Consider the following 144,179-nt stretch of genomic DNA (forward strand, 5'->3'; position numbering starts at 1 on the left):
TCAGGATCGCTGGTACATCGCTAAGTGGTCGCTAGTAAGCTGCCACACAGGCAGATCTCACTAGCGACATAGCTAGGGACGGGGATCGCTACTTACCTGTCACACCAGGCGATCCTGCGTCCTCCCGCCCGGCTCCACGCGTCGCTCGTCCTCACAGCAGGAAGCGCCGCAGGAAGCTGACGACGAGAAACAGTCCTGGACGTTCTCGCGCGATCAGCGATAACCAGCGGGGGAGCCGGTCGTAGGTAAGTATCAGACACAGAGATATCGCTAGCAATATCGCTATAATGTCACTAGTTATAGCGATATTGCTAGCGATATCTCTTAGTGTGGCATGCCCTTTAGAATACTCCTGTATACAGAGATGAGCATATTTCTGTGAGATAATGAGCAGCACACTTCCTACCATTAATACTTATTGACAGCTACATCTCCGTTGAAATACATTGTGTAGCTGCAATATCCTAGCGGGACCCACATCGCTTTCCTTCCTCTTTAGTGACCTTGGATTTCCAGTTCGAGAATGAAGTTGGATGTACGGAAACATTACCATGATATCATCACTGACGACTCACAATAAATACTGACACAGAAATACAAAAAACATGTTATTCTGAGTACTGGGTATAATTGGAACCTAAAGCCAAAATATTCAAGGCATATATTTATATTGTCACAGGGATATCGCGATAGAGAGAGGCCAGAAAAGCAGTGCGTCTGGTTGCACAAAAATTGCACGTATTAGATCTGCTTCACCTTCCTATTAGCAGTGTTGGTGCTTTATTTGCTCTGTTATTGCAAGGGTTAATCAGTTCTGTCTATCTCCTGGAGCACGTTCTCCTAAATTGTCTCAGCTGTTCTGTGTTGGCCACTCCTCTCAGGTATATATGCTCACCTCTTGCACTAAGGAATTCCTGGCAATACTTCTTCCTGGTTTGCTGGTGAAGGAGAGTTCTGAATTAGTAGGAGTTGATTGGTGTAGTTTACAGGAGATATCTGTGTAGATTTTGTATTGTGTGTTTATCCTAATCCTCTCTCATTTGGTTTACCCTCCTACTGTTCCCTTGGTTTCCACTCGGTTGTTTAGTGAGGGTATTTGAATGATTGTAGCTTTATTTTATTCCTGTCTGTTTCTCTTGTCTGTTGGGTTAGTGTTATCATATATACTTCCATTCTTCCCTGGTTGGGCAGGAAACAGATCAGCATGCATATAGGCGCATAGCAAGGTAGAAGACCACAGTATCTCCACCTTCAGGGGTAAGCTTAGGTACAGGAATAACCTAGGCTCCACTTAGCTTGAGTCACAGTGAAATCCTGAAACAGCATTTTGACATATATGTCACATAGACAGCCCCTGTATATATTCCAGTTAGGGGCAAATGGACATCAGAGAGTAGGGTAGCAACTCTCAACACCTGCTATGTAACAGTAACTATAATATTAGGATTAATGGTACATCTGGGGATGGACTTAATATGGTACTAGTACAGTACAGTATGAGCGTCCCCCGAAACCTACCATGTAATTTGTCCAGCATGGAGCGCCATTATTCTGGGGAACTTTTGGTGTACAATCATTAGTTACCTCAGAGTTCAATGTCTCAAAAGAGTTTCCTTGCATGTAATAATTGTAATTAAATCCATTTAAATTAGTAAATTATGCAGTTTACTAATATACTTCAAGTCTGAAAGGTGCCCAGATCTTCAGATAAATGCTCATGTGCCAGCTCCTGAAAGGTCCACTTTTGGTTTCTGTGTAGCACAACACAGCATTTCCCCTGTCAGCAGTTGACTCGAGCTTTACATGAAGGGAGATGGATGATTACAGTGCTCATATCATTTGTTAAACTAGATAAAGAAACTGTGATAGCGAAGGGTGCTGGTATAATGTTTAATATAAGAAACACACAGTCAAGAGCCAATAAAGGAAATGAAGTCCTGTAGGTGTAAGGAGGTGGAGATGCTTAGCACACCCAATGAAAAAACTGTTCTGAAATAATTGTTTTAAACATTTACTATTTTGCATGTGTGAGCAGGTTGACGGATGTAGTAACGGACAACAGGCTGAGCAAGGGTTAACCTTGATTTTACTTAACCAGGGGGACATTCCACACAGGGAGTGGCAAGGAGAGGCAGGGGTATGGCAAGTGATATGGGCACAGTATGTGTGCAGCGTGAAATAACAATAGTAATTAGTAAAGCAATTGTTCATGAAAGGTTAACTTATAAGTCTGACGGCTTCCTGACTGCAGAGTCTTAGGTTCCAATTGTGGCGCCTACGCAACTGGCACATGATGATTCCGGTGTAGGCCTGAAGAAGTTGATGATCTGGTTCCCAGGTGTGGCGATGAGTCCTCGCTGTCTTGCAACTAGTAGTGGGAATGTGGACAGAGCAGGAGACATTGCCGGACACACATCAGGGGAACAGCTGACGTTACTGAACCCCAGTAACACAGGAACAAGTGTTGATTGTGCAGACGCCACTTCTGAGAAGCAACTGGTGGGGTTGGAGGCCAGGGGAAATACTAGACAGAGTGGAGCCAGGGGCCTAGTTGGAGCACGTTTAAAATCAGTTGTAGTCTAAAACAGATATTAAATTTGATGAAATTAGGCCTCAGCCTACACCATGATTGACCCTGGGCTCCAATATCGCCAGTTGCTGCTCAGAAGAGTCTTTGGCACGGGTAGTCCTTCCTGCCCAGCCTGGTTCTAGAACGCCTGCTGTTTCCGGGGAGTGTCAACGTCACTTTGCCACCAATACGTTATCCTGTCGTGTTGCGGTTGGGTTAGCCGAGTCTATGGTGCCTGCAGTTTAGGTGCTTCCTATGTGGGCTGCTGGTTCTGGTAATAAAGGCTGGCTCCGTAGTGCCAATAGGACAAGCACCCCCTGTAGGACTGTGGGTTTCGGTAACTGTGGCCTGCTCGTGGCCTTGCAACTTTGTTTATCATGGGTACCTTCTGCTACCCATCCGGGTTCCAACACCGTCAGCTGGTTCTCGGCAGTGCCATTGGCCGAGGTGCCTCCTTCTCGGTATCCGAGTTCCAGCAACGTCTGCTGGTTCTTGGTAGTGCTTTGTAGCACAGGTACCTCCTGCTTAGAAACCGTGTTCCAGCACCTTCAGCTGGTCCACGGTTGTGCCATTGGCTCTTGTTCCTTCTGCTGCCACTCTGGGTTCCAGCACCGTCAGCTGGTTCTCGGTATTTCCATTGACTCTTGTAGCTTCTGCTACCCATCCGGGTTCCATCACCGTCAGCTGGTTCTCGGCAGTGTCTTTGGCATGGGTACTCCCTCCTGCCCAGCCTGGTTCCAGCACGCCTGCTGTTTCCGGGGAGTGTCAACGTCACTTTGCCACCAATATGTTATCCTGTCGTGTTGCGGTCGGGTTAGCCGAGTCTATGGTGCCTGCAGTTTAGGTGCTTCCTATGCGGGCTGTGGGTTCTGGTAACAAAGGCTTGTTCCGTAGTGCCAATAGGACAAGCACCCCCTGTAGGACTGTGGGTTTTGATAACTGCGGCCTGCTCGCGCCCTTGCAACTTTGTTTATCATGGGTACCTTCTGCTACCCATCCGGGTTCCAGCACCGTCAGCTGGTTCTCGGCAGTGCTTTTGGCCGAGGTGCCTCCTCGGTATCCGAGTTCCAGCAACGTCTGCTGGTTCTTGGTAGTGCTTTGTAGCACAGGCACATTCTGCTTAGAAACCGTGTTCCAGCACCGTCAGCTGGTCCACGGTTGAGACACTGGCTCTTGTTCCTTCTGCTGCCCCTCCGGCTTCCAGCACCGTCAGCTGGTCCTTGCTAGTTCCATTAGCTCTTGCAGCTTCTGCTACCCATCCAGGTTCCAGCACCGTCAGCTGGTTCTCGGCAGTGCCTTTGGCCTAGGTGCCTCCTTCTCGGTATCCAAGTTCCAGCAACGTCTGCTGGTCCTTGGTAGTGCTTTCTAGCACAGGTACCTCCTGCTTAGAAACCGTGTTCCAGCACCGTCAGCTGGTCCACGGTTGTGCCATTGGCTTTTGTTACTTCTGCTGCCCCTCTGGGTTACAGCACCGTCAGCTGGTCCTCGCTAGTTCCATTGGCTCTTGCAGCTTCTGCTACCCATCCGGGTTCCAGCACCATCAGCTGGTTCTCGGCAGTGTCTTTGGCACGGGTACTCCCTCCTGCCCAGCCTGGTTCCAGCACGCCTGCTGTTTCCGGGGAGTGTCAACGTCACTTTGCCACTGACTCATTGTCCAATACGTTGTCCTGTCGTGTTGCGGTCGGGTTAGCCGAGTCTATGGTGCCTGCAGTTTAGGTGCTTCCTATGTGGGCTGTGGGTTCTAGTAATAAAGGCTGGTTCCGTAGTGCCAATAGGACAAGCAACCCCTGTAGGACTGTGGGTTTCGGTAACTGCGGCCTGCGCGTGGCCTTGCAACTTTGTTTATCATGGGTACCTTCTGCTACTCATCCGGGTTCCAGCACCGTCAGCTGGTTCTCGGCAGTGCCTTTGGCTGAGGTGCCTCTTTCTCGGTATCCGAGTTCCAGCAACATCTGCTGGTCCTTGGTAGTGCTTTCTAGCACAGGTACCTCCTGCTTAGTAACCATGTTCCAGCACCGTCAGCTGGTCCACGGTTGTGCCATTGGCTCTTGTTCCTTCTGCTGCCCCTCTGGGTTCCAGCACCGTCAGCTGGTCCTCGCTAGTTCCATTTGCTCTTGTTCCTTCTGCTAACCATCCGGGTTCCAGTATCGTCAGCTGGCTCCAGGCATAGCTTTTGGCCTAGGTGCCTCCTTCTCGGTATCCGAGTTCCAGCATCGTCTGCTGGTCCTTGGTAGTGCTTTCTAGCACAGGTACCTCCTGCTTAGTAACCGTGTTCCAGCACCGTCAGCTGGTCCACGTTTATGCCATTGGCACTTGTTCCTTCTGCTGCCCCTCCGGGTTCCAGCATCGTCAGCTGGTCCTCGCTAGTTCCACTTGCTCTTGCAGCTTCTGCTACCCATCCGGGTTCCAGCACCGTCAGCTAGTTCCAGGCAGAACCTTTGGCCTAGGTGCCTCCTTCTCGGTATCTGAGTTCCAGCAACGTCTGCTGGTCCTTGGTAGTGCTTTCTAGCACAGGTACCTCCTGCTTAGTAACCGTTTCCCAGCACCGTCAGCTGGTCCACGGTTGTGCCATTGGCTCTTGTTCCTTCTGCTGCCCCTCTGGGTTCCAGCACCGTCAGCTGGTCCTCGCTAGTTCCATTTGCTCTTGTTCCTTCTGCTAACCATCCGGGTTCCAGTATCGTCAGCTCGCTCCAGGCATAGCCTTTGGCCTAGGTGCCTCCTTCTCGGTATCCGAGTTCCAGCATCGTCTGCTGGTCCTTGGTAGTGCTTTCTAGCACAGGTACCTCCTGCTTAGTAACCGTGTTCCAGCACCGTCAGCTGGTCCACGTTTATGCCATTGGCACTTGTTCCTTCTGCTGCCCCTCCGGGTTCCAGCATCGTCAGCTGGTCCTCGCTAGTTCCATTTGCTCTTGCAGCTTCTGCTACCCATCTGGGTTCCAGCACCGTCAGCTGGTTCCAGGCAGAGCCTTTGGCCTAGGTGCCTCCTTCTCGGTATCTGAGTTCCAGCAACGTCTGCTGGTCCTTGGTAGTGCTTTCTAGCACAGGTATCTCCTGCTTAGTAACCGTTTCCCAGCACTGTCAGCTGGTCCACGGTTGTGCCATTGGCTCTTGTTCCTTCTGCTGCCCCTCCGGGTTCCAGCACCGTCAGCTGGTTCTCGGCAGTGTCTTTGGCACAGGTACTTCCTCCTGCACAGCCTGGTTCCAGCACGCCTGCTGTTTCCGGGGAGTGTCAACGTCACTTTGCCACCAATACGTTGTCCTTTCGTGTTGCAGTCGGGTTAGCCGAGTCTATGGTGCCTGCAGTTTAGGTGCTTCCTATGTGGGCTGCGGGTTCTGGTAATAAAGGCTGGTTCGTAGTGCCAATAGGACAAGCACCCCCTGTAGGACTGTGGGTTTCGGTAACTGCGGCCTGCTCGCGGCCTTGCAACTTTGTTTATCATGGGTACCTTCTGCTACTCATCTGGGTTCCAGCACCGTCAGCTGGTTCTCGGCAGTGCCTTTGACTGAGGTGCCTCCTTCTCGGTATCTGAGTTCCAGCAACTTCTGCTGGTCCTTGGTAGTGCTTTCTAGCACAGGTACCTCCTGCTTAGTAACCGTTTTCCAGCACCGTCAGATGGTCCACGGTTGTGCCATTGGCTCTTGTTCCTTCTGCTGCCCTTCCGGGTTCCAGCACCGTCAGCTGGTTCTCGGCAGTGTCTTTGGCACGGGTACTCTCTCCTGCCCAGCCTGGTTCCAGCATGCCAGCTGTTTCCGGGGAGTGTCAACGTCACTTTGCCACCAATACGTTGTCCTGTCGTGTTGCAGTCGGGTTAGCCGAGTCTATGGTGCCTGCAGTTTAGGTGCTTCCTATGTGGGCTGCGGGTTCTGGTAATAAAGGCTGGTTCGTAGTGCCAATAGGACAAGCACCCCCTGTAGGACTGTGGGTTTCGGTAACTGCGGCCTGCTCGCGGCCTTGCAACTTTGTTTATCATGGGTACCTTCTGCTACTCATCCGGGTTCCAGCACCGTCAGCTGGTTCTCGGCAGTGCCTTTGACTGAGGTGCCTCCTTCTCGGTATCTGAGTTCCAGCAACTTCTGCTGGTCCTTGGTAGTGCTTTCTAGCACAGGTACCTCCTGCTTAGTAACCGTTTTCCAGCACCGTCAGATGGTCCACGGTTGTGCCATTGGCTCTTGTTCCTTCTGCTGCCCCTCCGGGTTCCAGCACCGTCAGCTGGTTCTCGGCAGTGTCTTTGGCACGGGTACTCTCTCCTGCCCAGCCTGGTTCCAGCATGCCTGCTGTTTCCGGGGAGTGTCAACGTCACTTTGCCACCAATACGTTGTCTTGTCGTGTTGCGGTTGGGTTAGCCGAGTCTATGGTGCCTGCAGTTTAGATGCTTCCCATGTGGACTGCGGGTTCTGGTAATAAAGGCTGGTTCCGTAGTGCCAATAGGACTAGCACCCCCTGTAGGTCTGTGGGTTTTGGTAACTGCGGCCTGCTCGCGGCCTTACAACTTTGTTTATCATGGGTACCTTCTGCTACCCATCTGGGTTCCAGCACCATCAGCTGGTTCTCGGCAGTGCCTTTGGCTGAGGTGCCTCCTTCTCGGTATCCGAGTTCCAGCAACATCTGCTGGTCCTTGATAGATCTTTTTAGCACAGGTACCTCCTGCTTAGTAACCGTTTTTTCAGCACCATCAACTGGTCCACGGTTGTGCCATTGGCTCTTGTTCTTTCTGCTGCCCCTCCGGGTTCCTGCACCGTCAGCTGGTTCTCGCTAGTTCCATTTGCTCTTGCAGCTTCTGCTACCCATCCAGGTTCCAGCACCGTCAGCTGGTTCCAGGCAGAGCCTTTGGCCTAGGTGCCTTCTTCTCGGTATCCGAGTTCCAGCAACGTCTGCTGGTCCTTGGTAGTGCTTTCTAGCACAGGTACCTCCTGCTTAGTAACCGTGTTCCAGCACCGTCAGCTGGTCCACAGTTGTGCCATTGGCTTTTGTTCCTTATGCTGCCCCTCCTGGTTCCAGCACCGTCAGCTGGTCCTGCCTAGTTCCATTTGCTCTTGTTCCTTCTGCTAACCATCCGGGTTCCAGTACCATCAGTTCGTTCTCAGCAGTTCCTCAGCCTTCTTGTATCTTCTGCTACTTTTCCAAGTTCGAGCTTGTGGAAATGGTTTTTGGTTCTAACTCTGGATCTCCCTGACGACGACCCTGAAAACAACGACCCTGAAGACCACACCGAAGAAGACCAAAAAGATGACCCTGAAGAAGATGACCAAGAGGACAAAGAACATGAAGACAACCACCAAGATGCAGAACAACAAAAGACAGAAGACCAAGAAGCAGAAAAACCAAAAGCAGAAGAACATTAAGCATAACACTAAAAATCAGAGCAAATGATATTATCCAAATTATAAGCAGAAAAAGACTAAGCAGTGTATGGGGTTGAGTCCGTTCCTCCTTGTGGTGCCCCTGGAAAATGCCTGCTGCTGCACTTTTTCTTATGGCAGCATACAACTGACAGCGCATGTTTTCCTGCACGTGACGATCCTCACAGCTCCACATGTCTGAAGAAGGTCCATTATAGAGACCGAAACGTTATTGAATGTACATCATGTGGATTATTAAGCTGTGAAAAATAAAAAGGAACTTCTTTTTGCATTTGGGAGTGCCGGATTTTTTTCTTATATGCTGCTGCAGGCCAAACTGAACGCGGACAAATCCTGTTGTAAATCTTTAGTGACAGGCAGAACGGAAGGTGTAATCTTCAAACTTTTATAGATAACAACTACAGGAATGGCTGTCACAAATAAGAATATGAAGAAGAATAATTGTTGAATACGAAGAATATGAAGAATGTAAAAAAAAGAATAATAGGAAAAAGATGAAGAAGAAGAAGATGAATAAGGTGAAGAAGAAGTTGATGAAAAAGATGCTGCTGCTGAGGATGATGAAGGAGAAAGTGTGGGAGAAGTAAAAAAGAAGGTGAAGAGCATGGAAGTAGTGAAACATACATATCTGACAAAATATAAAAGAGGTTAACATAGTCAATATCTTTGTAACTCCGAACGTCTTTAAAATAAAAAAATAATTCCTGCTATTCCATTTGATTGGGCTAAACCTCTATGGCTTTAATGTCTCCTACACCTCCCACAATACATTCTACATTATTATTAGTTGTTTTTCTTCATGTAGAATTAACCTACAAGGAAAGAAAGGGTTTTTTTTAATTCCGATATTTCTGTCCCATTGACTTGAATGGGACTTCCGGGATCGGAATCGGCGATACCCGATACTTTTTGGATATCGGCCGATCCAATCCGATCCAATATTTTTCAATATCGGGTGGTATCGCTCAACACTAGTTATAGTATATTTACAAGAACTATGGCAGGACATTAAGTGGGTGATTTTCTCATTCCCTAGCTGGACTACAGAGTCCAGTCAATACATAGTCCAGTATTGATAGTATTTTTCATTCTTTCCTAATTGGTTTTGCTTCAGCTTGACGTTTTGATTAACATGTGTAATCTCTGACCTGATCATTTGGACCCCCTTAATGTTTCATTATCTTTTTGATAATTAATAGATCAATTCAGTGTTGTGCCATCCAAACATTAATCATGTTGACACTGATATATCGAAACACATTCACGAAGCTACAGCATGCTGCAATCATAAACGATCAGACTTTCTATAATATTATTCACCGGTAGTTTATACAAAAACTTCATAAAATTAAATGTTACCAAGTAATTATTGTGTTCACACAAAAAAAAAATTCAGATTCTAGAATAACACAAAATTACTTTAAAGTTGATATCCAAAATTTGCACCTGCTGTATTTATAGACTGGATCCTGTATTGCATTTTCATAGCCACATGGACTAACATTGGTATAACATGTGTTGTGCAGTTACTAATTTCTCCTTATCATTACACAAAAGGATTTGTTATCAGTTGATATTCACAGTATCATGAACTTAAACTACAGCAAAATTGATTTGTTATGACTCACTGGGCGAGGTGAATCCTCAAAGCTTTTCATGGGGAACAGCAGTTGAAATGAAATATGAACTGAACATGTGGGAATGGAGAATGATGTGCCCGTAAGGGGGGTCCAGACAAAGCTGGTCAAGGTCTGTGAACCAGACAATGCCTGTCAAGAATGAAGGTGCAGATTTAAGCCAGGCAAGATTCGAGAACCAGTCTGCACCAGTCAACACCCGGGATCCAGTCCTTGTTAATTCAGGCCCAATAAGTGACCATTGTAGGTCAAGATCCATTGGGGACTCCAACCTGGGACTGGACATCGGTAGCAGTGAATTGGAAACTCAGCGAGGGATTACTTCCAGCAATGATGTATGACACAGGGTGCAGTCTGGGTTAGTACAGCAAACAGGACAGGGACCAGCCAGTATGAGAAAGGTCCAGAGAATAATGTTTGACTTTGTCAGAAGGACTTGTGGTCTCTCAGGAAAAAGCAGAGACCCCAGCTAGAAATGAAGGAGAATATTGTAATAATTCTTTATATGTTTGTGGACACTGTCAGCATCGGAGATTAGTTAGATAGTATAGAGCAGGGTTCCCCAACTCCAGTCCTCAAGGCCCACCAACAGGTCATGTTTTCAGGATTTCCTTAGTATTGCCCAGGCGATAATTGCATCACCTGCACAATACAAGGGAAATCCTGAAAACATGATCTGTTTGTGCGCCTTGAGGACTGGAGGTGGGGAACCCTGGTATAGAGAACTTGCTATAAGAATCACAGTGTGCTGATAACATTGTATATTTCATAATGTATTTACTATGTTCTATACAGTTGTAGACAAAAGTATTGACACCCCTGCAATTCTGTCAGACAATACTCAGTTTCTTCCTGAAAATGATTGCAAACACAAATTCTTTGGTATTATTATCTTCATTTAATTTGTCTTAAATGAAAAACACAAAAGAATTGTCCTAAAGCCAAATTGGATATAATTCCACACCAAACATAAAAAAGAGGGTGGACAAAAGTATTAGCACTGTTCGAAAAATCATGTGATGCTTCTCTAATTTGTGTAATTAACAGCACCTGTAACTTACCTGTGGCACCTAACAGGTGTTGGCAATAATTAAATCACACTTGCAGCCAGTTGACATGGATTAAAGTTGACTCAACCTCTGTCCTGTGTCCTTGTGTGTACCACATTGAGCATGGAGAAAAGAAAGAAGACCAAAGAACTGTCTGAGGACTTGAGAAACCAAATTGTGAGGAAGCATGAGCAATCTCAATGCTACAAGTCCATCTCCAAAGACCTGAATGTTCCTGTGTCTACCGTGCGCAGTGTCATCAAGAAGTTTAAAGCCCATGGCACTGTGGCTAACCTCCATAGATGTGGACGGAAAAGAAAAAATTGACAAGAGATTTCAACGCAAGATTGTGCGGATGTTGGATAAAGAACCCCGACTAACATCCAAACAAGTTCAAGTCCAAGGGTACAACAGTGTCAACCCGTACTATCCATCGGCATCTGAATGAAACGGGACTGTATGGTAGGAGACCCAGGAAGACCCCACTTCTTACCCCGAGACATAAAAAAGCCAGGCTGGAGTTTGCCAAAACTCACCTGAAAAAGCCTAAAACGTTTTGGAAGAATGTTCTCTGGTCAGATGAGACAAAAGTAGAGCTTTTTGGGCAAAGGCATCAACATAGAGTTTACAGGAGAAGCAAAGAGGCATTCAAAGAAAAGAACACGGTCCCTACAGTCAAACATGGCGGAGGTTCCCTGATGTTTTGGGGTTGCTTTGCTGCCTCTGGCACTGGACTGCTTGACCGTGTGCATGGCATTATGAAGTCAGAAGACTACCAACAAATTTTGCAGCATAATGTAGGGCCCAGTGTGAGAAAGCTGGGTCTCCCTCAGAGGTCATGGGTCTTCCAGCAGGACAATGACCCAAAACACACTTCAAAAAGCACTAGAAAATGGTTTGAGAGAAAGCACTGGAGACTTCTAAGGTGGCCAGCAATGAGTCCAGACCTGAATCCCATAGAACACCTGTGGAGAGACCTAAAAATGGCAGTTTGGAGAAGGCACCCTTCTAATATCAGGGACCTGGAGCATTTTGCCAAAGAAGAATGGTCTAAAATTCCAGCAGAGCATTGTAAGAAACTCATTGATGGTTACCAGAAGTGGTTGGTCGCAGTTATTTTGGCTAAAGGTTGTGCAACCAAGTATTAGGCTGAGGGTGTCAATACTTTTGTCTGGCCCATTTTTGGAGTTTTGTGTGAAATGATCAATGTTTTGCTTTTTGCTTCATTCTCTTTTGTGTTTTTTCATTTAAGACAATTTAAATGAAGATAATAATACCAAACAATTTGTGTTTGCAATCATTTTCAGGAAGAAACTTAGTATCTGACAGAATGGCAGGGGTGTCAATACTTTTGGCTACAAGTGTATATCATATCTGTCATGATCCAGTCTGGGTTTTGAGTCCTGTCTGTCCCTTTCCCGGACTGATCATGTCAAGGGTTAATCTTGCTTTGCCTCGTTTTGGGTTCAGGTCTGCTATTTCTTCAAGCTGCGTCCAGCAGGTCATATCAGTTATATTTTCTGCCTATGGCATAAGTATCTGACTCTGGAAGTACCCTGATTTGCCCTGCCTGCCCTTTATGACCTTGCATGTATCTGATCCTCCCTCTCTGCCCGTCCAGTCTTGGTGTTTCCTGATTGCTTTTCAGATTTCCCGGTATTTGACTTGGCTTTGACTCTGACTTGACGTTGCCTCTGGTCCCTGGTACTTCTGCCTTTTGTCTGGTATTGACCCTTTGGCTCTCCACTGACTTTGTGCTTGTTTTTCCCTTTGTACTGCGTGACGGTTTAGGTTTTGACTTGGCTTGTTTTACTATTCTGCTGCCACCTGGTGGTAGCTTTGCTGCAGCACTGCAGATCTGCTCTTGCTGACTTGTTACCATCCTTCCACTCTAGTGGAGGTTGCAGTTACCTGCATAGCTGCAGCATGACAATATCCTCCTTTTATACCCAGTCCTCGCATTTCCGTATTAAGGAAATGAACAGTTAAATAGGTTACTTCTGCCTTGTTCTTATCTGCGTCTTGCATCCCGTGACCTGTTTATACATAAATATTATATGTGGGGGGAATATGGATGAATATCTGTTGGTCAACTGAGGTGTACAGACATACTGTATGTCGCCATGCAAAGGATCACCGAGAAAAATCATTGGACAATCATCACAAAGAGTCGAGGCGGGTGACTTGCAGTCACAATTCCATCAGAACAGAGCCATAGTAATGGAAAACAGATACTGTACTGGATCAACAAAGCAAGACAATGAGGTCACGAGGATCTCAGGAAAATGACAGGAATCGGTCAGGGATCTCAAGGAAAGGATGGCGCATGATGTATGATTGCTGACCAGTAGATTATTAGTGACCATTACAATTGCTCCTCCTATGAAATCTATTGTGCAGATTTCAATTCGAACCAAATCTTTGAAATAAATAGTATTGATTTTCATGTTCGGATGTGTAAAATGTAGCAAAAAATCATTTTATCCTTGATGTCAATTCTCTATTTTACTGATTTTACTCCTTAAATTAGTCGCAAATAGCTTGTGTACTGAGTATACAGCTCTGGCAAAGATTAAGAGACCACTTTCAAATGTTCAGTTTGTCTCATTTTTCTCTTTATAGGTATATTTTTGAGTAAAATGTAAATTGTTCTTTTAGTCTATAAACTTGTCTCCGAATTTCCAAGCAATAAATTTTGTTTTTTTTTCTGTAAAGGAGAAATGGTAAAAATTTAAAAAAACAAAACACAGTGCCTTCACACCTCAAGTAATGCAAAGAAAACAAGTTCATAATCATTTGGAAACAACAATAGTAATGTTTTAATTCAGGAAGAGTTCAGAAATCAATATTTTGTGGAATAACCATGATTTGTAATCACAGCTTTCATGTGTCTTGGCTGCTTGCCACCAGTCTTTCACACTGCTTCTGGCACAAAAATGTAAGCGGTTCTCGTTTGTTTGATGGCTTGTGACTATCCATCATCCTCTTGATTACATTCCAGAGGTTTTCAATGGGGTTCAGGTCTGGAGAATGGGCTGCCCATGACAGGGTTTTGATGTGGTGGGCTCTTAATTTTTGCCAGAGCTGTATATTTCTGTGAATCTCAGCAATAGAAATTGGGAGGCTTCTTACTAGGAAGAACTCTCCTATCAGCCAATTTTACACTACGAGAGAAAGCTTGAATCATCCACTTGAAGGTAGCACAAATCACTTGTTCTGCTGTCTCCATGGTAACAAGTTAATACGTAAAGACCGTCTCTTATAATTTAGCATTCTAGTAATCTAGCATTTTTGTAGTAACGAAAGTCTAGAAGGTCTGACACCACCTGTATGAAAACAATAGACTCCAAGAACATAGCAATGCATACCATTACTGCATCTTCAGAGAACGCTCTCATTCAGTCATTAAAGTATTTCCAGACTTATCTACGACAACTGCTCTCAACAGGAGAAATGACATTTTTGTATCTGTCTGTCATTTTATACAGGTACTGAACCTTCCACCAACATTGGTGTCCCTGTAAGGGTGGTGAACTGCTGCAGTCGCGTTCCTACCCCTGAAAACACCAATCACGTTGTTGTAGTGTGATGTGAATAACATCTTGTGTCTTTTGTAAATATTGTATCATGTGAATTGTATAGTGATTTTTGCCTATGTAATATATAGTGTGTAGTAATGTAAGGAATGTTGGGAGTGGCTTTCCAGAGTCAGGTCCTAGAAGAGGAAACCTAGCCACGAGACCTTGAGCTTATAACTCAAAAGGTGACGAGCTTTAATAAGACTGAGAGACTGGGACTAGTGAAGGTTTCCGAGCGGATGTTCCAGGGTACTAGTAGTGAAGAAATAGGATGTGGAACCACTGAGCAAGTAAAGGAGACTTGTTAATCAGTATTGTAGCATTAAAGCTGGGTTGGGCGAAGTAGGGAGAAACAGTGTGTCTAGAAAGCCCTGGAGTAAACTACAGAGGAAGAATAATGTATGGAAAATACTTTATACTGTAAAGGAAACGTTCACAAGACTTTGTACCCACTTTCCCTTGCTTATATCCTTTACCAAGTTACCATTCAGCAAAGATTTTATTTTTAAATGGTGGTCTCCCTCACTGAACTGTGCAACATCTGGTCAGGGCAAACCAACAACATCGGTTACATGCAGCTTGGATGGGCATAAGGTGGACCTAGGGAGCTAAAGGCCGGTGAGTCTGACTTCTATACCAGGAAAGATCTTTGAACAAATTATTAAACAACATGTATGTAAGTACCTGGATGAGAATGAAGTGATTAAACAGAGTCAGCATGGGTTTGTAACTAATAAGTCATGTCAGACTAACTTAATTTCCTTCTTTGACAGAATAGTAGCTTGACTTCAGCAAAGCGCTGGACAAAGTATCTCACACAATCATTATTAAACAAGTGCCTAAGTATGGAATGGACTAAGCAACTGTTAGGTGGATTCATAACTGGCTTAGTGATCAGACCCAAAGAGTGGTCGTAAGTGGCTGCACATCCAGTTGGAAGAATGTCTCAAGTGGGGTACCACAGGGCTCTGTCCTGGGACCTGTATTGTTCAACATCTTTATCAATGATTTAGATGAAGGAATTGAGGGTAAACTGATTAAATTTGCTGATGACACAAAGCTAGGAGAGATAACTAATACAGGATAAGAGAGAGAGAGGATTCAAAAAGATATAAATAAACTAGAGCAGTGGGCAGCAACTAACAGAATGGTTTTTAACAGGTAAAAATGCAAAGCACTAAATCTGGCCAATAAAAATGAAAAAAGCATATACAGAATAGGAGGAATAGGGCTAAGCAACAGCACATGTGAAAAAGACTTGGGTATGCTAATAGATCACAGACTGATCATGAGTCAACAGTGTGATGCAGCAGCAAAAAAGGCAAATACAATTCTAGGATGTATTAACAGAAACATACTATCTAGATCACGTGAAGTCATTGTTGCCCTTTACTCCTCTTTGGTCTGACACATCATCTGGAATACTGTGTCCAGTTTTGGGCACCACATTTTAGAAAAGACATCAACAAACTGGAGCAAGATCAGAGAAGAGCGACCAGAATGGTGACCAGTCTGCAAACCATGTCCTATGAGGAACGGTTGCAGGTTTTGGGAATGTTTAGCTTGCAAAAGAGAAGATTGAGAGGAGACTTAATAGCTGTCTACAAATATCTGAAGGGCTGTCACATTGTAGAAGGATCATCTTTATTCTCATCTGCACAAGAAAAGACTAGAAGACTAGAAGCAATGGGATGAAACTGAATGGGAGGAGACACAAATTAGATATTCGAAAAAACTTTTTGACAGTGAGGGTGATCAATGAGTGGAACAGGCTGTCACGAGGGGTGGTGAGCTCTCCTTCAATAGAAGTCTTCAAAGAGAGGTTAGACAGATATCTATTTGGGACGATTTAGTGAATCCTGCTTTGAGCAGGGGGTTAGACCAGATGGCCCAGGAGGTCCCTTCCAACTCTACCCTTCTATGATTCAATGATTTTAAGGCACTCACAGCAAAAATCCACACACTCAGCCAGGAAGTTTTATGCCGAGGCACCACAGATGAGTGCTTCCCTCATGGCTACCACTCTGTGCCACGTTACAGCCCCATAAAACCAATAAGTGATACATCAAATTTAAAGGGTTGTCCCAGACATGGTGCTGTGCATAGTTTCTAATACTACATCAAAAAATAAAATTTTTGTCTGTCCCCATCATCCTGTGCAAAGCTTTCTAATCCCAGAACTGTAGAAAAAGACATCGGCAAAAATTATACGGTGATCTAATACTGCTAAGAAAACAGTTACAAAACTGAACATAAGGTTCTTAGATTAACATTCTGAACAGACTCTATGAAGCCCACTCTCCACATCACGGTGAATCTGTCAGTGGTCCTTAGCCTTAAACCAAACCACCATCCCAACAACAATGCACCAGCAGGATGGGTGACCTGATGAACCACAGCACCCTTGCTGTGAGGCTGAGTCCCCATTACTCCAGGCCACACCGCTCCACAGGCAAAACATCACAGCAACAACGGCCACCACAAAGCACCAACACCAGGTGTATAGATGTAAAAACTCACCTTCCACAACCTCTCAGACCGTGTCTCCTGTTAATTTAAAAACACCTAGGGCAAATGGGAGGAGTGCTAGTCCAAGTAAAACAAAAAAAGGGGGGACGGTAATGTAAATGATCACAGCTAGAGTTGAGCGAAACGGGTCGGTCAATTTCAAAAGTCGCCGACTTTCGCAAAAGTCGGGTTTCATGAATCGAAACCCGACCATAGCGTGAGGTCGGCCATGAGGTCGGCGACCAGAGCGCCAAAGTCGCGTTTCAAAAGATGCTTCCAGCGCCCTTTTTCAGCCAATGATGGAGGACGCACTCTGTGGGCAACGCGATAACATAGGCAGCGGTCACCACCATCTTTGAGAAGGGCATGCAAGTGATTGGCTTGCTTTGTGTGGCGTCACAGGGGCTATAAAAGGGCATGCACGCTGACCGCCATCTTACTTCTGCTGATCTCAGAATAGGGAGAGCTGCTGCTGCTGCTGATTCTGTAGGGAGAGCGATAGGCAAGGAAGAAGATACAAAAACAGCATCTGCTGCTAGCGATTTTGCCTGTACAACACACCAGTTAGTGTGCAGTGCAATGGGAGGCTATATTTTGGTGCATCAGCTCTGTTGGTTATTAGGCTGCCTTATAAGGCTCCCTGATAGCTGCATTGCTGTTTTCACACTGCTGTGCAAACTGCTTTTTTAAAAGCAAAAATACTTTTCGTCCTCTTTTTTGCCCAGTTACCAAGCGTTCATTTTTCCACACTTTTGTGTGCAGCAGTCCTGCTTATTAGGCTGCCTGCTGCCATACTTGGGAATGAGAGCATCATTGTCAGCTTGCTAAAATCTCTAGGGAGATTGAAATTCTCCCCAGTCCTATATAGACATTTTATACACCATCCAATTTCAGCCTGTTATATTGAGGTGTAATCTACACTGGGCCTGAGATATTAGTTCAGTGTCCTCAAGTCTGTAGGGAGATTCAAATTCTCCCCAGTCCTATATAGACATTTTATACACCATCCAATTTCAGCCTGTTATATTGAGGTGTAATCTACACTGGGCCTCCCCAATACTATATACACCTTGTACCTTGTTTTACAGTACCATATTGCTGGTGGTATTTTGGGTACATTTTCCCAAAAATAAGGAAGTGTGTTGGAAGAGGCCGAGGAAGTGGGCGGGGGTTGCCAGCTGGTAATGATGGTGTTGTGGTGGATCTGCTGGTAGTGGCAAAAGCACAATAGCACCTAATGCAGGAGGTGTTGAGCCTGCATCATCATCTGGCTCCACAAGGCCTCGAAGGCTCCCTTTTCTGGGAGTAGGTAAACCGCTTTTAAAGCCGGAGCTTGAGGAACAAGTTTTGGCTTACATTGCTGACACAGCCTCCAGCTCTATTGCCTCCTCTTCTGAACTTTGAAAAAATAAAAGCACTGAGTCGTCATTGGAGGCTCATGGTCAGGAACCACACCTTTCCTTGTGTCCTTCACCCCTACCAAAAGTAAAAGATGCGGCAGGCCACACTACAGATTACTCCATGGAGCTCTTTTCACATACCATGCCTGGGTTATCAGGTCAAATCGTGAATTACCCAGTCCAAGAAGATTCTGACATGGAGTGCACTGATGCACAGCCACTGCTAGATTTATCTGCTGGTACATTCACTCAGAGCACTACATTGTCCTCGCAGTGTACTGAGCCAGAATCTGACCCTGATGAAACTCAGGTGCCCCTTCCCGCATACTATACCACCTTACATGGTGACACAGAGGAAGGTGCACATGATATTGAAGAGGTGGTGATGGATGACCCAGTTGTTGACCCAGATTGGCATCCATTGGGGGAAGAGGGTGCCGCTGCCAATAGCTCAGAAGAGGTGGAGGAGCATCCGCAGCAGGCATCGACATCACAACAGCTGTTATCTGGCAGACCCATAGCAGTCCAAAAATGGGTTACAGAAACAAAAAGAGTTGCAGGACAGCTAGGCCAGACGGTGAAATTAACACAGCGTGCAAGGCCTCAAAATGTCTTCCATAGTAGGAAGAGTGCAGTGTGGCACTTTTTTGAACAAAATCCTAATGATCAGGCAAAGGTTATCTGTAAGAAGTGCGCAAAAACCTTTAGCCGGGGGAAAATTCGGAGAACTTTGAATACCAGTTGCATGCTTAGACATTTAACCACCATGCACTTGCAAGCGTGGACGGACTACCAAACCTCACTTACCACATGTGCAACTGCTCCCAATAAAAGTAGTCAGCAACGCTACATCGTTTCCGCCACTGTGAGCCCACCGGTTAGCACACCACCAGCAGCAAATGTTGAGGTGTCGTCGCAAGGCCAAAGCAGTCAGGGAATCACAATGTTATTGCTGCGAAAGACTGAATCTAGGCCATCAGAAAGAACACCAACTCCATCACCATCATCAACCTTCTCTCAGTCCGCCATGTCCGGCGCTAGTTCCACCATATGCAGCTCTCAAGTCCAGCTCACCCTACCAGAGACTATGAGTAGGACAAGAAAGTACTCATCCTCTCATCCGCGTACACTGGGTTTGAACGCCCACATTGCCAAACTAATCTCGTTAAAGATGATGCCCTACCGGTTGGTTGAAAGCGAAGTTTACCGCGAGCTCATGGCCTACGCAGTACCACGCTATGACCTACCCAGTCTGCACTTCTTTTCTCGCAAAGCCATCCCAGCCCTCCACCTTCATGTGAAAGACCGCATTGTCCATGCACTCAAGCAATCAGTGAGTGGAAAGGTGCACCTCACAACAAATGCTGGTCCAGTAGGCACGGCCAGGGCCGTAACGTGTCCATCACTGCACACTGGGTTAATGTGGAGGATGCAGAGTCCACAGGGGACACGGTGGGACAGTTCTGCCTAGCCCATGGTATAGGAAACAGTTGGGTGTAGGCGTTCGACCCTCCTCCTCCTCATCCAGAAGCGAAAGCTCGCCCACAGAGCGAAGTCGCACGAGCTCTCCATCCACAGCTGCCAGTGTTGCACACGAAGTGTCCCACTATCGAACAGCTAATGGTAAGCGTCAGCAGGCTGTGTTGAAGATGATGTGTTTGGGCGACAGACACACCGCGGATGTACTGGCCGACTACTTGCAGCGACAAACTGAATCATGGCTGGGCATTCTATATCTTGAGGCAGGCAAGGCAGTTAGTGATAACGGACGGAATTTTGTGGCAGCCATAGCCCTTTCAAAACTCAGACACATACCTTGCCTGACTCACACCTTGATCCTGGTGGTGCCGTGCTTCCTCAATAATCATCCGGAGTTAACAGGCCTGCTCCAGAAGGTCCGAAGACTGTGCTCGCACATCCGCCGGTCGCCCGTACACTCCAGTCGTATGCAGAAGCTGCAACGATTGCTCCAACTTCCCAAGCACCGCCTAATTATCGACGTTGCAACAAGGTGGAACTTCACCCTGCACATGGTTGAGAGGCTGTGCGAACAGAGGCAGGCTGTAATGCATTTGTGGGAGGATACACAGCCAGGCACTTTGAGGGCAGACATGGAGTTGTCGGGTGTGCACTGGTCAAAGCTGAAAGACCTCTGTAAAGTCCTTCAGTGTTTTGAGGAATGCACACAACTGGTAAGCGCAGAAGACGCCATCATAAGCATGAGCATCCCACTTATGTGTCTGCTCATGCAAACTTTGACGCACATTAAGGAGCAGGCGTCTACAGCCGAGGAGGAAGAGGAGGAGGGAAGCCTTGATGACAGTCAGCCATTGTCTGCTTCGGGACCTCTCCTTGATGAGGTGGAGAAAGAAGAGGAGGAGGATGATGATGGGGATGATTATTTAGGGGAGGAGGATGCTTCTCGTGGGGCAAGAGAAAATGTTGGTGTGGCAAGGTCTGGTACAGGGTTTGTGCGTGACTGGAGGGATGTGGATTTGCCAGAAAGTGCTCCTCCACCCAGCACTCGCAGTGCATCATTGACACCTGGAACATTGGCCCACATGTCAGATTATGCCTTGTAGATCCTAAAAAGGGACCCCCGCATTGCCAAAATGATGACCGATGATGACTTCTGGTTGGCCAGCATCCTGGACTCACGTTATAAAGGCAAATTCCAAAACATCATGCCACAGGAGAACCTTGACCTAATATTGGCTAACAAACAAGCAACTCTGTTAAACCGTTTGTTTGAGGCATTCCCAGCACACAGCAGCGGTGATGGTTCTCCCACGAGCCGTAGGGGGCAACATGGAAGAGGTGTTCGTGGTGCACACATCAGAAGTGGCGTTGGAGACATCGGTTTCATGACCATGTTGTGGACTGATTTTTCAAGTCCCGCTTACACGACTGGTAATACTGCATCGGTTGAAAGTGACAGGAGACAGCAGTTGTCAACTATGGTTACAAACTACTTCTCGTCCCATATCGATGTTCTCCCTCACAGGTCATTCCCCTTTGACTATTGGGCCTCTAAACTGGACGCCTGGCCTGAATTGGCACAATATGCCTTACAGGAGCTCGCTTGCCCTGCTGCTTGTGTGCTATCGGAAAGAGTCTTCAGTGCTGCTGGCTCAATCCTGACAGAAAAAAGGACCCGTCTGTCGACCCAAAATGTTGATGATCTAACCTTCATTAAAATGAACCATGCATGGGTTTCAAAGGATTTTGTCCCACCTTCCCCTCAAGACACATAGGTTGCCAGAAAAATGGCTCGCTTTTGCCCTCCTCTTCCTCGAACTTCTCCAATTCCTCCATTTGCAGCTGCTGAATGTCCAGCATCAACCTATGTCATTTTTAAACCTCCCTAACTGGGCTGCCTCCCCCTCCATGGCCTGGGTCACCACCTAGCGCATGCAACCGTGCGAGTGCCATTGCCCTGGACAGATGGGTGGGCCGGCACTGGAACAGGGTCCCTCATAGTGCAATCAAGTGTCTCTGACGGTGGGGGTGCACGCCATCCGTCTGACACACCGGCGTACTATGAGGGGCCCAGTGCCAGTACCGACGCCCACGAGTGGGCCCCCCTTACTTGGGCAGGGCACCAGCATTTGCAATATTTACCTTCCTGCTCCTCCGCTGTGTAGTCTGGGCTGTCAAATCCTTCCCTGGTACTGCCACTACAAATTTGGTGAACTGATAGCTAGTGTTGAGCGATACCGTTCGATACCCAAAAATATCGTATCGGATGGTATCGCCCAATGGGACTTCCGGTATCGGAATTTAAAAAAGCCCTTTATTTCCTTGTTGGCTAATTCTACATAATTGAAAACAAATAAGAATCATGTAGAATGTATTGTGGGAGGTGGAGGAGACATTAAAGGCATAGTGGTTTATTCAAATCACATGGCATAGCATTAATTCCAATTTTTTTTTCAAGACGTTCGGAGTTAAAAAGATATAGACTATGTTAACCTTTTTTATATTTTGTCAGATACAGTGGGGCAAAAAAGTATTTAGTCAGTCAGCAATAGTGCAAGTTCCACCTCTTAAAAAGATGAGAGGCGTCTGTAATTTACATCATAGGTAGACCTCAACTATGGGAGACAAACTGAGAAAAAAAAATCCAGAAAATCACATTGTCTGTTTTTTTTTCATTTTATTTGCATATTATGATGGAAAATAAGTATTTGGTCAGAAACAAAATTTCATCTCAATACTTTGTGATATATCCTTTGTTGGCAATGACAGAGGTCAAACGTTTTCTGTAAGTCTTCACAAGGTTGCCACACACTGTTGTTGGTATGTTGGCCCATTCCTCCATGCAGATCTCCTCTAGAGCAGTGATGTTTTTGGCTTTTCGCTTGGCAACACGGACTTTCAACTCCCTCCAAAGGTTTTCTATAGGGTTGAGATCTGGAGACTGGCTAGGCCACTCCAGGACCTTGAAATGCTTCTTACGAAGCCACTCCTTCGTTGTCCTGGCGGTGTGCTTTGGATCATTGTCATGTTGAAAGACCCAGCCACGTTTCATCATCAATGCCCTTGCTGATGGAAGGAGGTTTGCACTCAAAATCTCACGATACATGGTCCCATTCATTCTTTCATGTACCCGGATCAGTCGTCCTGGCCCCTTTGCAGAGAAACAGCCCCAAAGCATGATGTTTCCACCACCATGCTTTACAGTAGGTATGGTGTTTGATGGATGCAACTCAGTATTCTTTTTCCTCCAAACACGACAAGTTGTGTTTCTACCAAACAGTTCCAGTTTGGTTTCATCAGACCATAGGACATTCTCCCAAAACTCCTCTGGTTCATCCAAATGCTCTCTAGCAAACTTCAGACGGGCCCGGACATGTACAGGCTTAAGCAGTGGGACACGTCTGGCACTGCAGGATCTGAGTCCATGGTGGCGTAGTGTGTTACTTATGGTAGGCCTTGTTACATTGGTCCCAGCTCTCTGCAGTTCATTCACTAGGTCCCCCCGCGTGGTTCTGGGATTTTTGCTCACCGTTCTTGTGATCATTCTGACCCCACGGGGTGGGATTTTGCGTGGAGCACCAGATCGAGGGAGATTATCAGTGGTCTTGTATGTCTTCCATTTTCTAATTATTGCTCCCACAGATGATTTCTTCACTCCAAGCTGGTTGGCTATTGCAGATTCAGTCTTCCCAGCCTGGTGCAGGGCTACAATTTTGTTTCTGGTGTCCTTTGACAGCTCTTTGGTCTTCACCATAGTGGAGTTTGGAGTCAGACTGTTTGAGGGTGTGCACAGGTGTCTTTTTATACTGATAACAAGTTTAAACAGGTGCCATTACTACAGGTAATGAGTGGAGGAAAGAGGAGACTCTTAAAGAAGAAGTTACAGGTCTGTAAGAGCCAGAAATCTTGATTGCTTGTTTCTGACCAAATACTTATTTTCCACCATAATATGCAAATAAAATGAAAAAAAAACAGACAATGTGATTTTCTGGATTTTTTTTTCTCAGTTTGTGTCCCATAGTTGAGGTCTACCTATGATGTAAATTACAGACGCCTCTCATCTTTTTAAGTGGTAGAACTTGCACTATTGCTGACTGACTAAATACTTTTTTGCCCCACTGTATGTATGTTTCACAACTTCCATGCTCTTCACCTTCTTTTGTACTTCTCCCACACTTTCTCCTTCATGATCCGCAGCAGTAGCATTTTTTTCATCAACTTTTTCTTCACCTTATTCATCTTCTTCTTCTTCATCTTCTTCCCATTAATTTTTTTTTTCCATTCTTCATATTCTTCTTATTCAGCTATTATTAATTTTCATATGCTATTTCTTCTTCTTCCTATTCTTCTTTTTCTTCATTTTCTTATGGTGACAGGCATTCCTGTAGTACTTATCTATAAAAGTTATAAGATTACACCTTACGTTCTGCCTGTCACAAAAGATTTACAACAGGATTTGTCCGCGTTCAGTTTGGCCTGCAGCAGCAGGCATTTTCCAGGGGCACCACGCGGAGGAATGGACTCACCCCCATTTACTGCTTAGTCTTCTTCTGCTTATAATTTTGATTTCTTCTATGATGATTTTTAGTCTTATGCTTATTGCTCTTCTGCTTTCTGTTCTTCTGCTTTTGCTTCTTCTGCTTCTTGTTCTTCTGTCTTTTGTTCTGTATCTTGGTGGCTGTCTTCATGTTCTTTGTCCTCTTGGTCATATTATTTAGGGTCATATTTCTGGTCTTCTTTGGTGTGGTCTTCAGGGTCGTCGTCATCAGGGTTGTCGTCGTCATGGAGATCAATAAGGATTACCAAAGACAATTTCAAAAAGCTTGATCTTGGAAATGTAGCAGAAGGTACAAGAAGGCTGAGAAACTGGCGAGAACCAGCTGACAGTACTGGAACCCCTATTGGCAGCAGAAGGAACAATAGCCAATGGCACTACTGAGGAACAGCTGACGGAGCTGGACCCCGGTTACTATGCAGGAGGTACCTGTACTATAAACCACTACCAAGGACCAGCTGACCTTGCTGGACCTCGGATACCGAGATGGAGGCACCTAGGCCAAAGGCTCTGGCGAGAACCAGCTGACAGTGCTGGAACCCGGATGGGTAGCAGAAGGAACAAGAGCCAATGGCACTACCGAGGACCAACAACTGACGGTGCTGGACCACGGTTACTAAGCAGAAGGTACCTGTGCTAAAAAGCACTACCAAGGACCAGCTGATGGTGCTGGACTTCGGATACCGAGATGGAGGCACCTAGGCCAAAGGCTCTGGCGATAACCAGCTGTCAGTGCTGGCACCCAGATGGGTAGCAGAAGGAACAAGAGCCAATGGCACTACCGAGGACCAACTGACGGTGCTGGACCACGGTTACTAAGCAGAAGGTACCTGTGCTAAAAAGCACTAACAAGGACCAGCTGACAGTGCAGGACCTCGGATACCGAGATGGAGGCACCTAGGCAAAAGGCTCTGGCGAGAACCAGCTGACAGTGCTGGAACTCAGATGGGTAGCAGAAGGAACAAGAGCCAATGGCACTACCGAGGACCAACTGACGGTGCTGGACCACGGTTACTAAGCAGAAGGTACCTGTGCTAAAAAGCACTACCAAGGACCAGCTGACGGTGGTGGACTTCGGATACCGAGATGGAGGCACCTAGGCCAAAGGCTCTGGAGAAAACCAGCTGACGGTGCTGGCACCCGGATGGGTAGCAGAAGGAACAAGAGCCAATGGCACTACCGCGGACCAACTGACGGTGCTGGACCACGGTTACTAAGCAGAAGCTACCTGTGCTAGAAAGCACTACCAAGGACCAGCTGACGGTGCTGGACCTCGGATACCGAGATGGAGGCACCTAGGCCAAAGGCTCTGGCGAGAACCAGCTGACAGTGCTGGAACCCGGGTGGGTAGCAGAAGGTACCCATCCAAAGCAAAATAGCCAGGCCGCAAGCTGGCCGCAGTTACCGAAACCCACAGTCCTACAGGGGGTCCATGTTCCATTGGCACTACGGATCCTGTCTTCAATGCCAGTTCCCGCAGCCCACATAGGAGTCACCTAAACTGCACGCACCGTAGAGTCGGCTAATCCGGCCGCAAGACGACAGGACAATGGATTGTTGGCATAGTGACCTTGACACTACCCGGAAACAGCTGGCGTGCTGGAACCAGGCTGGGCAACAGGGAGTACCCGTGACAAAGGCACTGCCGAGAACCAGCTGACGGTGCTGGAACCCAGATGGGTAGCAAAAGCTACAAGAGCCAATGGCACTACCGAGGAACAGCTGACAGTGCTAGACCACGGTTACTAGGCAGGAGGTACCTGTGCTAAAAAGCACTACCAAGGACCAGCTGACGGTGCTGGACCTCGGATACCGATATGGAGGCACCTAGGCCAAAGGCTCTGGCGAGAATCAGCTGACAGTGCTGGAACCCGGTTGGGTAGCAGAAGGTACCCATCCAAAGCAAAGTAGCCAGGCCGCAAACCGGCCGCAGTTATCGAAACCCACAGTCCTACAGGGGGTCCATGTCCCATTGGCACTACGGATCCAGCCTTCAGTGCCAGTTCCCGCAGCCCACATAGGAGTCACCTAAACTGCAGGCACTGTAGAGTCGGCTAACCCGGCCGCAAGACGACAGGACAACGGATTGTTGGCATAGTGACCTTGACACTACCCGGAAACAGCTGGCGTGCTGGAACCAGGCAGGGCAACAGGGAGTACCCATGACAAAGACACTGCCGAGCACCAACTGGCGTTGTTGGAACCCAGGGACAATCATGGTGAAGGCCGAGGCCTACTTGGTGGTAGTTTTAGATTGTTTGTAGGCTACAACAGACTGTCAGCGTGCTCCAATTAGGCATCTGTCTCCACTCTATTTCCAGGATTTCACGTGACCACCAACACCGCCAGTTTATGCGTACAGCAGCCGTCTGCCCAATCCACATGTGTTCCTGTGTTACTGGGGTTCTGTAATGTCAGCAGATCCCCTGATGTGTGTCTGCCAATGTCTCCTGCTCTGTCCACGTTCCCACCACTTGCAGTGGGAAGGTGGACAGCGCAGGAGACAGTGCCGGACACACATTGGGGGATCTGCTCACGTAACAGAACACCAGGAGCACAGGAACAAGTGTGGAATGCGTGGACGGCAACTGTGAGCAGGAACTGGCGGTGTTGGAGGTCAGGGGAAATACTAGAGACAGAGTGGAGACAGAGGCCAAATCAGAGAATGTTTAAATCTGAAGTAGTTACAATTTGGAGGCAGCAGCAGTTTGCCCTCCACACAGCAGTGGATCAGCTGATGTTACTGACCCCCACTTTCACATGAACGAGTGTTTTTTTCTGTGCGGACAGCACTTCCGAGCAACAACTGACGATGTTGGAGCCCAGGGATAGTCATTTTGTAGGCTGAGGACTACTTGGAGGCAGTTTAAGATAAGACGTTGTTAGAATTTGGAGGCAGCAGGAGAGTTTGCCGTACACACAGCAGGGGATCAGCTGACGTTACCGAACCCCACTTTCACATGAACGAGTGTTTTTTTCTGTGTGGACAGCACTTCCGAGCACCAACTGGCGTTGTTGGAGCCCAGGGACAATCATGGTGCAGGCCGAGGCCAACTAGGAGCCAGGTGAAAATCGGAGGTATTTTGACTTTGGAGGGAGCAGGACACTTTGCCCTCCACACAGCAGGGGATCAGCTGACGTTACCGAACCCCACTTTCACATGAACAAGTGTTTTTTTCTGTGTGGACAGCACTTCCGAGCACCAACTTGCGTTGTTGGAGCCCAGGGACAATCATGGTGTAGGCCGAGGCCTACTTGGTGGCAATTTTAGATTGTTTGTAGGCTACAACAGACTGTCAACGTGCTCCAATTAGGCATCTGTCTCCACTCTGTTTCCAGGATTTCACGTGACCACCAACACCGCCAGTTTATGCGTACAGCAGCCTTCTGCCCAATCCACATGTGTTCCTGTGTTACTGGGGTTCTGTAATGTCAGCAGATCCCCTGATGTGTGTGTGCCACTGTCTCCTGCTCTATCCACATTCCCACCACTTGCAGTGGGAAGGTGGACAGCGCAGGAGACAGTGCCGGACACACATTGGGGGATCTGCTCACGTAACAGAACACCAGGAACACAGGAACAAGTGTGGAATGCGTGGACGGCAACTGTGAGCAGGAACTGGCGGTGTTGGAGGTCAGGGGAAATACTAGAGACAGAGTGGAGACAGAGGCCAAATCAGAGAATGTTTAAATCTGAAGTAGTTACAATTTGGAGGCAGCAGCAGTTTGCCCTCCACACAGCAGGGGATCAGCTGACGTTACCGAACCCCACTTACACATGAACAAGTGTTTTTTTCTGTGTGGACAGCACTTCCGAGCAACAACTGACGATGTTGGAGCCCAGGGATAGTCATTTTGTAGGCTGAGGCCTACTTGGAGGCAGTTTAAGATAAGACGTTGTTTGAATTTGGAGGCAGCAGGAGAGTTTGCCGTACACACAGCAGGGGATCAGCTGACGTTACCGAACCCCACTTACACATGAGCGAGTGTTTTGTTCTGTGCGTACAGCACTTCTGAGCACCAACTGGCGGTGTCGGAGCCCAGGGAAAATCAGGTAGTAGGCCGAGGCCTACTTGGAGCCAGGTGTAAATCTGAGGTACTTTGACTTTGGAGGGAGCAGGACACTTTGCCATACACACAGCAGGGGATCAGCTGACGTTACCGAACCCCACTTACACATGAGCGAGTGTTTTGTCTGTGTGGACAGCACTTCTGAGCACCAACTGGCGGTGTCGGAGCCCAGGGAAAATCAGGTAGTAGGCTGAGGCCTACTTGGTGGCTGTTTTCGATTGTTTCCACACTACTACTAACTGTCAACGTACTACAATTAGGCCTCTGGCTTCACTCTGTTTCAAGTATTTCCTCTGGCTTCCAACCACGCCAGTTGCTGCTCTGAAATGCCGTCTGCACAACCCACACTTGTTCCTGTGTTACTGGGGTTCTGTACCAGCAGATTCTCCCTAGAGGTGAGTCAGGCAATGTCTCCTGCTCTGTCCACTTTTCCACTACAAGTAGTGGGAATGTAGACAAAGCAGGAGACATTGCCGGACTCACCTCTGGAGATGATCAGATGTTACTGGACCCAGGTAACACAGGAACAAGTGTTGATTGTGCAGACGGCACTTGAGAGCAGAAACAGGCGGTGTTGTAGGCCGGAGGAAATACTCAAAACAGAGTGGAGACAGAGGGCAAATCAGAGAACATATTAAATCAGAGGTAGTCAGAAGTTGTAGGCAGCAGGAGAGTTTGCCGTACACACAGCAGGGGATCAGCTGACGTTACCGAACCCCACTTATACATGAGCGAGTGTTTTGTCTGTGTGGACAGCACTTCTGAGCAACAACGGGTGTTGCTGTAGCCCAGGAAATAAAGTTCAGGTCATAGAAACATGAACACAACAGGAGACCTGGATCCTGTTGCCAGCCAATTATTTATTCTGGAAGAGGACTGGCAAATTCAGGTGAGATCCAGGCCTTGTTCATTTTCACAAAAGTTAGCCGGTCAACATTATCAGTGGATAGTCGCGTGCGACGGTCTGTTACCACACCACCTGCAGCACTAAAGACACTTTCCGATAATACACTGGCAGCAGGGCAAGCCAGCACCTCCAATGCATACTGGCTAAGCTCTGGCCAGGTATCCAGCTTAGAGACCCAATACTTGAACGGGGAAGAGCCGTCTGGGAGTACACTAACAGGGCAAGACAAGTAGTCTGTCACCATCTGACGGAAACGTTGCCTCCTGCTGACTGGAGCCGTCTGTGATGGTGTAGCCATTTGTGGCGGTCCCACAAAACTTTTCCTCATTTGGGCCATACTGGCCTTGCCTTGTCCTGCGGCACTGCCTCTGCTACCTCTTTGTGCAGAGCTTCCTCCACTGCCTCTACCCACATGGCTGCTTTGAAAAGCACTACCAGCAACACTTGCGGGGGGAATGGAGAACATGATGGCCTGCACAAGTGTTTCTTGGTACTCCCGCATTTTACGCTCCCGGTTCAACTGTGGTATGAGGCTTTGTAAGTTGTCCCGGTAGCAAGGATCTAGGAGATAGGAGGGTGTACACCCAATAATCAGCCGTGTGGAGAATGTTGGCGATGTGGCGGTCATTTAACAAGCACTGCAGCATGAAATCAACCATGTGCTGCAGACTGCCAACTGGACCGGAAACACTGTCCCCAGCTTGAGGCAGCATCTCAGCCTGCTCAGCATCACCCCACCCTCGCTGTACACACTGACTACTAGAGCCATGTGTACCTCCCTCCTCTGGAGAGATGTGTTCCTCCTCCTCCATTGACTCCTCGTCATCCTCCTCACTAAGTGTCCCTTGCCTGGGCCTTTGTGTGGAAGCACGTTGCACAGACTTGCCAGAAGCAGATGGCATTTCTGACTCCTCATCCTCGACCTCTTCAAAAACCTCCTCACTTAGTGCTTGTAAGGTTTTTTGAAGCAGACAGATAAGGGGGACAGTCATGCTGACTAGTGCATCATCTGCATTGGCCATCCGCGTGGAGTCATCGAAGGCACGCAAAACTTGGCAGATGTCCCTCATAGTGGCCCACTCAGTGGTGGTGAAGTGTGTCCGGCGCACAGTGCGACTTGTTTGCGCCTGATGCAGCTGGTACTCCATTACTGCTGGCTGCTGCTCACACAACCGCTCCAACATATGTAACGTTGAATTCCACCTGGTGGGGAGGTCACATATGATGTGATGTTCTGGCAGGCAGAATCGGCGTTGCAGAGATGCAATGCGCGATCTTTCCATGCTGGAATGCCGCAAATGAGCACAATCTAGGCGAACCTTGTGCAGCAGTGCATCAAGATCCGGATAGTCCCTCAGAAAGCTCTGCACAACCAAATTGAGCACATGTGCCAGACATGGTATGTGAGTGAGGTTGCCTAGGCCCAGAGCTGCCACTAGATTTCGGCCATTGTCACTCACTACCAAACCTGGCTGGAGATTCGCTGGCACAAACCACACATCGCTCTCCTGCTTGATGGCATTCCAGAGCTCCTGTGCTGTGTGGCTCCAATTCCCCAAAGAAATTAATTTAAGGACGGCCTGTTGACGTTTGGCCACACCTGTGCTCATATCTGGCCTAACAGGCTCATGCAGTGCTGATTCCGAGGAACTAGAGTAGGAGGAGGACTAAATATGTACAGACTGCATTCCTGCAATGCTTGGAGTTGGCAGAATACGTACAGAGCCACTCTCCAGATCTGTACCCGGCTCCACAACATTGACCCAATGGGCAGTGAGGGAAAGGTATCGTCCCTGTCCATGGCTACTGGTCCACGCATCGGTGGTCAGGTGGACCTTGCTACTGATGGCGTTTAGTAGCGCATTTTTAATTTTTGCCTGCTGAAATAAAAGTGGCTGGGCACATTGTATTGTGGAACTGCCAATGACATCAAGTTCCGGAAGGTGTCAGTCTCCACCAGCCTGAATGACAGCATCTCAAGGGCCAGTAGTTTGGCAATGCCGGCATTCAGAGCCAGTGCTCGGGGATGGTTTGCCGAGTATGGCCGCTTTTTCTCCCATGCCTGTGCTACCGATTGCTGGTGAGTGGCCTGGGAGTGTGCTGATGACTGAGAATGTGGTTCAGTGGGTGGAATTTCACTGGGTCTCTGGACTACAGTGGCAGTGGTTCTTCCATGGTGTTCCAGTGAGGAAGCCGAACCAGCTGTGTGTGAGCTGGAGGAAGAGGCCCCAACACAAGCTGAAGAGGTGGTAGGTGCTGCTGAAGGTTGGCCTACATCTTCAGTGTGTCTGTGTAACTCCACCTCATGCTTGGTACGCACATGTTTCCACATATTTGTGGTATTGAGGTTGGTCACATTTTTCCCTCGTTTCACTTTCTGATGACACAGCTTGCATTTGACAAAGCAAATGTCATCTGCAACTGTGTCAAAAAAAGACCACGCACTGCAAGTCCTGGGAGCGCCCGTTTTCTGTTTTGGAAGAGGATTGCTCCTCACGGGTGCCAAAGTGGAGGCTACAGGCAACCAAGTCTGCCCCCGCCCTCTCCCTCCGGTTTTGGCCGTTCGGGGAATCTCTTCCTCAGAGCTGCTCCCACCACCTTCCTGTGGCTGACGCCATGATGGGTCAAGGACCTCATCATCTCCACTCCCCTCTTCAAGCACCGGCTGGTCCTGGGTTATCTCGCCAGCACCGTATGCACCAGAAATTGGCAACTGAGTCTCATCATCATCAGAAGAGCACTGAGGTGTGCTGACAATAGGCACTGGCCCATCCGCCTCTTCAGATTCAGAGGGACAAAGCAGTTGCGCATCACTGCATACTCCCTCTTCTTCACACTCTAGAATGCTGCTTGGCTTGCCACCTCTTTCCAAGCCAACAGATTCTGAGAACAGAAGTAAAGATTGAAATGGCTCCTGTCCAGGGCTCTCAGACTGCCTGGGCAATTTGGCAGGTGGTGAAGAGACAGATGGTTGCTCTTCAGTGCTCTGGCCCTGGGAGGATGCGGAAGTCATTGAAGTGGGTGCGTTAGCTGCCATCCATCCGACAACAGCTTCAATTTGTTTGTCACGCAGCAGTGGGGTACGGCGAGGTCCTACAAAGCTGCGCATGAAGGACTGTTGCCTGGTAAAAGTGGGGGATGCCGGGTCACTGGTGGCCGCAGCAGACACCGAATTCCCACGTCCTCTCCCTGCTGAACCCCCCGTCCTCTCCTTGCTGAAACTCCATGGCCACGACAACGTGCCTTACTCCCTGCCTTCTTCATCTTGGTAGACTGATAAAGATAGGCAGAAAAGTAAAAAAGGGGGGGCTTAGTGTTCTTATTCCTGAACACCTGCTAACCAGTATAAGAAACACTAATTTGGCTAAGAGTGTGTGTACTACACTTTAATATGATCTAATGTGGCCTACACAACTCTAAAGTAGAGTGTTTGGTGAACTTTACTTCCTTTTATTTTGGGGGGGGGAAATAAAAGGATGTGACCAAAGTTTGAAAGCTATAGTATCACAAACTTTTTGGAGCGATTACAATGCAGGAAGCTAACCTACAATGCAATTGATGAGGCTCCAAAAAATAGGGTGATACTAGTCTGGCTGGCCGTGAAGGGCACAAGCCAGCAAAAAGGCTCCTCTCTCTAATCCTATATAGTGTTTGCAACCAACCAATGACAATGGAAGCACACTAATATAGGAGCAAAAATCTGGACAAATTAGCTGCAAAAAAAGGACTATGTATGAGGCAGTGACGCACGCTGAGCGGACTACAACCAGCGGTGGCTGTAGAACACACTGCAACGTGAGCTGCACTCACACACAGAGAGACCTATCAGACAGCCAAAAACAGTGCAGAGAAATGGGCTATAACACTGAAAGGCTGCTGAAAGGCTCCACTGTCCACTCCTTTAGTGTATATGGATACGTATGGAAGCACACTATACAGGAGAAAAAAAATGCAGCAATAAAAGAAAAATGTGTATGAGGCAGAGACACACGCTGGGCGGCCTACAAGCAGACGTGCCTGCAGGACACACTACACAGCGTGGGTCTGCACTCACACAGCCCTTGCAGACAGCTATTAAAACAGTGCTGCTGGGCTAAAAAAAATGCTACAGTGGTGGATTATGTAGCCTGGGTAGAGCAATAGATATGTTTGATGATCACTATTTCTAACTGTCCCTCACAGTCTTCAACAGCAGCCTGTCCCTAACTGAATTCACAGCAGAGTGAACCCGAATTGGCGGCTGCTGCGGTTTTTATAGTGCATCATGACATCATTTCAGCAGCCAATCACAGCCATGCCAGTAGTTAACATGCCTACATGCCTAACAGGATGTGCCCACACTTCTGAGTATCCCCATTGGCTGAATCAAAATCGAGCGGGCTCCTAGCATTATGGGAACTTCCGATTCCAGTATTCGATATGAAAAAAGTATCGGAACTAAGTATCGGAATTCTGATACAGCGAATATCGGCCGATACCGGATACTTGAGGTATCTGAATGCTCAACACTACTGATAGATGATGGTTAAGACGTAGCTATGCCCTGTTCTGCTGGCCGGGCTCTAGCTTCAGATGATCAATGGCTTCCATTTCTTATGGACGTCGACTCACAATGAGATGCAGTGGTGGTTTATCATCAGCTTTCACAGTTTTCCTACTCACAGACGTGTGACATTCCTGCCCACATTTTTAAATGTGCCCTTTCATGCCAATCCAAAAGAATAGCCTACAGCCTGTGGCTTCTGTCTTTTGCACTCCAAAGTTACCTGACAGATCATGATAGGCAGTGAGGACCATGTCTACATCTCTCCCTGTGATCAAAATTTGATGGAGATGAGTAACGGTGATGGGATCAACGGTACTGCGATACAGCAACCCTTTCTTCACAAAGAACTGTTTTCGCTGTCTCCACACACAAAGTAATTGAGGGTCAGCATCGCCTCTGAGAATTCTGCCGGGAGTTTTTCCCCTGATTAGTAATTCCTAAATTTCTGCAGTCACTCGACTTTATGTCTGTACATTTATCCATCTCGTTTCCTCTTGCGGAGAGTCTGGACTGTCTTACTGAGACAGAAATATATATGAAGATTTAAAAATACCTCAACAGTGTATACTGGTGTATGCTTCAAAAACATTTCCTTTTTTCTTCTTTTTAGATTGTTGTCTAATCCATACTGAGGCTGTGAGTGTCTTTGTCGGACTCTGGAAATAAATACGGAGATTTTAAATGTTTAAACTATGCTATATATACCTGTTATCCGGTGATACTGTACCCTTTCTCAACTTTCTGCAATATTGTCGAATCCTTACTGTGCCTGAGACCGTCTGAGTCTGCCTCCTGATTATAGATGAGTGGTGTTTGAGTGGAACTGTTGGCCAAGTTCAAATTCTAGCTGTTTTGGGTGGTGTTAGATCCGTTCGTCGAACTACAACACTTTGATTAAATTTCGGCTGTTCGAGTTTCCGTTCGAGAACGTCTCATTAAACAAAAGCATATCTTTTTCTCCTTCGTCTCATTGGGGGACACAGAGACTGTGGGTGTGTGCTTCTGCCGTCTGGAGGCCGACACTAAGTGTACAAAAAAAGAGTTAGCTCCTCCTCCGCCGCATACACCCTCGCCCCTAGGCCGGGCGTAACTCAGTTTTTGCTTAGTGTCTGATGGAGGCACACGCAGTCTGGAGTTCCAGACTAGATTTTTTTTTTTTTTTTTTTTTCTTTTCTATGAAGATAAGATAGGGGCGACGGATCCTATAGAGAGGATCCGATCTCCCCAAATCACCAACGGGCGACCACGTGTGAGTAACCCTCCACGTGTCCTCTCCCGCACCGAGGGACGCATCTGGGACTTTTTTCCAGACATCTATTTTTTAACGAAAGAGGGGCAACGCGTCCTGATTAGAGGACTCGGTTTCCCCACAACTTCATCAGGCGAGCACGTGTGAGCAGAACCAGTGGTCAGCCTCCACGTTGTTCCTCTCCTACAACAGCAGTGTATGGAGGTCCCGTCCACCCCTTGGTTGTGAGTCCAGGGGGCTGAATCGGAGGCGCAGGTGAGAGCGCGCCCAGGAGCGGGGGATCCGGTACAGGGGGAAGAGGCCGCGAGTTAACCGACAGAGCCCCCCCCCTCGCCTGCACGGCGGATGGTCCTGCTCACCTTTTAATATATGGGGGAGCCGCTCCTGGAGCGCACCGCAAGTTGGTGAGTAGCGGTAGCCAGGGCGTTGCACCCGGGCTCCGCACGCCGCGTGTATCGGAGCGCGGCCGGAGGCCCGCCGGCGGCCGCGGCCCCGCTGCAGCAGGAGGCCGCGAGATCGCGCGAGGCCGCGCGCCGACTTCCGGTGGTAGGCTGACTTCCGGTGGCAGCCGGAAATCCCGCCCGCTGACGCGGCAGTGGCGGCGGCGAATGCGGAGACGCGCGATATAGAGCAGGAGGTCAGAGAAACGGCGGGCGCACAGATCCCGGAGAGACTTCCGCCCTAACACCTCGCATCCACGCAGGGGTACTGCAGACAGGAGCCGGTGGGTGAGTGAACTCCGTTTGGAGAACCGCGCTGCTTGTCAGGGAAGAGGTTACCCTCCTCCTCCTTCTACTCTGCCTTCAGCCTGTGCAAGTATGTCTGCCAAAGGGAAAGCTCATTCTTTCCTTTACGCGGTTTGCGTGTCCTGTGGGGTCAGGCTGCCAAAGGCACAGGCGGGTAAATTTTGTGAAGCCTGTCAGTCGGAGCGCGCCCAGGAGCCCCCCACTGTTTCTGAACCCAGGGGTCAGGACCCCCCGGAATGGGCGGTGTCCTTATCGCAGTCTATGCTGTCCCTTACAAGGGCAATTGAATCCCTTCAGGGCCCGGGCAGGAACAGGGAGGGGGGTCTGCCGGCGGAAGAGAGCTCGTCCTCGTCTCAGGACCCTCCAACCATTAGAGGTCGCTCCAGTACCAGGCAGGCTCATATTAAGAGAGTTCGTTCCCCGTCGGCCGGACCCTCCGGGGCTTCGGCGGCGGGTAGTAGGGCATCCCGTTCCCCGTCACTGAGCGCTGGGAGCGATCAGGATGAAGGAGAGGAGGAAGAGGCCTGGAATCTAGAAAGTCTGGGGTTCCAGGATTCGGTGGACAGTCTTATTGAGGCAGTCAACCAGACATTAGAGATCGAGGACGATGTGCCCACAGTCTCAGGTCACAAGGTCTCTTTTAAGAAATCCAGGCGACCACATAGAAGATTTGCCACGCATCCGGAGTTTGAGGAGCTAGTCCAGAAACATAGAGATCATCCGGATAAGCGTTTTGCAATGCAAAAAGCGCTGCAGGCAAAGTATCCGTTTCCTCCTGAGCTCCATAAGGCTTGGGTAGAGTCGCCAGTAGTGGACCCTCCGGTATCACGTTTAGCATCAAGATCGCTATTGTCAATACCCAGTGTTTCCTCTATAAAGGACCCAACTGATCGCCTCATGGACGGGCTTGCCCGCTCGGTATATGAGGCAGCAGGGTCGGCTCTGGCCCCCTCCTTTGCGGCGACTTGGGTGGCTAAGGCCATGGTTTCGTGGGGGGACGCTTTGTATAAGGCCCTCCAGGACAGGGATCTGCCCGCGGAGGTCTTAGAAGTGGCAAATCAGATGTCAGGAGCAAGTGATTATCTTGTCAGCGCCTCACTGGACGCGGCCGAGTGTTCGGCGGTGGCGGCGGCGAATGCGATCGCCATTAGGCGTGCATTATGGCTGAGGCTGTGGAAAGCGGATCCTATCTCTAAAAAATCCTTAACCTCATTGCCGTTTCAGGGCAGTCGACTATTCGGTGAGAAGCTGGATAGGCTTATCTCAGAAGCCACAGGGGGGAAAAGTAGTTTCCTTCCGCAGCAGAGAAGTTGCCCGGCATTCAGGCAAACGCAAAGGCGTTTTCGACCCTTTCGTAGCCCCTGGGGGGGGACTTCGGCCAGGGCATACTCCTCCGCAAACGATGGCCAGAGTAGGGAGAAACAAGTCTCTTACAGGGCCAATCCGCTGGGTAGAGGCCGAGGCCATTTACCCAGAGCGAAGGGGGCCAAGCCCCAAAAACCTCCAGCTAAATGACTCGAGGCACTTCGTACCTACGGACGACAGAGTGGGCGGACGCCTACTAAGGTTCAGCCACGTTTGGGTCGCAGTGACACGCGACACTTGGGTGGCAGAACTTGTATCGTCCGGGTACAAGATAGAGTTTGTCGGACGGCCACCACAGCGATTCTTCCGTTCGCGACTTTCCAAAACAGATTCGCAGGCGGAGAGTTTGTTACAGGCTGTAACGTCGCTACAGCACAAGGGGGTCATCGCCCCAGTGCCGCAGGGCGAAGAGTCGCAGGGGTTTTACTCCAATCTTTTTTCGGTCCCCAAGAAAGACGGGACTGTGAGGCCGGTTCTGGATCTAAAGATCCTAAACAGATTCATCAGGGTCAGGCGATTCCGGATGGAATCTCTCCGCTCGGTCATTGCAGCCATGGATCCAGGGGAATTCCTGGCCTCAATCGATGTGCAGGATGCATATCTGCATATTCCGATATTCCCCCCACACCAGAGGTTCCTGCGATTCGCGATCGGAGGATGTCACTTCCAATTCGTGGCTCTGCCCTTCGGTCTGGCCACTGCCCCCAGAGTCTTTACAAAAATAATGGCGGTGGTCATGGCCATCCTGCATGCACGGGGCATAACGGTGTTACCTTACCTGGACGACCTTTTGGTAAAGGGGCCGTCGTTTCAGGAGTGCCAGGACAATGTCGGTATTACTCTGGATACCCTGGCCCGTCTGGGCTGGCTGATCAATTGGAGCAAGTCGTCCTTGGTTCCAGCCCAAAAAATCGTGTTCCTAGGCATGATTTTCGACACCTCCCGGGGGCTGGTGATCCTCCCTCAGGACAAGGCGCAAAAAATCAAGCAGGGGATACGGAACCTTTTACAGCCAGGCTCCAGATCCATCCGGTATGGCATGAGTGTGTTGGGCAGAATGGTGGCGGCGATAGAAGCAATCCCGTTTGCCCAGTTCCATCTCCGTCCGCTTCAGCATGCGCTCTTGACAGCATGGGACCGGAGGCTGCTGTCTCTCAGTCATCGGTGCAAGTTGTCTCCGCTGGTACGGGGTTCACTCCGGTGGTGGACTCGCGACTCGTCTCTAGTCCAGGGGAAACCCTTTCCCCCGGAACAATGGTTGGTGGTGACGACCGATGCAAGCCTGCAAGGTTGGGGAGCAGTTTTCCAGAGTCACATAGCCCAGGGGCGGTGGTCCGTTCAGGAGATAGTTCTCCCGATCAACATTCTGGAGATACGGGCAATACGATTGGCCCTACAACATTTCCAGTGTTTCCTGAGACACCGGCCGGTGCGCATCCAGACGGACAATGCTACAGCGGTAGCATATGTCAACCATCAAGGGGGCACGCGCAGCCAGGCAGCCATGCGCGAGGTCGGACTGGTACTACGCTGGGCGGAGAAGAACCGCGTGGTAATTTCAGCGGTGCACATTCCAGGAGTCGAAAACTGGGCGGCAGATTTCCTCAGCCGACAGGGGGTCGCGGCAGGGGAATGGTCCCTGCACCCCGAGATCTTTCAGCAGATCTGCCAACGGTGGGGGACACCAGACGTGGACCTTATGGCATCCAGAGAGAATGCCAAAGTACTAAGGTTTGTCGCTCGATCCCTCGATCCGCAGGCGATCGCAGCAGACGCGCTGGTGCTCCCGTGGAGCCAGTTTCGTCTCCCGTACTTGTTCCCCCCGCTGCCGCTGCTTCCAAGAGTTATCAGGAAAATAAGGAGAGAAAAGGTTCCAGCAATTCTGCTGGCCCCAGACTGGCCCCGGCGGGCCTGGTACGCAGATCTGGTCCAACTAGTGGTGGACGTACCCTGGCGTCTTCCAGATCGGCCGGACTTACTGTCCCAAGGGCCGATCTGCCATCCGAACTTAGGGGCCCTGTGTTTGACGGCGTGGCCATTGAATCTTGGCTGTTAACACAGGCAGGATTCAGACGCGATGTGGCGGCCACGATGGTGAGTGCCCGAAAGCCTTCCTCGGCGAGGGTGTATCATCGAACTTGGGAAGTTTTTTTCCGTTGGTGTAGGGATCGTGAAGTGGCTCCCCTGGTTTTTTTGATCCCCAACGTACTGGCTTTTCTACAGGCAGGGCTGGACGCAGGGTTGGCCCCGAGTTCCCTCAGAACGCAAATCTCGGCCCTGTCGGTACTTTTCCAACGAAAAGTCGCTTCCGTCTGGCAGGTTAGGACGTTTATGCAGGGGGTCGCACATTTAGTACCCCCCTATAAGGCGCCGACGGAATCATGGGACCTGAACTTGGTGCTCAGAGCCCTTCAGGAGGCCCCTTTCAAACCATTGCAAGAGGTCCCCTTGCCTTACCTGTCCAGAAAGGTCGTTTTTCTAGTAGCCATAACGTCTATTAGGCGGGTTTCGGAATTGGCGGCCTTATCTTGTAAACCACCGTTCCTAACCTTTTATAAGGATAAGGTAGTTTTAAGGCCAGCCCCCCCCTTCTTGCCGAAGGTTGTGTCTGCATTTCATATCAACGAAGACATCGTCTTACCCTCGTTTTGCCCGGCACCGGTGCACAGGGTAGAGAAGGCTTTGCACACCCTGGATCTGGTAAGAGCCCTTAGGAGGTATGTGGCAGGGACGGCGCCATTCCGCCAGACAGACTCTCTATTCGTGGTTCCGGAGGGACGGCGGAAGGGGCTCGCGGCGTCCAGAGCGACTTTGGCCAGATGGGTTCGCCTGACGGTCCAAGAAGCTTATCAAATCAGTGGCACGCCGGTTCCGGCAGGGATCAAGGCTCACTCGGCACGGGCAGTGGGGGCCTCATGGGCACTACGACACCAGGCTTCAGCGGAGCAGGTATGCAAAGCAGCTACCTGGTCCAGTTTACATACGTTTGTCAAACATTATAACGTACATACCCAGGCATCCTCGGATGCAAGCCTGGGAAGAAAGATTCTCCAGGCAGCAGTTGCGCACCTCTAATCAGGGGCGCAAATTAGCATGGATTGGGTGAGCTAAGATCCCGCCCAGAGGACTGCTTTAGGACGTCCCACAGTCTCTGTGTCCCCCAATGAGACGAAGGAGAAACATGGATTTTTGTGAGTACTCACCGTAAAATCCTTTTCTCCGAGACGCTCATTGGGGGACACAGCACCCACCCTATCAGCCAGTTGGCATTTACTTATTTTGAGTTTTACAAATCCTTGTACAAGGTTTAGGGTGGCCCCCTTTTTCAGACATATACTTTCTTGCCTGAGTTTAAGGCGCGTTCTCCTACTGCTTATGCACTAAACTGAGTTACGCCCGGCCTAGGGGCGAGGGTGTATGCGGCGGAGGAGGAGCTAACTCTTTTTTTGTACACTTAGTGTCGGCCTCCAGACGGCAGAAGCACACACCCACAGTCTCTGTGTCCCCCAATGAGCGTCTCGGAGAAAAGGATTTTACGGTGAGTACTCACAAAAATCCATGTTTTTTCACATTAATAATGGTTTTCAATGATAATAGACAGTTTTAGGGCATGGTAGCGGTGTCTGGTAGCCAGCGGTGTAGTACACCTGTGAAGGAGCTACACCTTGTGTGTTTCTAATAATTTTTTACCGCATATTGTCCTGAAAATCCTTTTGGGCCTAGTAACTGTGTCTGCTACTCAGAAGAGGAGCCCACCCGTGAACCGAGCTATGCCGCCTGTTTATGAAAGAACCAGTTTTTGACTGCATTTACACCACTTAATACTTTGGGCCTAGTAACTGTGTATGCTACTCAGCAGAGTTGGCCACCCGTGAACCAAGCTATGCCGCCTGTTTATGTAAGACCTGTGTGCTACTCAGCAGAGGAGCCCAGCTGTTAAGCAAGCTACAGCACCTGTGGTTTGGACACTTAATTTTTTCAGATTCTGTCTGGAATGCCGTTTAGGCCTAATTCCGGAATTATGGTTGACCTGCACTTACTGGGAAATGCTTGTTCGCGGGGAAGAATTGTAATCCCAGATGCCCATCACTAACGGGGTTCATTCAGCGTGTTATCTGCACCTGTAAGCAATACACGCTGGTCCTTTCATTGTAGCATGCATGCAGCCCCGGACATGTAAGGGCATGACAGACCTGTTATTGGCTGATCTCGCATGCCAGAGCCTCGCGTGTCCCTCTAGTAAGCTGGATGTGGACCGCGGGGGCATGCCTGAGTCTCGTTCGTTAACGGAATTAAGATTGCAATCTGTGCAGCTTTTTTGTGGATGGCATGGTTGAGGTTGCCCATGTTGAGTCCAGTTAAGCCACAGGCTCCACTCCTGGTGGTGCCCTTCTGGACATTCCTTTAAGGTTCAGCTTTGCAACCATACTGCCCCCGGAAACCAAACACTTTTCCTGACAGTGACATTCTGGTCAAAGAGCACGATGACATCACGTCTGTACGCCCTCTGCCTAAACAGTCCAAGTGCAGAGAGATGGAAGATGGGGACGACAAGGAGTCCAGACTAGTACAGGGATTCCCTAGCGAGGAGACTTATTTAATTGTTTTAAAGGTTGGGAGCAATTTTTGGGGAGCACGATACTCTGGAGAATGATATCTGGGGCCCATCATACACTGGAGCATTCCAAAGGTGGACATCAGTCACTGGAGCAGCATTTACAGGGCCCATTATACACTGGAGCATTAGAAATGGGGCCCATTATATATGGAGCATTATTTGGGCCCATAAGACACTGGAGCTTCATCCATGGTGAACAACATATACTGTAGCATAATGTGGAGCTCATCATATACTGTATGGAACATTATATGGGACCAATGATTCTGTATGGAGAAATATATGAGCCTCATTACTCTGTATGGTGCACTATGCAGTAGCCATAATACTGTATGGAGTAATATACTGTCCGTTTTTGGAGCTATTGGAGAATTTAAAATGGATATCAGTCATGTGATGTAAGAATTGAAGTATTTTTCATTGTACTGTACCGCTATTTCTCTGCCATATCAAAGGATCATGAATTGTGTCATGTGTTAAAGGAGCCCAGTGACACTCTTTGGCCCTGGGCCCACGAAAATCTGGAGCCAGCCCTACCGCCCCACAACTTTAGGCAAATAACCCCCAGTTTTCAATGCCTAACTATTATTATCAAGTAAATTAAGGTTGACAAGCTTAAGGAATAAGAATTGATGTTTTTGGCATTAAAATGGGCACTGTTGGTGTGTTTCCTGTCCTCCACTCACTGCCGACTTTTCTTCCCCATTGACTTACATTGGGTTTCGTGTTTCAGTCGGCCTTCGACTTTTCACGATAATCGGCTGATTTCATTTGACCCGACTTTTGCGAAAGTCGGGTTTCGTGAAACCCGACTCCACTCGAAAAAAGGCAAAGTCGCTCATCTCTAATGAGATATTTGAATGTTTTTGCATTTTTTTCCATTGCCTTTACAAAGTTCTTCAGTAGGCTGAACTTGATATGCAATGATGGTGCCAAAATCTCATGTGTGTCATCAAGTGCTGGATGTCGGATATTTTTATTCCCTGGCAGAAATGAATGTCGGACAGGCCAGTATCTTTTATTGTAGTAATATTCTCTTGCATGACTATATTGGCTTGGCTCTCTCCAGATCATTGGGACTGCAAAAGGCATAGATTGCCTCTTCCCATGCAACCACTGCGTACGGCTGGTTTCAGACTAGCGCATTTTACATGCAGCGCACGGCTCCGCTAAGCCCCACCCCCTGCCCACCCCATCCGGTCATTTCCTCCTACTATCGCACACGGCTGCATGCGATCTGCGCACCCTATCTTTAGCATAGGATGCGCAGACCGTGCGCTGGCCGTGCGCTAATAGGATTTTTGCATGCACTGCGCACTTTTGAAGGTGCGCCGAGTGCATCAAAATGCAACTTGGTGCATTCGGCGCACACCGGCGCACCTTCAAAAGTACGCAGCGCATGCAAAAATTCTACTAGCGCACGGCCAGCGCACTGTCTGCGCATCCTATGCTAAAGATAGGGTGCGCAGATCGCATGCAGCCGTGTGCGATAGTAGGAGGAAATGACCGGATGGGGCGGGCAGGGGGCGGGGCTTAGTGGCGCCGTGCACTGCATGTAAAATGCGCTAGTCTGAAACCAGCCTAAGATGTGATGCACATGTATGGAGCCCAACTCTTCTCCTGATCTTCTATTCTGTAGCCGAAATATAGGTTGTAGGCTTTCCTTATCATGGTAGTCAAGTTTCGTCTTTGTGATGCAAAAGTGACCTCTCCGCATATGTAGCAAAAACTATCCGCTTTGTTAATGAAAGAATGAGTCACATCGAAAAAAAACATATAGAAACATGTCAATATGCTAAGAAACTAAGCTATCATAAAACTGTATATCTTACACAGAGAGCATTTATAAAAGTAGACGACTGTAATTAGGATTACTTCATCAGAGCTGATTTGACGTTTTTTGATTAGTCACCCTAAGATGATAGAATACTTAAGGATCATTAGACAAAATAGATGATGTAGTAGACGAGCTACTAAGAAATGCAATTATGATGATGAAATAAAGACCAATTTTTCTAAAAGCCTGCATGAATGGTGTCATAACTAAATACAACCAACTCTGGATCTTGAAAATTTGAGCCAATCAGCAAATTTATGCATCATATTCATTTTCACACAAACATTAGTTTAGGTTCAACTGTTTTTGTCTCTGAATCAATTTGGCTATAGAACAGTGGCTAACACGGCATTTACAATAGGTGATGTCACAGCTCACCTCCTTCCCTATCCTTCCCTTGACTTTTGCACAGTTTAAAGCATACATAGAAATCTCTCCAGTAAACGGGGGCAATTTATTGCTGCTTATGTCAGTAAAGTTGTTGAAAAGAATAAGAATTATATGACTCCTAATAGTAAGTCTAGTGCTCCAGTGACTAGTGCTTAAATTGCTATTTTTGTTTCTTATTTAAATAAATAATTATTGTTTTTCTGATATTCATAGCGTTTTAATCTTTCTGTGGCTGTTTGAGGGCTTATTTTTGCGCCCCAAGCTGATGTTTTTGCATTACGTCGTTTACCGATCGGATTCATTTATTTTATATTTTGATAGATCGGACATGTCTTAATGCAGCGATACCAAATTTGTATATTTTTATAAATAGTTTCATTTTCAATGGGGCAAAAGGATGTAATTTGAACTTTTATTTTTTTTATTTTTTTCATATTTTTTAAAACTTTTCTTACTTTTTACTGTATTTACTGTGATTGTCTAATCATTGTCTGATTGTTTGTGCTACACATAGCAGGGCTTTAACACTACAATGTGTTTTACAAAAGTCATGATCTCCTATAAATGCCGATGTTCACAGGAGGATAGTGGTGACAAGCACGGGTATCTTCAGCTGTCATGACAACCAATCAGCGCCTCACGATCACGTGACAGGCGAGTCGATGGGCGGGATCAATGACGCACTTCCTGTCTGTGCGTGTTAAATACTGCTGCCAGTGATGGACAGTGACATTTATCTGGTGCAGAGAAAGATGTGGGCTCAGCATGTGACCCCGCATCAAAGGCAAGGATACGGCCGATGACATATATTTACGTCATCGTTCATGAAGAGGTTAATGTCCTGATTACTTCCCAAATATATCTATATACAGTAGCAATTAAAGTTTTTTTTTGTATTTAGCTCCAAACAAATTCATAGGAGAATATTTTTGCTGTCTGCAGTCAACACTAGAGGGAGCTCACTGCAGGCTGAATTACACAGTATGCAGTAAGTGCCGGCCAGGTATTCAGCATGATACTATGCCTAGCTGGGAATGTGGATCTCTTTAGGAAAAAAATAAAGCTGTGATAGCTGTAATGATACATTGTACAAATTTTTACATAGATATTGTATGGGTTACTTTTTAACTATTTAAAATGTAAAAAGAAAAAATTAAAATGGTTGGATGATCTGATCTTCTAAATCACATTGGAAAGCCTTTTGGAGCTGAGGTGCCGTTATTTTCATTTGGCATCATTGAATGTGCTAAATACATTGGTAATTCATTCTGAGCTCAGGAATAAACTAACATGGGTGACTCACAAATTCATTGGACATAATTCTGTACAATTCACTAACCAGTGGGAGCAGTAATTTCCTCTATCAGGAAACTTTGAAATAAAAACTTAGCGACTACAAAAATCCGTTCTAATATTCAAGCCGAAATCCAATCGCCTGTCCACAGAGGCTGCCTACTGTAAAATGTGGTATATAGCAGGAGGCCACGTAACCTGTCCGGAGACCTGACCGTACTGTACAATTGTACTGGGGGATAACAGAAAAATCAGGACAGAATACATAAGCACATCATATTACAAAAAAGTCTTCAGCCTTAACAACAGGACCTGGAAAATACCCAAATGGTCACTCCTGACTGAAGCTCCAAACAAATTAACACAAGGACTTTAAGCCCAAAATCTTATAGTACAAAAAAGTGATATTTTTATTATATACAAGGTAAATCAGTATACATCCAATAAACCGATATCCAAACAAGGGACTTAATAATAGAGGGACAAAATTGAACACAGCCCCCAAAGGCCCCCGGAAGAAGCCAACGCGAAACGCACGTTGGGGCTCCATTCTAGTAGTATCTTAACTGAGGCACTATGGGTAAGAGCAGGGTTTATTGTGTGTGATGAATTGTTTATCTAAATTAGCATACATGTGTGTCGTTTTTCTTGGGTACTCTATATGGTTCTTTAAGCTGTGAGCAATGTGATGTTTTTCTAAGTACCTGTGACACTGATTTTCAGCACTAAAGCACTTTATCTACTGTATATGCTGCTGACATTTGGCATAACTGCTCCCCCACCTCATTTTATTATGTCATGATCCACTTGATACTGTGTGCAATTTTTTCCTTCTATTATTAAGTTCCTCGTTTGGATATCGATTTATTGGATGTATAATGATTTACCCTGTATATAATAAAAATATCACTTTTTTGTACTATAAGATTTTGGGCTTATCCTCCTTGTATATATTTGTTTGAATGTACAATTGTACTGTAGAATATTGTTTTTCACAGATCTTTCCATTTAAATGACAGTCTTATTGATGTCACATCCAAAACACACAAACTCACCTGTTCAAACATTCTGCCCGTCACATAAAGGAGCTGGTAGCTTCTTTGTCTTAGAACTAGCTATGCTGCCAAGGTTTGTCTGGTTATACTAGTTAGACCTTGTTTTGCTTTTAAAGTGAACCTGTCGCCATGAATACACAATCCTATCTTCAGCCACCATGTATAGAGCAGGGGGAACTGAGCAGATTGATATATAATTTTGTGAGAAAAGATTCAGTATAACTTGTGTTTTAGTCATTTAATCCTCTGATCTTTCTGGGATCTTAAGTCCAGTGGGCGATCCTATCAGTGACTGAAAGCTATCTCTATATAAGTGTATTAAAAACATATGTGACAAGTGTGAACAAGTCGGTCAGACAATGCTCACACCACCCAATGGCTAAAACACACTGTTCAGCCACTGTTTAGACACTGTTGACATGCTCAGGTTTTAAATACATTAAAATACACTTGTGCATGTCACATATGTTTTTAATCTGTTTTTTTCCTTGCTCAGCATGGTTTGGTAGACCCCACCCCTCTCCTGTGTGACATGCACATAAATGAGCTGTCTTACACCACAAGTCCATATACTAGGAGGCGCCTGTCTGCATCCTGCTCATTTAGACACTGTTCACATGTTCAGGTTTTAAATACATTAGATAGGGACTGCTTCGAGAAGGGTTACCGTGACGTGGTGAAGCAGCTTGGTATACATTTTTTGCAAAAAACGTGTCGACTAAATACCCTGTATTTGTTATACAGCACTTGCTGATTACTGTCAAGTTTTTTACTGCAGAGTATTTTTTGCAAATTTGTCATTTTGTGTTTTCTTGTGTTTCTCTATATAAGTGTGCATAGACTGATAGCTATAAATCACTGATAGGTCTGCCCACTGGACCGAAAATCCCAGAAAAGTGCTTAAAATGCAAGTTCAACTGAGTCTTTTCTCACAAAATTGTATATCAATCAGCTCTGCCTGCCCTATAACATGATGCCCGCAGATTGGATCACATTTTCATAGTGAGACATTCCCTTTAAAAGTAAGTCTGTTTAGAGGCAAGTGTGTAGGCAATGGGGTAGGGGGTCTAGTATTTAGGGGTGGGGTATTTATACAAAGTAATATGTTTCAGAGGTATGGTTGTCACTAATCTACTCTACTTTGCCTTAAAGGGTTTGTCCACTCTGTGTTTTGCCATAACAAATGTGTTGGGATCATACATTAATTTTGGAAAACGTGTGAAGCTCTCCTGTTCTCAAAATGATACGTGATGGCAGAGCATGTGACCAGACCTGTCCGTCAGTCTCCTCCAATCAAAACCAGCTTTCTCATGTGAAATGTTTTTTAATTGGAGGATTCTGACAGACAGACCCGGTCATATCCTCTGCCATAAAGTGCCATATGGAGAAGAGTTGAGCTGCTAAGTCTATGAGAAAGGTGACACCAACAAGTACAGGAGGAGATCGTGTGAAATATATAAGGGAGAGCCAAAAATGATCAGTATTCTGGCTGTAAAATTTATTTTAAACAAATTTAAGAAAAGAAAATATATCATTATTTTACATAATATATCAATTCACATTGTCCATCTGACAGCGTATTTTCGTGTTCCCTAATAAAAAAAAATATTTTATACTGAGCTGTGAGCTGCGAACGCATGGTTGTCTTCACCTCTCCATCAGACGTGAATCTTCGTCCTTGTTGGGCTTCTTTTAGGGGACATAATTCACTGTCAGTTCACATGCACGCTCAATGTTGTCATCAGTTGTAGATGTGGACAAGTGTCCGGCTCCTTCTTCTGACATGTGTGACCTTCCAGTAACTTCTCTATCTATTCATGAACACAACTTTAAAACAAAACACTTTCTCCATACTTTGCACAAAGTCTGATAAATATTGGCACCAGACACATCCTCAGACCACAAAAAAACTAATAACAGGAAGCGACATTTCTTTCCTGAAAATCAAAAGTGGTGCAGCCATGGTTTCTTGCATGGCAATCACAAATGAACTGGGAACTGAAGCAACATACTCATTTCTGCAATCAGTGACAAAAACACAGCAACCTCGTACAGACTACAGTGCGGCCAACAGAAATTTGAAGATAGCAATAGTGTGGAAAATATTTGACTCACCCTTGTACAATTGAGTGTCGCAGAATCATGTCCCCAACAAATTTGCTCATATAAAGATAAAATGGACAACTCCTGTAACTACAACATTGAGTCACCTCATTGAACAAGAAAGTGGCTTCTGTCTTAAGCCACGTTCACACCTTCAGTATTTGGTCAATAGTTTATATCAGTATTTTGAAGCCAAAACCTGGATTAATCAGAGGAAAAGTATAATAGAAACACGTGCACCATTTTTCACTCACTTCTGGTTTTGGCTTCCAAATACTCATGTAAAATATTGACCAAATACTAAACATGTGAACTTGGCCTTAGTGAGATCCCAAATAAATTCTCATGGAACAATAAAAATGAAAAAATGCCAGCTTACCCGATTGGTTCAAACCATAAGCTGCTATGCTGTATAGGCTCTCAGCAACGGATAAATGACAGGAGCTCTTGCCAACAATAAATGCGAAAAGGAGATGAATCCAGCGAGCCAAGTTTGAAGTACATAAAAAATCTTTTTCTTTATTTCAAACGTAGATTAAAAATATTTATCCATAGCAGCATATTATAAATATAGGCAGAGATAGAAAAAATTACTGCTGTAAAGCGCACGGCAAGACGCGTTTCGGCTAAACCTTTATCATTGCCTTATGGCAATGATAATCAATCATAATCATAATTATGGCAATGATAAAGGTTTAGCCGAAACGCGTCTTGCCGTGCGCTTTACAGCAGTAATTTTTTCTATCTCTGCCTATATTTATAATATGCTGCTATGGATAAATATTTTTAATCTACGTTTGAAATAAAGAAAAAGATTTTTTATGTACTTCAAACTTAGCTCGCTGGATTCATCTCCTTTTCACAAAAAAATTCTCAAGGACATTTCATAGATCTATATTATAGACTAAACCAAGGAGTGTTCCATTTACAACAATTTATTATCACCTCCTATGATAGGTGATAACTAGGGATGAGCGGACCCGTGGACGTTTACTGTATCCAAGTTGAACCAGAACCCGAACCACTTTGAAAACAATAAGGACCCAGACTTTAGAGCTGGGAAATTTCTCTCTTTCTTTCACTTGCCCTAGCACTCTGAACTTTGCAGCGGACTTCTGGGGAAAGACCGTGTTCGATATGAATGCTAAACTTTTAAGTTCACGTTTGCTTATCTCTAGTGACAACTAGTAGATTGGTGGGTGTCTGACTGCTGATTCACAACCGTTTCTTGATTAGTGAAGGTTTCAGTGGCAGTGCCCCCACTGATTCAGTGGTTATGGAAAGGTGATAACTTGTTTTAGCTAAATAATTCCTTTATGTTTTGAGTATATGACGAATGTTTCAGCAAGAGCAGATGCAATGATTTCTGCGACAAATGGACACCAATAATTGGGATAACCAAATGCCCCCCCCCCAGCAGTTCTACTAATAGAATGGAAAAAGAGGTAACAGAGTTAGGGGATAAAGATAAACTCACAATGAGACATACAATCCTACTACACAATTCCATCGGATAGGGGATAATTTCCCAATCAGTTGTGGGACATCTGCTGGGAACACCACAGATCCTGAGAACTTGAAGAATGGAGCAGTGGTCAATCATTCACGCTACTGATCCATTCACTCTAAGTGTTAGTGAATGGAGCCACCATGCATATGATCAACCACCACTCCATTTACACGTGGCTCTTCAAAGTTCCAATTCTTGGAATTGATGGGGTTCCAAGTGGTCAGACCCTCCTCCTATTGTCAAGTTATTGCCCATCCTATGGAAAGAGGATGACTTCCAAACTTGAGAAAACCCATTTTAGAGGAGGTCTGTTCTGAGGTCTCTATTAGTTCCGAGACTCTGAAGATCTGTATTAATTTAGGGCTGTGTGTGTTTTTTTTTAAATGTTCTCAGTTCTACATTTATTTAGAGGTCTTTATTTGTAAGGAGTGTGGTGTTGGTGTCTGTATTAATTGAGGGAGCCTGTATTCATGTTAGTTGTGCTCAAGGGGGACATAGATAATATTAGGGATTCAAATAGCATATGTTAGAGTCTTGACCTATATATATTGGCAGCCCCAAAAAATGTATTGATCCCCTTCAGAATCTTATTGTTGTTTTGTCTCAATATTTGGCAAGTATTTCATATCGGGAATATGGACAAGAGTAGCTACCGCTAGCAAACCCCTGTAATAGCATGTGCATCCGTTAAGTATTTTGTGCAGAAATTTCTAGACCATTTCTGCATTTCTTTGCAGGAAAAATGCAGAGGCAAAAAAAAGTGTTTTTGGTGCAGATTTTTCCCCACTCATTAGTATAAGTGAAATCTGCAGCAAAAACGCTGAAAGAATTGACATGCTGCAGGTTTAAATCCACACCAAATCTGCAAGTAACAAATAACCAATGTGTGAAGGAGACTTCAGAATTCTCGTTCACTTTGCTGGCATCAGGAAACCCTTTAGGTTTTGTGACAAATCTGCACTGAAAAAAGTGCAGCAAATCTCAACGTGTGCACACGGCCTTAATCGGCATGTACTAAAAGTTGCTTTCTATAGCAAAACAAACAATTCCAATGTAAAATTTTTAAGAAGGCCACCAAAAATTACATTGAAAATAGTATTCCATATTCCAGAACCTCAGAAGAGATGGTCAATATGCACAGTATATGATTGGATAAACATTTGCGTCTTTTGACATAATTGACTAAGGACTGAAAATATGTTTCAGGAAATTTGGTCAAGATAAAGCGTAGATCTTCCGGAAAAGCTGCATTGTAAATCACAGTGGTCCAATTTGTAACCAGTGCACTCAGAACAGTCATAGTTGCACATTGAAAGACATCTGTGATAACTTTTTCCTTCACTGTCTTTTTTCACAAGTCACACATTGAACTACTTTTCAGGAAATTGTGTGACGGGTCATCCTATCTAATCATGCAGCTGCCCAGATCAAAATAAGAATTATGACTAAAAGGGATTTCCTTCCAGCCTGCGGTTAGGGCTTCCTAACACGTGTCATGTGGAGAGCAGAGCATCTGAGGTCATTCTACTTCACAGCATTGTTCTCAGTAAGACTACGTGGAGTACATGGGTGCGAGGGGGAGCCCTCTGAGTTCCTGAAGTTCCCATTTCTCACTATTGAAATTTGCTCTTATTCTTATAATAATAAACACAAAGGTTGGGACCTCCGCCATTGTATGGCCACCAAAATATTGCAATCTCAACACTAATACCAAGTTCATCTATTGTGTTATGGTGCAAAACACAACCACTACTACTGCACTAAAAAACACCTATAAATGTGTTTTTAGGCAGACAGTTGGAAAATATGAAAATTAGTAAGCCGTATTGTTAAAAACTGCTAGAAAATCATTGAACCATACATTTGATGTAAATTTAGGATTTATGGCACCCTTTTTGGATACGTCACCACAATGGAATTATAGCATATGTTTTTTGGTATGCAGTGCAATTCACTTTGACTACCACTTTCAAAAAATGAGGTATTATTAGAGTATGTCTTAATAGAATAGTGTGCCATCTACACAAATTGCAAAATTCCAATTTTATTTGAATGCCATTGCCATCAATGATCAGCTTTAGTACTTTATACATTTTATACATTTGATTCTGGTGCTGTATATACCTAATAAGCTTGGTTTTGATGCTTACTTATGTGCTTGGTTCTGGTGCTGTATTTATTTTATGTACTTTGTTCCACTGCTGTATTTATAGTGTTTGCTTGGTTCTGGTGCTGTATTTATGTTACTTGATTGGTTCTGATGCTTAGTGTATATAATACTATTGTTTATGGCGCTGTATTTATGTTATATACTTTGTTATGATGCCTTATTTATAGTGTGTGCTTGGTTCTGGTGCTGTATTTATGTTATATACTTTGTTATGATGCCTTATTTATAGTGTGTGCCTGGTTTTGGTGCTGTATTTATGTTATATACTTTGTTACGATGCATCATTTATAGTGTGTGCTTGGTTCTGGTGCTGTATTTATGTTGTATACTTTGTTATGATGCCTTATTTATAGTGTGTGCTTGGTTCTGGTGCAGTATTTATGTTATATACTTTGTTACGATGCATCATTTATAGTGTGTGCTTGGTTCTGGTGCTGTATTTATGTTACTTGATTGGTTCTGATGCTTAGTGTATGTAATACTATTGTTTATGGTGCTGTATTTATGTTATATACTTTGTTATGATGCCTTATTTATAGTGTGTGCCTGGTTCTGGTGCTGTATTTATGTTGTATACTTTGTTATGATGCCTTATTTATAGTGTGTGCTTGGTTCTGGTGTAGTATTTATGTTATATACTTTGTTACGATGCATCATTTATAGTGTGTGCTTGGTTCTGGTGCTGTATTTATGTTACATACCTTGTTATGATGCGTTATTTATAGTATGTGCCTAGTATTGGTGCTGTATTTATGTTATATACTTTGTTATGATGTGTTATTTATAGTATGTGCCTAGTTCTGGTGTTGTATTTATTTTACTTGCTTGGTTCTGGCTTTGCATTTATGCTACTTGCTTGGTTCTGATGCTCTGTCTATGTAATGTTATTGTTTATGGTGCTGTAATTATATGATTGCTTGATTCTGCTACACTTTTTATATTATAAACTTAAATGGTAAAGTCTAAGAAATGTGTGCAACATATCTGCTTGGGCAATATTTTGAAACCTGTGGGCAGCATTATACAGATGGCTTTTTATCATTTCCTAGTCACATACTGTATCTGGAATTGAGCTGTAGACACATTAGAATATAGTTGGCCAATACTATTTCAACATACACTCTTGTTAAGACACATTGGAGCAATAAAATCATTAATAAATACTTATTAGTAGAGTTGAGCAAAACGGGTCGAACAATTTCAAAAGTCGCCGACTTTTGGCAAAGTCGGGTTTCATGAAACGAAACCCGACCCTAGGATGAGGTCGGCCACGAGGTCGGCGACTTACGCGCCAAAGTCGCGTTTCAAAAGTTTGTTTTGCGCTCTTTTTCAGCCAATCAGGATCCACGGACACTGTGGGCAACATGATAACATAGGCAGGGGTCACCACCATCTTTCAGAAGGGCATGCAAGTGATTGGCTTGCTTTGGTGGGCGTCACAGGGGGTATAAAAGGGCGTGCACGCCGACCGCCATCTTACTTCTGCCGATCTCAGTATAGGGAGAGGTTGCTGATTCTGTAGGGAGAGCGTTAGGCAGGGAAGAAGACAAAAAAACTGCTTCTGCTGCTAGCGATTTGGCCTGCACAACACACCAGTCACTGTGTGTGCAGTGCAAGGGGAGGCTATATAGTGGTGTATCAGTGGTGTTGGTTGTTGGGCTGCCTTCTAAGGCTTCCTGACATTCCTGCATTGCTGTTTACCCACTGCTCCGCAAACTGCTTTTTTAAAAGCAATCCAATCTCCCTTATCCTCTAGTCACTTTTGTCACAGCTGTGCCATCGAGCCTGTGACATAGCGCTCAGATATCAGTGGGCCTCACACAATCCAAAAGTGTCCAGTGTCCAAAAGTGTGTGCAGAGATTCAAAATCTCCCTTATCCTCTAGTCACTTTGGTCACAGCTGTGCCATCGAGCCTGTCACATAGCGCCCAGATATTCATTGGGCCTCACACAATCCAAAAGTGTCCAGTGTCCAAAAGTGTGTGCAGAGATTCAAAATCTCCCTTATCCTCTAGTCACTTTGGTCACAGCTGTGCCATCGAGCCTGTCACATAGCGCTCAGATATTCATTGGGCATCACACAATCCAAAAGTGTCCAGTGTCCAAAAGTGTGTGCAGAGATTCAAAATCTCCCTTATCCTCTAGTCACTTTGGTCACAGCTGTGCCATCGAGCCTGTCACATAGCGCTCAGATATCAGTGGGCCTCACACAATCCAAAAGTGTCCAGTGTCCAAAAGTGTGTGCAGAGATTCAAAATCTCCCTTATCCTCTAGTCACTTTGGTCACAGCTGTGACATCGAGCCTGTCACATAGCGCTCAGATATTCATTGGGCCTCACACAATCCAAAAGTGTCCAGTGTCCAAAAGTGTGTGCAGAGATTCAAAATCTCCCTTATCCTCTAGTCACTTTGGTCACAGCTGTGTCATCGAGCCTGTGACATAGCGCTCAGATATTCATTGGGCCTCACACAATCCAAAAGTGTCCAGTATCCAAAAGTGTGTGCAGAGATTCAAAATCTCCCTTATCCTCTAGTCACTTTGGTCACAGCTGTGCCATCGAGCCTGTCACACAGCGCTCAGATATTCATTGGGCCTCACACAATCCAAAAGTGTCCAGTGTCCAAAAGTGTGTGCAGAGATTCAAAATCTCCCTTATCCTCTAGTCACTTTGGTCACAGCTGTGCCATCGAGCCTGTCACATAGCGCTCAGATATTCATTGGGCCTCACACAATCCAAAAGTGTCCAGTGTCCAAAAGTGTGTGCAGAGATTCAAAATCTCCCTTATCCTCTAGTCACTTTGGTCACAGCTGTGCCATCGAGCCTGTGACATAGTGCTCAGATATCAGTGGGCCTCACACAATCCAAAAGTGTCCAGTGTCCAAAAGTGTGTGCAGAGATTCAAAATCTCCCTTATCCTCTAGTCACTTTGGTCACAGCTGTGCCATCGAGCCTGTCACATAGCGCTCAGATATCAGTGGGCCTCACACAATCCAAAAGTGTCCAGTGTCCAAAAGTGTGTGCAGAGATTCAAAATCTCCCTTATCCTCTAGTCACTTTGGTCACAGCTGTGCCATCGAGCCTGTGACATAGCGCTCAGATATTCATTGGGCCTCACACAATCCAAAAGTGTCCAGTGTCCAAAAGTGTGTGCAGAGATTCAAAATCTCCCTTATCCTCTAGTCACTTTGGTCACAGCTGTGCCATCAAGCCTGTGACATAGCGCTCAGACATTCATTGGGCCTCACACAATCCAAAAGTGTCCAGTGTCCAAAAGTGTGTGCAGAGATTCAAAATCTCCCTTATCCTCTAGTCACTTTGGTCACAGCTGTGCCATCGAGCCTGTCACATAGCGCTCAGATATTCATTGGGCCTCACACAATCCAAAAGTGTCCAGTGTCCAAAAGTGTGTGCAGAGATTCAAAATCTCCCTTATCCTCTAGTCACTTTGGTCACAGCTGTGCCATCGAGCCTGTGACATAGCGCTCAGATATCAGTGGGCCTCACACAATCCAAAAGTGTCCAGTGTCCAAAAGTGTGTGCAGAGATTCAAAATCTCCCTTATCCTCTAGTCACTTTTGTCACAGCTGTGCCATCGAGCCTGTCACATAGCGCTCAGATATCAGTGGGCCTCACACAATCCAAAAGTGTCCAGTGTCCAAAAGTGTGTGCAGAGATTCAAAATCTCCCTTATCCTCTAGTCACTTTGGTCACAGCTGTGCCATCGAGCCTGTCACATAGCGCTCAGATATTCATTGGGCCTCACACAATCCAAAAGTGTCCAGTGTCCAAAAGTGTGTGCAGAGATTCAAAATCTCCCTTATCCTCTAGTCACTTTGGTCACAGCTGTGCCATCGAGCCTGTCACATAGCGCTCAGATATTCATTGGGCCTCACACAATCCAAAAGTGTCCAGTGTCCAAAAGTGTGTGCAGAAATTCAAAATCTCCCTTATCCTCTAGTCACTTTGGTCACAGCTGTGCCATCGAGCCTGTCACATAGCGCTCAGATATCAGTGGGCCTCACACAATCCAAAAGTGTCCAGTGTCCACAAGTGTCTGCAGAAATTCAAAATCTCCCCTGTCCTATAGACACCTTGTACCTTGTTTTACATTACTATATAGTTTGTTGGATTTTGTCTACATTTCTACCAAAAATGAGGAAGGCTGGTGGAAGAGGCCGTGGAATTGGGCGGGGGTTGGCAGCTGGTAATGATGGTGTTGGTGGTGGATCTGATGGTAGTGGCAAGAGCAAAATAGGACCGAATGCAGGAGGTGTTGAGCCTGCGTCATCGTCTGGCTACATAAGGCCTCGAACGCTTAGTTTTCTAGGAGTTGGCAAACCGCTTTTAAAGGCAGAGCATCAGGAAAAAGTTTTGTCTTACATTGCTGACTCAGCCTCCAGCTCTATCGCCTCCTCTTCTTCAGTTGTAAAAAGTAAAAGCACTGAGTCGTCATTGGAGGCTCATGTTCATGAACCACACCTTTCCTTGTGTCCTTCACCCCAACCAAGATTGAAGGATGACGCAAGCCATACTACTGATTACTCCATGGAGCTGTTTTCACATACCATGCCTGGATTATCAAGTCAAATGGTGAATTACCCAGGCCAAGATGAATCTGACATGGAGTGCACTGATGCACAGCCGCTGATGGATGATTCTGCTGGTACATTCACTCAGAGCACTACATTGTCCTCGCAGTGTACAGAGCCAGATTCTGACCCTGATGAGACTCAGGTGCCCCTTCCCGCACACTATACCACCATACACGGTGACACAGAGGAAGGTGCACATGACATAGAAGAGGAGGTGATGGATGACCCAGTTGTTGACCCAGATTGGCATCCATTGGGGGAAGAGGGTGCTGCTTCCAATAGCTCAGATGAGGAGCATCCACAGCAGACATCGACATCGCAACAGCTGTTATCTGGCAGGCCCGTAGCACTCCAAAGACAGGTTCCAATCATCAAAAGAGTTGCTGGACAGCTTGTCCAGAGGGTCAAAAGATCACAGCGTGCTAGGCCGCAAAATGTCTGCCAAAGTAGGAAGAGTGCAGTGTGGCACTTTTTTGAACAAAATCCTCATGATCAGGCCAAGGTTATCTGTAAGAAGTGCGCAAAGACCTTTAGTCGAGGGAAAAATCTGAAAAATTTGAATACCAGTTGCATGCTTAGACATTTAACCAGCATGCACTTGCAAGCGTGGACACAACACCAAACCTCAAGTGCCACATGTGCAACTGATCACAACGAAGGTAGTCAGCAATGCTACATTGTTTCCCCCACTGTAAGCCCACCGGTTAGCACAGCAGCAAATGTTGAGGTATCGTTGCAAGGCCACAGCAGTCAGGGAATCCCACTGTTATATCAACGAAAGACTGATTCTAGGCCATCAGAAAGAACACCAACTCCATCACCATCATCAACCCTCTCTCAGTCCGCCCTGTCCACCGCTACTTCCACCATATGCAGCTCTCAAGTCCAGCTCACCCTCCCAGACACTATGAGTAGGTCAAGAAAGTACTCAGTCTCTCATCCGCGTACACTGGGTTTGAACGCCCACATTGCCAAACTAATCTCGTTTGAGATGATGTCCTTTCGGTTGGTGGAAAGCACAGCTTTCCGCGAACTCATGGCCTATGCAGTACCACGCTATGACCTACCCAGTCGCCACTTCTTCTCTCGCAAAGCCATCCCAGCCCTCCACCATCATGTGAAAGACCGCATTGTCCATGCACTCAAGCAGTCAGTGAGCGGAAAGGTGCACCTCACAACTGATGCATGGTCCAGTCGGCATGGCCAGGGCCGTTACGTGTCCATCACTGCGCACTGGGTTAATGTGGTGGATGCAGGGTCCACAGGGGACAGCGGTGGTGGGACAGTGCTGCCTAGCCCACGGTATAGGAAACAGTTGGCTGTAGGCGTTCGACCCTCCTCCTCCTCCTCCTCCAGAAGCGAAAGCTCGTCCACAGAGCGCAGTCGTACGAGCACTCCATCTGCAGCTGCCACTGTTGCACACGATGTGTCCCCCTATCGAGCAGCTAGTGGAAAGCGTCAGCAGGCTGTGTTGCAGATGATGTGTTTGGGCGACAGACACACCGCCGAGGTGCTGGGCGAGTACTTGAAGCGACAAACTGAGTCATGGCTGGGCTGTGTACATCTTGAGGCAGGCAAGGTAGTTAGTGATAACGGCCGTAATTTTGTGGCAGCCATAGCCCTTTCAAAACTCAGCCACATACCTTGCTTGGCTCACACCTTGAACCTGGTGGTGCAGTGCTTCCTCAAAAATTATCCGGAGTTAACAGCCCTGCTCCAGAAGGTGCGAAGACTGTGCGCGCACATCCGCCGGTCGCCTGTACACTCCGTTCGTATGCAGAAGCTGCAGCGATTGCTCCACCTTCCCAACCACCGCCTCATTATCGACATTGCAACAAGGTGGAACTCCACCCTGCACATGGTGGAGCGGCTGTGCGAGCAGAGGCAGGCCATAATGCATTTGTGGGAGGATACACGGCCAGGCACTTTGAGAGCAGACATGGAGTTGACAGGTGTGCAGTGGTCGAAGCTGAAAGACCTCTGTAAAGTCCTTCAGTGTTTTGAGGAATGCACACGGCTGGTAAGCGCAGACGACGCCATCCTAAGCATGAGCATCCCACTTATGCGTCTGCTCATGCAAACTTTGACGCACCTTAAGGAGCAGGCGTCTGCAGCCAATGTTGATGAGGAGGAAGAGGAGGAGGGAATCCTTGATGACATTCAGCCATTGTCTGCTCAGGGACCTCTCCTGGACGAGGTGGAGGAAGAAGAGGAGGAGGAGGATGATGATGGGGATGATTACTTAGGGGAGGAGGATGCATCTCGTGGGGCAAGTGAAAATGTTGGCGTGACAAGGTCTGGTACAGGGTTTGTGCGTGACTGGAGGGATGTGGATTTGCCAGAAAGTGCTCCTCCACCCAGCACTCACAGTGCATCATTGACACCGGGAACATTGGCCCACATGTCAGATTATGCCTTGCAGATCCTAAAAAGGGACCCCCGCATTGCCAAAATGATGAACGATGACGACTACTGGTTGGCCAGCATCCTGGATCCACGCTATAAAGGCAAATTACAAAACATCATGCCACAGGAGAACCTTGACCTAATATTGGCTAATAAACAAGCAACTCTGGTAAATCGGTTGCTTGAGGCATTCCCAGCACACAGCATCGGTGATGGTTCTCACACGAGCCGTACGGGCCGGGGGCAGCTTGGCAGAGGTGTTCGTGGTGCACACAGCAGAAGTGGCGTTGGAGACAGGGGTTTCATGACAATGTTGTGGACTGATTTTTCAAATACCGCTCACACAACTGGTAATACTGCATCGATGGAAAGTGACAGGAGACAGCAGTTGTCAACTATGGTTACAAACTACTTTTCCTCCCATATCGATGTTCTCCCACACAGGTCATTCCCCTTTGACTATTGGGCCGCTAAACTGGACACCTGGCCTGAATTGGCCCAATATGCCTTACAGGAGCTCGCTTGCCCAGCTGCAAGTGTGCTATCGGAAAGAGTCTTCAGTGCAGCTGGATCAATCCTGACAGAAAAAAGGACCCGTCTGTCAACCCAAAATGTGGATGATCTAACCTTCATTAAAATGAACCATGCATGGGTTTCCAAGGATTTTGTCCCACCTTCCCCTGATGACACATAGGGTGACAGAAAAATGGCTTGCTTTGGTCCACCTCTTCCTGGGACTTCACCTATTTCGCCTTTTGCATCAGCTGAATGTCCAACATCAACATATGCCACTTTCTAAAACTCCCTAACTGTGCTGCCTCCCCCCCATGGCCGGGGTCACCACCTAGCGCACGACACCGTGCGAGTGCCGTTGCCCTGGACAGGTGGGTAGGCCGACTCTTGGGCGCGGGCACTGGCACAGGGTCCCTCATAGTGCAATCAAGTGTCTCTGACGGTGGTGGTGCACACCCACCGTCAGACACTGTACTATGAGGGGCCCAGTGCCAGTACCGATGCCCACGAGTGGGCCCCCCTTGCTTGGGCAGGGCCCCAGCATTTGCAATCTTTACCTCTCCCTGCTCCTCCGCTGTGTAATCTGGGCTGTCAAATCCATACTGTGCCTGACACCGTCTGAGCCTGCCTCCTGATGTATAGACATATATTTTGAATGTGTACGCTATCCATACATGTTATCTGGGGATACGGTACCCTTTCTAACCTTTGTGCAATCACGTGCAATCCATACTGGGCCTAACACCATCTGAGCCTGCCTCCTGAGACATATATTTTGAATGTGTACGCTATCCATACATGTTATCCGGGGATACGGTACCCTTTCTAACCTTTGTGCAATCACGTGCAATCCATACTGGGCCTAACACCGTCTGAGCCTGCCTCCTGAGACATATATTTTGAATGTGTACGCTATCCATACATGTTATCCGGGGATACGGTACCCTTTCTAACCTTTGTGCAATCACGTGCAATCCATACTGGGCCTAACACCATCTGAGCCTGCCTCCTGAGACATATATTTTGAATGTGTACGCTATCCATACATGTTATCCGGGGATACGGTACCCTTTCTAACCTTTGTGCAATCACGTGCAATCCATACTGGGCCTAATACCGTCTGAGCCTGCCTCCTGAGACATATATTTTGAATGTGTACGCTATCCATACATGTTATCCGGGGATACGGTACCCTTTCTAACCTTTGTGCAATCACGTGCAATCCATACTGGGCCTAACACCGTCTGAGCCTGCCTCCTGAGACATATATTTTGAATGTGTACGCTATCCATACATGTTATCCGGGGAAACGGTACCCTTTCTAACCTTTGTGCAATCACGTGCAATCCATACTGGGCCTAACACCGTCTGAGCCTGCCTCCTGAGACATATATTTTGAATGTGTACGCTATCCATACATGTTATCTGGGGATACGGTACCCTTTCTAACCTTTGTGCAATCACGTGCAATCCATACTGGGCCTAACACCGTCTGAGCCTGCCTCCTGAGACATATATTTTGAATGTGTACGCTATCCATACATGTTATCCGGGGATACGGTACCCTTTCTAACCTTTGTGCAATCACGTGCAATCCATACTGGGCCTAACACCGTCTGAGCCTGCCTCCTGAGACATATATTTTGAATGTGTACGCTATCCATACATGTTATCCGGGGATACGGTACCCTTTCTAACCTTTGTGCAATCACGTGCAATCCATACTGGGCCTAACACCGTCTGAGCCTGCCTCCTGAGACATATATTTTGAATGTGTACGCTATCCATACATGTTATCCGGGGAAACGGTACCCTTTCTAACCTTTGTGCAATCACGTGCAATCCATACTGGGCCTAACACCGTCTGAGACTGCCTCCTGAGACATATATTTTGAATGTGTACGCTATCCATACATGTTATCTGGGGATACGGTACCCTTTCTAACCTTTGTGCAATCACGTGCAATCCATACTGGGCCTAACACCGTCTGAGCCTGCCTCCTGAGACATATATTTTGAATGTGTACGCTATCCATACATGTTATCTGGGGATACGGTACCCTTTCTAACCTTTGTGCAATCACGTGCAATCCATACTGGGCCTAACACCGTCTGAGCCTGCCTCCTGAGACATATATTTTGAATGTGTACGCTATCCATACATGTTATCCGGGGATACGGTACCCTTTCTAACCTTTGTGCAATCACGTGCAATCCATACTGGGCCTAACACCGTCTGAGCCTGCCTCCTGAGACATATATTTTGAATGTGTACGCTATCCATACATGTTATCCGGGGAAACAGTACCCTTTCTAACCTTTGTGCAATCACGTGCAATCCATACTGGGCCTAACACCGTCTGAGCCTGCCTCCTGATGTATAGACATATATTTTGAATGTGTACGCTATCCATACATGTTATCTGGGGATACGGTACCCTTTCTAACCTTTGTGCAATCACGTGCAATCCATACTGGGCCTAACACCGTCTGAGCCTGCCTCCTGAGACATATATTTTGAATGTGTACGCTATCCATACATGTTATCTGGGGATACGGTACCCTTTCTAACCTTTGTGCAATCACGTGCAATCCATACTGGGCCTAACACCGTCTGAGCCTGCCTCCTGAGACATATATTTTGAATGTGTACGCTATCCATACATGTTATCTGGGGATACGGTACCCTTTCTAACCTTTGTGCAATCACGTGTAATCCATACTGGGCGTGAGAACGGCTGGCGAGCTGTTAAGCAAGCTACAGCACCTGTGGTTTGCACACGTAAGTTTTTCATTTTTTCAGGAATGACGGTTAGGCCTAATTCCGGAACTGCGGTTGACCTGCACTTACTGGGAAATCATTGTTCGCGGGTAATAATTGTAATCAGTGATCCCCATCACTAACGTTGTTCAGCGGGTTATCTGCACCTGTAAGCGACAAACGCTGGCCTTTTCAGTGTAGCGCACATGCAGCCACAGACATGTAAGGGCATGACACACCAGTTATTGGCCAATCTCATGTGCCAGAGCCTCACGTGTCCCTCTAGTAAGCCGGACTCGGACCGCGGGGCATGACGGAGTCTCGTTCGTTAACGGAATTAAGCTTGCAATGTGTGCATCTGTTCTGTAGCTGGCATGGTTGAGGTTTCCCAGGTGGAGTCGAATTTAACCGTAGGCTCCACTCCTGGTGGTGCCCTTCTGGACATTCCTTTAAGGTTCAGCTTTGAAACCATACTGCCCACGTAAAACAAACACTTTGCCTTCATGAACGCTGTTTGGAGGGTCATGACTCGTGGGAATAACGCCGCCCAATCAGTTAACCTGCTAGAGAGATCGTTCGTTGCTCCCAAGCATGACATCACACTCCCTAGGAAGAAGGTAATGCCACTGTGGCGACCGTACTCCTGGGGGCGACACAAGTGCACTTATGCCCAGCCACTGCTCGATGAATCTGCTGGTATATTGACCCAGACCACTACATTCCCCTCGCACGCTACCCGGCCTGAATCTGACCCTGATGAAACTCAGGTTACCCTTCCCATATACAGTTCCATCTTACACGGTGACAAAGAGGAAGCTGCAGATGAAAGTGCAGGTTCGGCCCACCCGCCATCAGACACACCACCGTACTATCAGGGGCCCTGTGCCAGTGCCGTCGCCAACGAGTGGCCCCCCCCCTGCTTGCCCAGGATCACAGCACTTGCAAAGTTGAAATACTGTGCAGTGAGATGGAAGATGGGGACGACGAGGAGTCTAGACTAGTACAGGGATTCCCTAGCGAGGAGACTTATTTGATTGTTTTCAATGTTGGGACAGCAATTTTTGGGGAGCACTATACTCTGGAGAATGATAGATGGGGCCCACCATACACTGGAACATTCCAAAGGTGGACATCAGACACTGGAGCAGCATTTACAGGGCCCATTATACACTAGAGCATTAGAAATGGGGCCCATTATGTTTGGAGCATTATTTGGGCCCATAAGACAGTGGAGCTTCATCCATGGGGACCAACATATACTGTAGCATTATGTGGAGCTCATCATATACTGTTTCAAACATTATATGGGACCAATGATTCTGTATGGAGAAATAGATGGGCCTCGTCATGAGATGTAAAAAGTGAGGTATTTTTCATTGTACTATACCGCTATTTCTCTGCCGTATCGGAGCATGATGAGTTGTGGTATGTGTTAAAGGGGCGCTCTTTCGCCCAGGGCACATGAAAACCTGCAGCCAGCCCTCCCCCCCCCACAACTTTAGCCAAATAACCCCCATTTTTCAGTGCGTAACTTGTATTATGAAGTTAATTAAGGTTGACAAGCTTAAGTAAGAAGAATTGATGCTTTTGGCATTCAAATGGGCACTGTAGGTGTGTTTCCTGTCCTCCTCTCACTGCCGACTTTTATTCCCCATTGACTTACATTGGGTTTTGTGTTTCGGGACGACCCCGACTTTTCCCTATAATCGGACGATCTTGCTCGACCCGACTTTTGGAAAAGTCGGGTTTCACGAAACAAAACGCGACCCTAAAAACCAAAAGTCGCTCAACTCTACTTATTAGAATTGGGGAATCTTATTTCTTATTGAATCTCTTTTCTGCAGTCCTGTATTTAAGAGATGCTTGCGAAAACAACAGGCAACCACAAAGAACTTGGACCGTTGCCCTCTGTAAGAAAAGAAACCCTCACCTTGGCTCCTTTACTAAAATAACTTCCTTGTTGTTGGATATTAGAAACATTGCATTTCACTTAGCAAACATAACATATGAAAATAATTTTGAGAATAAATATTAATAATGCTTTGATATTTTATCTTCCCCATGAAGGCGGTTACTACTTTAGTGCATTGAGAACATTACACATAAGATCTTGTTTAAAACTTTTACACGCGTTGGATCCTGTTTACCCATCCGTAAATATGATGACTATTTCAAAGTGAGAGATCTTTACTAATGTTTTAATAATGTATTTCAATTGCTATACATTTGTTGCAAAACTTTGAGGCTAGTTCTGGTTTCATGTTTCTTTTATGTTCTGGTTCTGTATTTATGTTATAAGCTTGGTTTTGGTGCTGTACGCGTATTTATGCTGTTTGCTTGGTTCTTGGTTATTTATATTATTAGTCTGGTTCTGGCAATATATATATATTATGAGCTTGATATTGGCATTATATTTATTTATGAGCTTGTTTCAGATGCTGTACTTTTGCTATTCGTTTGGTTCTGGTGCTATATTTATCTAATAATCTGTGTTTTGGTGCTGTATTTATCTAATAGCTGTTGGCACTGTATTTACTGTATAGTTATGAGCTAGGTTCTGGTGCTATATTTAATTAATAAACTTGGGTCTTGTGCTTTGTTTTTGTTATAAGCTTGGTTCTCTTGCTGTATATATGTCCAGAATTTAGTCCTCGTGCTGCATTTAGGTTCTATTTTTGAATTTGTTGCATTTATCTAACAAGCTTGTTTACAAATTGGAATTTGGAATTTGCCAGCAAATAGGGAACGCGTATCCCCCACCCTCCAACCATCTTAGAAATTATATATCTGAGCGCACCACTGAATAGGACAATGGCATATATTATACATGGCTGGGCACGTTTCCCATTCTGGATTATTTAAAGATAAGCCAGTTGGAACAATTTAAACTTATTATCACCTATGCACAGGATGGGTGCTAAATTTTAGATCTTTGCAGGTCTGACCACTTAGTCACCAGAATGGGGCGCTTTTATCCTCAGTCACTGATCCATTCATTCCCTATAGGGCTGTGGAAGAAAGACAAATACAGATCTCCGGAAGTCCCACAGGGAATTAATGGAGCAGTTGAGGAATTGCACTTTTTGGTTAGTTTCCCAAGAGCCAAAACTCCACCTTTCTAAAAGTTAGTGTTTATCCTATGGATAGCTGGTTTTTCTCTAAACGGAATACTCCTATTATACTGTGCAATCACTCTCTATCTGATTACTCTGCAATATTTCTACATACTTTAGTTATTAATATTATACATTCCTTGTATCTTTATATTGTCTCCTGAATACTGCAGAGATGAGTTTTAAGAGCTTGTTATTTATATCATTTTCCAAAGCAAATTACTCTGAGCGTAATGACCTAGAGGAACAAGCGCTCCTTGAGCAATTCATGTTTATACAAAAGGTAAGCAAAGTACCAGCTTTCTCCATGCCACATTTATATATCTGTCAGAAGCAGTTTCACCTTCCAATAATGATAAGTAATGGAAGAACTGTACTGAGTCATGTAAGCTAATGGGTAACACCCCTACCCAATGGTCTGAAACATAAAAACAAAAAGGGTGCTCTTTATTATATATAGATATATATATATAAAAATATATATATATATACAGTATATATATGTATCTTTATATACAGTATATGCCTTTTAATCAAGAAAAATTATAAGCACTGATTATGATCAGTAATTGTAAAGATTATAATATACATATATTAATATAATATTAATGATATATGTGCTTTCTTTCTAAATTGCTGATGGACCACTAAGGTTAAGTTCTTTTGCAGACCCCAATGCATCCTACTTCAGTACTTACTATCCCTCCTTTGTTTCTGTAAGCAGGTGACCGGATGCACCACACAGCTGAGGACAAGGCGGAAGTAACCAATTAAACTGTTTAACAGTCTTAATATTATGCAACATTCTCTTGTTATATATTCTTATAACTTTCTGACCGGGGTAAGGATCCAAGTACTATGAGAGTCACTGTTCTGCTTCTTCCTCTAACACAGGCTCAAGCTGAGGTCTCTGGTTCTTCCTGCTAGGCCGCAAGTCCTAATGACAAAATCTAACAAGACTCGTTGAACCTCATTCGCTTCAATCGGCCCCTGCCCTGTCTGTTGTACTAGTCCAGGACAACCCATATACCGTATGTCAGTACTGGAAACAATGGTCCATCTCAGTCGCGCCTCCTGTTCACCACTGCAGGCTTCCACCCCCAAAACGGAGTTTCCTCTTGGATCTTCGGTGCCTAAATGATGGTGGATGTCTCTTGTACCCGGTGGGATGAAATCTGGGCCTCGACTCTTGATGGACGTTTTCTGGGTCCCCAAACCTTGACAGGCACATGTCTGGTCTCCGGGTCATGACGGGCATATTGTGATTTCTGGAGCTTGCCTGATGCCGCCTGAGTTCTGCTTTCAGGCATGACACAATTTGCTGGTTCAGGCTTCCTGCAAGGTCCTGACACCCTGGATTCAACATCTTTCTTGATACGTCTTGATCGTCCCTTCACTTGGCGACAAATCTCTCATTTTCGCTCTCTGTCCTTTTATACCAGGAAACCGCGTCATCATGGTCACCTGACCAGGTGCTCAATTTAAACTCATCCCTCCTGAAATTCTCCCTCTTTTGGTCGGTTCCGCAGGGTCCTGTTTGTACAGTAGATGGAAGTCCTCATGTATAAATGCCGCACAACCCTGGGGATTCTCATCCTTTATGTCAAAACCTCTTACATTTGGACTTTTCAGTATTGGATATGAGGGAAAAGAGATGGGCTAAAAGTTATAGAAGACCCAGTGTACAGTTGTAGCAGAGCTAGAATGTGCAAATTTTGTAAAACTGATTCTTACATTTGACTTAAAAGGGGTTTCCAGAAAGGATAGGCGATAACTTGTTAAATTATAGGGGTTCAACTGCTTGGCAAAAAGGGGAATTTTTATCCCCATTAGAATTCAGAGGCAGTACCCATGCTGGATCACTGCTCCATTCATTCCCAAGGGGGCTACCAAGCACTGATGCTTAATTTTTTTTGACAGCTTCATGGAAAATTAATGGCGGAGCAGTTGGGTGTCTGACCTCTCACTCCATTTTGTAGTGGCAATAAAAATTTCCTGATCGGTAAAAAGGTGCAGGTCCTATCAATCAGAAAGTTATCACTGGACTACCGCTTTAACTGGTTGTATTCTTAAAATCCATTATCTGTGGTTTTACTTAGAAATATTGGTAACCATACATATTATTTTAGGTTTCTAATTACCATGAAGCCCATGAATCATTTTACATTCTGATCCTGATTCTCATCACACATCCTATTTTGGAGCTGTAAATGAAGTCAGGCTTATGCATCTGTATTCCAGCATTTCCTCCAGTGCCCCAAGTGCACCAAATACATAATAGAAAATGCATGTAAGTAACATCTAGAAGAGTAAAATATGATTATTAGCACAATTTTATTTATGATGGCAGAATAGAATGGTTTTCAATCTGTGAATTTGTAACTTGAAGGGTCGTCCTACAATTAGAACTACAATCTGTCATGATCTGACAGTTTTAAATTGCACTGGGTGAACTTTTTTTACTTTGGAAAGTTCCAAGGTGTCTTGACTGTCCCCGGTGGTGGTTAGTGGTATCGCACTTTAGGTTTTTTGTGCACGTGATTATGGATCAGGTGTGACACCCTATAAAGGTGTGCTAGGGGTGTGCAATCATGGGCCTGTGATATTGTGAGATTGTGTTCACTCTGAGTTTGAGAGCCTGGTGGAAGGATGGAGCTGGAGAGGAGTCCTGCGCAGCTTAGCCAGGGGGGACGTGTTTCAGCTATGGTGTCTGGACGAAGGGCTGGCATGGCGTGGTGGGGTCGCAGTGATGGTGTCGGCGGGAAGTGTCTGCATGGACTGGTGGAGTGGCGACTATGGAGAGTGGCACTCACCATGTGGGACTTGGCTGCTGAGCTGGACTCAAGCATGCTTGACTTCGTGGCAGAAGCTGGACTCATCTTGGGGACTCTGTTGCTAAGCAGCAGCAACTGGTGGTGGAGTCTGCTCCAAGGCTGCACTAAGGTGAAGGATCCGGTTATGGTGATGGATCCGGGTGGAGGAGAAAATGCACACAGGTGGTGGGCTCTGTTGCTAGGAGCGTCCGCAACAGAGCAAAGCTAAGTGGTGTTTCCCCTGTATTGTCTTCTTTCCTCATGTGTGTTGTTAGTGCAGTGGTGGGATTAGTCTCCGCACCGACCTATTCCCTAGTGACGGTTTAGGGTCAGGGCGAGCAAGGGTTTAAGGTTCGCGTGCGGCGACAGGTGCAGAGCCTGTTTAGAGAACGTAAGGAGTGCAGGGACACTGGCTCAGGGGAGCTTAGGAGGTCTCCACGTCCCCCATTCCCTATCGCAGGGCCCACCATTGTTAAAGTTACCCAGGTTCCCCCTTTATTATTTGATTATTGTATAACGTGTAATACCTAAATTCGCCAGGTGGAGGCGGCGTATCCACCTGCACGTTTTTATTATTTAAATGCGCCCCACTGGAGGCGGTGTATCCAGGGTCACGTGTGTTATGGGTTCACCTTGCGGTAACCGCTGTGTGCCCAGAGACATGTGACCATGGCACAATCTATCCAAAGAACCCCTAAAGATCACAAGAAAGGGGCTCCCAAATCAACATTTCAAGGGCGCAGTTGTCACGCATGCACATTGCATCTTCATTCAGAGTATGGAATTGACAGACATAGCCGAGTGCTGTGCTTAAAAGTCTATACACCCCTGTTAAAATGTCAGGCTTTTGTCATGTAAAAAGAATCATGCCAAAAAGAATTATTTCATAACTTTTTCCACCTTTAATGTCACCCATAATCTGTATCTTTTAAGAAGCAAAAATAAATAGAAAGAAATTTGGCATCTGTTAGAAAGCATGAAGATGAAGAGGAATTTCACCTTTCGGCAAGACAAGAACCCTGACTATAATCAAAATCGACAAAATAATGGCTTCACCAGAAGATCCAAATTTTTCAATGTTTCAGCCAAAGCCCATGCCTAAGTCCAATTTAAAATCTGTGGGTGATATGAAGAGGGCGCTGTACACAGGAGATGCCCTCACAATCTGACAGATGTGGAGCCACTGCAAGGAAAAGTGGGTAAAGATTTGTCAATTCTAGATGTGCCATGCTGATGGACTCCTACATAAAAATACTGAATACTGCCATAAACGCAAAGGGTACTTCCACAAAGTATTAGGTTAAGGGTATGTATATTTAGGCGACCACATTATTATAGTTCTTTATTGTTCTATTTCTACTCAAAAAGATTTTCGTTCATTTTGCAATTGATTTGCACAGATTATGGGTGACATCAAAGGTGGAAGAAGTTGTGAACTTGATTCCCAGTGAATTCCATGGGATTAAGCATGAGATCACGTCTCTGCCGTATGTGGAAGTGAAGTGCATGTAGGTAGAAAAGATCCAGCTTTGGCAATATAAAGTCATAAAGTCTTTATTAGAGCCATGTAAAATTAAGGCTGTTGTTGTGGAAGGTACCAAGAAAATAGAAAACTGGAGGCGTTTCGAACACCTGGCGTGTTCTTAAACTCAGTTGCCAAATTGTAGTGCAGCCTCTTCTTGTGCCAATGTGTTACCACTTTTCAAAGCTTTTACTCATAGTCTTTATGACACAGACACATTAGTTGTACGTTTTGATGTGTGTAGACTCACACAGCTGATATCCCATAATGGAAATGAAAAGCTTTGTGATTCAAACACTTGATGCTGCGAACTTAGTCTCTTTGGAACATTTCAGCTCCCTTGCTGTTGATTAGGCGACCTGGAAATACGTCAGAGCTGAGCATTTTGTTTTGTGTCTTGCAAGGTCATCGGTGATATCTCTCGCTAAGTATTGAAAATCATAATGACACATTTAATAGCTTTACTGTCCAAGAACATAGTCATATAATGGGAAACCAATTTATTTCATTCTGTCTCTTGTGTAATTGCTCTCCGCTCTGGATGTGAGCTGTTATAAAACAGAAAATTAAGTGGTGGCTGAAGAAGCACTGACATCATGTTATGTCTGTCCTGTAACTAATAGGTTTGTTGCATTATATGTCTTCCCGAAGCTTTATAAAAGTTAAAGTGGTCATCCATTTTGAGTTTCTTTCTTTTTTAAAAGGATCAGAATGAAAATGGGAAACAAAAAGTACATCTCAACCCCATTGCTCCCATTCTGAAGCTTCCACTAATTGTTGGTCTGTCTCAGTTAAAGGAAAAAACCTTAAGGTGCCCATACATGTCGAATAAAACTTGGCCATACTGTCCAATTTTGAGTGTAATGAACAATCTATGGCAGACCAGTGAAATAAACGTTAATTTGTTGCAATCAATGACTGACAAGCATTCGGAAGTGTTCAGACCAGAGGTTGAATTAGTTTCAGCCGATGAGCACTCGCTTCATCATTGGCTAAAAAAATCCAACATTTGCCAATGTAGTCTAAAGTCTTTTGTGGGTCATCAAAGATTATTTGATGTTGGGTCCACGTCCATTTGATGTGTATGCGGCCACTGGATGAGGCTCGCCACATTTTCTTGACAACCATTTTAGTGATGTTTGAAAAGTGTAGCATACAATGTGCTCTTAGCAATATGTAAGAGATCATTCTGTGCACATAGCTTGATGTTGTTCTGGGCAGTCCTGTTTGTCTTCAGGAGAAATCATTTCCCGCCTAAAGTCACCATTATTCCTACAATTAAAGGGAACCTATCACCCCCCCAGGGCGTTTTTCAGTTAAAGAACCACCTTCAGCAGCACTAAGGCTGCATTCTGTGAAGGTGGCTCTTCTTTTTCTGACCCCCAGTAATGCCAAAATATTGACTTTTATAATTAGCTCCTCATACCTGTAATGTGTCCCACAGGTATGTTGTGTCCCCCCCCTATCAGCTGCCTACCATCCGTCAATCATGCCTGTCCGAGGCCTCGGCGCCGCCCACGATCTGTCCATCATGATGCCCCGTGCGTTGTTGCCTTTTCTTGATTTGAATCCCGGTGCATGCACTGTAACAAGTGTTCTTGGGCATGTGCAGTGCGCGCTGCCCGAGAACCGACATCAGGCTATTGCCCCTACGTGTTGCGGCGGCCCCAGCCCCGCAGTGTGAATACATCATAACACACTGCGAGGCAGGATCTGGGGCCTCCACAATGCGCAGGCGCAATAGCCTGATGTCGGTTCTCGGGCAGTGCGCACTGCGCATGCCCGAGAACACTTGTTACAGCGCAGGCGTCGGGATTCAAATCAAGAGGAGGCAGCGACGCACGGGACATCATGATGGACAGATCGTGGGCCGCGCTGAGGCTTCAGACAGGCATGATTGACGGATGGTAGGCGGCTGATACTGGGGGACACAACATACCTGTGGAACACATTACAGGTATGAGGAGCTAATTATAAAAGTCAAAATTTTGGCACTACTGGGGGCCAGAAAAAGAAGAGTCACCTTCACAGAATGCAGCCTTAGTGCTGCTGAAGGTGGCTCTTTAACTGAAAAACGCCCTGGGGGGGTGACAGGTTCTCTTTAAATCTGTACCTGCCCATCCTGCTACCGTCTTCTAGCAATCAGCTGATCACCCTAGGTTAGGCTGCTAAAAACCTTATCTGTTATCATCACTATGTCTTACTACTTTTCCTTCAGAAATATATTGGCATATTGATCATACTATCATATGAGCCCTCCAATATGAAGATCATGACTCTGTATATGTGTATTTTTAGTCTGTGTGTCTCGGACATAACAGGATACGTTAGATGTATATTGCTCCACCGAGAACACAATAGGGAAATTACATCATGACTTTCATGGTGTCACAGTCTGATCTCTGCAGGTTGCTACAATGATATCATATAAGAAATTACAAAACATCTTTTGTTAACATAATTTGTGATCTTAATGTCAACGATTAACTTTCCCATAACATGAGAAATTGACAGGAATAAGACAAATACTGCATTGTCAATCTACCAGCAAAGTCCAGAAACATTCAGCTCCTAACTGTAGCACAAGAGTGGACACAGACAGAAGAGGGTCTCTGTGCAAGGACAATATATGGGCCTTTTGCAGTCCAATAGCTCAACATAATCCACAATTCTACCTGCTTTGTAGGAAGTAGTGGTCCCCCTTACCTCTTGGGCCCTTGTGTATATCAAATAAAGGGGCATTAGCACGCTATAAAACACTCACTTTCTTGGAAACACCTTAAACAGATACCGGGAGCAGCGGTGGAGACTCAGCACTGGACCAGGGGAGTTTGAGTAAAAGAACATTTTTTTTAAAGCAAATTGCACCCGGGGTCAGGGGTTTTCTGAAACTAGAAAACCCCTTTAAATATAAAGCAACATAAGCATATATTAATCACCATCTATTTTTACTGGGGCTGCCAACAATACAGGCTTTATTGTTTTACAGCCACCTCTATTTCACTTGTCATCTGCCACGGTCCTGCTCGTTCTATGGCATTCTATTTATCTTTACATTTCCTTGCTCGCATGCTAGCTCCTCCTTGTTCCCCCCAAACAAGCGCCATTTTCATAATTTCTACCCTTGCTCCACAACACAGGTTCACCCTGATGCTGATTCCAAGTGTAAAAGTCATAGGGAGGCAAATTATCGAATTACTGGAGAGCTTAGCAGTCAGTGGCAGCCATAGTCAAGGACTTTGCCTTAGAGTATTAGATTTTAATGAAAATGGATTTTCATTTTATTTCAAAGGTTTTTCAAGAATAAAAAAATATCCACCACAAAGCAAATAATGTAAAATAGGTTTCAGGAAAATCTGCATCTTAGCAAATGTCCTAAGAAGGGAGAAAGTGATTGAATTTTGTAAACGAGCGGTAAGAACATTGTACTTGAAACCATACATAAACATGATATCTATTTGTGAATTCCACCAGTGAATAAAATCACGTAATTTCAGCTGGAGACAGTGATTTAAAAGAAAAGCTAATTCTAGCCTTATTTATAATGCATTGCTCAGCAGTTGGACCAGCTGTCGTACATCTGGTGAAGAATAATCGATGGAGACCTCCAGTTGAAATTCCCACGCAGCAATGGCATAAAGTGAGACTAGGGACTTTTTTTTTTTTTAAGTGGCGGAGGAATACAGTGCGGAAGGATACCTACCTTCCGTCATTGGATTCCTGCAGCCCGTAGAGAACGGCAGCAACAGCTGATGCTGCAGTTCTCTACCCAAGATCGTCGTGGGACACACTCGTGGACTGCTTCGGATCGTGGGTGAGTATTTTTGTGGTTTGTTATGTTAATATTTATTCCGTAAAAGACAATGGCTTCGGGGAACAATGTGACAAGTATTGGTAAGTATGTTACTCTATGTTATATGTACTGTATGTCTATGTATGTATTGTATGAATGTATTGTATGTAGTATGTATGTAGTATATATGTGGTATGTATGTAGCATGTAGTATGTATGTAGTATGTATGTAGCATGCATGTAGCATGCAGTATGTATGTAGCATGCATGTAGTATATATGTAGTATGTATGTAGCATGTAGTATGTATGTAGCATGCATGTAGTATATATGTAGTATGTATGTAGCATGTAGTATGTATGTAGCATGCATGTAGTATGTATGTAGTATGTATGTAGTATATATGTAGTATGTATGTAGCATGTAGTATGTATGTAGCATGCATGTAGTATATATGTAGTATGTATGTAGCATGTAGTATGTATGTAGCATGCATGTAGTATGTATGTAGTATGTATGTAGTATATATGTAGTATGTATGTAGCATGTAGTATGTATGTAGCATGCATGTAGTATATATGTAGTATGTATGTAGCATGTAGTATGTATGTAGCATGCATGTAGTATGTATGTAGTATATATGTAGTATGTATGTAGCATGTAGTATGTATGTAGCATGCATGTAGTATGTATGTAGTATGTATGTAGCATGTAGTATGTATGTAGCATGCATGTAGTATATATGTATTATGTATGTAGTATATATGTGGTATGTATGTAGTATGTATGTAGTATGTATGTAGCATGTAGTATGTATGTAGCATGCATGTAGTATGTATGTAGTATTTTTTTTTTTTTTTTAACATTTAACACATTAGCCGGATGATGGGACTACTACTGTCCCATCATTGGCTAATGTGTCAATCACTGTCATGGTAGCAGGCATCGCCAGATGGGACTTGTAGTCCCATCGGACGATGCTTGCACAGACCCCCGGACATCAGCACAGCCCCCCGGCAGGCCGGTACAGACCCCCACAGGGTGCACAGACCACCGGCAGGCCGGCACAGCCCCCCGGCAGGCCGGTACAGACCCCCACAGGGTGCACAGACCACCGGCAGGCCGGCACAGCCCCCCGGCAGGCCGGTACAGACCCCGGGCAGTCCACACAGCCCCCCGGCAGGCCGGCACAGCCCCCCGGCAGGCCGGCAGAGACCCCCGGAAGGCCCGAAATGACGGCGCATCATGATGCGCACACACCGCGCATCATGATGACGTCAGGCTGTCAATCAACTTTGAACTTCCGATGCCGACTTCCGATATTGAAAAAATATCGGAAGTCGGTATCGGAATTCCGATACAGCAAGTATCGGCGGATACCCGATACTTGCGGTATCGGAATGCTCAACACTAGAAACTAGTCTTAGATATATGTCTTCTAAAGCAAAACTAAAAACATTATCTTCATTTTCTGGAAATTTCTGTCTCCTTATTTTCTGGAGATTTTTACAGCAGTTGAGCCTTGTAACTTTGTAGCAGTGGATCATCAACCAGAAAAAGTTTTAAACATGGGGGATCATTAGAGATGCATATCAGGCTGGGGTCAAACAGTTGTATGTTCTTTCATGCGAGAGAATTGGGCCAATTATGCTAATGACAGTCGGATCAAACCGAGTGTTATCTGAGTGTGATCCGATTCTCTCACATGAGAGAATCATGTCATAGGTATCGAGAAGATGGAGAACTTAATTTCTTCATTGTCTGTGTCCACATATATTGGACTTCACTAGGGACACATCCGAGTGCAGTCCGATGTTTCACACCCAAAGACCTGTATTGGTGCTTGTGATCCAATTTGCAGAGCCACATGCAGCATGCTGTGATTGTTTTCTCATGCAAAATCATTACAAGAAAAAAATTGCAGATCTGCACTGTCTTAGTGTCAAAGTCACAATTAAAATGCATGTAAAAAACATAAGTAACCTAATTTACCTAATAGGTGCAGAAATGGTGGAGATAATCTACAACATCAAAAACTCACGAAATACTCATCATGGGAATGTAGCCTTAGGCTATATTCATACGCAGCGTTTTTTCCTGTAACCAAGACCTGTTATTTTAGCAGTAAAAATACTGAATTCATAACGTACATTTTGCCGTGTTTTTGCTGCTTTCTTTAGTGCATTTTATACGTTTGAATAACATGGGATTTGTCTACAGTACATGAGTAACCCCTTTACTACTGATGATGACGTATATTTACTTCATCGGCCATGTCCCTGTCTTTGATGGGGGCTCACATGCCATCAAGTGCCACTAACAGCCATGGGTGGATACGAGATCACTGACAGCAGCATTTAGCAGTGCAGACAGTAAGCGCATCATTGATCCCGCCCAGTGGCATACCAGTCACATGATTGTGAGGCGCCGATGGGTTGTCATGACAGGAACCGCAGGAGGACCCCCAAGCCTGTCATTATGATACTCCTGTGAACACTGGCTTGTGGCCGGCATTCGTAGGAGATAGTCATTTCTGCTATACATAGCAGGGCTGAAGCCCTGCTATGTGTAGCACCTGTGAACAGATGATCGCAACTTCAAGTCTTCTAAGGGAACTATTAAATACAGTAAAAATTTAAAAAAGTTTAAAAAATGTTAAAAAAACACAAAAGTTCAAATCAGCCCCCTTTTTTGCAATATCTCAGCAGTAGGAATTTTTTTCCCATTTTCCAGTACACTATGTGGCACTATGAATGATGTCATTCGAAAGTACAATTCGTCCTGCAAAAACAAGCCCTCATACGGCTAAATATCTGGAAAAATTAAAAATTATGACTCATTGGAGAAAGGGATGAAAAAAACAAAAAAGGAAAATCTCCCGGGGTGAAGGGGTTAGGAAAGTTAATTTTATTGGCCAAAAAAGCAATGAAATGTTTGCTGCTTTTTTTTGCACCTTGTCATTGCTTTCTATTGGTAAAAAAAGCTGCAAAACTCAGATAGCATTGACCTGCTGCAGATTTAAAAATGTTACAGTTATCAATTTCAGTCTGAAAAAAATGCGGCCATTATTTTTGATGGTCATGAGTTTTTGATGGTACTGAGTCTTTGATGAGTTTTTGATACAAAAAGCAGCAAATAAAAAAAAGCTCTTAAAAAACTCTCATGTTTATCTTTTCCCGATCGATGTAAATACTTATATCCCAAAAAATTGATAAAAATATTCAAGGAGTGATACCTTTATTGGCTAACCAGAGAAATTACATTCGCAAGATGTCATAGCTCAAAAGGCCCCTTCAAAAGGGTAAATTACAATATTAGCCTGATGAAGGGACCTTTTGAGCTCTAAAATCTTGCAAATGTAATTTCTCTGGTTAGCCAATAAAGGTATCACTCCTTGAATATTTTTATCAATTTTTTGATTTACATTAATTTTTCTGGCTAATATGGTACCACAATAATATTATTGTGTATTGTGTATCCTTTCGCAATGAATTGCTTTACAAGCAAATACATTTTAATGATCAAAATCAAAAAATAAGAAAGCAAAGTCAGTAATTAACCTCTGTGTCTCTACAGAATCGGCAATCCTGGGAAAAAAGGAAACTGAGGACACATTCGCCACTACTGATTTCCTGCAGGAACCTGTTGTGCTATTTCTATGTCGGAGTGCTTCCCCTGTGCATGGGAATTCTCAGCCGCGAATCTCTCCATAGTTCAGTCTGTCCACAATAGCTGGAGATCAGCGATTAGATCCAATACTCAGGGGTTACTGACCATCACAGTGCATAATAGCAATTGTTGTCTTATTGTATGGGAGAAATAATTTCAATAGTGGAAAAGAGGAGTGTGCCGCATTCTTTCTCCTCTACACAGCGATACAATAGATGGCACTGCAGGAAACTATTGTAGACAGAAATGACAAACGCTATTCAATGGTAATGGTAATGCATTATTTGAAATGATTGCAAGCTCTTGGGCTTGGCTGAGATAATTAATTGTATGTGGTGTCATGGGAAAAAAATGTGCAAATCAGCTGTCTCCTCCCAGAAGAAGTAAAACGTTCTCGCTATTTCAACCTATTGGAGGTAGCTACTAGAGATGAATGAATATGTTCGGGAAACGATTGTCAAACATAATTCGGCACAAATGTGGTACATTTGGATTCGTGATTGGTAAAACGAGCATTTTTCTTAAAATCAGAAAAAGTCGGTGACATTCGGCGAAAGAGGATAAAAGCCGGCAATTCATATGCCGCGTACAGTAAAATCACAGCGTGACAGGTTAGAATAGAATGGACATCGGCGCATAAAAATCAGACAGCACTCGCATGGTCCACGTGCTGTGCAAATTTTTTCTCCTGCCCATAGGCTTGCATTGGTGAGTCTCGGCCAAGTCTCAGTGACAATCGCAGCATGCTGTGATTTTATACTGGTGCCGAATACGGCTGAGAAATATAAACGCTGATGTGCGCTGCCCTATAGATTAACACTGGGCCGAGTGCCACGCGATGTTTTCTCGCATTGCACTGGCCGGTATTCTACGGTAATGTGACACCGGGCTTCATCAGCCGCTCCTGCGCTGTAAATAAATTTAAGACAAAAAAACCTGCGTGGGTTCCCCTGTATTTTTGATAACCAGCCAGGCAGAACTCACAGCTGGGGGCTGCAACCCTCAGCTGTCAGCTTCAGCAAGGCTGTTTATCAAGAATAGAGGGGTCCCCATTTATTTATTTAATTAAATAAATAATTAAAAAAAAAAGGCATGAGGTCCCCCTCATTTTTGACAACCGGCCTTGCTAAAGCAGATAGCTGGAGGCTGGTATTCTCAGGCCATGGATATTGCCCCCCAGCCTAGAAATAGCAGCCCGCAGCCACCTAGAAAAGGCACATCAATTAGATGCACCAATTCTGGCGCTTTGCCTGGCTCTTCCCACTAGCCCTTTGCCCTATCACCTATCCATTATTAATCAGATAAATACATGGTAAATTAAGACACAGCCAGAATATAGTCCTGTATTAGAAGTAAGACTAAACAGTTTTCCTTTTTTATTTAAAAATAACAAACACAGTTATACTCATGTAATGCCTAATTCCACCGAAGCCCTCATCTGCTGTAAGAAAACAAAAATAAAAAACAATACTATCCCTCATCTTTCCATCATTCTGTCCCACTCCGTAATCCATGTCTGAGGGATAAACAGTTTTCAACCTGGACGGTGCCAAGATGCGACCACTCAGGCTGAGAACCACTGGTGAATGAGCTGCTGAGAGCACAGCCTCAGTGACTAGCAGTGACTTCATTGAGGTTACCTCCGGTCCCTGAAGATGCGTTCCCAGCAGGGCTGAACTGCTGTGACCTCAGCACTGTGGGAAAAAGTCAATGATGAGGTCACCACAGTTTAAGCTCAGTGATTTCACCACAGATCACCGTGAGAAATTCTCACGGTGATCTGCTGTGAAGTCACTGAGATTGAACTGTGGTAAACTCAGTGACTTTTTCCCACAGTGTTAGCAGCGATCTCACCGAGCTCACAGCAGTTCAGCCTGGCTGGGAACACAGCCTCAGTGACCAGACGTAACCTCAATGACGTCACTGCTAGTCACTGAGGCTGCGCTTGCAGCAGGTCATTCACCGGTCGTTTTAAGCCTGGACGGTTGCATCTTGGCAAAGTCCAGGTTGAAAACTATTAATCCCCCAGGCATGGATTACAGAGTGGGACAGAACGACGGACAGGTGAGGGATATAGTTGTTTTTCTATTTTAGTTTTATTTCAGGAGAACCAGGGCTTTGGTGGAATTAGATGTTAGTATATCAGTGTTTGTTTTTTTTAAATAAAATGGAAAAGTGTGTTTGTTTTATTTCTGATAAAGAACTTCTGGCTGTGTGTTTATTTACCATGTAACTATAGGATTAGTAATGGATAGGTGTCTTATTGATGCTTCTCCATTAGTAATCCGTGGGCTTGTTGTCATCGGACAATGCAAAGGTGACATCAACCCCACAAATATGAATTTCACTTGCCACCGCTACAAGGAGATGTGCCTTTTCTGGGCAGCTGCGAGTTGCTATTTTTAGGCTGGGGAAGCCAATATCCATGGCCCCTTACCAGCATGATAATACCAGCCCCCATCTGCCTGCTTTATTAAGGCTGGTTGTCAAAAATGGGGGGGACCTCATGACGGTTTTTTAAATTATTTATTTAAATAATTAAAAATATGGCTGCTCTATTCTTGATAACCAACCTTGCTTATGCTGACAGCTGGGGGCTGCAACCCCCAGCTGTGAGTGCTGCCAGGCTCATTATCAAAAATACAGGGGAACCCACGCAGGTTTTTTTCATTATTATTTATTTACAGTGCAGGAGGGGCTGATGAATACTCCGATCAGCCACTCCTGCTCTCGCTGTTATTAGCTGCAGCAGGTGTCAGCTGATGGGAGCCGCCTGTTAGAAGCGCTATGCCAGTGTTTCCCATGCTGTCACACAGCATGGGAAACACCGGCTTTTGTATTGTTTATGTTCGGCTATATTCAGTGATTAAATCGACAATTAAGTAGGCGAATCTTGCAAATTCGGCAATTGTGAGCTGAACCAAACATTGAAATATTCACTCACTAGAGTAGCTACCCTATATATCTGCGTCCAATGAGCCTTGCAACACGAGTTTTGTTTGACCCCTGTTCATGTTGCTTGACTAATGCCGTACCTCTGTTCCAATTGCAAATGCTTGTTAAAGGTTCAGACATTAATTGGGAGGGTGGCTGCCCTCATTAGTTTTCTCCTTTCTAAAAGATATAAAGTGCATGAAGAGAAAAAATGTGGAATGGTATGTACAGTGTGACTTTTTTAACACTGGTACAAAGCATCTTAAAAAAAGTGGGCAACTTTGTAAATCATATCGTTTAAAAATATTTTTCAATTTTGTGACCACAGCTCTTGTAAAGACCAATTCGCCTCCATGGTTACAGACTACAAAAAAATCCCGCTGTAGACAGATCTTGCAGTCATGATTTGCCAACTGCACCGTGCTAAATGTACTGTGCTCATTTATGGTCACAGGTGGGAGTGGCTGTAGGACGCTTGCGGCAACCACACTATATGCCTTAGTGCACCAGACCTGGCAATTGGCTGCTGGTCGGGGTTGTCCTCATTTGGAGATTTTTTTTTAATTACATGAGTTTAAACAAAATTGTGCATCATTGACTTTCTATAACCTCCCCATTGTATCTATGTACCACAGCATAAGTAATATGCCATCACCATCGATGGGCATTCATATTGAGAACATTAAATAACCTATCAACGAGGTGAAAAAACACCATAATCAATAAGACTTTTAATAAGAAGTATACATTTATGAATACATATAGATTAAAAACATATTAAATTTAGTGAGGAGCTGTCCACCAAAGAAGATTCATGGAAAAATGTAAGGGGGTTGGGAGTAATAATCATAGTGCTGTATTCTTTAAGATTGCATGTATAGTACATAGCAAAAAAGAAAATTTCAGCGTATAAATATAGGAAATTAATAAGGCATAAAACACATGGATAAATAATTAAATATACTGAAACCAATCTTAGCTGCCACACAGTAATAATCATACCATAAAGAGAACAGCGCAGACATTGAAAACCCCAGGACTGCGACATACGATTCGCTCGGCCGCTTTGTCAAGGACTCTGAGATTTTCTTGATTAATTTATGGCCACAGACCACAACAAAGTTGAATGAGCAGTGAAACAAAGAGCCTATAAAAGCAAAATTGTGTGATACTTAGAATGGAAACCAACTGGAAAAAATATTTTATTTATCCCCAAATACATGCATATAATTAAAAAAAATGAAACTGTCCCCATAGACAACCCTTGTTGTCTGATCATGGATTGCTGGTTGGACTATGGAAGAAGCCACCTTCAGATGGCACACATTGTATATAGCGAAGAGTGTAACAGAAGGTCAGAAATGACTCTCCTTTTCCACATCCAAAATGATGAGTATAATCCATAGTGAATAAAATTCTTTATTAAATATAAGGTTGACACATTTCAGGGTAAAACCAACCCCATCATCTGGGCAAATTATTCATTTATCACATACTTTTTTCAGGGAGTGATATGGAAGGGAAGCAGGAGGAATAATGTCTGCACCAATGGTACAATAGGAATTACAAACCACTGAAACAATGACATACTACATATAATCAGTCAAATAAATGATAATTCACAGCACCTCGTAGCATCACAGCATTAACTTATCCACAATGGAGGAGCACATCAAATCCAAAGAGGCCTTCTTGGAAAGCGTCCAAACATCACATAAGAATACGGACAGCGCCTCACAGGTTGGTGAATATTATATCTCCTTTATTCTGCCTTCTAGAGAATATTCACCAACCTTTGAGGCACTGCCCTTATTCTTTTTGTGATACTACATATAATGTCCATCTGGCCGTATGCCTATATAGAAGACCAGAAACAAGTCCTTTAGGACACTCCCAATAGCATTAATCCTACAGAGAACATGGAGTCAATGTCAACAAAATATACAAGGACAATAGCAGCCCCCCAAAATATTGAAAAATAGAGAAGATAAAATATTTAAATAAAGATAGTGAAATCAAACCATGAAACTTTATTCCCGCCTATTATGCAGAATATATTAATTATTGATTAAACCATCCATGAAATATGGCAAACCAGAGGCAAATCATGCAACTGTTATGTTGCCCTTTGGGAGATGGTGTCCGGGTCCTGGTTGGTTTTATTCCTTTAGGCCTTGGGTAATAACAACCTCAGCAGAATTCCCCTCTTTACAGTGAACTGTATTTTAACAAACCAAGGTTTAAAAAATTAAAAGGTTTGTCCTGCCTTAGTCTACAAGTCTGCAGTCCCTCTATGTGGCTGGAGACTTGTGAATTCTCTCATCAAACGCACTGTCCTGTAAGAATTCTCTGGTGCCCACGCCGGAAGTGATCATCATATGATCACAATGATGTGATTTGCATACTTCTGGCCACATTCCGACTATATCCTATATATCCTATATTCCTATATCCGACTGTATCCTTCTATCTAGTTTGGATGTGACCATGCTAATAATGTGAGAATTCATAAGTCTGCAATAAGCCGGAACAACCACTTCAAAGGGGGAAACCCCATCTGCGTGGCAAGTGCTTGGGGCCCATTTTGGTCTCTGCCATACAACCCCTCTCTTTTCTATGTGCAACACTAATGGAAAACATTTTGTCATACAAATGAGACAAAAAAGACTTGAAGAATTTTATATAATAAGACTTTACAACACGCATGGGCCAGGTAGCCAAAGGGCCGATACATTTGCTGCTGACATCTATCTATGCTATATCTCCTTGCCCACCTCAGATCTCCGCGATGATTTACAGTACATAGTAAAAGCATGAGACATACTTTATTCTTCTACTCCCAGAGCTGCTGTTTTCTAATACTCTCCTCTAGTGTTAGTTGTGAAACCATGAACAAAGGGACATTGTCATTTTAACATGAAACCACTGACTAATTGTGGTGAGAGCGTTAAATGGAGAAGTGCTGATACAGAATCACAATGTGACAATTACATTGCTCATTCACAAGGCACACGGGTTCTCTGAGCCGCTGCGGTAATATCCATGGCATCAGCAGAATGCAGGCACGTCCCCATGTGATCAGATATAGGAGGGAGACAAGAAAAGCCTAAATTATATCCAATTATGTTGAGAAAATTATAACAAGAGATAAGACGTGGACAGACATAAGCTTGGTCTGGCCTCTGTAGGACAACATTTGCAAAACATTAGAGCACCATGCCTTGGCTAGAGTAAGAACATTATGGCTAGCACCACAGGTGGCATGTGTAGCTGATGCAGGGGCATAAAGAGCAGTCGTGGTTTGATGTACTGCATATGTGACAAATGTCATATGTGACAAGCACTGTAGGGGGGATATTTGGCAAATATTCTGAATAAGTCCTTTTATTTGTACATGTATGTCCATACACAAAATCTACATTAAAGGGGTTATCCACTTCTACTTTATCAGATCGGGGGGATCAAACATCTTGCACCCCAAAAAATATGCAACATCCAAATAATATTACCTTGAAACGTGTATATAATATTGCCATATAGAGTCCTTTTAATACCACAATTTTGCTTTCATTATATACAGCAAAATATTACTGGGTGGCTGTAGTTCCTTACTGGTAATCCTACTCTCTACAAAATGTTCACCTTGGGAAAATAGTTTGGTGTGGTCATTTACCAAACAGAAGTGAGCATTGTGTGGTTCTTGTGGACGCTTCAAGTCAGAAGCACTCATATCCTGTAGTATGGGTATGAGGCCATACAGAGTTTTTTCTTGAATTTATATGTGCCAACCATTCAGACCACACACTGTTAAGATAATATTTTTCTAATGTTCCTGCTCTTTATGAGGCTTACAGCTTAACATCACATCTTGACTTTTTGCATGGGCATTGTATGTACTATTTTTGTATTATTCCTTATATAACACGTATATTTTTCATCTCTTAGTTTCAGGAATTTCTGCCATGATCCTTTGTCTTTTTATGAGTTTCTTTCTTAGCATGATTAATCCCAGACAATATGTTGTAATACAAAGTTTGGGTACAGCTTCCATCCTCGTTGAGTCCATCTTTGAACATTCCCAATGTCTACAGTCATCTGGTTGCTTCCTATCTTTTCTTTGAATGTTTTACCTGTAGAGGCAATAACTTGACATTACTCATCAATCATATAAGCAGCACGATGGCATGAATTGTTAGAATGACTAACTACAATAAAGAACTTACAATAAAAAATATCTTTCTAGCATTTAGTAATATTTAGGAGGTCCCTTGAGCCAGATAGAAGGATATTACTTATCTGTAAGACTTGCTGATCGTGGGAGGACTTACGGCTAGGATCCTTCCCAGTTTTACAGACGATTCTCTTCAGAACTCCATGTGAGTGGAGCCTCAGTTACAAATGTGCACTCCATGTACTGTTTAAGGTACCACCATAGATAGCCAAGCACTTATTTATTATTTTGCGACCTTCAGCTTGATGTCGAGCCATGATGACTTGATGGACGATCTGTAGGAAAATCGCCCTTGTGCAAGCCTAGATAGGTCCACAAGGATCTTCTCTGCTGTTATCTTGATAGCATCAAGCCATGAAGTTTCTGGTCTTCCTCTTTGTCTTGTTACTTCCATTCTTCTGATCATGATGTCCTTCTCCAGTGATTACTCTCTTTATATGATGTGTCTAAAGGGGACAGGTCATAGCTTGGTGATCAGTAAAGCTGCTTGAAATGGTGATTCATTTCAAGCTTAGTACAAACCCAAAAACTATTACGTATCTTGGTCTTTTTGTTTTCTGATTGGCATCAGTACAAAACACAACAAGTAGAGAACAGACAGATTCAACCTGTAGCGTGCCAGGTGGTATTTTCTCGTACAAAGCTTTTGATTTTTGTGACATATTTCAGAAAAGATAATCCCTTTTTAAAAGGAGATGGCATGGTGATCAACTGATTGCTATGCGTCCTATTAGGTACGTGTGGAAGCTCTCAGATAAATGGCTGCCCATTTAGTGCACGGATGTGCTGTAAAGATGGGACAATCTATACTTACTTTTGGCTTGCATGGTTGGCGTGATGTGATCATTGCAGTGTGACGCACCAATGACATTGTGACAGGCTTACTAATTGAATGAAGAGACGGGAATGCTGGAAGGTAAGCAGCTTCACATGCCTACAGTACCATCCAGTGATCATAGATTACTGACCTGGCCAATGGACTGGAGTCCTGCAAATTCATTCTCCCATCTCTAATGTGCTGGGATTGGAAGAGCATTTCTCTATTCTGGCTCATATGACCCATGCAGGTATAAAGGGAAATTATCAAGGCTTTTGCGCAAAAAGCTTTTAACCTTTCTTGGTTTTACACCATGCTCACCACTTTTTAAATGTGGGTAGAAGAGTGAATGTGGTAACATTGCACATGGGCCTAAGACAGATTTATGAAATGTTACTTTTTAATCTCCAACTCATAAATTTACCTACACTCCAGTAAGGGAAGAAATAAAACCTAGAAAAAGAACTCAAGACAGAAATATCTAAAAGTGCATCAAATTAGTGCAAAATAATGGCAACACAGCTTTAAACAAAACTGACTTCAGAAATTCCCCTTACTATAAATTCTCTCCTATGACTCCAATTTGCCCTAACAGGACATATGGACAAAGCATGTTGGCCAGTCACAACAATTTCAGAGTCCAAGTTATATGTCTATAAGAATAGCTTAGCTTTCCCCTAATGTTTCTGGTATTGGAAAACATGTATTGACTGCATCAGAGATTAATTCAAGAACCGAAGATACAATAGGCGTCAGCTGACAAATTTCTTGTGTCGCAACTAGAGATGAGCGACTTTGCCTTTTTTCGGGTCGAGTCGGGTTTCATGAAACTCGACTTTCGCAAAAGTCGGGTCGAACGAAATCGGCCGATTATCGTGAAAAGTCGAAGGCTGACTGAAACACGAAACCCAATGCAAGCCAATGGGGAAGAAAAGTCGGCAGTGAGTGGAGGAGAGGAAACACACCTACAGTGCCCATTTTAATGCCAAAAACATCAATTCTTATTGCTTAAGCTTGTCAACCTTAATTTACTTTATAATAATAGTAGGCATTGAAAACTGGGGGTTATTTGGCTAAAGTTGTGGGGGGGTAGGGCTGGCTCCAGATTTTCGTAGGCCCAGGGCCAAAGAGTGTCAATGGGCTCCTTTAACACATGCCACAATTCTTGATCCTCTGATAAAGCAGAGAAATAACGGTATAGTACAATGAAAAATACTTCACTTCTTACATCACATGACTGATATCCATTTTAAATTCTCCAATAGCTCCAAAAACGGACAGTGTATTACTCCATACAGTATTTTAGCCACTGCATAGTGCGCTATACAGAGTAATGAGGCCGATATATTTCTCCATACAGAATCATTGGTCCCATATAATGTTCCATACAGTATATGATGAGCTCCACATAATTCTACAGTATATGTTGGTCCCCATGGATGAAACTCCACTGTCTTATGGGCCCAAATAATGCTGCAAGAGAACAACAAGGTTTACCCGTACAGGCCTCCAAACAAATGCACTATCAGGATGCAGTGGACCCATATAATAAAGATGGCAACACAGGTGCAAAAATACCAATCAAGCAACTGCTCCAGCCTACCAATACATGGAGGGGGCAATTGCCTGGTATGTTGATGCACAAAACAACTTGTATGCGGCGCTGTTCACACTAAGGCCATGCACAGCATCCAGGCCAGCCTAGTACCAACACCCTTCTATTAGTTCAGGCGGGCTGCCCAGCGCTAACAAAATGCATGCCGTGTGAACAGACGCCGCAGTTTACAAGACCAAATGGGCCCAACTGCACCCCGAATAAAAAGTGCAAAAAACACATTTAAAAAAATGTGGAGTATTAGCTGATATTTTGGCCAAAATACGTGAGCCCGTAACCTACGTCAAAGATCTCCACGTTTACGGATACCTAACACTAAATACTAATACAGCACAGTACAAAAAGAGGACTTGAAAATCCTCCAAAAATGAAAAATACCTCACTTTTTACATCACATGACGAGGCCCATCTATTTCTCCATACAGAATCATTGGTCCCATATAATGTTTGAAACAGTATATGATGAGCTCCACATAATGCTACAGTATATGTTGGTCCCCATGGATGAAGCTCCACTGTCTTATGGGCCCAAATAATGCTCCAAACATAATGGGCCCCATTTCTAATGCTCTAGTGTATAATGGGCCCTGTAAATGCTGCTCCAGTGTCTGATGTCCACCTTTGGAATGTTCCAGTGTATGGTGGGCCCCATCTATCATTCTCCAGAGTATAGTGCTCCCCAAAAATTGCTGTCCCAACATTGAAAACAATCAAATAAGTCTCCTCACTAGGGAATCCCTGTACTTGTCTGGACAGGTGCTGTAGCTTGCTTAACAGCTCGCCAGCCGTTCTCACGCCCAGTATGGATTGCACGTGATTGCACAAAGGTTAGAAAGGGTACCGTATCCCTGGATAACATGTATGGATAGCGTACACATTCAAAATATATGTCTATACATCATGAGGCAGGCTCAGACGGTGTTAGGCCCAGTATGGATTGCACGTCATTGCACAAAGGTTAGAAAGGGTACTGTATCCCTGGATAACATGTATGGATAGCGTACACATTCAAAATATATGTCTATACAGCATGAGGCAGGCTCAGACGGTGTTAGGCCCAGTATGGATTGCACGTGATTGCACAAAGGTTAGAAAGGGTACCGTATCCCTGGATAACATGTATGGATAGCGTACACATTCAAAATATATGTCTATACAGCATGAGGCAGGCTCAGACGGTGTTAGGCCCAGTATGGATTGCACGTGATTGCACAAAGGTTAGAAAGGGTACCGTATCCCCGGATAACATGTATGGATAGCGTACACATTCAAAATATATGTCTATACAGCATGAGGCAGGCTCAGACGGTGTTAGGCCCAGTATGGATTGCACGTGATTGCACAAAGGTTAGAAAGGGTACCGTATCCCCGGATAACATGTATGGATAGCGTACACATTCAAAATATATGTCTATACAGCATGAGGCAGGCTCAGACGGTGTTAGGCCCAGTATGGATTGCACGTGATTGCACAAAGGTTAGAAAGGGTACCGTATCCCCGGATAACATGTATGGATAGCGTACACATTCAAAATATATGTCTATACAGCATGAGGCAGGCTCAGACGGTGTTAGGCCCAGTATGGATTGCACGTGATTGCACAAAGGTTAGAAAGGGTACCGTATCCCTGGATAACATGTATGGATAGCGTACACATTCAAAATATATGTCTATACAGCATGAGGCAGGCTCAGACGGTGTTAGGCCCAGTATGGATTGCACGTCATTGCACAAAGGTTAGAAAGGGTACCGTATCCCCGGATAACATGTATGGATAGCGTACACATTCAAAATATATGTCTATACAGCATGAGGCAGGCTCAGACGGTGTTAGGCCCAGTATGGATTGCACGTGATTGCACAAAGGTTAGAAAGGGTACCGTATCCCTGGATAACATGTATGGATAGCGTACACATTCAAAATATATGTCTCAGGAGGCAGGCTCAGATGGTGTCAGGCACAGTATGGATTTGACAGCCCAGATTACACAGCAGAGGAGCAGGGAGAGGTAAAGATTGCAAATGCTGGGGCCCTGCCCAAGCAAGGGGGGCCCACTCGTGGGCGTCGGTACTGGCACTGGGCCCCTCATAGTACAGCGGTGTGTCTGACGGCGGGTGTGCACCACCACCATCAGAGACACTTGATTGCACTATGAGGGACCCTGTGCCAGTGCCCGCGCCCAAGAGTCGGCCTACCCACCTGTCCAGGGCAACGGCACTCGCACGGTGTCGTGCGCTAGGTGGTTACCCCGGCCATGGGGGGGGGAGGCAGCACAGTTAGGGAGTTTTAGAAAGTGGCATATGTTGATGTTGGACATTCAGCTGATGCAAAAGGCGAAATAGGTGAAGTACCAGGAAGAGGTGGACCAAAGCAAGCCATTTTTCTGTCACCCTATGTGTCATCAGGGGAAGGTGGGACAAAATCCTTGGAAACCCATGCGTGGCTCATTTTAATGAAGGTTAGATCATCCACATTTTGGGTTGACAGACGGGTCCATTTTTCTGTCAGGATTGATCCAGCTGCACTGAAGACTCTTTCCGATAGCACACTTGCAGCTGGGCAAGCGAGCTCCTGTAAGGCATATTGGGCCAATTCAGGCCAGGTGTCCAGTTTAGCAGCCCAATAGTCAAAGGGGAATGACCTGTGTGGGAGAACATCGATATGGGAGGAAAAGTAGTTTGTAACCATAGTTGACAACTGCTGTCTCCTGTCACTTTCCATCGATGCAGTATTACCAGTTGTGTGAGCGGTATTTGAAAAATCAGTCCACAACATTGTCATGAAACCCCTGTCTCCAACGCCACTTCTGCTGTGTGCACCACGAACACCTCTGCCAAGCTGCCCCCGGCCCGTACGGCTCGTGTGAGAACCATCACCGCTGCTGTGTGCTGGGAATGCCTCAAGCAACCGATTTACCAGAGTTGCTTGTTTATTAGCCAATATTAGGTCAAGGTTCTCCTGTGGCATGATGTTTTGTAATTTGCCTTTATAGCGTGGATCCAGGATGCTGGCCAACCAGTAGTCATCATCGTTCATCATTTTGGCAATGCGGGGGTCCCTTTTTAGGATCCGCAAGGCATAATCTGACATGTGGGCCAATGTTCCCGGTGTCAATGATGCACTGCGAGTGCTGGGTGGAGGAGCACTTTCTGGCAAATCCACATCCCTCCAGTCACGCACAAACCCTGTACCAGACCTTGCCACGCCAACATTTTCACTTGCCCCACGAGATGCATCCTCCTCCCCTAAGTAATCATCCCCATCATCCTCCTCCTCCTCCTCCTCTTCTTCCTCCACGTCGAGGAGAGGAGAGGTCCCTGAGCAGACAATGGCTGAATGTCATCAAGGATTCCCTCCTCCTCTTCCTCCTCATCAACATTGGCTGCAGACGCCTGCTCCTTAAGGTGCGTCAAAGTTTGCATGAGCAGACGCATAAGTGGGATGCTCATGCTTAGGATGGCGTCGTCTGCGCTTACCAGCCGTGTGCATTCCTCAAAACACTGAAAGGACTTTACAAAGGTCTTTCAGCTTCGACCACTGCACGCCTGTCAACTCCATGTCTGCTCTCAAAGTGCCTGGCCGTGTATCCTCCCACAAATGCATTATGGCCTGCCTCTGCTCGCACAGCCGTTCCACCATGTGCAGGGTGGAGTTCCACCTTGTTGCAATGTCGATAATGAGGCGGTGGTTGGGAAGGTGGAGCAATCGCTGCAGCTTCTGCATACGAACGGAGTGTACAGGCGACCGGCGGATGTGCGCGCACAGTCTTCGCACCTTGTGGAGCAGGGCTGTTAACTCCGGATAATTTTTGAGGAAGCACTGCACCACCAGGTTCAAGGTGTGAGCCAAGCAAGGTATGTGGCTGAGTTTTGAAAGGGCTATGGCTGCCACAAAATTACGGCCGTTATCACTAACTACCTTGCTTGCCTCAAGATGTACACTGCCCAGCCATGACTCAGTTTGTCGCTTCAAGTACTCGGCCAGCACCTCGGCGGTGTGTCTGTTGCCCAAACACATCATCTGCAACACAGCCTGCTGACGCTTTCCACTAGCTGCTCGATAGGGGGACACATCGTGTGCAACAGTGGCAGCTGCAGATGGAGTGCTCGTACGACTGCGCTCTGTGGACGAGCTTTCGCTTCTGGAGGAGGAGGAGGAGGAGGAGGAGGGTCGAACGCCTACAGTCAACTGTTTCCTATACCGTGGGCTAGGCAGCACCGTCCCACCACCGCTGTCCCCTGTGGACCCTGCATCCACCACATTAACCCAGTGCGCAGTGATGGACACGTAACGGCCCTGGCCATGCCGACTGGACCATGCATCAGTTGTGAGCTGCACCTTTCCGCTCACTGACTGCTTGAGTGCATGGACAATGCGGTCTTTCACATGATGGTGGAGGGCTGGGATGGCTTTGCGAGAGAAGAAGTGGCGACTGGGTAGGTCATAGCGTGGTACTGCATAGGCCATGAGTTTGCGGAAAGCTGTGCTTTCCACCAACCGAAAGGGCATCATCTCAAACGAGATTAGTTTGGCAATGTGGGCGTTCAAACCCAGTGTACGCGGATGAGAGACTGAGTACTTTCTTGACCTACTCATAGTGTCTGGGAGGGTGAGCTGGACTTGAGAGCTGCATATGGTGGAAGTAGCGGTGGACAGGGCGGACTGAGAGAGGGTCGATGATGGTGATGGAGTTGGTGTTCTTTCTGATGGCCTAGAATCAGTCTTTCGTTGATATAATAGTGGGATTCCCTGACTGCTGTGGCCTTGCAACGACACCTCAACATTTGCTGCTGTGCTAACCGGTGGGCTTACAGTGGGGGAAACAATGTAGCGTTGCTGACTACCTTCGTTGTGATCAGTTGCACATGTGGCACTTGAGGTTTGGTGTTGTGTCCACGCTTGCAAGTGCATGCTGGTTAAATGTCTAAGCATGCAACTGGTATTCAAATTTTTCAGATTTTTCCCTCGGCTAAAGGTCTTTGCGCACTTCTTACAGATAACCTTGGCCTGATCATGAGGATTTTGTTCAAAAAACTGCCACACTGCACTCTTCCTACTTTGGCAGACATTTTGCGGCCTAGCACGCTGTGATCTTTTGACCCTCTGGACAAGCTGTCCAGCAACTCTTTTGATGTTTGGAACCTGTCTTTGGAGTGCTCCGGGCCTGCCAGATAACAGCTGTTGCGATGTCGATGTCTGCTGTGGATGCTCCTCATCTGAGCTATTGGAAGCAGCACCCTCTTCCCCCAATGGATGCCAATCTGGGTCAACAACTGGGTCATCCATCACCTCCTCTTCTATGTCATGTGCACCTTTCTCTGTGTCACCGTGTATGGTGGTATAGTGTGCGGGAAGGGGCACCTGAGTCTCATCAGGGTCAAAATCTGGCTCTGTACACTGCGAGGACAATGTAGTGCTCTGAGTGAATGTACCAGCAGAATCATCCATCAGCGGCTGTGCATCAGTGCACTCCATGTCAGATTCATCTTGGCCTGGGTAATTCACCATTTGACTTGATAATCCAGGCATGGTATGTGAAAACAGCTCCATGGAGTAATCAGTAGTATGGCCTGCGTCATCCTTCAATCTTGGTTGGGGTGAAGGACACAAGGAAAGGTGTGGTTCATGAACATGAGCCTCCAATGACGACTCAGTGCTTTTACTTTTTACAACTGAAGAAGAGGAGGCGATAGAGCTGGAGGCTGAGTCAGCAATGTAAGACAAAACTTTTTCCTGATGCTCTGGCTTTAAAAGCGGTTTGCCAACTCCTAGAAAACTAAGCGTTCGAGGCCTTATGTAGCCAGACGATGACGCAGGGTCAGCACCTCCTGCATTCGGTCCTATTTTGCTCTTGCCACTACCATCAGATCCACCACCAACACCATCATTACCAGCTGCCAACCCCCGCCCAATTCCACGGCCTCTTCCACCAGCCTTCCTCATTTTTGGTAGAAATGTAGACAAAATCCAACAAACTATATAGTAATGTAAAACAAGGTACAAGGTGTCTATAGGACAGGGGAGTTTTAGAATTTCTGCACACACTTGTGGACAGTGGACACTTGTGGATTGTGTGAGGCCCACTGATATCTGAGCGCTATGTGACACGCTCGATGGCACAGCTGCCTGTGACCAAAGTGACGAGAGGATAATGGAGATTTTGAATCTCTGTGTACACTTTTGGACACTGGACACTTGTGGATTGTGTGAGGCCCACTGATATCTGAGCGCTATGTGACACGCTCGATGGCACAGCTGCCTGTGACCAAAGTGACGAGAGGATAATGGAGATTTTGAATCTCTGCGTACACTTTTGGACACTGGACACTTGTGGATTGTGTGAGGCCCACTGATATCTGAGCGCTATGTGACACGCTCGATGGCACAGCTGCCTGTGACCAAAGTGACGAGAGGATAATGGAGATTTTGAATCTCTGTGTACACTTTTGGACACTGGACACTTGTGGATTGTGTGAGGCCCACTGATATCTGAGCGCTATGTGACACGCTCGATGGCACAGCTGCCTGTGACCAAAGTGACGAGAGGATAATGGAGATTTTGAATCTCTGCGTACACTTTTGGACACTGGACACTTGTGGATTGTGTGAGGCCCACTGATATCTGAGCGCTATGTGACACGCTCGATGGCACAGCTGCCTGTGACCAAAGTGACGAGAGGATAATGGAGATTTTGAATCTCTGCGTACACTTTTGGACACTGGACACTTGTGGATTGTGTGAGGCCCACTGATATCTGAGCGCTATGTGACACGCTCGATGGCACAGCTGCCTGTGACCAAAGTGACGAGAGGATAATGGAGATTTTGAATCTCTGTGTACACTTTTGGACACTGGACACTTTTGGATTGTGTGAGGCCCACTGATATCTGAGCGCTATGTGACACGCTCGATGGCACAGCTGTGACAAAAGTGACTAGAGGATAAGGGAGATTGGATTGCTTTTAAAAAAGCAGTTTGCGGAGCAGTGGGTAAACAGCAATGCCAGCGTGTCAGGAAGCCTTAAAAGGCAGCCCAACAACCAACACCACTGATACACCACAATATAGCCTCCCCTTGCACTGCACACACAGTGACTTGTGTGTTGTGCAGGCCAAATCGCTAGCAGCAGAAGCAGTTTTTTTGTCTTCTTCCCTGCCTAACGCTCTCCCTACAGAATCAGCAGCAACCTCTCCCTATACTAAGATCGGCAGAAGTAAGATGGCGGTCGGCGTGCACGCCCTTTTATACCCCCTGTGACGTCCACCAAAGCAAGCCAATCACTTGCATGCCCTTCTGAAAGATGGTGGTGACCCGTGCCTAGGTCATCACGTTGCCCACAGTGTCCGTGGATCCTGATTGGCTGAAAAAGAGCGTAAAACAAACTTTTGAAACGCGACTTTGGCGCGTAAGTCGCCGACCTCGTGGCCGACCTCACCCTAGGGGCGGGTTTCGTTTCATGAAACCCGACTTTGCCAAAAGTCAGCGACTTTTGAATTTTTTCGACCCGTTTCGCTCAACTCTACTAATTTGCTTCCAGGCTGACCAACTCCTTCTCCATCTGTACTCTGGGTCCTGTATGGCACTTACCAAGTACAGGTAAAGGAACTGCACGACTGTGTCTGTCATCTTTCTCCTGCGCCTGGCGCACGGCTCTGCTACATCCTGCACTGCATACCATAAACCAACTCTTTCATCTGTCCTGCGACTACAGCCCTACCTGTGCAGGGCTTCTACAACTTAGCTGCACCACAACATCTGTCCCAGAGAAGTGACACTGCATCGCTGGTCAATCTGATCAGAAACCACAGGTGGCATCACGTATCATTCAACTATAAACGTTATTCACCCCTTTGCATGGACTCCCAGGCCCACGGACAGGGTCACCATCACCGTGACACATCTGTTATGAATGGGTCACCGAGGAGGAACAAAAAAAGCTAAGTCCCAGAAAACCAGAGAGGTTGGTCACTATGCAGATTGCAGATCCCTGAACTTAACCACACAACTAACAGTAGCAGTGGAGCATTCCTACGTTGTTCCTAGACGCCTCGTCACCGCCGGAGGACTACATAAACCTAAAACAAGAAAAGGGAAAACTAACTGCCCCAGAGCAGACCCCAAAGGAAAAGACAGCCCCCACACATGTATTGACAGTGAAGCAAGATGAAAACACATACACAGGCAGAAAAATAGGCTGAGCAAACGATGAGGCCCGACTAACTAGAAAGAACAGGAAAGGAAAGCCACTGTTTGCAATCTGCCAAAAAACCCTACCAAAAATAATGTCCAACACGTCTGATAGCAAAATTAACCCTGAAGTCACTAGACTTCTCCCACTATATCAGCACTCTGAAATATTCTGAAACAGAGCAAAAAGAGGCCAATCTAATAAGGAACAAAAAGGCAAATTGGCAAATACAGATAAATAGGAGTGGAAGTTCAGCATAGCCCCAGCAAGGGCAAGCTGACCACACAAGAAACTGAATTGACCAACAAGCACAAGTGTGAACATTAGCAAAAAACAAACTTAACTTAAGAAGACTGGAAGAGAGCTGAAGTCCAAGACCTGAGAAGCAGACTGAATCACCAGCAGCAGGATAGGGCGTCGACTGTCTTATATCCAGTCTGATACTCTAGAGATCCAATCGCTATCCTTCTCATCAGGTGGCAGATCACTACCACTTAAACCAACCTCACTACCTCCTGTCACCACCAGAGGGAGAACGGAAGGAGAACTCTCAACTGGAGGAGCAGAAAATGAGCTCATAACACACATCCCTCTGAGACACCGTCCCGGTACCGATTAACCCCACTGCCCTGGCTGGCCACCCACACTCCATGTCAGATTCATCTTGGACAGGGGAATTCACGATTTGACTTGATAACCCAGGCATGGTATGTGGGAAAGAGCTACATGGACTAATGTGAAGTGAGGCCTGCTGCATCATTCACTTTTGGTGGGGGTGAAGGACACAAGGAAAGGGGTTCTTCCTGACCAGAATCCAGCACTTGATGACTCAGTGCTTGCATTTTTTGAAACTTCAGAAGAGGAGGTCATATTTGCTGGAGTCTGTTTCGGCAATGTAAGCCAAAACCAGTTCCTGATGCTCCAGCTTTAAAAGCGGTTAACCTACTCCCAGAAAAGGTAGCCTTCCAGGCGATCCGGAGCCAGACCATGACACAGGCTCAACACCTCCTGCCTTAGCTGCTATTGTGCTTTTGCCACTACCACCAAATGCACCACTACCATCAGTACCAGCTTGCCCCCCCCCACGTCCGCGGCCTCTTCCACCATACTTCCAAATTTTGGAGAAAATGTACCCAAATAACATCAAATATATGGTACTGTATCAGAAGCGTACAGCTCTATACAGTCAAAGGATAATTGTCAATCTCCCTATATATTTCATGAGTCACACAGAGATGCTCACAGGCTCAGTATGGATTAGACAAGAAAATAAAAAAGTAGAAAAAGGTACAGTATCATCAGATACCAGGTATATATAGTATAGTTTAAACATTCTAAATCTCCGTATATATTTCAGGAGGCAGACACAGACACTCTCAGGCTCAGTATGGATTACAACACAATATAAAAAGCCGTAAAACAGTAATGGATCTGAAGAGTACAGCTGTATACAGTGTAGGGGTCATTGTCAATCTCAGTATTTATTTCCACAGTCAGAAACAGACTCTCACTTGGTCAGTTTGGATTAGACCAGAATATAAAAAGCAGTAAATGGGTAATGTATCACAAGCGTAGAGCTGTATACAGTGTTGGGGTAATTTTTATATCTACATATAGATTGCAGGAGTAACCCACAGACTCTCACACGCTCAGGATGGATCACACCACAATATAAAAAGAAGATCCGCAAGAAATAATCACACATGTGGGCCAATGTTCCAGGTGTCAATGATACACTTAGAGTGGTGGGTGGAGGAGGACTTCCTGGCAGAAAAGGTACAGTATCACCAGATACCAGGTATATATAGCATAGTTTAAACATTAAAAATGTTGAGCCACCCCGCTAGTGTTCGAGTTCAGTTCGGTTCGTCGAACAGGAGGCAAGTTCGTCGAATGTTCGTCGAACGTTCGACGAACACTATCGAGCCCCATTGAAAACACTGGCAGGCAAATACAAACACATACAAACACATTGAAAACAATTACAAAACACGTTAAAAGGTGTCCCAAAGCAGACAAAATGCTCAGAAGACAAAAATAACATGGAAAAGGGCAACTATATATTGAAAAGAGGTGGAGGAGTAAAAGGAGGAGGAGGAGACACAGATATAGGCATGTCATGCCCTTATAAAGTCAAGAAAGGCTGGACTAAAAATCTAAAATTAAAAAAAATCTAAAATTCTAAAATCGAAGACGATCATATACCGTCGGACTTCCCACCATAAATTATGCCAACTGCCGATTGGGCGGCGTTATTCCCACGACCCTCTGAACAGCGTCCATGAAGGCAAAGTGTTTGGTTTCCTGGGGCAGTATGGTTGCAAAGCTGAACCTTAAAGGAATGTCCGGAAGGGCACCAACAGGAGTGGAGCCTGCAGCTTAATTGGACTCCACACGGGCAACCGCAACCATGCCAGCCACGGAAAAGATGGACAGATTGCAAGCTTTGTCGATTCTGTGGGTGTTGGTGCATGGCCGTTTTTAGTTGTGCTAGCGATTTGTCAGCTTAATTCCGTTAACGAACGAGACTCCGGCATGCCCCCGCGGTCCGCGTCCAGCTTACTAGAGGGACACGCGAGGTTCTGGCACGCGTGATCGAGCAATAACAGGTCTGTCATGCCCTTACATGTCCGGGGCTGCATGCGCGCTACACTGAAAGGACCAGCGTGTGTCGCTTACAGATGCGGATAACCCGCTGAACCCCGTTAGTGATCTGGGATTCCAATTCTTCCCCGCGAACGAGGATTTCCCAGTAAGTGCATGTCAACCGGAGTTCCGGAATTAAGCCTAATCGGCATTCCAGAAAGAATGTGAAAAAATTAAGTGTCCAAACCACAAGTGCTGTACCTTGCTTAACAGCTGGGCTCCTCTGCTGAGTAGCGCGCAGTTCTTACATAAACAGGCGGCATAGCTTGGTTCACGGGTGGGAAATTCTGCTGAGTAGCAGACAATGCTTACATAAACAGGCGGCATAGCTAGGTTCACGGGTGGGCTCCTCTGCTGAGCAGTAGACACAGGTACTAGGCCCAAAGTATTCACTGGGCTAAATGGAGTTAGAAAATGGTTCTTACATAAACAGGCTGCACAGCTTGGTACAAGGGAGGACTCCTCTGCTGAGTAGCAGACACAGTTACTAGGCCCTGTGATAAAACACTCCGGGATCGCCTTTGCTGGGGTCAAAGGTCACGTGCGTTCAGCATGAAACTCATATCCAAGAAGTATCATTTCTCCTTGCGGAGAATGACATGCTAAGCATGTCGAGGTGAGGAGACTTAAAGTCGCAATGCTCCTCTGGGAAATATGCTAATTATGCAAATTGTCTCTTCAGAGAGGAAGAGGACTAGAACTCTAGTGCCACCTATTGGAGGTAGCAATCATTTCAAGCAATCATTGACATCATTTCTCCTTGCGGTGTCATTTCAAGCAATCATTGGAGGAGAAATGATGTCCGCAAGGAGAAATGATACTTCTTGGATATCGGTCAGACGCCTCTCTCACAGCCAAACCAGATCTCCCACTTTGCACTGATGAGGGGCAGTACCCCGAAACACAGTGTCTGCAAATGGAGATTCTGGCTTGGCTTTTATCCTAAGTCATGTAACTAGGCTCCTTAAAGGGTCAACATTGACTTTCAGGATTGCTACCTCCAATAGGTGGCACTAGAGTTCTAGTCCTCTTTCTCTCTGAAGAGACAATTTGCATAATTAGCATATTTCCCAGAGGAGCATTGAGGCTTTAAGTCTCCTCACCTCGACATGCTTAGCATGTCATTCTCCGCAAGGAGAAATGATACTTCTTGGATATCGGTCAGACGCCTCTCTCACAGCCAAACCAGATCTCCCACTTTGCACTGATGAGGGGCAGTACCCCGAAACACAGTGTCTGCAAATGGAGATTCTGGCTTGGCTTTTATCCTAAGTCATGTAACTAGGCTCCTTAAAGGGTCAACATTGACTTTTAGGATTGCTACCTCCAATAGGTGGCACTAGAGTTCTAGTCCTCTTCCTCTCTGAAGAGACAATTTGCATAATTAGCATGAAACTCAGGCGCAGAGCTGGGATTCGGGTATAACTGACACTGGGTCAGGTTTATTAACGGTGAAAGCAATGCATAAATAAAATAAAACATAAAACAAATCCTTGCCTGTCCGGCACTAACTAAACAAGGTACAACCTAACTACCAACTGGCGGGCTTCTCCCGTCCAGCCAAACCACAGTTGCAGTGGGCACTGCTTTCACTCACATGTGTCTCTCACACAGACAGGCTCTCTGTGTTCCCAGGCTGAGCCACTCACACAACCACCTGGCATCCTTTTATATCCGCCTCTCATTATTCATTAGTAACCAGGTGCGATACTGACCAGACTAGGCCACATAGGAAAGGTATCTGGGCGAGATATACCTGCCCTCATCCACTATTCCCACATGATTCTCACAGCCCAAAGTATTAACTGGGCTAAATGCAGTCAAAAACTGGTTCTTTCATAAGCAGGCGGCATAGCTAGGTTCACGGGTGGGCTCCTCTGCTGAGTAGCAGACAGTGCTACAAGGCCCAAAAGGATTTTCTGGACAAGATGCGGTAAAAAATTATTAGAAACGCACACGGTGTAGCTCCTTGACAGGTGCACTACACCGCTGGCTACCAGACACCGCTACTATGCCATGAAACAGTCTATTAGCATTGAAAACCATTATTAATGTAAAAATAAAGTTACGCTTTTGGTGAACGAACCGTTCTCGATTAGAACCTTGAACAGCCGAATTTTAAGCAAAGTGTTCGAGTTCGACGAAAGGCTCGAACGCCGCCCAAAACAGCTTGAATTTGAACTTGGCGAACAGGACGACTCGAACACCGCTCATCTCTAATCAGGAGGCAGACTCAGACGGTCTCAGGCCCAGTACGGATTCGACAAGATTGTAGAAAGTTGAGAAAGGGTACAGTATCACCGCATAACAGGTATATATGTAGCATAGTTTACACATTAAAAAACTATGTCTATATATCAGGAGGCAGACTCAGACGGTCTCAGGCCCAGTATGGATTTAACAAGATTGTAGAAAGTTGAGAAAGGGTACAGTATGACTGGATACCAGGTATATATAGCATAGTTTAAACATTAAAAATCTCCGTGCATATTTCCGGAGTCTGGAAAAGACACTCACAGCCTCAGTATGGATTAGACAAGAATCTAAAAAGTAGAAAAAGGGTAATGTATTCCAAGCGTACACCAGTATACATTGTTGAGGTATTTTTAAATCTTCATATATTTCTGTCTCAGTAAGACAGTCCAGACTCTCCGCAAGAGGAAACAAGATGGATAAAAGTACAGACATAAAGTCGAGTGATTGTAGAAATTTAGGAATTACTAATCATGCGAAAACAGTTCTTTGTGAAGAAAGGGTTGCTGTATCGCAGTACCGTTGATCCCATCACCGTTACTCATCTCCATCAAATTTTGATCACAGGGAGAGATGTAGACATTGTCCTCACTGCCTATCATGATCTGTCAGGTAACTTTGGAGTGCAAAAGACAGAAGCCACAGGCCGTAGGCGATTCTATTGGATTGGCATGAGAGGACCCATTTGAAAATGTGGGCAGTAATGTCACACATCTGTGAGTAGGAAAACCGTGAAAGCTGATGATAAACCACCACTGCATCTCATTGTGAGTCGATGTCCATAACAAATGGAAGCCATTGATCATCTGAAGATAGAGCCCAGCAGGACAGGACATAGCTACGTCTTAACCACCATCTATCAGTTCACCAAATTTGTATTGGCAGTCCCAGTGAAGGATTTAACAGCTCAGACTACACAGCGGTGGAGCAGGGAGAGGTAAGTATTGCAAGTGCTGGGGCCCTGAGCAAGCAGGGGGGGTACTGGCACAGGGTCCCTCATAGTACGCCGGTGTGTCTGACGGTGGGTGTGCACCCCCACCGTCAGAGACACTTGATTGTACTATGAAGGACCCTGTGCCAGTGCCATTGCCCAAGAGTGGGCCCACCCACCTGTCCAGGGCAACCGCACTCGCACGGGTGCGTGCGCCAGGTGGTGACCCCGGCCCTGGGGGGGGGAGGCAGCCCAGTTAGGGAGGTGGAAAAATGGCAAATGTTGATGTTGGACATTCAGCAGCTGAGAATGGAGGAATTTGAAAAGTCCGAGGAAGAGGAGGACAAAAGCGAGCCATTTTTCTGGCAACCTACGTGTCAGCAGGGGAAGGTGGGACAAAATCCTTTGAAACCCGTGCATGGTTCATTTTAATGAAGGTTAAACCATCAACATTTTGGGCCGACAGACGGGTCCTTTTTTCTGTCAGGATTGATCCAGCAGCACTGAAGACTCTTTCGGATAGCACACTAGCAGCAGGGCAAGCGAGCTCCTGTAAGGCATATTGTGCCAATTCAGGCCAGGTGTCCAGTTTACAGGCCCAATAGTCAAAGGGGAATGACCTGTGAGGGAGAACATTGATATGGGAGGAGAAGTACTTTGTAACCATAGGTGACAACTGCTGTCTCCTGTCACTTTCGATCGATGCAGTATTACCAGTCGTGTGAGCGGTACTTGAAAAATCAGTCCACAACATGGTCATGAAACCCCTGTGTCCAACGCCACTTCGGCTTTGTGCACCACGAACACCTCTTCCATGTTGTCCCCTACGGCTCATTGGAAAAACATCACCGCCGCTGTGTTTACCAGAGTTGCTTGTTTGTTAGCCAATATTAGCTCTAGATTCTCCTGTGGCATGATGTTTTGGAATTTGCCTTTATAGCGTGGATCCAGGATGCTGGCCAACCAGTAGTCGTCATCGTTCATCATTTTGGCAATGCGGGGGTCCCTTTTTTAGGATCTGCAAGGCATAATCACACATGTGGGGCAAATTTCCAGGTGTCAATGATGCACTGCGAGTGCTGGCTGGAGGAGCACTTTCTGGCAAATCAACATCCCTCCAGTCACGCACAAACCCTGTACCTGACCTTGCCACGCCAACATTTTCTCTTGCCCCCTGAGAAGCATCCTCCTCCCCTAAATAATCATCCCCATCATCCTCCTCCTCCTCTTCCTCTTCTTCCTATACCTTGTCCAGGAGAGTTCCCTGAGCAGACAATGGCTGACTGTCATCAAGGCTTCCCTCCTCCTCGGCTGCAGACGCCTGCTCCTTAATGTGCGTTAAAGTTTGCATGAGCAGACGCATAAGTGGGATGCTCATGCTTATGATGGCATTGTGTGCGCTTACCAACCGTGTGCATTCCTCAAAACACTGAAGGACTTTACAGAGGTCTTTCAGCTTCGACCACTGCACACCAGACAACTCCATGTCTGCCCTCAAAGTGCCTGCCCATGTATCCTCCCACAAATGCATTACGGCCTGCCTCTTTTCGCACAGCCTCTGAACCATGTGCAGGGTGGAGTTCCGCCTTGTTGCAACGTCGATAATTAGGCGGTGCTTGGGAAGGTGGAGCAATCACTGCAGCTTCTGCATACAACTGGAGTGTACGGGCGACCAGCGGATGTGCGAGCACAGTCTTCACACCTTATGGAGCAGGGCTGTTAACTCCAGATAATTATTGAGGAAGCACTGCACCACCAGGTTCAAGGTGTGAGCCAGGCAAGGTATGAATTTTGAAAGGGCTATGGCTGCCACAAAATTCCGGCCGTTATCACTAACTACCTTGCCTGCCTCAAGATGTAGACTGCCCAGCCATGACTCAGTTTGTCGCTGCATATAGTCGGCCAGTACCTCCGCGGTGTGTCTGTTGTCGCCCAAACACATCATCTTCAACACAGCCTGCTGACGCTTACCACTAGCTGTTCGATAGTGGGACACCTCGTGTGCAACACTGGCAGCTGCGGATGGAGTGCTCATGAGACTGCGCTCTGTGGACAAGCTTTCGCTTCTGGAGGAGGAGGTGGGGGAGGGTCGAACGCCTACAGCCAACTGCTTCCTATACCGTGGGCTAGGCAGCACTGTCCCACCGCCGCTGTCCACTGTGGACCCTGCATCCACCACATTAACCCAGTGCACAGTGATGGACACGTAACGGCCCTGGCCATGCCTACTGGACCATGCATCTGTTGTGAGGTGCACCCTTCCACTCACTGCTTGAGTGCATGGACAATGTGGTCTTTTACATGCAGGTGGAGGGCTGGGATGGCTTTTTGAGAAAAGAAGTGCCGACTGGGTAGGTCATAGCGTGGTACTGCGTAGGCCATGAGCTCGTGGAAAGCTTCGCTTTCAACCAACCAGTAGGGCATCATCTCTAACGAGATTAGTTTGGCAATGTGGGTGTTCAAACACTGTGTACGCGGATGAGAGGATGAGTACTTTCTTGTCTCTGGTAAGGTGAGCTGGACTTGAGAGCTGCATATGGTGGAACTAGCAGTGGACATGGCGGACTGAGAGGATTGGTGATGGTGATGGTTTTGGTGGTCTTGCTGATGGCCTAGATTCAGTCTTTCGTACCAATAACATTGTGATTCCCTGACTGCTTTGGCCTTGCGACGACACCTCAACATTTGCTGCTGGTGGTGTGCTAACCGGTGGGCTTACAGTGGGGGAAGCGATGTAGCGTTGCTGACTACCTTCATTCGGAGCAGGTGCACATGTGGTATGTGAGGTTTGGTAGTCCGTCCACGCTTGCAAGTGCATGGTGGTTAAATGTCTAAGCATGCAACTGGTATTCAAATTTCTCAGATTTTTCCCTCGGCTAAAGGTCTTTGCGCACTTCTTACAGATAACCTTTGCCTGATCATTAGGATTTTGTTCAAAAAAGTGCCACACTGCACTCTTCCTACTATGGAAGACATTTTGAGGCCTTGCACGCTGTGCTAATTTGACCGTCTGGCCAAGCTGCCCTGCAGCTCTTTGGGTTTTTGAAAACTGGACTGCTACGGGCCTGCCAGATAACAGCTGTTGTGATGTCGATACCTGCTGCGGATCCTCCTCCTCCTCTTCTGAGCTATAGGCAGTGACACCCTCTTCCCCCAATGGATTACAATCTGCATCAACAACTGGGTCATCAATCATCTCCTCTTCAATTTCATGTGCACCTTCCTCTGTGTCACCATGTAAGGTGGTATAGTATGCGGGAAGGGGCACCTGAATTTCATCAGGGTCAGATTCTGGCTCAACACACTGCATGGACAATGTAGTGCTCTGAGTGAATGTACCAGCAGAAAAATCTAGCAGTGGCTGTGCATCAATGCACTCCATGTCCGATTCATCTTGGACTGGTGAATTCACGATTTGACTTGATAACCCAGGCATGGCATGTGAAAAGAGCTCCATGGAGTAATCTGTAGTGTGGCCTGCCGCATCCTTCACTTTTGGTAGGAGTGAAGGACACAAGGAAAGGTGTTGTTCCTGACCAGGAGCCTCCACTGACGACTCAGTGTTTTTATTTTTTGAAACTTCAGAAGAGGAGGCCATAGAGCTGGAGGCTGTGTCAGCAATGTAAGCCAAATCTTGTTCCTGAAGCTCCGGCTTTAAAAGCGGTTTACCTACTCCCAGAAAAGGGAGCTTTCGAGGCCTTGTGGAACCAGACGATGACACAGGCTCAACACCTCCTGCCTTAGGTGCTATTGTGCTTTTGCCACTACCAGCAGATGCACCACCATCCCCACCACCATCAGTAACAGCTGGCAACCCCGGCCCACTTCCACGGCCTCTTCCACCTGTGAGGTAGCGCTGTCATTTAATTAGGGGATACCTTGCTTGGCAGCCACAAAATCAGATCCGGCACAGGTTTTCCATAAACTCAGAACGGTCCATGCAGTTTATTAAACATCATAAACCATGACCAGCAATATATAAACGGCATAGCGTCCATGACAGAGCTTCACTCTGCTAGCAATGTCCAATACACAGGCTTTTCAGCCTCACAGTTATATCTCACCCCGTCAGGGTTCTCTCATGGCTGCTTCTCCATACTGCAGACATTCATTCCCTCCAGGGAACTCTCAGGCACTTGCAGCCATTAACACAGCATCCACACGTGCAGTCAGGCAGGAAACCCCATCTCAGCGGGACCTTCCACACTGGACCAACCAGGTCCCAGCATTCACTCCCTCTCTCTATGTGACCTACCCTGGCCACATTATATGGTCCATAGGCACGCCCACCGGATCACATGACTATGACCTCATCACAGGTCCTTCACATACTCACAGTCTCTTACTACAAGCGTTAAATGGGTCGCCCTCTCAGGGCTGTGGGGTACTCGGTAATGGGCCGGCATCAGTGGGATGTGTCACAGCAGTAATCACCCGGACCGTGGCCCTGGGTGCCCAAGTAATGGGGAAATGTGAGTGGTGGAATGTAGTTAGATGGAATAGTTCGTGATGCCACCTGTGGTATTCGGCAAGTGAGATGTTAGGCCGACGCTGCTTGCAGATCCTCTGGAGCTGGTGATGGGTTGCAGCCAAGATGGTTAAGCTCCCCACAGGTGGAGATGTAGCCCCAGGGCAGTGTAGATGTAGGGGAAGAGGAGAGGCGCAGACGGAGTAGAAGCTGGTACCCAGATGTAGCGGTGTTGGGTGTGTTGGCGCAAGAATGAATGGAGGACACCAGGGCTTGTAGTTCTGAAGCTTTACTCACAGTCTGTAGTACACACAGGTGCCTGCCTCCGTGCCGTGTCCTCCGGGTCAGGGACTCAGTCAACCTCCAGGCAAGATGGAATGCTCCCTTCCCACGCTCCGCCAACATGTGCCTTTCTGAACGTCTCCTCTTATAGCGCCTTTTAGTGTGAACATCTCCTAGTACTGAGTTACACTGGAGTTCCTCCTAACAGATGTTCCCAAGAACTCTACTTGTACAGCAGACAGCTGTAGCCTGCTTCGGCGACTCCTCACTCCTGAGTCCCGGCTCTCTATCCGTGTTGCTGTTTTGCCCCCAAGTCTTAGATGGGAGTAATGCATTTGCAGCCCATTTCTCCACTGGTGTCTGCTGCAGAACCATTAGTGTTCAAAAAACCTCGGGGACCGGGCCCCAGCCTTGCGCTTAGAACTTCTAGGCAGGGTTCTTCCTCTAACCCACGTCCTTTGTGTTCCCTTTTTCTCCTATGTTCCGTACTTGTCTTTCTTTCCTATGGAAGCTCAGTCTTCAGTTCAATGTCTTTCTCCTTCTTTCCTTTCCCGTGGTGCCAGCAGACCCGGGTCACTCAGGTCTGCTGCAGCACTCCTTCCTTCATCCCTCTCTCAGGGATCTTCTTTCCTCACTCCTCTCTGAGTGGCTTCCTCTCTCAGACTCTCTGACTGACCCCAAATCCTAAACCTTCCCACTCTTTTATGTATTCTCAACTCCACCCACCTCCCAGCATGTTTCGTGTTCCAAGCAGGGAGCCACCAAAGGTGCTCTGCTACACTCTAAGCAAGGAGCCGCAATGTGGCTTTGCTGAACTACCCTGTTGTGTGGGGTGCGAGTGTTGGAGTGTGGTCAGGAGTTCCCACCTTACCTGGATGGTGGGGCACCACACCCTCAGGAAGAGGTGCAGTACCTCTGTGGCGACTGAGCCTCAGGGGCACCACATACCCCCCATTAAACACAGCACGTCCGCGGGCTGCAAGGCAAACAAAGTTGATAACACAGGAACATACAAATTTTTGTAATGCTAAATAAACATTTCTTATACTAAACTTCCCAATGTGGGAGGTACTCATTCTTGAATGTTGCAAACAAGTCTTAATTAACTATCTAAAGTGCAATTTTCAAAAAATTCAAAGTGCTATTATCTAATACTCACTATCACGTCAGTATTCTTCATCAACACATTTCTTCATCATCTTTCCTTTTTCACACTTTCTACTTTTCTATATACTTGGTTCACCATCTACATTTTCCAAGTCCTCATTCTTTATTCAAATCTCTCATCTCTTTATTAAAACATTCCTACATCTTATATAACAGTTATCATAAGACACATCATCAAATACTTCACATTAAAAATTTCAATAATTCTTGTAAATGCTGGATACCGCTCCCAGCCGGGATCTCTTGCAGTGACCTTTGATTGTAGTCACGCTCCACTTGAGGTAGACTTTATCTTCGCAAAGTGTCTATGTAAAACCAAGAGAGGGCACCTAAAGAGGTGCAACTATTTACAAACACAGTTCTGGACCACTTAGCATTCATGATCTCTATAGTTCAAATGGAAAAGGCTGCCAATAAAACAGGGCAACACTGGAAAAACCAAAACTAAAACATAATAGAAAAACAAAGCACAACTGTGCAAATACCCTCAAGGGTAACGAGATTTATTAATGGTTGTTGTTCCCTCCTGGGGTTCTGGAAGCTGATGACTGGGAACTGCTACCAGATGAAATACTTTGGGTGTCTTCATCCTGCTGCTGATTACTTGCCAAGCGCATGTACTCTGCCTCCCACAAGGAGAGATAGGGACTGGTTGGGGTAATTGAAAGGGCCATGGAAATGTCTACTGCCTGCGGGGACAGCATATCCGCTACCACCGATGGCACTGCTGCTGCTGTCGGTGATTTAGCCAGTGTGGACGCCGCTACCTCGGAGTCCGATTCTTCTGTGTCCATTGGGACCTCAGCCAGCGGCAACGCGGTCAGGGATCGTCGACGGAGGTCAATTGGGCCATCCCTATTCGTGGGTTCCGCTCCCAAAACTAGGGTCAGACCATGATTGGTAATCATGCCTGGCACTCTCAGCCGCGGTTCCGGCCCCGGTGCCTGGTGGTGGACGGCGGCAGCCGAAACTCCCGGAGTTGTTGATGGGTGGACCGCAGTTGGATTTGGGCAGGGGCAAGGCCGGTTCCTGCCGGGGTCGTCTGTGGAGGCCGGTGCAACCGCGCCCGGTCCAGACGGGGACGCGTTCCCGGCCCTCCGTTCTGCTCCAGAGCCCTCATATATCTCCTCCGGACGGGACTCATCCAACGGCAATATCAGTTGTAAGGTGGTGGCGGACGCTGCAGAGGATGTACCAGCGGTCGCAGCCTCCGCAGGGGCGGCCTGGGGCCGAGTGACTTCTCCTCCCCCCATTCTTCTGACTTCTTTTCTCTTTCCATCATGGCGTTCTGGCGTTCTTCTTCCTGCCTCAGCCCCTTTCCCGCCACTGGCTTCTGCCCCTCCTTCTTGGGGCGGCGTCTTCTTCCAGCGCCTCCATACCAAGCCAGTATACGAACCCCTCGGGGGGTGGGCCATGTTGCTGTCACATAGTAATTCAGGCAGGGGAGGCCCAAGACCATTTGCGGTATTTTCCTAGGACCTCCCATATGGTCACGCCCTTCTTCTCCACGCCAGCGGCCATTTTTAATGTTCATTTTACAGTCTATTAAATTGGGTCTTCTGCACATTCTCAAAAGTTTTAAGTCCAACACATCTTAGGCACACAGAACCCGATGGCATTGGGTCTCGTCATCCTGTTCATGACACCAAGTTTGGGTCGCCCTCCCAGGGCCGTGGGGTACTTGGTACCGGGCCGGCATCAGTGGGATGTGTCACAGCAGCAGTGACCCAGACCATGGCCCTGGGCGCCCAAGTAATGGGGAAATGTGAGTGGTGGAATGTAGTTAGATGGAATAGTTTGTGACGCCACCTGTGGTATTCGGCAAGTGAGATGTTAGGCCGAGGCTGCTTGCAGATCCTCTGGGGCTGGTGATGGGTTGCAGCCAAGATGGTGAAGCTCCCCACAGGTGGAGCTGTAGCCCCAGGGCAGTGTAGATGTAGGGGAAGAGGAGAGGCGCAGGCAGTGTAGAAGCTGGTACCCAGATGTAGCGATGCTGGGTGTGTTGGCGCAAGAATCAATGGAGGACACCAGGGCTTGTAGTTCCAAAGCTTTACTCACAGTCTGTAGTACACACAGGTGCCTGCCTCCGTGCCGTGTCCTCCGGGTCAGGGACTCAGTCAACCTCCAGGCAAGATGGAATGCTCCCTTCCCACGCTCCGCCAACATGTGCATTTCAGAACGACTCCTCTTATAGCGCCTTTTAGTGTGAAGATCTCCTAGTACAGAGTTACACTGGAGTTCCTCCTAACAGATGTTCCCAAGAACTCAACTTGTACGGCAGACAGCTGTAGCCTGCTTCGGGGACTCTTTACTCCTGAGTCCCGGCTCTCTATCCGTGTTGCTGTTGTGCCCCCAAGTCTTAGATGGGAGTAGTGCATTTACAGCCCACTACTCCACCGGTGTCTGCTGCAGAACCATTAGTGTCCATACAACCTCGGGGACCGGGCCCCAGCCTTGCGCTTAGAACTTCTAGGCAGGGTTCTTCCTCTAACCCACATCCTCTGTGTTCCCTTTTTCTCCTATGTTCCGTACTTGTCTTTCTTTCCTATGGAAGCTCAGTCTTCAGTACAATGTCTTTCTCCTTCTTTCCTTTCCCGTGGTGCCAGCAGACCCGGGTCACTCAGGTCTGCTGCAGCACTCCTTCCTCCATCCCTCTCTCAGGGATCTTCTTTCCTCACTCCTCTCTGAGTGGCTTCCTCTCTCAGACTCTCTGACTGACCCCAAATCCTAAACCTTCCCACTCTTTTATGTATTCTCAACTCCACCCACCTCCCAGCACGTTTCGTGTTCCAAGCAGGGAGCCACCAAAGGTGCTCTGCTACACTCTAAGCAAGGAGCCGCAATGTGGCTTTGCTGAACTACCATGTTGTGTGGGGTGCGAGTGTTGGAGCGTGGTCAGGAGTTCCCACCTTACCTGGATGGTGGGGCACCACACCTCAGGAAGAGGTGCAGTACCTCTGTGGCGACTGAGCCTCCGGGGCGCCACATTAAACACACCCCCTGGGTGGGTTTGTAGGTAACCTTACACATTGAAACAACACCTCAGCAGTATCACTGCTGATCAACACATAAGTCTCCATCCCAAAGACACCCACTTTGAGATACATAATGGCCATTCAGTATTCTGCCATTCATCCTTTCTCCTGGGACATCCACACAGCGCCCCCTAGCGGACTCAGTGGTTACTACACCACACACCATACTTCCTCATTTTTGGAAAAATGTACCCAAAATACCACCAGCTATATGGTACTGTAAAAGAAGGTACAAGGTGTATATATTATTGGGGAGAATTGGAAGCTCCCTAGAGATTTTAGGAGGCTGAACTATTATCTCAGGCCCAATGTAGATTACACCTCAATTGAACAGGCTGAAATTGGCTGGTGTATGACAAGGTACAAGGTGTATATATTATTGGGGAGAATTGGAAGCTCCCTAGAGAATTTAGGAGGCTGACAATGATGCTCTCAGTCTAAGTATGGCAGCAGGCAGCCTAATAAGCAGGACTGCTGCACACAAAAGTGTGGAAAAATGAACGCTTGGTAACTGTGCAGAAAAGAGGAAGAAAAGTATTTTTGCTTTTAAAAAAGCAGTTTGCACAGCAGTGTGCAAACAGCAATGCAGCTATCAGGGAGCCTTATAAGGCAGCCTAATAACCAACAGAGCTGATGCACCAAAATATAGCCTCCCCTGTCACTGCACACAAACTGTTGTGTTGTACAGTGAAAATCTCTACCAGCAGAAGCAGATTTTTTGCTCTTCTTCCCTGCCTAACGCTCTCCCTTATTCAGAACCAGCAGCTGCAACCTCCCCCTAATGCTAATATCGGCAGAAGTGAGATGGCGGTCGCCGTGCACGCCCTTTTATAGTCCCTGTGACGCCACACAAAGCAAGCCAATCACTTGCATGCCTTTCTCAAAGATGGTGGTGACCGATGCCTATGTCATCGCGTTGCCCACAGTGTGCGTCCTCCATCATTGGCTGAAAAAGGGCGCTGGAAGCATCTTTTGAAACGCGACTTTGGCGTTCTGGTCGCCGACCTCGTGGCCGACCTCACGCTATGGTCGGGTTTCATTTCATGAAACCCGACTTCAGCGAAAGTCGGCGACTTATGAATTAGACCGACCCGTTTCGCAACGTTGGAAATGTTAGACAAGCTCCAAGTTCTCTTCTGTTGATTGCTGAAGGCTTTAGGGACCCGAACTTTGAAAATCATCTGGTAGGTAGGTTGATTTTCTTTTTCTTTCTGATCTGGGGGGGTGGTTCTTGTCTAGCTCTCCTGTCCTCAGTTAACATCATATACTCACATTATCTGTCTAACAGTTATAGTCAGGATTGTCAAGTGTTCAGAAATTCCTGGTTAGTCCATAAAGAGGTCACTTTTTTCCCCTGTCTGTAAAAAAATGTGATATGTCCGTGATTTTTTTTAGCTGGAGACATTGGTACAGATTTTTATGATGGCATTTATGCTTCCTTTTACAGTTCACAGTGAATGCAGCTAACGTCTTCATACAGGATTTATGATCTGTAGACATGCATCACTTAGAATCCTAAAGATTTATTAAGGTCATCCAATGTGTTCATAAAAAACTTGATTGTCCATGATTTTTTGAGAATCTGTCCAAAAACAAAACATAAAAAATCAGGTTGACGACTCTGGTTAGAGTAGGCAAAGCTAACTAAAGCGAAAAATGCTAAATTAATTTCTATTGCTAGCGCTTAAAATGTTTATGGCATGACGTGTGAACAGAAGAGCACAGGTTTCGCCTCTAAATTAGTTAAATTCGGAGATTTGTTGTTTCTAAAAGAGAGAATGAATATTGATTGGCAAACAGTACAAGAACTCCCCAATTTTCTTCTTTGTTTTCAGCATTTTCAATAACATGTATTATTATTCAAAATAATACCATAATTAGATTCACAGAGACTAAGAACATGATGTTCACGTGTCGTCTACTCATGTGTGTGATACACGAGCAAGTGGTTCTGCTGATGTTGTGTGTCTAGCAAGAGGAAACAGATGTCTGAGAGAATGTACATGCATAATGCTCTAACGACCCATAGAACTTTCCGTACGTCTAAGTCGTGTCACATGTTATAGGTGCTAGTCCTTATCATCAAGTACAGTATGTTTTTTATCATTAGGGACATTCTCGATTCTCCTGGCACTCTCTAGGCACTCTCTCCCTTTATATTTTGTATGGTTGAAAAAAAGTCATAACCCCATCAAGTGCCACTGAGAAATCAGAGGGGCGACAGAGGAGTACAGGTAAACCATTAATCAGTGTACCCCAACAAGGACTAATTCACTCCTGATCCCAATTCTGAACAGATGCTGAAGCAGGACCTTGACTCTTAAATGCCACTGTTTGATATTGAAGGCATTTTATAAGCAGTTAAACAGCAGTAATCAGAGATAATCCCTGTCGCTGCTGTTAGAGGCAGGTGCCTGCTGTCTAACATAGTGAACACCTGCCCTGTGTCGAGTTGGGAGCGGTTACCAGTTACTGATGCCCCTTGGATTGTGTTCCTCTAACCAGAAAGTGTACTTACAGTAGGTATCACGTATGTAAATGTAATGCATTTAGTCACATGCTCATCGGTAGAAGTCTTCACCCATTCAGCCTCACGCTGGCACTATGGGTTTATTCACACGCTGCGGATTCTGCTGCGTATTGATCCGCGCGGATTTTGCAAAATCCGCAAGTAAATCCGCAGGTCAAAAGACCTGTGATTTATCTGCGGATTAGTCTGCGGTTTATCACCTCTACAATGGAGGAGATGATAAACCGCAGCGGAATCCGCAGAAAGAATTGACATGTCAATTCTTTCTGTGGATTAGAAACCGCAGCAAATCCGCACGGAGAAATCCGCACCGTCTGCACTGCGGGTTCCATTTCCCATAGGATATTATGGTAATGTACACTAAAACCGCTGCGGATCTGCAGCAGAGTCCGCAGCGTGTGCACACACCCTATGTGATTTCAGTTGTGCTTAAGCAGAGGTCGCTTTATCTTCTCAATGCATGAAAAAAGGAATTCAGAATAAAGTTCTTTAGCTTTGTTCTGAGTCCCATAGACTTGCATTGGGAAAAGTGACTTCCAGAACCCCAGTTATCCTGCGGGTTTAAAAGACGTTACTTGGTGCCAGTGAAAACCAGTGAAGATGCTGACAAGCCAGTTGGAAACTACATGGATTACACTTATATATGTTATTGCTAACATATGTTTAACCGCTTTTGAATTGATCCCAAGCCATGGCAACTTGACGGATGAACGCTCTGTAGGAAGATCGATCTTGTACAAGCCTAGATAGGTCCACCAGGGTTTTCTCTGCCATTATTTTGATTGTTTCAAGCCATCAGGTTGCTGGTCTTCATCTTTGCCTTATTCTTTCTTTTCTTCTGACCATGATGTCCTTCTCCAGTGACTAGTAACAGAAAACTGACGGCACATCAAGAACTAGTCTGAACAGGTGCACACCAAAAAACAGCTTACATATCAAAATGAGGAAATAGATGCACTCAATTGCATTAAGTCATATCAATGTGAAATACATGAAGTGTGAATAGCATAATGGCTTTTGAAATTTAGGAAAAACACATGAGATGCTTAGCACAAAATCTGGGCAAAAATGTGAGACCATTCACAAAAGTCAAGGTAATCTCATGATCGAACGGGTCCCTAACCTAACTGCCTAGTGTGAACACTTACCTCTGGCTAATAACTTGATCAAGCCTATATTTATAGGAAAGTAGGAACCAAATATGATTGGATGCAATTAAACGCTCTGTAGTAAGATCGATTTTGTGCAAGCCTAGATAGGTCCACCAGGGTTTTCTCTGCCATTATTTTGATAGTCACGAAACAATTACTGACCTCAGGGAGACCAGTCAAAGAAAACACTGCTGCAGCCGGCAAAGGCGCTCAATCAGTGAAATCCTAGGTGCATTGCTCCCTGGGAAATACAAATATGCAAATAAAGTCCGTGGAGCCTCATTTAAGAATCTCAAACACGGGATTAGCCAGATCTTCCTCCAGGGAAGGACCCAGCCAAGGAGTGGCTCCTTTCGGAAACCACCATTACCACCATATTAAGTGGCCCTTTAAGTCAATATCAAGCTCTTCACGAGTTTACAGATATGACAAGGGAAATACCAAGGTCAGGTATCCATCCACAGACAGTTGTTTCAGGGTGTTGCCCCCCATCAGTGTGGAGTAGGATTCTGGCTAGGTGGGAGCAATGCCTAGTAGACCAACATCCCTGGAGGAAGATCTGGCTAGTCCCGTGTTTGAGACTCTTAAATGAGGCTCCACGGACTTTATTTGCATTATTTTGATAGTATCAAGCCATCAGTTTGCTGGTCTTCATCTTTGCCTTGTTCTTTCACTTCTTCTGACCATGATGTCCTACTCCTGTGACTACTTACATCGTATGATGTGTCCAAAGCGAGTTGTAATTTAGTGATCCTTGCCTCGACTGACATGTCTTGCTTGTTCCAAAATTAATTTGTTTGTTCTTCTTGTCAACCATGGCATTGATAACATCTTTCTCCAGCATCATATTTCTATTCTTACGGTAAAGTAACACGGGCGCTACCTATCCAAAAAACTCAGATGCAGCTGGTGAAGAGACAGGACTGTGTCGGCTCTTGTTATAAAGTCTGAGCGAACCATATATTTGTGTAATTCACCGCGCTATGCTGAGCAGATGTATACAAAAAAAAAAGGGGGGGGGGAATAAATACTTAACAGCAGTTATACGTACTTACTTAAAAATGAAGTTGATGTAGAATATTCTGTGTAAGTTGAGATGTCTACGTGGCAAGTAGTTTGCAAGTTATCTGATGGTAGAGATCTCGTTTTTGATAGCTGCTGATGTGGTTGTATCTTAGTGTGTATATTCTCTTCGGGGTGTTCCCTTTATGGTGGATCAATTGATAAAATATTGTGCTAGATTTGTTATGCTACCCAGGTGTAAATCCTGATAATGGTCTTTGTTGGCTTTATTTAGAGCCGGTGCAAGGACGATATTCACTTGTTTCCTGCTGGGCTGCTGCACAATATTTTATCAATATTTTATCTCAACTTAGGCTGGTTTCACATTTGCGATTTTTTTCGCGGTATTTTAGCGCTAAATAGCGCATGCGTTTTTTTCCTATACTTTGCATGGGATGCGCTTATGTGCGCATACACATGCGTTTGTACGCGTTTTTCCGCGCATGCGTTTTTTTGCGGTATGCGCTCGGGCGCACAAAATGCAACCTGTTGCATTTTTTGGGCGCCGACTTGCCTCAAAAAAACGCATGCGCGCGCAATGCGTTTTTTTACAGCAAGACACCCATTATAAGTCTATGGTGAGCATATGTGCACATTGGCATGCTTATGTATGCGTTTTTTTGCACATGCGTTTTTTTTTTTACCATTAGTTTAGACAATGGAATTTAGGGGTTTGGGTTAGAGTTAGGGTTAGTTAAGGGGGTTTAGGGTTAGGGTTAGGGTTAGGGTCAGGGTCAGGGTTAGGGTTAGGATCAGGGTACGGTTTGGTTAAGGATTAGGGTTAGGGTCAGGGTCAGGGTTAGGGTTAGGATCAGGGTTTGGTTTGGTTAAGGGTTAGGGTTAGGGTTAGGATCAGGGTTAGGGTTAGGGTTAGGGTCAGGGTTAGGGTTAGGGTTAGGGTCAGGGTTAGGGTTAGAGTCAGGGTTAGGGTTAGGGTTAGGGTCAGGGTATGGTTTGGTTAAGGGTTAGGGTTAGGGTCAGGGTCAGGGTTAGGGTTAGGGTCAGGGTTAGGGTTAGGGTCAGGGTTAGGGTTAGGGTTAGGGTTAGGGTCAGGGTTAGGGTTAGGGTTAGGGTCAGGGTTAGGGTTAGGGTTAGGGTCAGGGTTAGGGTTAGGGTTAGGGTCAGGGTTAGGGTTAGGGTTAGGGTTAGGGTCAGGGTCAAGGTTAGGGTTAGGATCAGGGTATGGTTTGGTTAAGGGTTAGGGTTAGGGTCAGGGTTAGGGTTAGGGTTAGTAAAGTCATGGTTTGGGTTAGAGTGAGGGGCCACCTAATGTTTGGAAAAAACGCAAACGTGGTAAAAACGCACTAAAAACGCATACAAACGCATAAAAATGCTGCGTTTTTTTCATGCATGCTCATAAAAATGCTTGAAAAAAACGCAGCAGTTGTATGCTTTTGTATGCGTTTTTTCAATGCGTTTTTTTGCGGGAAAAACGCTGCAAAAAAAAGCAAGTGTGAAACTAGCCTAACACAGAATATTCTACATCAACTTCATTTTTAAGTAAGTACGTAATAACTGCTGTTAAGTATTTATTTTCCCCCCCTTTTTTTTTTGTATACATCTGCTCAGCATAGCGCGGTGAATTACACAAATATATTTCAATTCTTCTTTTGTCTTGTTTCTTTATCATCCAGGTTTTGCACCCGTATGTTACTACAGAAAAGGCCAGATTATGTGTAAGCTATGTCTTCATTGCCAGTTAAATGTTCCTCGGTTTGAAGACAATGTCCAGTGACTTCATTGTTGATTTGCCCATAGCTATTGTCCTCTTGACTTCCATTGTCATCTTTGCATCTTGAGTGATCATTGATCCGTGTAAGTTGAAGCCCTTTAGAACCTCCAGTTTTTCACCATCCATCTTAAATGAGTCCCAGTCGTACCTGGCAAATGTCAATATCTTTGTCTTCTTTGTATTGAATTGCAGTCCCATGTTCGAACTTTTCATCTTTACACTTTGTAATAAGTTCTTCATTCCATCTGTAGTAATCGCAGGTACGCGGGATGCAGTGACGAGACGGGAGCCGCAATGAACTGAGAATGTAACTTTTTATATAGATATACTGTATATATATATAGCTGTGGGAGCTATCTTGAGTAACCAACAAGCTAACAAAAGTTATCCTCGCAGGGATTAGAACAGCAATACACAGATAACAAGATAATGGCTACCGGAAGCGGTAACTATGAGGCCGCGGTACTGCCAACTATGAGTCAAGAAACTATGATTTATTGACTACAACGTGTCACTTATCCTCCTGTGACATCCAGCAGAGTGGTGGTCGATGTCTGTTCGCCGTCTCAGCCGACGAGGAGTTGACGTAAGCGTCTGGTGTTCCTGTGCAAGGGTCTGTAAGATTTCTTACAAAATTGGAACTAAAACAAAAAGGATGTATGTCGGACATTGATTGGAAGAATTTTTCTGAGAACGTTTCTTCACATGTTTCAAAGTTACGTGATGAACTTGAGGAAAATAAGCGTAAAATGATGGCCTTAATATTGATTTTAAGATTCATTGTCTGTCTTAATATGCAGTACATGTGTTAATTGATATTGATGGATTTTTTGAAAAAGTTATCCTTTTATTAAAAAAATTTTCTTTTAAAAATTTTTTTTTCTGTATAAACCCTTATAGATCCCTCTTCTTGTATTGTACTCTGATATGAGTTCACTTGTATTTATTTGAGCCAATTTTGGTTCATTAATATTGACTAAATGCTCTTTTTTATTTTTAAAAGTTGAATCCCTGGATAGAAACTCTTCCCAATGATGTTTTATGTTCCTTTTGTATATTGTATAAAGTATATGAGATAAATTTATCCTAAGGCCTGAGTTTTGCTAGAGACATCTGGCACCCAGTTTATATGGTGAATGTTTGCTGGCATGTGAATTTAGCCCATAGTGCATAGTAGTTACAGAGGGGGTTAATCCCCTCTGTGATTGCTGGCTGTGTGCTGGTACTCCACCTCTGTCCTCTAGTGGGCATGTGGCGTAGTACTTGTGGCTTATGCACAGCCATTGGTTTGAATGTTTTGGGTGTCCAGTTCATTACTTAATATGATCACTACAAGTGCTCCATTCCATTTAAGTATTGAGACTTATCTCTTTTGTGAACAAATGCTGTTTTTTCTTATGAAATACTGTGTGGGCATAGTTGCCAGTAATGGTGGAGCAGGGCGTGGAAATGCCTAGTGAGCTTGTGCGTTGATATCATCACTGACATCATTGTCGAGTGGCCAATCGGGAGTATCTGATTACTGACACGCACAGTTGTGCTCTGAGAATGCTGTTATGTTGGAACTACAACATGGGTCTGAGTGTTACAGATGATTTATAATGTTTATGCATTTTAAATATCACATAGGTGTTTCACATCTTTTAATCACTGTTACTCTAGCTGTATCAATGATTGTAGGTACGGTTGGATAAATTTTTTTTCCACTCTAACAAGCACCTTATATATGTAAACACTATGATGGTTCTCATATTTACTGCAATGTAATTTTCATACACTTTGATTATGATTTATATTTAATATATGCTAATTTTTGTATAAAAAGTGCACTATTCTATGGTAACACTGTGCTTGACATAAACCGTGCTATGAGGTCGAAACGTTGCACCACTTGGCGCTGGATTAAAGTCCACAATTTTCCCTTTAACTGGAGTGCTGCGTGGTTTTTTTCTATTTAACTTTTTATATAGATATACTGTGTATATATATATATATATATATATATATATATATATATATAGCTGTGGGAACTATCTTGAGTAACCAACAAGCTAGCAAAAGTTATCCTTGCAGGGATTAGAACAACAATACACAGATAACAAAATAATGGCTACCCGGTCGGAACCGGTAACTATGAGGCCACGGTATGGCCAACTATAAGTCAAGAAACTATGATTTATCAACTACAACGTGTCACTTATCCTCCTCTGACATCCAGCAGTGTGGTGATCGATGTCTGTTCGCCGTCTCAGCTGCTGGGCCCAGCTGACGAGGAGTTGACGCAAGCATCTGGCATTCCTACGCGCAGGTGGAGTGAGGGCACAACAGGCCCCTGAAGAGTTTCTCTGCGTTGCGCCTCCTGGTGGAGGCAGGATGGCGGTAGCCGGGGCCCGGATTGTGGAGGCCACAGCCACGGGCTGGGGCAGGACAGCGGCGGCTGCAGGTGATGGCTGATAGGCCGCAGCCACAGGTTGAGGCTGGGCAGCGGCATCCACCGGTGGCAGTGGGTAGGCCACAACCGCGGGCTGGGGTCGAGCAGTGGCGGCCGTGGGTGATAGCGGACAGGCCGTGACTGCGGGCTGGGGTCGAGCAGTGGCGGTTGCGGGTGGTAGCAGGTAGGCCGCAACCTCGGGCTGGAGCTGAGCAGTGGCGGCCGCGGGTGGCAGTGAGCAGGCCGCAAACGTGGGCTGGAGTCAGGCTGCGGCGGCTGCGGGCTGAAGTGACGGGAGCGGGAGTGTGGTCGCTTGGTCGGCACTCCTCGGTGGGGCTGCTCGGTGCTGTCTCCTCTCTGACCCGTGTGAGTCTCGCTCCAGTCTCCCTGGTCGTTGCTCACTCCCTCTGGCTCTGGCTCTCTGGCGCCACCTAGGGTTCTTGCTCCTTCTTCCCCGCTCTGTCGAGTGCCCCTGCTGGCGGTCTCAGCTCCTTTCATACTAGCTCTGCCCCCACTCCTTCTGAAACTGTCTTCCGTCCGTCCTCTAGTCATGTCCCCCAGAAACAGTCTCCCTAGGAACCTTGGTGACAGTCACCTTGGTTCTGGCCTATTTACACCGTGGGGGCTCTCCCTCCTACACATCTATGCCTGTTGCTATCAATGTTGTATTGTTTGTGTATTTAAGATTGTTGATGAATCGTCCAGAAATTTTGATACCTTCTTCTTTTTCAGCAAGTCCAGTTTTCCTGAAAATAGCTTCTGCATATAAATTGAAAATAAATGGTGACAGGACGCAGCCTTGTCTGACTCCTCACTCTACTTTAAACCACGCCATGTAACCGGGCTCGCTAGTGTTCTAGCGAATAAGTTACTGTAGGGTGCGCATATTATTTTTAGGTTACTTTTAAATGTTTGGATGGTGGAAAAAAGTCTGACATGTTGAGGTAGTAAATTCCAGAGTATTGCGAAACAACAAAAGAAGCTTTGGAGTTGAGGAGTGGAGAGAAAAGGTAAAAAAGTTTTAAAGTGAATGGAGATTGTGTGGAGAGCTATGGAGAGTCTGGAGCTGAGATGTATCCAGGAGTCAGATTGTAATGTCACTTTTGCTTCAGTAATTTGAATTTTATTTTTTGGGCAATGGGACAGGCAAAGTAGAGACAGCAGAGGAATGAGGGTACAGGTGGATTGCCAATGCAGTGAAGTTGAGGATGTTTTGCTGGGGCTCAAAATTGTTAAGAGGGGGAGCACAGGTTTTAGGACCTAATTTTGATTGCTAAATGTGTAAAACACATAATGACCTCACTCTTGCCCTGGGAAGTAAATAAAAAGGAATATAAAGCATAACACAAAAACTCCTACAGTCAAAAACCCTATAAACCAAGTGCACACTCAAGGAAAGCTCAACTGCTTTTTAAACAACATGTATGTCAGTACCTGGATAAGAATGAAGTGATTAAACAGAGTCAGCATGGGTTTGTAACTAATAAGTCATGTCAGATTAACTTAATTTCCTTCTATGACGGAATCACTGATTGAGTGGATCAAGGAAATGCTGTAGATATAGTATATCTTGACTTGAGCAAAGCATTTGACAAAGTATCCCATACAATCCTTATTGAAAAAAATGGCTAAGTATGGAATGGACAAGGCAACTGTTAGGTGGATTCATAACTGGCTTAGTGATCGGACCCAAAGAGTGGTCGTAAATGGCTGCACATCCAGTTGGAAGAATGTCTCAAGTGGGGTACCACAGGGCTCTGTCCTGGGCCCTGTATTGTTCAACATCTTTATCAACGATTTACATGAAGGAATTGAGGGTAAACTGATTAAATTTGCTGATGACACAAAGCTAGGAGGGATAGCTAATACTAGAGAAGAGAGAGAGGATTCAAAAAGATATAAATAAACTGGAGCAGTGGGCAGCAACTAACAGAATGGTTTTTAACAGGGAAAAATGCAAAGTACTACATCTGGGCAATAAAAATGAAAAATCATATACAGAATGGAAGGAATAGGGCTAAGCAACAGCACATGTGAAAAAGACTTGGGTATACTAATAGATCACAGACTGAATATGAGTCAACAGTGTGATGCAGCAGCAAAAAAGGCAAATGCAATTCTAGGATGTATTAACAGAAGCATACAGTCTAGATCACGTGAAGTCATTATTTCCCTCTACTCCTCTTTGGTCAGACCTCATCTGGAATATTGTGTCCAGTTTTGGGCAACACATTTTAAAAAAGACATCAACAAACTGGAGCAAGTTCAGAAAAGAGCAACCAGAATGGTGACCGGTCTGCAAACCCTGTCTTATGAGGAAAGGTTGCAGGATTTGGGATTGTTTAGTTTGCAAAAGAGAAGACTGAGAGGAGACTTAATAGCTGTCTACAAATATCTAAAGGGCTGTCACATTGTAGAAGGATCAACTTTATTCTCATTTGCACAAGGAAAGACTAGAAGCAATGGTATGAAACTGAATGGGAGGAGACACAGTTTAGATATTAGAAAAAACTTTTTAACAGTTAGAGTGATCAATGAGTGGAAGAAGCTGCCACGAGAAGTGGTGAGTTCTCCTTCAATGGAAGTCTTCAAACAGAGGCTGGACAGACATCTGACTGGGATGATTTAGCGAATCCTGCTTTGAGCAGGGGGTTGGACCAGATGGCCCAGGAGGTCCCTTCCAACTCTACGATTCTATGATTCTATGACCCTTTGGGTAATAAGAATTGTGGTTGATGAAAAGTCAAGGAACTACTTGTTTTCATGATTGCCTCTGTTCTTATAGATAACTCTTCTATCTCCTTTACTCAACAGAAGCTGAATGTTCCATTTCGCATATAAATAAGCGTAACTTTCCAAATTTTACTTTACCAATATCATTACCAAAGTATCAATAAATACAGAAATTTTCAATTTTTTTGTGTTGTCAGATAAATAACCAATTGCATATAGAATTTGACTAGCTGATAATGATGTACAGACAGCCACTTCTGAGTTTAGTGCGAAGTAGGAGGCTGGTTGCCATCCAGAGTCATATTTTGCCCTGTTGGTGGTCAAGAACTCTGAAATATCTGTCTATTGATGGAATTCTTTTACCTTTTGGAGAATATTCCAGTTTGGCTTTATATCCTAAAGTTGGAGTCACACATAGCGACTCACCAGCAATCCCAACAACGATATCAACATGTCAGGATTGCTGGTGAGTCGCTATGTGATCGCTGGTGAGCTGTCACGCAGACAGCTTCACCAGCGATCAGCACAGCGATGCCGAGCGCGCGGCGTCGCTGTGTTCGTTAGTTACCAGGGCGCTGATGCAGGGAGCTGGTAACTAACGTACACATCGGGTATCCAAGGGACGCGCGTCCCTTAGATGCCCGATTTGTACGTTAGTTACCAGCAGATCGCTGGTCTCCCGCCTGTCACACGCAGCGATGCGTGCTGGCCAGCGGGAGACCAGCGACAAAAGAAATGTCCAGCGGTTTCCTACAGCGATCAGCGATACCAGCAGGGGGGGCCGGTCGCTGATCGCTGTCACACACAGCGATCTTGCTGGTGAGATCGCTGTTGTGTCACAAAACTTGTGACTCAGCAGCGATCTCGCTAGCGAGATCGCTATGTGTGACGGGGCCCTAAGTCATGTGTCATGGCTTTTTAAAGGGTCAATATTGACGTCTAGTATTGCTACACCCAATAGGTGGCAGTAGAGATCCTGTTTTCTTACTCTCTAAAGAGGCTATTTGCATAGCTTTTTCACAGGGTGCACTGACTGACTCATAGCTCTCTCGACACCAATTTGGCGCTCTCCTCAAGGGGAACTTTACACCTCATGCAACAGGGCAAATGATAATCACAGTAGAGTTTCTGTATAGGCTACGGTTTGCGTTGTAATTTATTTTACAAGTCTGAAGTTAGACACAATATTGTAGATTATAGGAAACAGTTTGTGGAAAATATCTATTTTACGAATCTTATTAATACTGGCTGTGATCCTTACTTTGGACACGCATGTGTTCACTTGTGAGCTTGCTGCAAAACTTTGTTTGGTTTAAGATCTGCAAATGTTAACTCTACTGTCCAAACAATACTATAATCAATGCAAATACTTGTAGCTGAAGGAAGTCAATAATGCTTAATAAGATGGTATTTGCGGGCCTTCAATTCATAAATGAGTAAGAAATGTAAACTACCACTATCAAAGCCAACCGGTCACCGACACAGCTGCAAGCTCTTGTGACTGTACTCGTGAGTCAGAAGCAGGTATCTGTTGGCAATGACCTACCTACATACCAATACCTCAGCCATTTTGTGCTCCTAACTTTGAAGCTAACAAGCACAAGGACATAAGAATTTCTGTGAAAATACAACTTCCTTTTTCATACAATTATATTCAGCCTTTTGAGTGTCTATTAATTGCTTCAGGTTTCCAAAAATGCCAAGTAGTTAAAATAAGTGAGCTGGTCACTCTTCAGGTGTCTGGAAGAAACTCTGATGTCTTTTATCTGCATTTTTATTTGAAAAACAGCTAATGCTTTCTTTATTGTTGTTTGGAGTAAAAAAAAAATAAATCAGAAAACCCCAGTAAAAAGACGCTACAAAAGTGCTAAATACGCTCAAAATACTACCTGTAGAAAACGCCCCCAAAAAACTTGAGAAGACACTTTACGAAAAAAATGACGACATTTAATGAAACATCTTCATGTTGAGAAAGTTGATTGGTTCGCCCGTCTGAAAAAACTTAATGTGCTCATATCCAGTAGTATAGCTAACAGGGGGCAGAGAGGCCCACCCGGATTATCCTCTACTTATAAACTTATCAGTGACGACTACATGCCAATACAGTAAGAGTCTGGTAAAGCAGGATGCAATGGTCTCCCTGCACTACAGCTCTCTGCTCTATAGGCCACAGATTGTTATAAGCCTGCGGCCTACAGATTGGCAGGAGCATACACAGGAAGTCAGCTTCCTGGTGCAGATGATGCAGAGACCGCGACTGTGGCAGCAGACATTCCAGAAACCAGGGCTGGATGTGTATGGTATATAGTATTTTTTTATTTTTATGAGTCAGTACTTGTAGGGGAATGTAGGGGCATTATAGTGTGTGGTGGTGACTACTGTGGGGCTGTCAAACAGTATGTGTGTGTGGGGACTTTGGAGCCATCATAATTAATGGGGGAGGTTGGGAGGGCCACCATACTGTGTAGGGTTGTCCAGGCCATCATTCTGTGTGTGGGTGTCTGTGGGGCCATCATACTATGCTTTGGTGAACTGTGAGGTCATCATGCTTTTGGGCCCATCTAGTATCTTTGTGGGGGGTGTGGGATTTCTCATGCTGTGTGAGTGTCATCATACTGTGTTGGTAGCTCTAGGGGACCATCGTACCATGAAGGGGTATGAGGCTATAATACTGTATGAAGAGTCATCATATGGTGTAGGGAGCCACCATAATGTGTAGGGGCCATCATGGTGTGTGGAGGGCTGTAGGGCTATCATACTGTAAGGGGGGCTGTAAGGACCCTCAAGCTGTGTGTGGTGGGAATTTGGGCCATCATACTGTGTCAGGGAGGCTATGAGGGCTGTCATACTGTTTAGGTGGCTGTGGGGCCATAATATTGTGCAGGAGAGGGGCTGTTGGGAAATAATAATGTGTGTGGGGATTATGAGGCCATCATACTCTATAGGTGTATGGGGCTATCATACTGTGTGGTGGCCCATCATGCTGTATAGAGGACCATCATGCAGTATAGAGGGCCATCATACTGTGTGGGGGTTGTGGGGTTATCATACTGTATGTAGGTGACTGTGGGAACATTATTATATGTGGTTAGAGCATCATACTGTGTTAAGCTGTGGTGGCCTTCATACTTTGTGGAAGGATATCATACTGTGTGGGATTCTGTAGAATGATAATATTGAGTGTAGGAGCTTTTGGGCTATCATACTTTGCATATAGAAATGTGGTGTCCATCATACTGTGTGTTGGGGAGGGCTGTGTGGTCTTTACTCTGTGTGGAGGCATTGGTTGTATATCATACTGTATGGTGGGGGGTTGTGGTGTCCATCATACTGTGTATAGATGAGTGCAGTGGGATCCATCACAATGTGTGTGGGGAAGGGGGCTGAGGGGGCCATCATACTGTGTGTGGGAGCATCATATTATGTGGGGGAGCTATAAGGTTCATCATACTGTGTTTGTGTGACTTTAGGAGCAACATACTGTGTGGAGCTGTTAGGGCATCAGACGACATTATTGGTTTTTATATATAAAGTGCTCTCAGTGAGAGAAGCAAAATAGGAATCTTGTGGGTATGATACCTTTTAATGGCTAACAAATAATAGTAAATGATGTTACAAAGCAAGCTTTCGGGACTGATTACGTCCCTTCATCAGACTGATATAACAAAATATTTGAAGAAACCTTATTTATATACAGTTTAAAGCACATGCTGGTGTGATACATGGACATTTCAAATATTTTGTTATATCAGCCTGATGAAGGGATGTAATCAGTCCTGAAAGCTTGCTTTGTAACATCATTTACTGTTATTTGTTAGCCATTAAAAGGTATCATACCCACAAGATTCTTATTTTGTTTCTCTCACTCAGAGCACTTTATATATTTTTTCTACTGGCTAACATGGTACCAAACCACTTTTTTCATGTTACTATTGGTTTTTAGGGACACTCATGTGACAATATTACATTTTTATTGGGCACTTTAGAGGCATTATTACATTATAGGCATTTAAGGTATTATAACTGATAAAGGGGCATATGGAAGGCCAGAAGGCATAATTACTTTGAAAGAGACAAAATGAGCACTAGTACTTTCTAGGGCACTTACAAGGGGCATTAATATTTTACCATCTAGATGGCATAAATGGGACATTTTATAATGTAGAGACATAGCATTGGGCATTATTAAGTGGGTTACTAAGAGGAGCACTGTTACCTTGTCACAAAGCAGGAACCGCAACTTGGGCATATATGGCAGCACGTGGCTGAGCATTGGGGTATCAGCAGTATGTGAAGTTTGTGTAGGTTGGGAATAGGTGAGTACAGTACTAGAAGTGTGAGAAGTCAAATGTGTCTTTGCTGTAAACTCTGTAGGTGAGTGGTGGGTGGAGAAGCCGTCATGGAAGTCTAGGCCAGTTGGAAAAGATGGAAAAAAAACCCATCTCCATCAGAATGGAGAATGTCATCTGTAAGTCACTATCTATAACTGTACTGTAATCTCTCATAAGTTGTGCAAAATTTGCATCTTCAATTGTATGGTACATTGTACTGTATAGTGATAATGTGTTTTTTCTCTGTTTGTATAATGATTTATTTTTTCAGAAATAGCAAATTCATCTCTTGAGGTTCTCCATTAGCCACTATGATTAGTTAAGGGGTTATGTTTGCGGCCCACGCTAATGCTTTTCTCCCCTTTGTGCTGAACTCTAGCTATGCATCTGCTTAAAGCACCAATCTAGCATGTTTTTTTTAAGAGCTGGAGTGGCGCTTTATATGTAAGTCCCATGCTCCCTGTCGTGTACTTACCCTCCAGCATCTTCATCAATTTTTTTGTGCCGCTCCAATCCACGGTGTCATTGTTTGGGCTCATCTTCTGACTAACTAGAAGTCATAGGCCACATCCTGTCATTGCAAGTCTATGAGAGCCAGAATGAGGCGCTTATAGACTTGTATTGAAAATGACCTCTGTGCTCCTCCATGAAACACTGGAATTCACGGCAGGTCAATTTTCGCTGGAGACCGACGGGAGCGACGCTTCAAAATGATGAAGGTGGCAGCAGATGAGAATGTGACACGGGCAGGGAGTTACATTTTGAAGCACCACTCCAGCGGTGCAATTAAAAAAAAAACACTGGAGTAGTACTTTAAGTTGTCTTCATCAACAAAATGGTAGTAGCTAGAGATGAGCGACTTTGCCTTTTTTCGGCTCGAGTCGGGTTTCATGAAACCCGACTTTCGCTAAAGTCGGGTCGAACGCAATCGGCCGATTATCGCGAAAAGTCGAAGGCCAACTGAAACACGAAACCCAATGCAAGTCAATGGGGAACCAAGGTCGGCAGTGAGTGGAGGACAGGAAACACACCTACAGTGCCCATTTTAATGCCAAAAACATAAATTCTTATTACTTAAGTTTGCCAACCTTAATTTACTTTAAAATAATAGTTAGGCATTGAAAACTGAGGGTTATTTGGCTAAAGTAGTCAAGGGCCCTGGGCCAAAGAGTGTCACTGGGCTCCTTTAACACATGCCACAATTCATGATCCTCTGATACGGCAGAGAAATAGCGGTGTAGTACAATGAAAAATACTTCACTTATTACATCTCATGACTGATATCCATTTTAAATTCTCCAATCGCTCCAAAAACGGACAGTATATTACTCCATACAGTATTATGGCCACCGCATAGTGCGCTATACAGAGTAATGAGGCCCATATATTTCTCCATACAGAATCATTGGTCCCATATAATGTTCCATACAGTATATGATGAGCTCCACATAATGCTACAGTATATGTTGGTCCCCATGGATGAATCTCCACTGTCTTATGGGCCCAAATAATGCTCCATATATAATGGGCTCCATTTCTAATGCTCCAGTGTATAATGGGCCCTATAAATGCTGTTCCAGTGTCTGATGTCCACCTTTGGATTGCTCCAGTGTATGGTGGGCTTCATATATCATTCTCCAGAGTATAGTGCTCCCCAAAAATTGCTGTCCCAACCTTTAAAACAATTAAATAAGTCTCCTCTCTAGGGAATCCCTGCACTAGTCTGAACTCCTCGTCGTCCCCATCTTCCATCTCACTGCACTTGGACTGTTTTGACAGAGGGCGTACAGACGTGGTCATCGCGCTCTCTGACCAGAATGTCACTGTCAGGAAACGCGTAAGACGTCACGGCGGTGGAGCAGGGAGAGGTAAGTATTTCAACTTTGCAAGTGCTGTGATCCTGAGCAAGCAGGGGGGAGCCACTCATTGGCAACGGTACTGGCACAGGGCCCCTCATAGTACGCCGGTGTGTCTGATGGTGGGTGTGCATCCCCACCGTCAGAGACACTTGATTGTACTATGAGGGACCCTGTGCCAGTGCCGTTGCCCAAGAGTGGGCCCACCCACCTGTCCAGGGCAACGGCACTCGCACGGGTGCGTGCGCCAGGTGGTGACCCCGGCCTTGTGGGGGGAGGCAGCCCAGTTAGGGAGGTGAAAAAAATGGCATATGTTGATGTTGGACATTCAGCAGCTGCAAATGGAGTAATTGGAGAAATCCGCGGAAGAGGAGGACAAAAGCGAGCCATTTTTCTGGCAACCTACGTGTCAGCAGTGGAGGGTGTGACAAAATCCTTTGAAACCCATGCATGGTTCATTTTAATGAAGGTTAGATCATCAACATTTTGGGTCAACAGATGGGCCCTTTTTTCTGTCAGGATTGATCCAGCAGCACTGAAGACTCTTTCAGATAACACACTAGCAGCAGGGCAAGCGAGTTCCTGTAAGGCATATAGTGCCAATTCAGGACAGGGGTCAAGTTTACTTGCCCAATAGTCAAAGGGGAATGGCCGGTGAGGGAGAAAATCGATATGGGAGGAGAAGTAGTTTGTTACCATAGTTGACAACTGCTGTCTCCTGTCACTTTCAATCGATGCAGTATTACCAGTCGTGTGAGCGGTACTTGAAAAATCAGTCCACAACATGGTCATGAAACCCCTGTGTCCAACGCCACTTCGGCTGTGTGCACCACGAACACCTCTTCCATGTTGCCCCCTACGGTTCATGGGAGAAACATCACCGCCGCTGTGTGCTGGGAATGCCTCAAACAAACGGTTTACCAGAGTTGCTTGTTTGCTAGCCAATATTAGCTCTAGGTTCTCCTGTGGCATGATGTTTTGGAATTTGCCTTTATAGCGTGGATCCAGGATGCTGGCCAACCTGTAGTCGTCATCGCTCATCATTTTGGCAATACAGGGGTCCCTTTTTAGGATCTGCAAGGCATAATCAGACATGTGGACCAATGTTCCAGGTGTCAATGATGAACTGAGAGTGCTGGGTGGAGGAGCACTTTCAGGCAAATCAACATCCCTCCAGTCACGCACAAACCCTGTACCTGTCCTTGCCATGCCAACATTTTGTCTTGCCCCCTGAGAAGCATCCTCCTCCCCTAAATAATCATCCCCAACATACTCCTCCTCTTTCTCTTCTTCCTCCACCTCGTCCACGAGATTTTCCTGAGCAGACAATTGCTGACTGTCATCAAGGCTTCCCTCCTCCTTTTCCTCCTCGGCTGCAGATGCCTGCTCCTTAATGTGTGTCAAAGTTTGCATGAGCAGACGCATAAGTGGGTTGCTCATGCTTATGTTGGCGTCTTCTGCTCTTACCAGCCATGTGCATTTCTCAAAACACTGAAGGACTTTACAGAGTTCTTTCATCTTTGACCACTGCACACCAGACAACTCCATGTCTGCCCGCAAACCGCCTGACCGTGTATCCTCCCACAAATGAATTACAGCCTGCATCTGTTCGCACAGCCTCTGAACCATGTGCAGGGTGGAGTTCCACCTTGTTGCAATGTCGATAATTAGGTGGTGCTTGGGAAGGTGGAGCAATCCCTACAGCTTCTGCATACGATTGGAGAGTACGGGCGACCGGCAGATGTGCGAGCACAGTCTTCGCACCTTATGGAGCAGGGCTGTTAACTCTGGAAAATTATTGAGGAAGCATTGCACCAACAGGTTCAAGGTGTGAGCCAGGCAAGGTTTGTGTCTGAGTTTTGAAAGGGCTATGGCTGCCACAAAATTCTGGCCGTTATCACTAACTACCTTGCCTGCCTTAAGATGTAGACTGCCCAGCCATGACTCAGTTTGTCGCTGCATGTAGTCGGCCAGTACCTCCGCGATGTGTCTGTTGTCGCCCAAACACATCATCTTCAACACAGCCTGCTGACGCTTACCACTAACTGTTCGATAGTGGGACACCTCGTGTGCAACACTGGCAGCTACGGATGGAGTGCTCGTGCGACTGCGCTCTGTGGACGAGCTTTCGCTTCTGGAGGAGGAGGAGGGTCGAACGCCTACTGCCAACTGTTTCCTATACCGTGGGCTAGGCAGCACTGTCCCAACACCGCTGTCCCCTGTGGACCCTGCATCCACCACATTAACCCAATGCGCAGTGATGGACACGTAATGGCCCTGGCCATGCCTACTGGACCATGCATCTGTTGTGAGGTGCACCTTTCCACTCACTGATTGCTTGAGTGCATGGACAATGCGGTCTCTCACATGCACGTGGAGGGCTGGGATGGCTTTTCACGAAAAGAAGTGCCGAATGGGTAGGTCATAGCTTTGTACTGCGTAGGCTATGAGCTTGCAGAAAGCTTTGCTTACAACCAACCGGTAGGGCATCATCTCTAACGAGATTAGTTTGGCAATGTGGGCGTTCAAAGCCAGTGTACGCAGATGAGAGGATGAGTACTTTCTTTTCCTACTCAGAGTCTCTGGTAGGGTGAGCTGGACTTAAGAGCTACATATGGTGGAACTAGCGGTGGACATGGTGGACTGAGAGAGGGCTGGTGATGGTGATGGCGTTGGTGGTGTTGCTGATGGCCTAGATTCAGTCTTTCGTAGCAATAACATTGTGATTCTATGACTGATTTGCCCTTGCGACGACACCTCGACATTTGCTGCTGGTGGTGTGCTAACCGGTGGGCTTACAGTGGGGGAAGCGATGTAGCGTTGCTGACTACCTTCATTCGGAGCAGGTGCACATGTGGTACGTGAGGTTTGGTAGTCCGTCCACGCTTGCAAGTGCATGGTGGTTAAATGTCTAAGCATGCAACTGGCATTCAAATTTCTCAGATTTTTCCCTCGGCTAAAGGTCTTTGCGCACTTCTTACAGATAACTTTTGCCTGATCATTAGGATTTTGTTCAAAAAAGTGCCAAACTGCACTCTTCCTACTATGGAAGACATTTTGAGGCCTTGCATGCTGTGCTAATTTGACCATCTTGCCAAGCTGTCCTGCAACTCTTTTGGTTTTTGTAATCCGTTTTTGGACTGCTACGGTCCTGCCAGATAACAGCTGTTGCGATGTCGTTGCCTGCTGTGGATCCTCCTCCTCCTCTTCTGAGCTATTGGCAGCGCCACCCTCTTTCCTCAATGGATGCCAATCTGGGTCAACAACTGGGTCATCCATCACCTCCTCTTCAATTTCATGTGCACCTTCCTCTGTGTCACTGAGTTTCATCAGGGTCTGATTCTGCCTCAGTACACTGCGAGGACAATGTAGTGTTCTGAGTGAATGTACCAGCAGAAAAATCTAGCAGTGGCTGTGCATCAGTGCACTCCATGTCAGATTCATCTTGGACTGGGGAATTCACGATTTGACTTGATAACCCAGGCATGGTATGTGAAAAGAGCTCCATGGAGTAATCTGTAGTGTGGCCTGCCGCATCCTTCACTTTTGGTAGGGGTGAAGGACACAAGGAAAGGTGTTGTTCCTGACCATGAGCCTTCACTGACAACTCAGTGCTTTTATTTTTTTAAACTTCAGAAGAGGAGGTGAGAGAGCTGGAGGCTTTGTCAGCAATGTAAGTCAAAACTTGTTCCGGAAGCTCCGGCTTTAAAAGCGGTTTACCTACTCCCAGAAAAGGGAGCCTTCGAGGCCTTGTGGAGCCAGACGATGACGTAGGCTCAACACCTCCTGCCTTAGGTGCTATTGTGCTTTTGCCACTACCAACTGATGCATCACCACCATCAGTACCAGATGGCAACCCCCACCCACTTCCACGACCTCTTCCACCATACTTCCTCATTTTTGTGAAAATGTACCCAAAATACCACCAGCTATATGGTACTGTAAAACAAGGTAGAAGGTGTATATAGTATTGGTGAGAATTTGAATCTCACTAGAGATTTGAGGACGCTGAAGTATTGTCTCAGGCCCAGTAGAGATTACACCTCAATGTAACAGGCTGAAATTGGATGGTGTGTGACAAGGTGGAGGGTGTATGTAGTATTGGTGAGAATTTGAATCTCACTAGAGATTTGAGGACGCTGAACTATTGTCTCAGACCCAGTAGAGATTATACCGCAATGTAGCAGGCTGAAATTGGACGGTGTATGACAAGGTGGAGGGTGTATGTAGTATTGGTGAGAATTTGAATCTCACTAGAGATTTGAGGACGCTGAACTATTGTCTCAGGCCCAGTAGAGATTACACCTCAATGTAACAGGCTGAAATTGGATGGTGTATGACAAGATGGAGGGTGTATGTAGTATTGGTGAGAATTTGAATCTCACTAGAGATTTGAGGACGATGAACTATTGTCTCAGGCCCAGAAGAGATTACACCTCAATGTAACAGGCTGAAATTGGATGGTGTATGTGTGGCGCCCCTGAGACTCAGTCGCCACAGAGGTCCTGCACCTCCTTCTGAGATGTGGTGCCCCACCATCCAGGTAAGTTGAAGGCTCCTGACCACACTCCAACACCTGCATCCCACACAACAGAGTAGTTCAGCAAAGCCACATTGTGGCTCCCTGCTTGGAGTGTAGCAGAGCACCTTTGTTGGCTCCCTGCTTGGAACACTAAACGTACTGGGAGGCGGGTGGAGTTAGAATTCATAAAAGAGTGGGAAGGTTTAGAATTTCAGTCAGTTCGAAGTCAGTCAGTGAGAGAGTCACTCAGAGAGAAGTGAGGAAAGAAGATCCCTGGATGAGGGATGGAGGAAGGAGGTGCTGCAGCAGACCTCAGTGATCTGGGTCTGCTGGCACGGGAAAGGAAAGAAGGAGAAAGACATTGAACCGAAACCTGATCTTCCATAAGAAGGAAAGACAAGTATGGAACATAGGAATAAAAGGGAACAGAGGACGTGGGTTAGAGGAAGAACCCTGCCTAGAAGTTCTAAGCGCAAGGCCGGGGCCCTGTCCCCATGGTTGTATGGATACTAATGGTTCTACAGCAGACACCCGTTGGAGTAGTGGGCTGTAAATGCACTACTCCCATCTAAGACTTGGGGGCACAACAGCAACATTGATAGTGAGCCGGGACTCAGGAGTAAGGAGTCCCCGAAGCAGGCTACAACTGTCTACCGTACAAGTAGAGTTCTTGGGAACATCTGTCAGGAGGCACTCCAGTGTAGCTCAGTACTAGGAGTACTTCACCCTTAAAGGTGCTATAAGAGGAGACGTTCAGAAAGGCACATATTGGTGGAGTGCTGGAAGGGAGCATTCCATCTGGCCTGGAGGTTGATTGAGTCCCTGACCCGGAGGACACAGCACGTTAGGCAGGCACCTGTGTGTACTACAGACTGTGAGCAAAGCTTTGGAACTACAAGCCTTGGTGTCCTCCATTCATTCTTGCGCCAACGCACCCAGCACCGCTACATATGGGTAAAAGCTTCTACACCGCCTGTGCCTCTCCTCTTCCCCCACATCTACACTGCCCTGGGGCTACAGCTCCACCTGTGGGGAGCTTCACTATCTTGGCTGCAACACACCACCAGCCCCAGAGGACCTGCATGCAGCGTCGGCCTAATATCTCACTTGTCGAAAACCACAGGTGGCGTCACAAACTATTCATTCAAACCATTACATTTCCCCCATTACTTGGACACCCAGGGCCACGGACCGGGTCCCCGCTGCTGTGACACTTCCCGCTGATACCGGCCCGGTACCGAGTACCCCACAGCCCTGGGAGGGCGACCCATATGACAAGGTGGAGGGTGTATATAGTATTGGTGAGAATTTGAATCTCACTAGAGATTTGAGGACGCTGAACTATTGTCTCAGGCCCAGTAGAGATTACACTTCAATGTAACAGACTGAAATAGGCAGGTGTATGACCAGGTACAAGGTGGAGGGTGTATATAGTATTGGTGAGAATTTGGATCTCACTAGAGATTTTAGGAGGCTGACAATGATGCTCTCAGTCCAAGTATGGCAGCAGGCAGCCTAATAAGCAGGACTGCTGCACACTAAAGTGTGGAAAAATGAACGCTTGGTAATTGTGCAGAAAAGAGGAAGAAAAGTATTTTTGCTTTTAAAAAAGCAGTTTGCAGAGCAGTGTGCAAACAGCAATGCAGCTATCAGGGAGCCTTATAAGGCAGCATAGTAACCAACAGAGCTGATGCACAAAAATAGAGCCTCCCATGTCACTGCACACAAACTGTTGTGTTGTACAGTGGAGATCGCTAACAGCAGAAGCAGTTTTTTGGTTCTTCTTCCCTGCCTAATGCTCTCCCTTATTCTGAATCAGCAGCAGCAACCTCTCCCTATGCTAAGATCGGCAGAAGTAAGATGGCGGTCAGCGTGCACGCCCTTTTATAGCCCCTGTGACGCCACACAAAGCCAGCCAATCACTTGCATGCCCTTCTCAAAGATGGTGGTGACCGATGCCCATGTCATCGCGTTGCCCACAGTGTGCGTCCTCCATCATTGGCTGAAAAAGGGCGCTGGAAGCATCATTTGAAACGCGACTTTGGCGCTCGGGTCACCGACCTCGTGGCCGACCTCACGCTACGTTCATGAAACGAAACCCGACTTCAGCGAAAGTCGCCGACTTTTGAATTTGACCGACCCGTTTCGCTCAACTCTAGTAGTAGCAACTACATTATGGAGGCTTCCACCAAGCAGAAAAACCACAAATGAATTATGATGAGCTATCAGATTTCCAGTTTGAAAGAATGGGAAATGATTTACTATGAAATCATCTTGACAATAGAATTCTTTTATGAAATAACCATCTGTCTCAAATTGATCAAGCATTAAAGAAAACGTGTCATCAGAAATTACCTAAGGCTTAAATCAGATTTTTTAGTTACATGTATTTTTAACAATGTTGACAATGGTTTTTTTTTTACCAATATCACAATTTGTATTAAAATTAAAAATGTTAAATCTTGCAATTTTCACACTGGCCACTAGGGCTATCCTAGACACACTTCCTGTTCTTTCTGGAACTTTACATGTACAGTACAGACCAAAAGTTTGGACTCACCTTCTCATTCAAAGAGTTTTCTTTATTTTCGTGCCTGTGAAAATTGTAGATTCACTCTGAAGGCATCAAAACTATGAATTAACACATGTGGAATTATATGATTAACAAAAAAGTGTGAAACAACTGAAAATATGTCTTATATTCTAGGTTCTTCAAAGTAGCCACCTTTTGCTTTGATTACTGCTTTGCACACTCTTGGCATTCTCTTGATGAGCTTCAAGAGGTAGTCACCGGAAATAGTCTTCACTTCACAGGTGTGCCCTGTCATGTTTAATAAGTGGGATTTCTTGCCTTATAAATGGGGTTGGGACCATCAGTTGTGTTGTGCAGAAGTCTGGTGGATACACAGCTGATAGTCCTACTGAATAGACTGTTAGAATTTGTATTATGGCAAGAAAAAAGCAGCTAAGTAAAGAAAAACGAGTCGTCATCATTATTTCAAGAAATGAAGTTCAGTCAGTCTGAAAAATTGGGAAAACTTTGAAAGTGTCCCCAAGCTCAGTGGCAAAAACCATCAAGCGCTACAAAGAAACTGGCTCACATAAGGACCGCCCCAGGAAAGGAAGACCAAGAGTCACCTCTGCTGCAGAGGATAAGTTCATCCGAGTCACCAGCCTCAGAAATTGCAGGTTAGCAGCAGCTCAGATTAGAGACCAGGTCAAAGCCACACAGAGTTCTAGCAGCAGACACATCTCTACAACAACTGTTAAGAGGAGACTTTGTGCAGCAGGCCTTCATGGTAAAATAGCTGCTAGGAAACCACGGCTAAGGACAGGCAACAAGCAGAAGAGACTTGTTTGGGCTAAAGAACACAAGGAATGGACATTAGACCAGTGGAAATCTGTACTTTGGTCTGATGAGTCCAAATTTGTGATCTTTGGTTCCAACCACCGTATCTTTCTGCAATGCAGAGAAGGTGAACGGATGGACTCTACATGCCTGGTTCCCACCGTGAAGCATGGAGGAGGAGGTGTGATGGTGTGGGGGTGTTTTGCTGGTGACACTGTTGGGTATTTATTCAAAATTGAAGGCATACTGAACCAGCATGGCTACCACAGCATCTTGCAGCGGCATGCTATTCCATCCGGTTGGCGTTTAGTTGGACCATCATTTATTTTTCAACAGGACAATGACACCAAACACACCTCCAGGCTGTGTAAGGGCTATTTGACCAAGAGGGAGAATGATTGGGTGCTGCGCCAGATGACCTGGCCTCCACAGTCACCAGACCTGAACCCAATCAAGATGGTTTGGGGTGAGCTGGACCTCAGAGCGAAGGCAAAAGGGCCAAGTGCTAAGCATCTCTGGGAACTCCTTCAAGACTATTGGAAGACCATTTCCGGTGACTACCTCTTGAAGCTCATCAAGAGAATGCCAAGAGTGTGCAAAGCAGTAATCAAAGCAAAAGGTGGCTAGTTTGAAGAACCTAGAATATAAGACATATTTTCACTTGTTTCACACTTTTTTGTTAATTATATAATTCCAAATGTGTTAATTCATAGTTTTGATGCCTTCAGAGTGAATCTACAATTCTCATAGTCATGAAAATAAAGAAAACTCTTTGAATGAGAAGGTGTGTCCAAACTTTTGGTCTGTACTGTACATTAGCAGCAATAGCCTGAATCAGATTCTGTCTTTTGAATTGAAGCATCTAATGATCATGTGAAAAAGTCATTGTTAAGGGAGGGGGAGCAGGGTCTGATGTGACATCACCTATTGTGAGTGGTGAATCCTGTGTTTTGAGATATACAGAGGTGTTAATTGTCATTATAATCCTGCCTGGGTTGATGGTGAAGGTACTGTAAACTTTTCCTGAAAAATTAAGAAGTATACGTCTAATATCACCAGTGGCCATTGTTAAAATTGCAAGATCATACTTTTTTTTTTCAATACAGGTGGTAACATGAAAATATGAAAAAAGGCTGAAAATTGTAAAAATATATAACAAAAATGAAATAAAAAAAAAAAACAACTCCCGCCTCCACAATAAATAATAATAATAAAAAGTACAACTTGCCTAACAAAATAAACGTAAAAAAGTATTTACAGCTCTCGGAAAAAAAATGAGAAAGACAGCTGCTTCATAAAAGCCAAAACTAGCATTGGCACTGAGGGGTTAATAATGATATTTTAATGTCTCTGATAATAAATACAGTACACAATTAGCAAATGTTTTCTGAAAAAGAAAAAAGGAACTGCTTCGAAATTAAGGAAATCTTATCCATATAAAGCAATAACTATGGAATAATGAGAATATCAGCACAACAATGCTGATTAGTAAAGAGCACTACAAAATCAAGCCAGGTTCTTCTAATTGCATTTTCTCTTATGTAAAGTACTTTTTTCTGTACGTGTACTCTCACCTGACATTTATGAAGGCACGTGTAATGTTCACATCTTCTATTAAAGAGGTTGTCTGATCCAAATTGATAAGTTTGCAGTCACTCTATGCGACTACAGACTTATGAATCCCGCCGGCACATGCATTGTGCGCTGCGGGTATTCACCAGTTACTGAGCATGAACCGGAGTATGTATAGTGCATGCATACCCTCTGATCCCAGCTCATAAACTGGTGAATTGGACTGTGCACTGGGGGATTCATTAGGGTGTGTGCACACGTTGCGGATTCTGCTGTGGATCCGCAGCGGATTTGGCCCTGCGGATCCGCAGCAGTTTCTGCTATGCTGCACAGTACCTTTATAGTCAATGGAAATTGAAAAACGCTGTGCACATGCTGCGGATTTTTCCGCGCGGATTTGCTGTAGATTTAAATCCGCAGCATGTCAATTGTTTGTGCGGAATCCGCTGCGGTTTGACATCTGCTCCATGACCAGGTGTCAAAACACAGGGAAAAACCACAGGCTGATCTGCAGGTAAAACGTAGGTCATTTGACCTGTGGATTTACCTGCGGATTTAGCCAGATCCGTGCGGAAAAATCCGCAGAACAATCTGCAACGTGTGCAGTGCACTCACCCTAATTCTGCAGTCACACAGACAAAAATCTGAAATTTGGGTCAGGCTACAATCTTTATCAGGAAAGTCTGGAAATTAAGGACAGTATGAAGATTGAAGCCTGAAGCATTGTGCAGTTTTATTACTGAAATGTAACTCTTAACATATGTCAAATTATTTTTCCCATGTCAAAGGTGTTTATAGTCTTTAAGGGATTCTTTAGGCTATGTGCCCACGTAGCGTTTTAAAACGCACAATGGAAACCGGACTCCTTCCCAGAAATCGCGCAATTTCACTGCAATTTTACCGCGATTATGTTCGCGATTTTGCCGCGATTTTCTCAAGCACTTTCCAAGCGATTTGAAGCATCGCTTGGAAAGTGATTGACAGGTTGGTCACACTCGTCAAACATAGTGTTTGACAAGTGTAACGCGAGACCAACGTCATCACAGGTCTCGCAAGGCATCGCTGGGAACGCTGAGGCCCGGGATGGCAGCGCGGGACGTCGGAAGGTAAATAAACCCCGATTTTTAATTTTTTTATCATTTTTAACATTTTATCTTTTACTATTGATGCCGCATAGGCAGCCTCAATAGTAAAAAGCTGGTCACACTTGTCAAACTTGTCATCTTATTTGCCGGGTGCGGAGCAATCTTCATATGGCGGGGGAGTGGTCCCAATGAAGAAGGGTGGGTGTATGTGGAGTTATCATCCCCTTTTTACCTCATTGGTGGCAGCAGTGCTGCGTGTCTCTGTGCTGTTGGGATCGGTGGCTCCTCCATCTGCAGTGTGACGGCTCCTCTTTGTCCAGTGTGAGAGCACTGTGCTGGGGGCGGCTGCGGCGGCTCTCTGTCCAGCGTCGGGGCTCCAGCATTTCCCCATAGCCCAGAGGCCCAGGAAGCTCCATTGCTGCTATGCCATTGCCTCCAGGAAAATGGCTGCCGGAGCCCACGCGAGCTCAGATTCAGATCTCGTCTCCCGAGATCTTGGGGCGAGATCTGAATCTGAGCTTGCGCGGGCTCCGGCGGCCATTGCTGCGATGGGGTGGCCTCCGGGCTATGGGAAAATGCCGGAGGAGCCCCGACGCTGGACAGAGAGCCGCCGCAGCCACCCCCCAGCACAGCGCCCCCACGCTGGACAAACAGGAGCCACCGCCGCCGACCCCCAGCACAGAGCCGCCACACTGCTGAAAGAGGAGCCGCCGCACCGCTGCCACCAATGAAGTAAAAGGGGATGATAACACCACCTACACCCTCCCTTCTTCATTGGGACCACTCCCCCGCCATATGCACTCGGCGTATAAGACGACACCCGGCGTATAAGACGACCCCTGACTTTTAAGCAGATTTTCAGGGGTTAAAAAGTCATCTTATACGCCGGAAAATACGGTAAGCAGATAAAAGGCCTGGAGTCGATTTGAGGTGTGGTGCTTGCATTTGGAAGGTTTTGCTGTGAAGGAAACATGCGGTCAAAGGAGCTCTCCATGCAGGTGAAACAAGCCATCCTTAAGCTGCAAAAACAGAAAAGACCCATCCGAGAAATTGCTACAACATTAGGAGTGGCAAAATCTACAGTTTGATACATCCTGAGAAAGAAAGAAAGCACTGGTGAACTCATCAATGCAAAAAGACCTGGGCGCCTACAGAAGACAACAGTGGTGGATGATCGCAGAATAATCTCCATGGTGAAGAGAAACCCCTTTACAACAGCCAACCAAGTGAACAACACTCTCCAGGAGGTAGGCATATCAATATCCAAATCTACCATAAAGAGAAGACTGCATGAAAGTAAATACAGAGGGTTCACTTAAAGCCAAAGCAACCCAAGAGTTTATTAAAGCAAAGAAGTGGAATATTCAGTCACCTGATCTCAACCCAATTGAGCATGCATTTCACTTGTTAAACACTAAACTTCAGACTGAAAGGGCCACAAGCAAACAGCAAATGAAAACCACCGCAGTGAAGGTCTGGCAGAGCATCAAAAAGGAGGAAACACAGAGTCTGGTAATGTCCATGAGTTCAAGACTTCAGGCAGTCATTGCCAACAAAGGGTTTTCAACCAAGTACTAGAAATTAACATTTTATTTACAATTATTTAATCTGTCCAATTACTTTTGGTCCCTTTAAAAACAGGGTGGCACATGTTAAGGAGCTGAAACTCCTAAACCCGTCATCCAATTTTAATGTGGATACCCTCAAATGAAAGCTGAAAGTCTGAACTTCAACTGCATCTGAATTGTTTTGTTTAAAATTCATTGTGGTAATGTCTAGAACCAAAATTAGAAAAAAGTTGTCTCTGTCCAAATATATATGGACCTAACTGTATATTACTATCTTGGACACTGCTCACACTTAAGACTGAGAAGAAGACCTAAGAAGGTAAAAACGCGTTGTCTGCATACATATAACAGCAGTATGCCCTTTGTTTTACCACCCTGTGTATAATAAGGATTTCTGCCAAATTGAATATTTTAAAGATGGAGCAATAAAATACATTTTAATTGCCAAGTATAAAGAATCTGCTGGAATTATTTGTTGTTCTTTGTGGAAACAAGGGGGAAGCAACTTATCTTGAGCAGACTCAGAGAGGTAACACCAAATGTCCTCACACAGCACCAGAGATGAAGTTAGCCAACTGCTATTGCTCCAAGCCTTCACTAGGGAAAATGTAAATATCACCGGCGACGCCCTAAAGCCGACTGGGAGTCTATAAACACCCAGGTCCAGGTGAGTCAATTAGAGCCAGGAGAGGTTGCCACTGGGTCCAAAAGTCAGAATGATTAATAAGATGTCTGCAATGCCAAACAGACAGACCTTTTGCAGTCAGATGTAGAGCGACTGTCTGTAGCATCTGACACACCCATGACAGCGATGCATGGAGGAGCCATGGGTGTTTTGATATGAACTAGAAGTCTCAAAGACATCCACATGGATGTCTTTGCCACATGGATCTACAGCCACATGGATCTGTGAAACTGGTCTTAGGTTGCGATCATATGTTGCAATGTGTGAACACAACCTTAGGATAGGTAATCAGTGTTTGATTGTAGGGGTCTGACCACTGGGGCAGTGAATTCTTTACATTCAGTTGGCTGTGCCTGATATTGCAGTTAATTCCATTTATTATAATCCCATCTTTTACAAATCATAATAAAAACATTGATATTAAAATAACCCACCAGTCACCTGGCTCCATGGAAATGTTCGGAGAAGCCAGGTTGTGACCCTCCAGTCAACTGGCATTGTACCTCAATGGACTGTCAGCTTCCTAAGCTTCTCATTACCTCCTCTCTCTGTGTGCCACAGGTGGGGGTAGTCGGCCTTGGAAGATCTGAATTCACAGCTGCTTTTTTCCTGGCAAGTCAGTGGAAGGGTGAGACTCTGTAATTTTGTACCATCTTGGGTATTGTGCTGGGACTGTTCTATGTGTTATTTGCCAGTTTTGTGGTTCAATGAAGTATTGCCACACTGTTTTACCCACATCCTTTGTTGTCTGAGTAGTATTATGCCCACGGTAAAAGGAGAGCGGGCATTCGGTGGGATGTGCCCTGGTCCATATGTTTTTGGCTAGTGGACTAGAGCACCCGCTAACCCCTGTGTCTTAACACCTTGCTATAGTCATCAGGAGAGCTTTAAACTAGAGCAATATGGGATGGGAAATATATAGCAAGGAAAAAATATGCAGCTAATGAATTCTTTTGAGAACTCGGCTATTAGAAGTGAAAATGAAGAACAAAAACAACAAATTCTGAATGAAAAAAGAGGAGCAAGAGAAGCCGACTACAAACTACATTGTGTCTATACAAATACACAGCGAATGGGAACAAAACAAGGATAATTGGAGTTGCTAACACAGAAAGAGAGATATGATGTCATATCCATCACTGAAACTTGGTGGAATGATACACATGATTGGAATACAAACATTGAAGGCTACAACTTATTTATTAAAAACAGGATTAACAAGAGGGGAGTAAGTGTTGCATTGTATGTTAGGAAAATGTATATCTTCACACGGATCCAAGTTTCAGAGAATGGCAGCTCTGCAGAAACTGTTTGGGTAACAATAAAAAGAAGAACAGAATGGACACTATTGTAGTTGTTTACTACAGACCACCTGGACAGACTGAAGATATGAATGAACTCTTTTTATATTAAATGTCTCTGTTCTCAAAAAGGTATGACATAGGGATCATGGAAGATTTTAGTTATCCACATATTTGTTGGGTATCTCTCTCAGGCAAAAGTAATGGGTCTAAAAAGTTGTTATTTTCTATTGCTAAAAATGTTATATTTCAAATGGTAGAAGTGAGAACAAGAGGATCTGTAATCTTGGACCTAATTCTCACCAACAGGGAGGAAATGGTTGACAAAGTAAAGGTGGCTGGGAATTTAGGAGGCAGAGATCATGCTCAAATTTTGATTTACAAAAGGTGGAAGACCAGCAAGGACTCAGACTTTAAGGTTGGAGATCAGAAAGGCAGATATTAATGGACTCAGAAAGAGGGTACAAAAGGTCCAATGGCTGAAACTTTTAAAGGACAGAAATGTCCAAGAAGGATGGGAGATTTTGCTAAATGAAACTCTTACTACACAATTTAAGGGATAGAAACCAAAAAGGACTTAAACCAAAAAATTGCTTGTATACGGGAATGAATTATAGCTATACACAAATGAAATATCCCAATATGCTAGAGCAACTAATAATAGAGGGCTAATGTCCAAAAAGAGTTGAATGGAAAAACACTCGGAAACAAGGACTTAACAATACCACCAAGACTAGGGTTAAATAACATGGGAGAAATAATAAATAAGTAAATACAAAAAAAAAGTAATTTTAAAAATTATATAAAAAGTAAAAAATATATAAAAATTAATAAAAACTAAAAAAGGGGGATGAAAAAAGAAAATAAGTAAAAAATAAAAAAAAATAGAGAACAATTAATATATGTATGCATAAAATAATATATATAAAACAAATGATGCAAAGGCAAGAAGGAGTCAAATAAAAACGCCTTTATCAATCCAAAGAATTGGCAAATCGGGGCACTTGCATAAGGGTGTCCACACACAGAAATAGATGCATTATTTATATATATATATATATATATATATATATATATACATATATACACAAAAGAATATATTACCAAAAAATTGGCAGTAATATATATAAAAATTATATAGATATTATATATAAAAAGTATATATATGTTGTAGCCCTATCCTATAATTACTACTAGCCAGCCATAGAAAGTGAGGGGGACATAATAAGACTCATCTACTAACACTGCACAGTGAATACATTAATAGGTAGTGTAATATACTGTGAGAGTCATGGAGCAGAAGCACTCCCCACAGAAAATTTAAATGGCCTGGTGAAAATAAGTTTAAAAGATAAATACCTGAGTAAACGTTAGGCAGACCACCAGTGTGCGGAGCACTCCCCGATGCGCGTTTCGGATCAGCGTCCTTCATCAGGGTGAAGGGGGATCCTCAAATTTTCACAGCAGGGAATTCAGGGGAAGCATTGGATGTGCAAAAGCCAGTAATGAAGTGAGTCTTGCAAAAACGACCAAAAGCATTAAAAAAGAATTTGTGTAGTATGTTAAATAGCAAAAGAAAAGTCAAAGATGCTATAGGAGTTTTACAGGGTGGAAAGAGTGATGTTGATGAGGCTAAACTTTTAAATTCATATTTTGCTATTCTGTGTTCTCGAAAAAAGCAATCGTTACATCAACTGATTTTCACGGTACTATGGAAATAATAAAATAATCCACCCTCTCTATAAACAGAGAGATAGTGAGTAGAGTTGAGCGAAACGGGTCGAAAAAATTCAAAAGTCGCCGACTTTTGGCAAAGTCGGGTTTCATGAAACGAAACCCGACCCTAGGATGAGGTCGGCCACGAGGTCGGCGACTTACGCGCCAAAGTCGAGTTTCAAAAGTTTGTTTTGCGCTCTTTTTCAGCCAATCAGGATCCACGGACACTGTGGGCAACGTGATGACATAGGCACGGGTCACCACCATCTTTCAGAAGGGCATGCAAGTGATTGGCTTGCTTTGGTGGGCGTCACAGGGGGTATAAAAGGGTGTGCACGCCGACCGCCATCTTACTTCTGCCGATCTTAGCATAGGGAGAGGTTGCTGCTGATTCTGTAGGGAGAGCGTTAGGCAGGGAAGAAGACAAAAAAACTGCTTCTGCTGCTAGCGATTTGGCCTGCACAACACACCAGTCACTGTGTGTGCAGTGCAAGGGGAGGCTATATAGTGGTGTATCAGTGGTGTTGGTTGTTGGGCTGCCTTCTAAGGCTTCCTGACAGGCTGGCATTGCTGTTTACCCACTGCTCCGCAAACTGCTTTTTTAAAAGCAATCCAATCTCCCTTATCCTCTAGTCACTTTGGTCACAGCTGCGCCATCGAGCCTGTCACATAGCGCTCAGATATTCATTGGGCCTCAAACTGCTTTTTTAAAAGCAATCCCAATTTTTTTTTTGTCCTGCTGAGAAGAAAAAAAAACTGCTTCTGCTGCTGATAGCAATTTGGCCTGCACAACACACCAATCACTG

Source organism: Dendrobates tinctorius, unplaced genomic scaffold, assembly GCF_039654945.1.
Source record: "Dendrobates tinctorius isolate UK_male_01 unplaced genomic scaffold, ASM3965494v1 ptg000083l, whole genome shotgun sequence".
NCBI lineage: Eukaryota > Metazoa > Chordata > Amphibia > Anura > Dendrobatidae > Dendrobates > Dendrobates tinctorius.